Source organism: Cucurbita pepo, chromosome LG14 (genome assembly GCF_002806865.2).
Source record: "Cucurbita pepo subsp. pepo cultivar mu-cu-16 chromosome LG14, ASM280686v2, whole genome shotgun sequence".
NCBI classification, from domain to species: Eukaryota; Viridiplantae; Streptophyta; class Magnoliopsida; order Cucurbitales; family Cucurbitaceae; genus Cucurbita; species Cucurbita pepo.
The window spans coordinates 7,940,732-8,080,211 of NC_036651.1; the positions used below are offsets into that span (position 1 = coordinate 7,940,732).

The 139,480-nt window shown below is 35.9% G+C and overlaps 17 protein-coding genes and 5 non-coding genes across 32 annotated transcripts in view; 11 read left to right on the top strand and 11 right to left on the bottom strand.

Moving 5' to 3' along the window:
* Positions 1 to 7,309, bottom strand: part of LOC111809998 (putative glucuronosyltransferase PGSIP8) — a 7,573-nt gene extending 264 nt beyond the window's left edge. The window contains exons 1-5 of the mRNA XM_023696524.1: positions 6,571 to 7,309; positions 2,584 to 2,842; positions 1,447 to 1,648; positions 1,206 to 1,353; positions 16 to 600 (exon numbers count right to left, since the gene is read on the bottom strand). Coding sequence (XP_023552292.1) covers positions 57 to 600; positions 1,206 to 1,353; positions 1,447 to 1,648; positions 2,584 to 2,842; positions 6,571 to 6,848 — 1,431 coding nt within the window. The 5' untranslated portion in view covers positions 6,849 to 7,309 and the 3' untranslated portion in view covers positions 16 to 56. The remainder of the gene's footprint in view (positions 1 to 15; positions 601 to 1,205; positions 1,354 to 1,446; positions 1,649 to 2,583; positions 2,843 to 6,570) is intronic.
* Positions 7,310 to 11,034: 3,725 nt separating this feature from the next.
* Positions 11,035 to 17,533, top strand: LOC111810747 (chaperone protein dnaJ 13). 2 transcript variants are annotated; one of them, XM_023697516.1, is made up of 14 exons: positions 11,038 to 11,325; positions 11,920 to 12,206; positions 12,523 to 12,720; positions 12,842 to 12,956; positions 13,131 to 13,217; positions 13,525 to 13,613; positions 14,167 to 14,251; positions 14,572 to 14,625; positions 14,897 to 14,977; positions 15,316 to 15,393; positions 15,727 to 15,966; positions 16,377 to 16,484; positions 16,587 to 16,707; positions 17,229 to 17,533. In XM_023697516.1, exons 1-13 carry the CDS (start codon positions 11,179 to 11,181, stop codon positions 16,641 to 16,643), a joined length of 1,626 nt encoding a protein of 541 aa, XP_023553284.1. In that variant the 5' UTR covers positions 11,038 to 11,178; the 3' UTR covers positions 16,644 to 16,707; positions 17,229 to 17,533. The 2 variants fall into 2 exon arrangements, with proteins under 2 accessions (XP_023553285.1, XP_023553284.1); XM_023697517.1 differs by lacking the exons at positions 16,587 to 16,707; positions 17,229 to 17,533 and having other exon boundaries at positions 11,035 to 11,325; positions 16,130 to 16,484.
* Positions 17,534 to 25,528: 7,995 nt separating this feature from the next.
* On the top strand, positions 25,529 to 27,317 carry LOC111810703 (probable aspartyl protease At4g16563). Its single transcript, XM_023697459.1, has one exon. The coding sequence runs from the start codon at positions 25,698 to 25,700 to the stop codon at positions 27,144 to 27,146; it is 1,449 nt and encodes a 482-aa protein (XP_023553227.1). The 5' UTR covers positions 25,529 to 25,697; the 3' UTR covers positions 27,147 to 27,317.
* A 3,375-nt stretch (positions 27,318 to 30,692) lies between these two features.
* Positions 30,693 to 37,382, top strand: LOC111810548 (phosphatidylinositol/phosphatidylcholine transfer protein SFH11). 2 transcript variants are annotated; one of them, XM_023697261.1, is made up of 11 exons: positions 30,693 to 31,108; positions 31,567 to 31,666; positions 32,652 to 32,918; positions 33,634 to 33,711; positions 33,977 to 34,078; positions 34,158 to 34,207; positions 34,970 to 35,078; positions 35,164 to 35,244; positions 35,951 to 35,992; positions 36,118 to 36,159; positions 37,214 to 37,382. In XM_023697261.1, exons 1-11 carry the CDS (start codon positions 30,744 to 30,746, stop codon positions 37,256 to 37,258), a joined length of 1,281 nt encoding a protein of 426 aa, XP_023553029.1. In that variant the 5' UTR covers positions 30,693 to 30,743; the 3' UTR covers positions 37,259 to 37,382. The 2 variants fall into 2 exon arrangements, with proteins under 2 accessions (XP_023553029.1, XP_023553030.1); XM_023697262.1 differs by lacking the exon at positions 32,652 to 32,918 and having other exon boundaries at positions 30,812 to 31,108.
* A 789-nt stretch (positions 37,383 to 38,171) lies between these two features.
* On the top strand, positions 38,172 to 39,847 carry LOC111810870 (small heat shock protein, chloroplastic-like). 2 transcript variants are annotated; one of them, XM_023697686.1, is made up of 2 exons: positions 38,172 to 38,524; positions 39,251 to 39,847. In XM_023697686.1, the coding sequence occupies exons 1-2, from the start codon at positions 38,305 to 38,307 to the stop codon at positions 39,667 to 39,669; spliced, it is 639 nt and encodes a 212-aa protein (XP_023553454.1). In that variant the 5' UTR covers positions 38,172 to 38,304; the 3' UTR covers positions 39,670 to 39,847. The 2 variants fall into 2 exon arrangements, with proteins under 2 accessions (XP_023553454.1, XP_023553455.1); XM_023697687.1 differs by having other exon boundaries at positions 38,196 to 38,521.
* Positions 39,848 to 40,021: 174 nt separating this feature from the next.
* LOC111810871 lies at positions 40,022 to 41,350 on the bottom strand. The gene is made up of 3 exons (XM_023697689.1): positions 41,216 to 41,350; positions 41,008 to 41,089; positions 40,022 to 40,199 (listed from the first exon to the last, which is right to left on the bottom strand). The coding sequence occupies exons 1-3, from the start codon at positions 41,258 to 41,260 to the stop codon at positions 40,030 to 40,032; spliced, it is 297 nt and encodes a 98-aa protein (XP_023553457.1). The 5' UTR covers positions 41,261 to 41,350; the 3' UTR covers positions 40,022 to 40,029.
* Positions 41,351 to 46,260: 4,910 nt separating this feature from the next.
* On the bottom strand, positions 46,261 to 50,841 carry LOC111810740 (scarecrow-like protein 27). Its single transcript, XM_023697509.1, has 2 exons — positions 48,119 to 50,841; positions 46,261 to 46,548 (listed from the first exon to the last, which is right to left on the bottom strand). Exon 1 carries the CDS (start codon positions 50,345 to 50,347, stop codon positions 48,158 to 48,160), a length of 2,190 nt encoding a protein of 729 aa, XP_023553277.1. The 5' UTR covers positions 50,348 to 50,841; the 3' UTR covers positions 46,261 to 46,548; positions 48,119 to 48,157.
* Positions 50,842 to 62,007: 11,166 nt separating this feature from the next.
* LOC111810742 lies at positions 62,008 to 67,088 on the bottom strand. The gene is made up of 4 exons (XM_023697510.1): positions 66,778 to 67,088; positions 65,618 to 66,402; positions 64,642 to 64,831; positions 62,008 to 62,422 (listed from the first exon to the last, which is right to left on the bottom strand). The coding sequence occupies exons 2-4, from the start codon at positions 66,337 to 66,339 to the stop codon at positions 62,204 to 62,206; spliced, it is 1,131 nt and encodes a 376-aa protein (XP_023553278.1). The 5' UTR covers positions 66,340 to 66,402; positions 66,778 to 67,088; the 3' UTR covers positions 62,008 to 62,203.
* A 268-nt stretch (positions 67,089 to 67,356) lies between these two features.
* LOC111810743 (NADH dehydrogenase [ubiquinone] 1 beta subcomplex subunit 8, mitochondrial) lies at positions 67,357 to 72,217 on the top strand. Its single transcript, XM_023697511.1, has 4 exons — positions 67,357 to 67,620; positions 67,717 to 67,803; positions 67,884 to 67,979; positions 71,906 to 72,217. Exons 1-4 carry the CDS (start codon positions 67,486 to 67,488, stop codon positions 71,966 to 71,968), a joined length of 381 nt encoding a protein of 126 aa, XP_023553279.1. The 5' UTR covers positions 67,357 to 67,485; the 3' UTR covers positions 71,969 to 72,217.
* Positions 72,218 to 74,298: 2,081 nt separating this feature from the next.
* LOC111810744 (14 kDa proline-rich protein DC2.15-like) lies at positions 74,299 to 74,997 on the top strand. Its single transcript, XM_023697512.1, has one exon. It carries the CDS (start codon positions 74,462 to 74,464, stop codon positions 74,855 to 74,857), a length of 396 nt encoding a protein of 131 aa, XP_023553280.1. The 5' UTR covers positions 74,299 to 74,461; the 3' UTR covers positions 74,858 to 74,997.
* A 3,653-nt stretch (positions 74,998 to 78,650) lies between these two features.
* On the bottom strand, positions 78,651 to 78,734 carry TRNAS-GCU. Its single transcript has one exon. It is a non-coding gene; the product is annotated as a tRNA-Ser (tRNA).
* Positions 78,735 to 79,751: 1,017 nt separating this feature from the next.
* Positions 79,752 to 79,833, bottom strand: TRNAS-GCU. The gene has a single exon. It is a non-coding gene; the product is annotated as a tRNA-Ser (tRNA).
* Positions 79,834 to 79,995: 162 nt separating this feature from the next.
* On the bottom strand, positions 79,996 to 80,083 carry LOC111810968. Its single transcript, XR_002817483.1, has one exon. It is a non-coding gene; the product is annotated as a small nucleolar RNA snoR114 (small nucleolar RNA).
* Positions 80,084 to 81,672: 1,589 nt separating this feature from the next.
* Positions 81,673 to 81,760, bottom strand: LOC111810969. Its single transcript, XR_002817484.1, has one exon. It is a non-coding gene; the product is annotated as a small nucleolar RNA snoR114 (small nucleolar RNA).
* A 9-nt stretch (positions 81,761 to 81,769) lies between these two features.
* On the bottom strand, positions 81,770 to 81,840 carry TRNAG-GCC. The gene has a single exon. It is a non-coding gene; the product is annotated as a tRNA-Gly (tRNA).
* A 460-nt stretch (positions 81,841 to 82,300) lies between these two features.
* Positions 82,301 to 86,545, bottom strand: LOC111810018 (MND1-interacting protein 1-like). The gene is made up of 2 exons (XM_023696552.1): positions 84,444 to 86,545; positions 82,301 to 83,034 (listed from the first exon to the last, which is right to left on the bottom strand). Exons 1-2 carry the CDS (start codon positions 86,217 to 86,219, stop codon positions 82,516 to 82,518), a joined length of 2,295 nt encoding a protein of 764 aa, XP_023552320.1. The 5' UTR covers positions 86,220 to 86,545; the 3' UTR covers positions 82,301 to 82,515.
* Positions 86,546 to 87,775: 1,230 nt separating this feature from the next.
* Positions 87,776 to 93,162, top strand: LOC111810656 (eyes absent homolog 2). 2 transcript variants are annotated; one of them, XM_023697397.1, is made up of 6 exons: positions 87,776 to 87,911; positions 89,113 to 89,397; positions 89,487 to 89,654; positions 91,155 to 91,248; positions 92,365 to 92,550; positions 92,643 to 93,162. In XM_023697397.1, the coding sequence occupies exons 2-6, from the start codon at positions 89,149 to 89,151 to the stop codon at positions 92,900 to 92,902; spliced, it is 957 nt and encodes a 318-aa protein (XP_023553165.1). In that variant the 5' UTR covers positions 87,776 to 87,911; positions 89,113 to 89,148; the 3' UTR covers positions 92,903 to 93,162. The 2 variants fall into 2 exon arrangements, with proteins under 2 accessions (XP_023553165.1, XP_023553166.1); XM_023697398.1 differs by having other exon boundaries at positions 87,782 to 87,911; positions 89,135 to 89,397.
* On the top strand, positions 92,746 to 95,271 carry LOC111810657 (late embryogenesis abundant protein 6-like). Its single transcript, XM_023697399.1, has 2 exons — positions 92,746 to 92,825; positions 94,674 to 95,271. Exon 2 carries the CDS (start codon positions 94,677 to 94,679, stop codon positions 95,019 to 95,021), a length of 345 nt encoding a protein of 114 aa, XP_023553167.1. The 5' UTR covers positions 92,746 to 92,825; positions 94,674 to 94,676; the 3' UTR covers positions 95,022 to 95,271.
* Positions 95,272 to 101,356: 6,085 nt separating this feature from the next.
* On the top strand, positions 101,357 to 104,618 carry LOC111810947. The gene is made up of 9 exons (XM_023697808.1): positions 101,357 to 101,834; positions 101,954 to 102,105; positions 102,405 to 102,500; positions 103,376 to 103,438; positions 103,539 to 103,607; positions 103,703 to 103,805; positions 103,895 to 103,966; positions 104,095 to 104,183; positions 104,273 to 104,618. Exons 1-9 carry the CDS (start codon positions 101,519 to 101,521, stop codon positions 104,423 to 104,425), a joined length of 1,113 nt encoding a protein of 370 aa, XP_023553576.1. The 5' UTR covers positions 101,357 to 101,518; the 3' UTR covers positions 104,426 to 104,618.
* A 17,702-nt stretch (positions 104,619 to 122,320) lies between these two features.
* On the top strand, positions 122,321 to 123,303 carry LOC111810194 (AT-hook motif nuclear-localized protein 23-like). The gene has a single exon (XM_023696805.1). The coding sequence runs from the start codon at positions 122,349 to 122,351 to the stop codon at positions 123,126 to 123,128; it is 780 nt and encodes a 259-aa protein (XP_023552573.1). The 5' UTR covers positions 122,321 to 122,348; the 3' UTR covers positions 123,129 to 123,303.
* A 3,433-nt stretch (positions 123,304 to 126,736) lies between these two features.
* Positions 126,737 to 134,865, bottom strand: LOC111810193 (AT-hook motif nuclear-localized protein 8-like). Of its 2 annotated transcripts, XR_002817375.1 has the most exons (6): positions 134,213 to 134,693; positions 134,086 to 134,138; positions 132,431 to 132,556; positions 127,919 to 128,077; positions 127,493 to 127,838; positions 126,737 to 126,823 (listed from the first exon to the last, which is right to left on the bottom strand). XR_002817375.1 is itself a non-coding variant. In XM_023696804.1 (5 exons), the coding sequence occupies exons 1-5, from the start codon at positions 134,691 to 134,693 to the stop codon at positions 127,578 to 127,580; spliced, it is 1,080 nt and encodes a 359-aa protein (XP_023552572.1). In that variant the 5' UTR covers positions 134,694 to 134,865; the 3' UTR covers positions 127,075 to 127,577. The 2 variants fall into 2 exon arrangements, 1 of the variants encoding a protein (XP_023552572.1); XM_023696804.1 differs by lacking the exon at positions 126,737 to 126,823 and having other exon boundaries at positions 127,075 to 127,838; positions 134,213 to 134,865.
* Positions 134,866 to 135,385: 520 nt separating this feature from the next.
* LOC111810732 (mitochondrial carnitine/acylcarnitine carrier-like protein) lies at positions 135,386 to 138,455 on the top strand. Of its 6 annotated transcripts, none has more exons than XM_023697495.1 (4): positions 135,422 to 135,545; positions 135,769 to 135,845; positions 137,259 to 137,684; positions 137,758 to 138,455. In XM_023697495.1, exons 3-4 carry the CDS (start codon positions 137,293 to 137,295, stop codon positions 138,257 to 138,259), a joined length of 894 nt encoding a protein of 297 aa, XP_023553263.1. In that variant the 5' UTR covers positions 135,422 to 135,545; positions 135,769 to 135,845; positions 137,259 to 137,292; the 3' UTR covers positions 138,260 to 138,455. The 6 variants fall into 6 exon arrangements, with proteins under 6 accessions (XP_023553261.1, XP_023553266.1, XP_023553263.1 ...); XM_023697497.1 differs by having other exon boundaries at positions 137,293 to 137,684; XM_023697493.1 differs by lacking the exon at positions 135,769 to 135,845 and having other exon boundaries at positions 135,386 to 135,545; positions 137,293 to 137,684.
* Positions 138,456 to 139,480: the final 1,025 nt, after the last annotated feature.

The following is a 139,480-nucleotide window of genomic DNA, read 5'->3' on the forward strand; positions in this document are numbered from 1 at the left end:
ACAAAAAAAAAAAAAAAAAAAAAAAAAAAAAAACTGTCCGTTTCATGTCCCAATCATCAACACCATTTATTAAACCTAGAAGGCGACAAAGACTCACCCGATTTCACCGCGAAGAAAGCATCTCTGTCAATCGAAGACCGGATTGCCGCCGCCATCCTCACCGCCGCCGTCCAGACTACCGGCGCCGCGCAGAAGGCGTATACGAAAATGCAGAGTCCTCTGACCACGCCGTCGGGATACCAGGGAAAGGCCATGACGAGAAGGACGCCGAAGATTCCGAGGGACGGGACGAGGACGGAGAGGATGGGGAGAAGAAAGACGGTAGCGGCGAGGAAGGAGAAGGTGGATGAGCCTAGCAAGAAGAGTCCCCAGCCGAGGAGCGGGTGGATGGTGGTGGGAATGATGAGGAATGGAATGGCGTAGGCGGCGAGGATGGACCAGAAGGCGGCGAGTTTGAGGGCGAATTGGAAGGAGGCGGCGGGTTTTTCCGATCGGCGGTGGGAGAGCCTGGTGAGATTAGGGCGGGCGAGACGGATCATGGCGAGAATCCCTAGGTAGAGCAGAATCTGGATGAAAACAACCGGCAACTCCCCTCCGTACCTGTGAGTATTTTAGTTAATATAAATAATATGTAATAATTAAATCTTTAGCACAAATATTTTAAATTATTATAAATTGGAAATTACATAACAAAATTATAAAGGTTAGAATTAAATTGTAATAAAAATAGAAGTATATTAAACTAAAATTTAAAGATTAAATTATTAATTTCATAAAAATTTAGAGACCAAAAACTATTTTTAAATCATCAGAATATATTAAAAATATTTAGATTAAAAAGTGATAGAAAAACTAAACCTATTTTGGATTTTGTTTATGTGAATAAAAATTTAATCCAAAATCTATTTAAATAATTATAAATATATGTTAATTTATTAAAAAATGTTAATTAAAAAGTTAAATATCATTTTAGTCTATCTAATCATTAATTCTTAAAATTATAGTAAATCTTAACTTTAGTCTAATTTAGAATAATTTAGAATTTAATATTTTATAGTTATTTTTTATTATCAAAATCAATTAAATAATAATAACAATGGAAAACACATGAACTAAAATGAAAACAAAACAAAGTTAAATCTTTAAAATTTTAGGTGAAAATTTGCTGAATGAATTTTGGATGTAAAGGGAGAGAATTTGATTACCCAAGGGTGCGACGACGTTGTTCGTGCCATTGGAGGCCAAGAGGTAAGACGGGCCACGACCACCAATACCATGGCTTCAACCATGGTGCCCCAGGAAACGTTATTACGCTATTTGGACCACACGGGATGCTCCATCGTAATCTTAGATCTGTATTACAATGATCGTTTAATGAATATTGCCACTAAAATTTTGTTCCTAATATGGTCTTTGGCTGCATAAAAAAGGCAAGCAAGGACTTACAATAGTAAGTAGCATCCATTTGGTAGCCCAAGGGGAGCCTAAAGTTGCCATCAAGAATGGAGCCGTTAGAGGGAGGATAGAACATGGGCTGGTTGAGCAGCTCAGGGAAGTAGCTGCCGATGAAGCCTTGATCTGCACCATCTGGGTTCTCTCTCCCCACTCTCACCTCATTAATCATGTCATCAAATACCCTCTTCGATGGCTGCCATCCATTATTAAACATTCAAATATCTCATTACAACAAAATATTACAAACCACGACTCTCCACAGTGATATGATGTTGTTCACTTTGAACAATGAACTCCCTCCCAACAATTCTCAACAATCCTCCTCTAAAACAAAGTACACCATAGAGCCTCTCCCGAGGCTTATGGAGCCCTCGAACAACCTCCCCTTAATCGAAGCTCGACTCCTTTCTTTAGAGCCCTCGAACAAAATACATCATTTGTTCGACATTTGAGTCACTTTTAACTACACCTTCGAGGGTCACAACTTCTTTGTTCGACATTTGAGGATTCTATTGACATGGCTAAGTTCAAGACACGACTCTGATACCATGTTAGAAACCACGACTCTCAACAATGGTATGATATTATCTACTTTAAACCACGACTTTCATCAATGATATGATGTTGTTCACTTTGAACAATACCAATTAACGTATGTGGGACTCCCTCCCAACAATTCTCAACAATCCTCCCCTAAAACAAAGTACACCATAGAGCCTCTCCCGAGGCCTATGGAGCCCTCGAACAACCTCCCCTTAATCGAAGCTCGACTCCTTTCTTTAGAGCCCTCGAACAAAATACATCATTTGTTCGACACTTGAGTCACTTTTAACTACACCTTCGAAGGTCACAACTTCTTTGTTCGACATTTGAGGATTCTATTGACATGACTAAGTTCAGGACACGACTCTGATACCATGTTAGAAACCACGACTCTCAACAATGGTATGATATTGTCTACTCTAAACATAAGTTTTCATGGCTTTGCTTTTGGTTTCTCCAAAAGGCCTCAAACGAATGGAGATATATTCCTTACTTATAAACTCACGATCATCCCCTTAAATAGCCAATACGAGACTCCTTGCAACAATTCTCAACATATAGATCTCCAAAATGATTAGGATTTACCTGAAGAACAAAAAGGCCGGTGTGGAAAATGCAAGGGTTGATGAAGACGGCACAAAACTGACCACATTGGAAGAGCTCGTCGGTTTTCTGGAGGAAGAGGTTGTCAGAATCCAACATCACCACTCTATCGTAGTCCACCAAGCTCCATGCATATAGTTTGTTCAATGTTAGCTTGAACCTCTTGTCAAAATTGGATTGGTTCCTATATGGGTTGTTTACATTATCCACACTCACCACCTTCGCTCCATCTTCTTCCTTCCTGCACTAGCAACTTTAATCATAATTCAACTAACAAAACACTCGAAATCACATGAAAAAAAGTCTTCTGACTAACCACACTAAAAACTTAGATGAATTCAAATACCTGACCATAACGAAATTACATTTGACGAAAACATAGCTGATCAATCAACCTAACTACAAAATTATATGACTAATATCTTCATATGAAAGCTAATTAGAAAAATATACATCAATACAGTCTAAAGATTATACCCTTCATTAGATAACTGATTTTAATTTAGCTTTCATTTAATTTTTTTCACACAAATTTCCTTGGATGAAAATATCAAACAAAAGAACAAAAGGGTTGGCAAACACTGAACATTAGGAAAAAGAAACAAAGAAAACTTGTTCCTTTCAAACCATTTCTTGACATTGACCAAACAAATCATTATTTGAAAAAATTAATAATAACCAGACAAAGACAGACAAAGAAAAAGAAAGACAAAAGGGTTGTTGGCCCAAATGTTTCAGAAGGTCATTGTTCCAAATTCTGGATAAACAACCCCATCAACCTCTTCTTTTCCTCTCTAGTCTTTTCCACCTCCAATAATCATCCATTTATCCAAACAAAAAAAAAACATAGAAACAAATATTAAAATGATTTGATGGAAGACTAATTTTGAAGTGATTTGTTTAAAATATATCTAAGAAAAATGACGTAATAAAAATTTGAAATAGCATGGAGTGAAATAATATAATAACAATTTGTTATTTAGTTATTAATATGATTAAAATAACAAAATACTTAGAATCAAACGATTATGATTATTCAAACGTAAGTTGCAGAAAGAAATAAAAAGTGGCAGATTATTGTAATCAAGTCAACGGATCAACAAAGGGGATTTCTCAATAAATAAACAAACAACTGGTGATTATTTTAAAAAATATATATGTATATATGAGGAGAGAGAAAATGCAAAAAAAAATAAATAAATAAAAAGAAAATGATCTTGGCTTCACAAATAAGGTAGCACTGATTTTATTTGATAATAATTTGGTTTGTAGTTTTTTAAAGTAAATTTAAAAATACTATCTACAATTAAGAAATTGTTTTTGTTTTTGTAACTTAAATCATTTATTTATGATTTATTTGGAAGGAGAGATACAAAAATCATAAAAAACCAATCACATTGATTGAGTTGGCAAATTATTTTTTAATTATTTAAAATAATTCTACTGATCTACCTTTGCCTCAATTCCTAAATTTTCATAAAATTTAAATATAAAATATTTATCCGCACAATTCATTACTAATTACTAATATCTATTACAAAGGTTAAACCTTCTTAATTTTTTAGAGTAGAATTAGGTTGGATTATAACCTGAATTTCAAGTTGGTCGGATTGACTCGACCAAAAGAAATGTCGACTCACAAATCGAACCAAGTTTTTTATTTTCCAAAAATTCAATACAACCTAAACTAAAAAAAGATCTAACTTAACCTAACCTTTATAGTTTGAGCTGGATCGTCCAAATTGGTCGGATTATCCAGTCATATGAACAGTCCATCACACTCTAATGATCCTTTACTTAATAGCAATCAAAATCGACCACTCTCTTCTAATACAAACTCCAAAAAATACATTTTTTCTTTAATTATCTAAGAAGTAGATGTGTAAATTAAGAAGGTGGTTGGAACCCAAATGACAAATTCTAACATAAACCAAGATATTTATGAAGTAATCAATAGAAAAAATTAAAGAAGGCAATTGAAATTGAGAAGCTAAGTAATACAAATAATAAACGAAACGAAAATTCAAAACATAAACTAAAAGGACAATGATTTGTCCCACTAAAATTAAAAAGTAATGATGATAATAAAACCAAGCCATTAGCAATGGAAAAGAAGGCAAGAAGCTTCTACTAACCCTACTAAGTACACATCCCACCATAGAATTACAAGTCAACATGTTGGCCTATGCTCTTTCCTTTCAAATGTCTAATCATAAATGAATGGTTNAAAAAAAAAAAAAAAAAAAAAAACAAGCACAATTTAAAAAAAAATGAATGGTTAATAACATAATTTAAAATTTATCATAATTTGTACTCCAAAGGTATCACAAAAGTTATATAAAGAGAGATGTTGGATGATGAAAATCTCACATATCTGCTAATTTAAGAAATGATCATGGATTTATAATCAAGGAATACTATTCTCCCTATTCGTGTGAAGCTTTTTGGGAAGCCTAAAGCAAAGTCATAAGAGCTTATGCTAAAAGTGGACAATATCATACCATTGTGGAGAGTCATGTTCGTCAAACATGTTATTAGAGTCATGCCCTAAACTTAGCAAAGTCATGAGAGCTTATGTTCAAAGTGGACAATATCATACCATCGTGGAGAGTCGTGTTTGTCTAACATGGTATTAGAGTCATGCCCTAAACTTAGTCGTGTCAATAGATTGGTAAATCCTCAAATATCGAACAAAGAACTCCAAAAGAAAAGGAGCCAATAAATTGGTAAATCCTTAAATATCGAACAAAGGACTCCAAAAGAAAAGGAGTCGAATCTCGATTAAGAGGAGGTGCACTTTGTTCGAACGAGGAGAAGTGTTGGGTGTTAGATGATGAAAGTCCCCATCTGCTAATTTACTTTATAAAATTCACTTTATTTGTGTGGTCTCCTCCTCGCTCTTAAAAATTGGATTAAGGAGAGAGAAAGAAGAGAGAGAAAGAAGAGAGAGAAAGGGTGCACACCAAGGCTTATCTGTTAAACCCAGCACTAATAATTTCAAGCCGACGGACAATTGGATAAACTCGCTCAGGCACTTTTATAGTCCCTTCAGCACTATCGATCCGTCCAAAATCAGACAAAAAAATAAACATAAAAATCGTAATCACCAATGCATGATCAATTTTTCATGAACCGAACACGTGTCACCTCCTTATACGGCCATATCATTTCCCCTACTGCCCGAACCCCCATTACCACAACCTTTTAAAGAAAAGACCTGACCGTAGGAACATCGACCATTAAAAATCATCCTTACTGACGGTGTATTTATCAATTGGAAGGCAAGGCAACAATATTGATATTAAAGAATGGTTGATTTTTCTCATAAATACCTATAAAATAAAATTAAAAAAATATATCAAACTAAAAATTTTCAAATGGATCCATTTCTTTTACACAATTTTCAATTGATTTTCAAATTCGAGATTACTCCGAATTTGATCAAGTAGATTGATCAAATTTGGAATCGATAATTTTCTATCTATATGATAAATTAGGATTTGAAAGGATCATCACCCGCTAAAAACTCATAAAATTTTAATTTAAAATTTTTTCAGAAAGGTAAAGGTTAATATTGAAAACAAATCGGCCGGCCACGATCGAAGTCGACCGGCGTCGGAGATGATAGGAGAAATGTTCCGGTGCTACACAGACTACGAAAGTTAAAGTAACTTTCCATCATTCACACCGTTTGTTTAACGATTACTGTTTCAATCCAACGGACAAGATTGAAAAGGAACACCACAATCTGGCCCTACTTCCTAATTCTAACAGACCTACCCTCTGCCGGACCCGCCGGGAGCTAAATCCGATGGAAAGTTATTGCTAATGATGTCAGTTTCAGTAAACAGAGCAAGCAAAGAAGAGCATATGGAGAAACCGAAAATCGCGCAAAAATAGGAAAAAAATGAAAAGAAAATACAAAACAATAGAGGAGAGAGAAAGAGAGAAAGAGATACGGAATCTTACAGAGCACGCTCCCAACGGACGGGCACATCGCGAGAAGCAATGACGACGAGATCGGCTTCAACGTTAAGCTTCGCAAGCGATCTAATCAACACTCTCGTCGCTACATAGAACTCGTAGTCCCTCGGTGTTCCCATGTACATCATCGTTGCATAAGCGTTTCTGTGCTTCATCGTTTTCGTTTTCATCTTCGTATACTCCGCACTCGATTCTTCAACCATCACCGCCGCTAGCACCACCACCAGCACCGCCGAAATCCTCAAAACTCCGTCGAATCTCATCGCGCTCCGGTTCTCCAAATCTTTCAATCACTTCACCTCAATCTCAGCATCAATCGATCAGTCAAGAAGTCGATCCTCTGGTTGGATTTTCCCGTTTTCTCCACGAAAGACGACGCTGTTTCGAAATCTCACGGAAGCTCGTCCGCCGTTTAGATACAGAAACCTCGGAATCAGAGGAGGAACTGGCGTCGACGGCGAGGGAGACTTTCCGTTTGCTTTTTATTGTTCGAGCGGGAAGAGGAAAAGGCGAGGTTAGAGACAGCGAGGAAATGTGGCGTTATAAAAACCATGGACGCGTTTGTTTATTCTCTGTAGCTTTGAATCTGAGCCGTCCATCTTAAATACCTCTAAGATTGACCGGTCCCAGTTGGATCTTCCTCATTGGATTATTCCCCCCGGTTTGTCAATAAAGCCGTCACCACTCCTCCCTTATAACGCTTCTCGCCACCTTCTAGTGGCATTCTACCTGTATTCGGTTTATGTTAAATTAAATTTTATTACATATAATAATAATCATAATAAATAATAATAATAATAATAATAATAATAATAATAATAATAATAGTTTAGTTTGTTTTTAAATCTTATGAAATTAATTTTTTTTTTTACGGTATATCTTATTCTTAATTAATTATTTTCTTCTCAATTTTTTTATTTTTTTTATTTTAAGAATTGGAGTGTTAGCTCGTGCCACTTTTTTTTATTTTTTTGGTTTAGGTGTTTGGTTGCTCGTTTCACGTTGTTTCCTTCATCAAACTTGTAGAACTATAATCCACGATTACAATAAAACAAATTTCATGAACTTTTATGAAGAAATGAGGAAGATATAGTCGATCAAAGTTGCAGAAAAAACACATACCGTGCTTTTAAATTCCAACTTGATTTCTTCCTACAAACATTTTTTGCTCATGATTCCTTCACGAAAGTTGTAGAGCTCTCCGCCACAAATTTATAGCCCTTGGAATCATGAAATTTCATTAAGGTTCGAGGAAGATATTAAAGTTTGAAGTTTATGCATAAAAACTCAAACCAAACCTTGAAAACTCATGCTCGATCTCCTTCCTACGAACAAAACCCCTAAAATCCCAAGGCAAGACGCTCAACGTTGGACAATGAATCAAGCTCGTTTTGTACACCGATAAGGTGGGTTTCCTTCTCCCGACCTTCGATTTTGGCCCTCCTTCCTTCGAATCATCTCTCAAATCAACTCTTAAATTTTTAGAAAAGAGTCGAAAATCGCTCATTTTAAACATTCACCCACGTTTCTCATTTCTCTGGTACTATGACCAGCAACCATTGTACCTTTTCTTTATATAAAAACCCGGGTATTACAACCTCGCTCTATAGCACGCCTTCGTTATGTGCCATTACTGGTTCATATATCACTTAAAAAATGAATAGTAACACGAATAAATACAAAAGTACTCGGTTAATAACTTTATTTGTAAAGCCATGGTCACATTCTTAAATCATATGCTATAGTCACTTTCATAAGTCATGGGCTATAGTCGCTTTCTCATGTCATGAGCCATAATCCCTTTCATATATATGAGACTATAGTTATTTTCATCAATTTTAGGTTATAGTCATTGTCATAGTAAACAGTGGGCCTTTATTAGATATATATTAGAACATAAAGGTCATATTCTTCGGCTTAATCAGTATAGATATACAATTACTTAGTTTCTACCGGTCCCAATTATGGTATATGTGCGAGTCAATTATGATCAACCAAGTATCACTAAGGATTAATTGGAAGCCGCTACTACAAGGTTATGAGATCCCACATTGGTTGGAGAGGGAAACGAAGCATTCCTGATAAGAGTGTGGAAACCTCTTAATAGATGCATTTTAAAACCGTGAGGTTGACAATGATACATAACCAGCCAAAGCGAACAATATCTACTAACGATGAGTTTGAACTGTTACAAAGGTTTATCTTGACACAATGTCTCGTGAAATCATAAACACCAGAGGAGCGATCCTATCAACAATGAAAATACAAGTATAGACCTATCAATCTGGTCCGTTCACTACTAGAAATTTATGATCATTTGAAAATCATGTTTATTTTCTCTGAGTTATTTATTTATTTACTTATTTACTTATTTATTGCTAATTTAATTGTAGGAATTTGATGGAATGATTATTTATTTTTGGTATTTTCTTTATGACTATGGCTATATATATATATATATTATATAATTATTTTCATTAATTCCATTAATATCTTCCAAACAAATTAAATTTAATATTTGTGGTAAACGAATTTAGAGCTTTTTGATAATTTAAAAATATTTTTTATACACAAAAAATAATAATAATAATTTAATAATATATTATTTTATATTCGTCTTAGGAAAAATAATGAAAACTAGAGGGTATAGTTATAATTAATGTAAATTAATGGCTACTAATTATAATTAAATTATTTACTAATTTTTCATAATTATTAAAATTAATTTAAAAAATTTACTATCATAATTATTTTAAATTAACTAACGGAAAGTTAAAGACAAAATACCAAACCTAAATAAAAATAATTAAAACGATCAAAATTGAACTCAATCTCATAAAATAGAAATGGTGAGAACTCAATCTTAGAAAGGTCTGGAAACCTCTCCCCACATATGGTTTTAAAACTATGAGGCTGACGACAATACGTAATGGGCCAAAACAAACACTATCTACTAGCGGTGGTCTTAGGTTGTTACAAATGGTATAGAGCTAGACACCAAGCGGTGTGCCAACGAGGACGTTGGTCCTAAGGGAGTGAACTGTGAGATCTCACTGGAGAGGGGAATGAAACATTCTTTATAAGGGCGTGCAACCTCTCCGTAGTAGACACGTTTTAAAACCATGAGACGAACGATGATTACGTAACAGAACAAAGCAGACAGTATCTTCTAGCGGTGGGCTTGAGCTGTTACAAATGGGATTAGAGCTAGACACTAAGCGATGTGCCAACGAGGACGCTGGGCTCCAAGAGGGTGGATTATGAGATCCCACATTAGTTAGACAGGGGAACAGAACATTTTTTATAAGCGTGTGGAAACCTTTCCCTACATTTTAAGATCATGAGACTGATGACCATATGTAACGAGCCAAAGTGAACATGATCATGAGATTAGACTATTACAGAAATGTAACGTTTTTAAATTTAGAGATCAAATGAAAGTTAAACTCCAAATCAAGAGTAAAACTGTAATATTTAAAAAATATAAGTTGTGCGTTAACGTTTTTGTCCCTTTTTTATTTTAAATTTTATAAATGTATCGAAAAAACTATAAATTCACAAGAATGCGGTAGTTACTATAGTGCTAGTCGAGCTGACTTGCTTCTATTTTAGGCTAAGTTTAAGGTTCAAACTTAGTTCTACGTTAGGTCAAGGTCTTTCGAACGCGACGTTACATCTCATCTCGTTATCTTGGCTTTGAAAATATGATCCCACATGTTTTTACATCGACCTGGAACTTTATCGAGATCTATTTGAACTCTTTATTGGGTCAAAAGAGTCTTGAAGCACTCAACTAGAGCTTATGGAGTGATTTTAACAGTAAGTGGAGCTTATCGGAACATTATTAGTCACCATGAAACCTTGACTTCATTAAACACTCATGTAAGTGGTCTATTCGAGCATGAACGACCAACTGACGAGCCGAACCACTCCAGTTTGATCTAAAATATGTATTATGAGATCCCGAAATAGGAACAAAACATTCTTTATAAGCGTCCCTAATAGACGCATTTTCAAACCATGAGACTGACGACGATACATAATGAGCCAAAGTGAACAATATCTACTAGCGACGGGCTTGGATTGTTACAATTAGTATTAGAACCTAACACCGAGCGGTGTGCAAGCGAGGATGTTGGACCCCCAAAAGAGATGGATTGTGAGATCTCGAAAGCGGAACAAAGCATTTCTTATAAAAATGTAGAAATCTCTCCCTAGCAAACATGTTTTAAAATCGTAAGACTGACGACCATAGATGACAGGATAAAGTAGACCATATCTATTAATGATAAACTTAAGCTATTACTGTGTCTGACGGGTTTGAAAAATTGAAGTAAGCCTAAATTACCAACAAAATTAAAATTAAAATAAAATAAAACTATATGAATTTTGTAATTTAACCTAAAATTTAATTGAAAATGATATCCAAAGAAGCGGCGGTAATATTAAAAACACGAGCCGGTAACCTTACCAACCTCACAGCACCTCCGCCCCCGGCTCAGCAAAAGCCCCTAATACCCACAGAGCAAACACACAGTTCTTCCATAGTTGCTCTCTGCTAAACCTCTGGCCGTTGCTCCAAAACCCTAAAAAATGGAGGAAGAAGAAGAAGCTGGGCCTCCCAATAAGGATTTGTACGCTCTGCTTCACATTTCACCCGAAGCTTCCGACGAAGAAATCCGAAAAGCTTACCGCCAATGGGCTCAAGTCTATCATCCCGATAAATATCAATCTCCTCATGTATTTTCCATTTCATACTCACAATTCTCTGATCGTTAACCGATTCTTCGTTATTCGTATTACAATTTTGTTTTCTCTAGTTTTTTAGTTTTGTTTGTCGTAGTGATGTTTTTGTGTTATTTGCACTTCTGTTGAAGTTATTTGCGATCAGGGATAGTTGACTGGGCGCTATTTTGGCTTTTTTTGTGATCAATGGTATGGTGAAACGTGTTTGATTTAACTGAGTGGCATTGTTTGTGGCTTTTTGATATGCTTGATTCCAATTCTTGAGTGGGTTTAGCCATCTCGATTTTTGTAAGATATTTCTACTGTGTAATGCACATTTGTAGATTGTACCTTGCCTTTACTGGGAACCCTTAAGGTAGCATAGCTATTTGATCAGTAAATTTGTGAACAATTTTTTATATTTAATTTGCAAACAGGTAATGTGCTTAATTTCAACATGGAATTCTCTAGGAATTGTGTTCAATCACTAGATAAGTTCTGTTCATGTTTTTTCAGAATCTTTAGAAGAAGAAATAAACGGCGGAAACATATTTTAATTGTGAGTATCTATCATCTAGTTTTAATTCTGTAGCTACATTGGTTCTTCAGATGAAAGATATTGCTACAGAGAACTTTCAACGAATCTGCGAAGCATACGAAATCTTAACCGATGAGAATAAAAGACAGATATATGACATCTATGGCATGGAAGGATTGACTTCTGGTTTGGAACTAGGTCCAAAGCTGAATAGAGCAGATGAGATAAAGGAAGAGCTTGAAAGGTTGCGGAAAAGGAAGGAAGAAGAAAAAATTTCAGCACATTTCAGACCTTCTGGTACCATACTGGCCAATATGTCTTTGCCACATTTTTTGGTGGGCGATGGCATCATGAGAGGGTAATGAAATCTTTCAATTCTGTCCCCCCACCGTGCACTTCAATTTAAGCAAAGTAGTAGAAATAGCCGTTTCACCTCTATGTTCTTTTTGAATTTCATAAATTTAAATAGAGTCTATATTGCTGGTACTAACAATCTTGAGGTTTCTGATCCGAACATTGGCTAGTGATGTTTTTTCATTTGAACAAGATATGAGACTTCATTTCTATTCTGTTATCCAGTGTATATTAATAAGTCTATATATTAATGAAGTTTGCCTAGTCTTATTGTTATTATATTATCCAGCTACTCATTTATTTTTGTACCAAAATTTTAGAATGGCCATTACAAGTGAAGTTCAGTCTCAAATTTCAAAAAATAATACCGTTGGAATAGGAGGAAATTTGGCAGTTACTGGGAACGTCGGTGGCGGGGCTGCTTCTGCACTGTTTCGTCATCAATTTTCTTCAGTTTCTTCCGTAGAATTTATGGCTTCAGCTGGTTTAAGATCACTTATTGGGGTGCAAGCATCTCGGTGAGATATTGATTCTCCTGAATCTTTGATGACTTTAGGAAAATTTACCTGCTCTAATCCCACACCTACCCCTCTCTCTCTCTTTCTCTCTCTCTCTCTCCTTCGCTTCTTTTTTGTTTAGTCATCTTACATCGCACTCAACGGCAACAATGGGTATTTCAATGTCATTGGAAGATGGATCATTGAATCTGTCCAATTCTTGGACTCGCCAACTTTCTGAAACAGCAAACGGAAATGTATGCTGTTTTTCCCCTAATCAAGTTATGTTTTATATTCTTGTTAGCAGATTGTTAATATGTGCACAAATGGTACCTGAAGACATAAAATTAACTCATCATCTAGACTTTAAGTTTCTTATCACTGAATCTGCTGCTTGCATTGCTTCCTGATTACTGCCTTCCCTTTTCTAGATACAACTTACTTTAGGCCCAGAGTCATCTGTTGCAGTTGGATGGCAGAAGAAAGAAGAGAAAAGGTCTGTTGCCGGAGAGGTGAAGGTATTTCACTTTCTGCTGCTGATCATTAGTTATTCTCAATGAAAATATTTATGGCAGTGGAATTTGGAATCTGGAAATTAGATTGAGTATCAGATGTCACAAGGATATAGACATCACAACATTGGCATACTAACGTTTGTGATTCTCTGAGTCTGTCAATTCTTCCTTGGTTTTGATCATGGCCTTGTACAAGTTGCTAAATTCATTTGATCTGTCAATAGTATATTTTTTTTCCTTTAAGATTTCACAACTCATGTCTCTTTGACTGCCGTTTTTCCTTATCATTATTCATGTGTTCCGCTTGCAGTTTAGCACAAGTTCTTTTGGGGCATCTGCCCATTATACTCATCGCTTCTCTGTAAAGTCTCATGGCCGAATTGCTGGGAGAGTTGGAAGGTAGTTGCTCTGAGGATTGTGGTCAATTTGTCCAATGTTACATCTTTCCTGATGTTGTCTGTCTTCTTTCCCTTTAAGTTGTTAATAATGTAGTATTTGTTACAATATGCCAAGTTTATCTTGGCGTTTGCCATTGTTGATTACGGAACACACAAAATAAGTATTTTGGGCACAACTTTAACAGGATAACTGAAATTTTATGGAAAATGCTATTTAGTTAGTCGTTAGGAAATTTGGTAGGAAAGAATAGAGGAACTTTTCTTGGTAACTCTAGAAATCTTAAAGAGATTCTTCTTTCTTTTTTGGGCTCATTCAAATGCATAATTTCAAGATGGTCTTTCCTCTGCGTGGACTTCTGTAATTACTTTTATGCCATTGGAATTGTTTTGTAGCTCTGTAATCGTTCGCTCATTTTCTCTTTATTTTGTTTATGGATGTGTGATATGGGATAATGCCCCAATAAGAAATACTTGTGTTAATGCTCCACATTAGTCTTTAGCTTGGGAGTGCCTCTTGGCATTTTATTTGCTGACTTTGGATGTTAATATTGTAGCACCATGCTTGAGCTTGAACTTGGTGGTGGGAGGAAATTATCCAAATTCAGTGCTGTTCGCATGTTGTATTCAATTGGGATTCAGGTAATCCTTTTCATATGTTGAAAAATAAATTGATTGTTGTGGACTGATCTTTGAGCTTGCATGCCTATTTGCCATTAAGCACTGAAGAATTATTTAATCTTCTGGATGACAGATTGGACTTCGAATAATTTGTGAATGCTCAGCGTTTATTATTATTATGATTATTATTATTTCTTCTATTCTATTTCTTTGAAGATTTATTCCCTGATCTGATATCCGTAAACTGGAAACATGTTTCTCAACTTGAATAATTGATTCCTGTTTTTTATTTTGCTTGCTTCATTGTATGTTTGTGTTCTCATCTTATATTTCCTTGCCAGGGTATCTTTTGGAAGTTTGAATTGCATCGTGGAGGTCAAAAATTGATCATTCCAGTAAGTTTGATCTCCAATTTTCTCTTCTTTTGGTCTCTAGATGCTTGAGGCTTGAGTCTGTGTTCCAACTTTATTTATTTATTTTCTTTAACAACATTGTGGTACAAGTAACAAAACTTCTCCACTAATTTGTTTAGCTGTGGTGGATGAATTTAGACTTGGTTTTTTCATGCAGATTCTGATTTGAATAACAATGTTAAACAACTTCGTCATTTCGTCATTTCCATTACAATTAATGATTCTGATTTCAATTATTTGCTTTTTCATGCAGATTCTGATTTCCAGGCATTTGAACCCTGTGTTTGCAGCCGGAGCATTCATTTTTCCCACTTCGGCTTACTTTTTGCTCAAGGTTTTTTACTATTGAATGTTTGATCGACCTCTTAATTATCTATTAATGAATTGGTTTGTCATTTGTGCCTTGTTGGAATTAGGAAAAGGAGCAAAATTAGGCGCACGATAAAAAATGTTGAACAATAGTTATATAAACACATTGTTACTATTAGATTGCTTGTAGGCTTTAGTTTTTTCTAGTAGTTCCCTGACTAACTAATGTTTCCTTCATCTCTTGAGATTTGTATTAAGAAGTGGAGGTGAAGACCATTGTAGTTGATTACCTCCCTTTTCTACAAAGAAATAGTCCTTTGACGTGGCTCTTAGCTTTTTAAATCTTCTGTGCTTTGATTGCAGAAATTTTTGGTAAAACCTTATTACCAGAGAAGGGAAAAACAAAAGGCGTTAGAGAACATGCAAAAAACTTCTGCTCAGGTATTGATTTCTCTTACAATTTATGAAGCTTTTGGATACATGTAGCCTGTAAAAAAGTTGAATTGCCTATGTGACAATATAAATGTTACTATTATCGTTATTATTACCATTATTTGGTTTAAGATGAGTGTAATTGAAGATGTTGATATGCTTGCTTCTTTGACGTTGAAATGTTGATTTCTGATTTTCTAGATCCTTTTCGGCAGCTTTGCCCCAATGTGTATAGTATTTTCTAGATCCTTTTCTAGATCCTTTTGGGACTACCTTCTATCTCAAGTATTTAAAACTTTTTATTGGCGACTTCGGTTTAACATATGTTATTTCTGAATGTAGGTGCGAGAAGCAAGAGCTGCTGCTGAGAAAGCTCAACAGCTACTGCAAAATGTAGCCAATAGGAAAAGAAACAGGCAATCTGAAATTGGTGGACTTGTTATTACTAAAGCAATTTATGGAAATCAGAAGGAATTGAAGAAAAGGGATGAATTAATGGAACAAAATGATGAGTCGTCTCTAAGAATTATAGATGTGACTTTGCCGCTAAACTTCTTGGTTAATGATTCTGGGCAGCTAAAGGTATTTTCTTATGACTTATTTATATCCTGTGTTTTTCTGGCTACAAATAACACTGGTGTCATTTGGAAAATAAATTGTCACTTATGCATTAGCATTAGACTATTAATTTATTATGAGGTTGCACGAGGGCCGGTGGAAATAAGAAACCATGCGGTCGTGCTAGAATGAACCCGTTCCCATGCAACAGACCCATAACAACTTCAACTTCTTGATCGCACCCTAAGGCTGATGTGATTTAAGTCGAATTAAAGACCAACTGCCTGAAAACTTAAATGTCAGTGAGTACTATATATTATGTCGTGACTGAATGGTGCAAGGTGCTCACTAGCTAGCTCAAATACACTGACATACGTGCATAGATACACTTGGAACTCCATATTTCATTAAGTTACTCTATCTATTTGATGCAGCTCCATGAAGGGGTAAAGAAGTCGGGTATCATGGGATTTTGTGATCCGTGCCCCGGAGAACCAAAACAGTTGTATGTTGAGTATACCTATGGTGGCAAGACATTTGAGGTAGCCATACCCACCAACTTGAGCTCTCAAACTAACACACCTGTAGGTTTAGTTATTTTAGTTGTTGTAAGGTTGCTACTAATACAAAGCTTTTCTACGTAGGTGGTTGTGGATGATTATGAGGAGTTGCTAATACCAAGGCCATCGCAGCAAATCTAATGTCAACAATAAGATTTTGCTCCCTGGTTACCTCCAGCAATTTTTCATACTCCATCTGCTTGAGGTAATTCATCTTGATTAATATAATTTTCTAAAACTTAAATAAAATACAATAAAACCTCTTTAAATCTAAACGACATATATGGATCTTGTCATCCACTATGAAATCTTTATAGCATGATTAAGACACATTATTTCATATCACCTTTTGCTAGAGCGTACAAGCTGGTAATGTTATTTCGTAGATAAAAAAAAGGAGGTGGGTTGATTTTTAGGCATGCAACTTCTTGTGAATGGTACAAACTCTTGCATAGTGGGAACCGAAAAGCTGTATCATATGTTCGCTACGAGTTTTCTAATTGAACTTTTGGATCGATTGAGCTCGATTCCAAAGTTGATTTCATTCATCAATCAAATCTCATTACATGACTTGAAATGACTTTTGTTTTAAAACTTTTATTAACTTTATTTTTTGCTGTTTGGAAGGAAGAAAATATGGGAAATGTAAAACTCTAATGTTTTTTAGTTTAAAATTGTTATTGGAATGAAAGGACTAAGTACCCCATGAAAATTTACCATTTTCAGCACGGATTGAAGTGAAAAGCATCAACATCGTGACAATTGAGGATGAGATAAAGCTTATGAATGTGTGATGGGCTGCTTCTATCTTCAGTATTCACATGCTTATTGTTCTTGGGCTTCTAAATTGTATTCCATAGCCTTGTAAATTGATTCTCTTTTGTCTCTTTTGCTCTGCCTTCTGAAAAGAAAATGCTTCTTGATCTTGATGATCTCTTCAAGAACAATGCTGCAAATGGTCATTCATACATATCTCTGCAAAAACTTTTAAAATAGTTTGAAAATAATTTTGAATTCTTTTAACTTGGCCATTGAACCTCTGTTAAAGTTTTCATATTATAATCGTCTCTTTTGTCGTTGAATTTAGGTGACGAAGTCAACAAAAAGTCACGACAGACATTGTTAAACAGGTAAAAGTATAGGTTTAATCTCTCAACTATCAAGTTCGTGTATTTGGTCTCTAAACTTTCAATTTTGTGTTTAAAAGGTTCATAAATTTAAAAAGTGTACAACTGATTCATGATCTTTCAATTATGTCTTACAGGTTGTTGCATGATCTTTCAATTTTGTGTCTTATTGGTTCTTGATGTTCACAATTTTTATAATTAACTAATCGATAAGGTATAAAATTTAGATCGAAAGTGTGATGTCCCACATTGGTTGGGGAGGAGAACAAATCACCATTTATAAGGGTGTGAAAACCTTCCCCTAGCAGACGCGCTTTAAAGCCTTGAGGGGAAGCTCGAAAGGGAAAACCCAAAGAGGACAATATCTGGTAGGGGTGGATCGAGCCGTTACAAATGGTATCAGAGCCAGACACTGGACGATGTGCTAGCCTTCTCGTTGTTCCCCAAAGGGGGTAGACACGAGGCGATGTGCCAGTAAGGACGCTAGGCTCCAAAGGGGGGTGGATTTGGGGGCGATCCCACATCGATTGGAGGAAGGAAAAAGTGCCAGCGAGGACGCTGGGCCCCGAAGGGGGTGGATTGTGATGTCCCACGTTGGTTGGGGAGGAGAACAAATCATCATTTATAAGTGTGTGGAAACCTTTCCCTCGCAGACGCGGCTTCAAAGGAGGGTGGATTTGGGGGCGATCCCACATCGATTGGAGGAAGGAAAAAGTGCCAGCGAGGACGCTGGGCCCCGAAGGGGGTGGATTGTGATGTCCCACGTTGGTTGGGGAGGAGAACAAATCATCATTTATAAGTGTGTGGAAACCTTTCCCTCGCAGACGCGGCTTCAAAGGAGGGTGGATTTGGGGGCGATCCCACATCGATTGGAGGAAGGAAAGAGTGCCAGCGAGGACGCTGGGTCCCGAAGGGGGTGGATTGTGATGTCCCATATTGGTTGGGGAGGAGAACAAATCACCATTTATAAGGGTGTGGAAACTTTTCCCTAGCAGACGCGGGGAAGCCCCAAAGGGAAAACCCAAAGAGGACAATATCTACTAGCGATGGATCTAGGCCGTTACAAAAAGCTACCTAATATTAATTTTTTTTTTATTTTATTTTATTTTAAATGTTGTTGAGATAGGTTAAAATTATCCATATTCTTTGGAATTATTGAGTTGTTCAAATAAAATGAATTGTTTGAAAGATAATGATAGGTTTGGTGTAAAGTTCGTAGCTTTTCAAAGAGTTGTTTTTATTATATTTAGCAATTTCTTGGAGAAAGGATAGAGTTATTAGGTGTTCTTTCTTGGCTTTTCTTTTTCCTCTTTTTCACCAAACATCACTTTTATATTCCACCTTTAATTTTCTTCATAAATAAATAACTTCAAAAAAAACCTTCTCAATCGGGTTCAAATGGGTTTAATACCTCGACGTAAAGTCTAAGATATCGGGTTCTTACGAGCAAAAAGTAAGTGACGTTCTTGAGGTGATATTTCAGCTAAGTCGTATCATAGAAAGCATGTTAGTAAGTTCTCTATTGTATCATCTTTCTTTTAGGTAGTTTACGAGACAAATTCTATCTTTCTTATATTTTTTTACCATATCTACTCGATAAACTTAAAATCTTTTAATTAAAAAAAAATCCACAAATTTCGAGAAATATTCTTTTATCCATTTCAAATCTATTAAAAACAATAATAAATAAAGATGACCAAGAATTTCGTAGGAATGGATAGAGACGATGGTCCACCCACTCGAATAATTATACCTAAATATGACTTTTGAACTCCGAAAATAATCATATAAAATATTTTTATTTATTTATTTTAGGAATAAGGAACATTAAATTTATGAAATTGATTTGAATCGAATAAATTATTAATTTGAAATTTTAATTGATACAACCAAAATATTTAACGGTCCCAAAATGTTCTTAGAATTATTCATAAAATTAGCTGGCCGTTACAATGCAAGAAAATGACTTAGGCTTAGTGGTGGGGAAAAAGACAAAAATACCCCCCAGAAAAAACAAAAGTATTTTTCTTCATTGTTCTAGGTAGGGAAAAGGAAAAACCAAATTTATTTATTTATTTTATTTATTTTATTTATTTTATTTATTTTATTTATTTTATTTATTTGTATTTAAAATATTCATTTTTGTCTCCAACCAAATTTATTTCTTTTTTATATTGGTTCCTAAACACTCACAAAAATCCATTATTTTAATACTTAAAAACTTTAAATTAAATTAAAAACCCTTTAATTATTGTTTTTATTTTTCTACCTAATATCTACTTATTTAAATATCGTCTAACTTAACCTAACTTACGTGGCTCGTATACAAAATTTATAGAAAATTTCTCTAGTACTTTCAGAATACGTATCTTATTGATATTGATGTTACTCGACACTTTCAACAAATTTGAGCAGTATCCATACTGATCCTCAGATTTGAAGCTATATTATCGTCTTATAAACGATCCAAAGTAGATTAGTGAAAACAATTAACAACACTGATTTTGGATATTTTCAAAGTCGAGAATCAAAATGGATAATATTACGAATTTATGGACAAAAATAAAATATTTTTTTATTAGAATTACTCAAATTGGTTGGGATACGTTTGTTTATATATATATTAAAAAAAAATATGCTTCTTATTAGTATATGTAATAACTATTAGTTTTTCTATGCAACAGTTCAAGCTCATAGCTAATAGATATTGTCTGCTTTAACCCGTTACATATAACCGTCAGCTTCACGGTTTTAAAACGCGTATGAGATGGAGAGGTTTCCACACATTTATAAGAAATGTTTGGTACTCAACCGATGTGAGATCTCACATTTTAAGTTTTTTTTTTTTTTATTTTAATTTTCGTACCCTTAAAATTATTTACACTCGATGTAGTTTTAGTTCATTCATGTATCTCTCTTTTACTCGAACGTCAGAAAATTCCTTTTTTTTTACGCTAACAAATTAAATACTTTATTTTAATTCGGAATTTTAGTAGTGAAAAATTAAATTATTGGTGACTCCAACATAGGTTATATATTTTAATATTGAAATAAAATTAAAAGTAATGCAAGGCAACCACGCTAATTTGCTTTAGTTGTTGGAGGCAATAATATAATATAATTCAATTTTGTTTTTTATTTAAATTATTCGGAAAATTCGAAATTAGGTCGGCGGGTCGGAGCTTTCTTTTGTGTTTGGTAGCGGTCGGTCGCCCCGCTTTCACAAGGGCCCACTAGCCCATGGGCCCAAATTTGCCACGTCAGCATATATAAAAATGCTTTTTATTTTTTTTTTTAAAATATAAAATTTAATATTTTAATATTCTTGAATGTTGAGGCAATAGAAATATTAATAAAGCAAATGAGTTATTTATAATCAAATTATACATATATATATATATATATATATATATATATATAGGNTTGATTTTTCCCCTCTAATGTCAATTCTTCTGTCACAATATTGATGGATCCGTGCCATATCCAACGAATATAGTTAGGACATTCGATCTGACTTATCGATTTTGTCTCGAATATTTCTAATGGTAAATGATTTGTTCACGGTTACCAATAGAGAGGAGAGTTAGATATTTTTTATGGTTAAAGATTTTGTTTTATTTTTTAAGTAACTAGTTTTTTTTCATGAAAATACATTTTTAGTTCTTAAATTTTAAAAAATTTAATTTTACAAATTTGTTACACATAAAATTTAAAATTTATATTAAATAAGTTAATTTTGGAGGTATGAAAAATATTTTTGTGGTGGTGAGTAAAATGTAATTACCAATAAACACTAGAGATATCTATTTTACCGGTACGAATCTGTCCCAAACGGGAAGGGAATTTTCCGTTTAAACATAGAATGTGGGAAGGAATGTGTAACTTGTTAGATAAATGGAGCTGGGGACGAGATTATATTCCCGGTTCTATCCCGCTTATGATAAATAGAGGACAGAGAATGAAATAGGTGGCGGGGATGGGGACGGGGACAAGGAAGGCTTCTACGTCCCTGCTCCGTGAACATTTCTAACAAAAACCAGACTTGGGATTTCACTGGTTCAAACTTAATATTTTGTTCATAATAAAAGAACAATCAATTGGGACCTCGACCAACCTTTCAATGTCGAGGAAATCAATATTACTCGTAAGCAAATACACCCCTCGAAGGTCTGTGAGCCCGGCTAGATGAACTACCAACCTTATTCTTCTAAAAGTATATGCATGTGGAAGGTGAATATGTCACAAGGGCATGCCTCAAGTACCTCAACGGGAGTTTTCTCTACGAGCGTTTCAACCACTCGACCATCGTACTAAGAGGTTCAAACTTATTCTCATCCTTATTGTATTTGACAATCGAAGTGCGTTTGTTTCATTAAAGTTAAACATAGAGTAATTTTAGGTTCGGTCAGACTCGTGTTTGGAACGTGATCACTCAGTGAGGAATTCCACCCCTCTCGATCATAAGAATTTATAAGAATTTAAATGGAGATAATTCATTTTTAATAATTAAATTGATACAAAGCCCGATCGCTCAATAGTTTTAAGATAGAATCTTATTTATTCTTCGTATACTTCTCTTTGTCATTTATTTATTTATTTATTTTTTTCTTTGTTCCGTAACGAAAAGTATAATGGCATTTTGGTAACAATATTCGTAAGATATGAAAACGATGTGCACTGAAGCTATGGGTCTTGAAACAACGTTAGAATTCTAGCTCTTTTAGAGTGGTATACGACGAAAATATATTTGAATTTTAATGATATAAACTCGAAAATATATTTGAATTTTAATGATATAAACTGATAATTTTCTGGCTCTTTCTCATCAATAGATTCCGAACGTATCGTAAACTTCCAAGCAGTGGCAGGAGATTTAAACTTTGACCATGTTACACAAGACCACTTCAATATTGAGTGAACTTCATCGTTTATATCTTGCTCTGTTAAGAATGAGAAATAGAAATAGAATTGGGATCGAAAGTATGATCTTCATTCATGTTTACCACGTTTAAATAGGATACAAACTATCAACTAATACCTAAAAATAGAAAAAAATATATATCTAACTAAATCTGGTAAATAAATAAAATATACTATAAATCTAACCATAAATTGAAGAATATTAAGATATAATATCTAGGATATATTCCATAAATAATATATCTCAACACTCCCCCTCAAGTTGGAGAGTGTATGTTAATCACGTCCAACTTGTCTTTAACTTGTCTTTACGGTAGGTCAATAACACCCAAGTTGTCTTTCACTCTTGTCTTCTCAGTAATGAAAATATCCGTAAAAAAAATAGACCGCCTTTGATTGGTTTGCATTTTTAGACTTTCAAGAAATTATTGAATTTTCAAGAAAGATGCAAGACTCAGAAATAGACCGCAATGATTGACTCGAGGATTGGTAACTTGTCCCATTTAATTTGATTTGGAACAAGTGAATATCCTCCCTGATCACTTCTCGGTCCATGCATAAATGCTTTAGAAATAGACTGCAATGATTGACTCGAGGATTGATAACTTGTCCATTTAATTTGATTTGGAACAAGTGAATATCCTCCCTGATCACTTGTTGGTCCATGCATAAATGCTTTAGTGGATAATGACACCAAGATCGGTGCTTTGGATCACTTGAGAGGCTGTGAAGGAAAATACGAACATCTTGAATATGTCACCTTAGAGCTTGGTGAGAAATTTGAAGATGCTTATAACGTATTCTTGATATTGGATGATTGACGATGGTAAAGACTTCACTGATTGGTTAGGGTTTGGCTTTAGGTAATACTCCCCTTGGACTCAGAGTCCAAGGGGGTATTAGGAATACCACGATCGATGCTTTGATATTAGGAATATCAAGATCGGTGCTCTGATACCATGTTAAGAATGAGAAATAGAAATAGAATTGGGATCGAAAGTATGATCTTCATTCATGTTTACCACGTTTAAATAGGATACAAACTATCAACTAATACCTAAAAATAGAAAAAAATATATATCTAACTAAATCTGGTAAATAAATAAAATATACTATAAATCTAACCATAAATTGAAGAATATTAAGATATAATATCTAGGATATATTCCATAAATAATATATCTCAACATGCTCGCACGAGGGCTACTGTAACTAAAAAAAATAAATGAAGAAAAAATGTTACGACATTTATACTGACTACATTCCCTCTTTTCCTTCCGATGAGATAAGAGCGTTCTAGTGCATTGTAGATTCTTATCCAAAACTGTAGCATATCTTAACTCGTTAGCCTTTTAGATTAAGATAATGTGAAGCGTTAACTCGATAGCATATACATTATCTCTAACAACCTAAACACATTGTTACGTGGTATTGTCCTCTTTGGGCTTTCCCTTAAAATTTTAAAACTCGTTTAAGTAAAAGAAATGTTTCGTTCTCCTCTCCAACTGACGTCGGATGTCACAAATATGATTCATATATATCGTCTTAATAGTTTTTGTATAAAAACTGGTTACGTGAACGATATTGTAAATAACGTCACAACAATATCTATTGAGTTGAAATAAACTCCGAAAAATTATCTTAATCTTCTATAAATGATGTTACCGTGTCAATTTTCGATTAAAAAAACAGCTGAAAAGATTACTTTTGGAATAAATTTAAAGTTCGAAAGTCGAAATTATACATTTCAGAGTCTCGGGACAAAATTGAAACGCACGATAAAGATGACATTAACCATAGGTAAAGTAGATTTTTTACTTAGAGAAGAAGTAAAAATGGTAAAGGGAAAAAAATTACTGAAGGTTTGAAATGATTCCATTTGCTCATTCATTTATTGTTTAATACTCAAAATTGATTTTTTTTTAATATAAAAAAAATTTATTTTTAAAATTTTAATTTTAATTTTTTGTTATATAAAATAGAGAATGAAAGAAAACAGCTGGAAATTTAATGAAGCCCATTTAGTTCACAAGATAGCTTAGGGTTTAAAAAAGAACCCCTCTTTTCCAACCCGATCCTTACCTTTTCTTCCCGAAATATATAATATAATAACGTGAAGACTCGGACATCTGACCTAAACTATGTAACAAATTTAAATTCATTGTTAGCAGATGTTGTCCGCTTTGACTCGTTACGTATCGTCATCAACTTTATTGTTTTAAAACACGTATGTTAGGGAGAGGTTTCTACACTCTTATAAAGAATGTTTTCTTTACAAATGGTATCAAAGTCAAACACCAAGCGGTGTACCAGTGAGAATGTTGGGCCTCCAAGGTGGATGGTGGATTGTGAGAAACCTCTCCCTAATAGACGCGTTTTAACCGTGAGATTGACGGACAATATGTGCTAGTGGTGGGTTTGGACTATAATACTTAAAATTATCTCAAGTATTGATTAATTGGATTGTATTCAAATCAATAATTACCCTAATTCGATATAAATTTAAACAACGGTATGGGTAAAAACGGTATAATTTAATTTAGAAAATCTTTTGGATTAATAGAAAGCGCAATTATTTATTTTTTTTTATTGAATTATCAAATTGCTTTTTTTTTTCTTAATTATTTTTTAATAACTAAAATCTCCGACATCAAATATTCACAAGTCACAACCAATCATTACTATCAGTGATGAACGTCAAATATTTTTAATCTTCATAAGGTTGTAACCATATGTTCGGGTGGATCGAATTGACCTAAAAAAAAATGACAACTCAAAATTGACTCGAAATTTCGATTTTTCAAAAAATGCAACCGTTATCAAACGAAAAAACATTACCTCTACCAAACTCTTATGATTTGGGTTGAATAATTCAGATGGGTCGGGGCTGGGTAGTGTAGATTTATTGAAATTAATTAAATAGAATTAAAAGTTAAATTAAAAAGAAAAGAATCCTTAGTTCTAATGGCCACCATTCCTCAAACCCATACAAAAACCCATCGCCCCATTCAAACAAGAACCTTCTTCTTCTTCTTCTTCTTCTTCTTCTTCTTCAATCCCCAATTGTTTTAAATTCCCAACTTTCTCTCTCTAAATTCACTTCAATTTCAATTCAAATCCTTGTTTCTCTCTCTAAAACACTGCTTCAATGGCTTCCCCTGTTTTTCTCTTCCTACTCTGTTTTCTCCTTTCCTCCCCTGTTTTCTCCTCACAGCTTCTTCTTTTACCTCTGTCTAATTCCTTATCATCCTCTTCTGATTTCAACAACACCCACAACCTCCTTAAATCCACCGCCGCCCGCTCTTCCGCCCGCTTCCACCACCGCCGTCGTACCCACCACCGCAGCCACCTCTCTCTGCCCCTTTCCCCCGGTGGCGATTATACTCTCTCCTTCAACCTTGGTTCCGAGTCTCAAAAGATTTCCCTCTATATGGACACTGGAAGCGACCTTGTCTGGTTCCCCTGTTCCCCATTTGAGTGTATTCTCTGTGAAGGCAAACCCAAAATTCAATCCCCTTTGCCCAAAATCGCAGATAAAAAATCAGTTTCCTGCAGCGCCGCCGCATGCTCCGCCGCCCACGGGGGCTCCCTCTCCGCCTCCCACCTCTGTGCAATTTCCCGATGTCCACTTGAATCCATTGAAGTTTCTGAGTGTTCTTCTTTTTCTTGTCCGCCGTTTTATTATGCTTATGGCGATGGGAGTTTAATTGGTCGGCTTTATAGAGACAGTCTCAGTTTGCCCGCGCCGGCGCCGGCACCGTCACCGGCGATTAATGTTCGGAATTTTACTTTTGGGTGTGCCCACTCAGCGTTAGGCGAGCCAATCGGTGTCGCCGGATTCGGCCGAGGGTTGTTGTCGATGCCGAGTCAACTCGCTACTTTCTCGCCTCAACTCGGGAACCGGTTTTCTTATTGTTTGGTTTCTCACTCGTTTGCGGCGGACCGAGTTCGCCGCCCGAGTCCGCTGATTCTCGGCCGGTACTACGGCAGCGAGACGGAGTTTATTTACACTTCCTTGCTTGAGAATCCAAAGCATCCTTATTTTTACTCGGTTGGGTTGGCCGGGATTTCAGTTGGGTCGGTGAGGATTCCGGCGCCGGAGTTTTTGAAAAGGGTGGATGAGGGTGGCAGCGGCGGCGTTGTGGTGGATTCCGGTACTACTTTTACTATGTTGCCAGCAGGTTTGTATAACTCGGTGGTAGCCCAGTTTGAGAACCGGACCGGGCGAGTTGCAAGCCGGGCGAGTCGGATTGAAGAAAACACCGGATTGAGCCCTTGCTATTACTACGAGAACTCAGTGGAAGTGCCACGTGTCGTGTTACATTTCGTTGGGGAGAAATCCAGTGTGGTGCTTCCTAGAAAGAATTATTTCTACGAGTTTTTGGACGGTGGAGATGGGGTGGAGAGAAAGAGAAAAGTCGGGTGTTTGATGCTGATGAACGGTGGGGATGAGGCTGAACTGGCAGGTGGGCCCGGTGCCACGCTTGGGAACTACCAACAACAGGGTTTTGAGGTGGCATATGATTTGGAAAACAATCGGGTCGGGTTCGCCCGGCGACAGTGTTCAACCCTTTGGGACAGCTTGAACCGCAGTTAATGTTAACTGTGGGCCCGGCTGAGGACTGGAGGTTGACTATTAATGCATTTGACTTTCCATTTCCGTCAACAGTCAACTCTTTGGGGAAGGGTAAATAAGGTATTTACTTGTATATGAATGTGTTTAAAATATTTATTTAAAAAAATATATATACTTTTTCCTTAATTTTTATCCATGATAAAGCAAGGAATGAAGTGATTGCTTGTATTAAGTTAAGAAATTAAGAATATTCAGAAATAAAAGAAAATAAATAATTGTAAAAATTCATAAATTAAAATTATTTGTAAATTTCATAATAAAAAATAAAAAATAAAAAATAATCTATTTGCTCTTAAATGTTTCTTTTAAAAATTATTTTAGTTTCTAAAATTTCAAAATTTCCATTTTTATTTCCAAAATTTTAAAATTATTTCTATTATTTTAAGTTTTAAAATTTTCAATTTAATCCATTAATTTGAAATAAATTATTTATCCTGATTGTAAAGTTAATTTTTAAAACAGAGTACCGTAAAAAAGTTAATTTTATATTTTATATTTTTAACCGCCAATAATACAATATTTAAAATAAAAAAGAAAAAGAAAATGTGAGGAACCGGGTCAACTCGGAGAGCGAGTTGTTGGAATACAGCTGTACACGAATCTGGAGGAGACGTATTGAACCGCAACAGTATCCAAATAGGCCCATTTTTGCTTGGCGTTTTGTGTGGGCCCACCTTTTTTTACCCGTGGGGACCACAAATCTTCCAAGATTTTACCCTCCTCTATCTATTTTCATATTACCCAATATTTATCTCACTATTTAACAAAATAAAATAAATAAAACTTTATAATTAATTAGGTTGGCTACAATATTTTATTTTTCGTATTTCCTCTAAATGTAGTAGATGTATTAAACTCCGGTTCGATCCACACTAAACACGAGAACTCAACCCATCGTTACACCGAGCTTTTGGTAATATAAACTACAACCTCATCTCGACCGATACGAGGCGTTCTTTTATTGGCTCGACTCAAGATGAGAGATCCCGTGACGGTTTAAGATAACAAATACCACATAGTTTTCGACTATTCTAAAATTGCTGGCATATGCATGACGTAACTTCTTAAGCAAAAACAAACTACTTCATAAAATAATATCATGGACCTACGTGTTTAAAAAAAAAGTCTAAAACAGTATATATGAAAAATTAAAATAAACATAAATAAATAAAAATAGTAATACTCTATGATCTACGAAATTAAATACAATTATCCTATGCAAGTTCCATGGTTGTTACAACATTACTTTCTTTAATCAACAAATTAATCATTGAAACACGTTCATATAATTTCGACCAAGAAATTAAAAGTTTAGATCATAGTTGGTCTAACTTAGCTATTTAATTAAAATTAAATTAAATTTGAAAGCGCCCGAACGCACATGTAATGTTGTATTAAATGCTAATATTGAAAGAGATTTGAGCTTAACGTTCTAGTTAGGTAATCTATGTTGTATTGATTTAGTTCATTGCATTATATATATAGTATATTATTTCTAATAATATTATTTAATGGAATAATATTGTAGCACCCAAGTACGCATTATGCCTAAATTCAAAGATTAAATTACGCGTTCGTCCTTGTAAATAGCTCGGGACCTAAAGTAAAAAAGATAAACTGCTACTCTTTCGACGATTATATTAAAGTTAAAAAAATTTTCTTACCACTTTAAAAAAATAATATTAATACGTTTTTACTCTAAAAAAAAAAAAAGTTAAAAAAAGGTTTTAACTGTTTTTATTTATTTATTTAATAATGAAGATATTTTTATTTTTTTTACAAAGCTTATAAATATTTTTGTTAATTTAACTTTAATAATAGGATAATAATATAATAATAATAATACACGCGTGGTTAAGATGTGACATGGGACGTTGATTTGACATACTTTTCAAATTGACTGAAAACCAATGTTGACGTGGCCATATCATTACCACTACATTTATTTTTTTTAATTATTTATTATTATTATTTTAATTTATTTTACCTAATTTCTAAATTTTAAAATTATATAATTGATAAAAAATAATAATAATAATATTGTCTATTAAATATAAATGAAATAATTTATATTGTAGGACCATTAGTATTATTTTTTGTTTTTAATAGAATGGGAATCTTAACAAATTTATTAGATATAAAATTAAAGTTTAATAAAAAATTCTACTGTTTTTTAAGTTTCGGTATTTAACAAATATGAAATTAAAAATTTATAGACTTACCTGATATTCTTTTAAAGTTAAAAACTAAACATATATTAGGGGTATACATTCAATCCGGACAACCCAACCCGAACTATAAGGGTTAGGTTGGGTTGGATTAGCATTTCGAGTAGGGTTTGATTCATTTTTCTAAACTCGAACTGAATCGGTTCGGTTTCAGATTTATGGGCAAAACCTTCGAATTGACCCGAGCTAAATAAATATATAAAATATATTAAGAATTCTTCCGTATTAAAGAGGTTGACACGCTACTTAAATACATATATTTAAGTTATTTTGAAACAAATCGTTTAAGGTTCATAAATTTTATATATATATATATATATATATATATATAATTTTAAAAATAAATAATTTTAAAGCGTATTCTAAATATATATATATATATATATATATATATATATATATATATATATATATATATATATATTTATTTATTTTTGTAATAATTTATTTTTATTTTTTAATAGTTTAAGACTCCCATTTAAATAAGGCCTATTTCAATTAAAATATTTTTATATATTTTTTTTATTTTAGTTTATGCCATACCTTCCACTAATCATTTTTATTTAATTTCAGGATCTATCTTTATCTTTATTTTTTGTGCGAATAATTTAGATTGATTTATGTTTGTTTGTGAAATGTTAATATATTTTATCTAAGATTGTATCGGAATAATTATAAATTGTGGATAAATATATTTTTTTTTTTAAAAATTGACAATCCAACCCGAATCCAACCTGAAAATAGAGGGTTGGATTGGGTTGGGTTATGAAAAGTTCGGGCCGAACTTTTGGGTTGGGTAAAAAAAATTCCTCAACCCAACCCAACCCGAACCATGTACACCTCTAACAGATATAAATTCAAATTCCAGTGTAACGGTCTTAAAAAAAAACTCGATCAACCCAACCCAACTTATACGATTTGGATTAGATTATGAACTTATTTGAGCTGAGCTCGATTCAAATAAATGAAAACATCATGCGTTGAGTTAGGTTCATTATTTTACAAGGTTATTGGGATTGAAAAATTTACAACTCGAACAATTGAGTTGGGTCTAAAAAAACGTCCCAACCGAACCGAAAAGTCCAACATTGGGCCTAGAAGGAAGAAGGCCCATTAGAAAAAGAAGGCCCAATGGGCTGGTTCTGTTGCTTGGCGCTCAAAATATTCCAAAAATTTATGCCAAGACAAGCATTTGATCCTCTCCTTTTAGCCACCTTTCATTCCTTAATATACAAACCATTTCTCACAAATCCATTCCATTTTAGATCCTCCAAAGAAAAGCTCTTCAAATCTGGATTCAATTGTGATCACATTCTTAACTCGAATCCGAATGTATATTACGAAAAAGAAGTCTAAAGATATAGACGTGTCGAAAGGCAGCAGTGGCGGAGACGGAGACGAAGACGAAGAACTCCTGTCGAATTCGAAGACGAAGAATGTGTACCCTCCCATTGAGACTTTCTGGTTCCCACCCTCGACAGTTGAGGCGACGATGGATGCACCGAAGGGCAGAGGCCTAGGCTCGAAGCTGCTTCACCCGCTAAGGTTACGGAGATCGTCGAGAGGAAGCTTGAAGAGGGCAATGGAAGAGAAACATGATCCAAAGGATGAAGAAGCTGTTGATAAGTTAAGGGAAATGCTTTTTCTTGAGGGCCAATTGCCAACCAAATTCAACGATTATCATACTCTTCTCAGGTGACCTCTCGTTTCGTCGTTATGAAAATTTTATAGGTTGGGTTCGTTCATAAGCTCCGTAAATCCACTAATATCTTAAAAATTTTATCTTTTTTTTTTATTAAAAATAAATTAAATAAATAATCCAACTGACCCGAATAAACCCAACTCAAAAAAATTATGGTTGAGTTGAGTTTGGTCTAAAAAAGGTCACGGTCCATCTCACGAACACTCCTAATATAGTAAATGCTCGAGCCAACATGTTAATTCATATTTGCACGAAACCTAGCTATGTCATGTTATACATCTGTAAGTAAAATTATAAAGATTATGGCCAAAATGAGTACGGTTTTGAAAATTAAACGGCCAAAAATAAAAAAATGTTAAAAGTTCGAGAACGAAAATATGAACGAGACTCTAATTTTAATTATTTGGTAATTTGTAAGATTAATATGGTTTTATTTTTATATGTTATTTAGATTCCTAAGGATGAGAGATTTTGATACGACAGCAGCAAAAGACATGTTTTTGAAATTCATCAAATGGCGTGAGGATTTTAGAACCGATGCAATTTCAAAGGTAATTCATAATTTTATGTGTTGTTTTGATATTTTTAATATTTTTCAAAAATACATTTTCTATTTTGTTTGATTTACTCGACCCTCAAAATACTAATACTAAGTTTAAAATTGTATTTAAAACACTATGATTGGTTGCTGGTCGGGTGTGATCGATGATCTTTGGTGAGTGGTGGTGGTGGTCACCAACGATGGACGATAGCTGAAAGTCAATGATAGTCGTGGTGGAACGAAGGTTGAGAGATTAGGCGGGGTAATGTAAGGGTATTTTGGTCATTTTAATTTATTGTGAAAAATTCACTAAAAAATAATTTTTTTTTTCTCATGAAAAGTCAACCCAAACACATCTAAGTCCAAGTTTTGAAAATTAAGGTCGTTGTTCCATTGTGTTTCAAATGTTTCCTTAAAAAAATGAAATTAGTGTGTGATAAAATAGTGTTACAACTCGGCCATAAAAAAATAAATTTCGGGTTTTGTTTAGTTTTTGAAAATTGACTATTGTTGGATGAAAGTCCCACGTCACGTCGACTAATTTAGGAAATGTTCATGAGTTTATAATCAAGGAATACTCTCTCTATTGGAACGAGGCCTTCTCGGAAACCCAAAGCAAAACCATGAGAGCTTAGGCTCAAAGTGGATAATATCATACCATTGTGGAGAGTCGTGTTCATCTTACATGGTATCAGAGCTATGCTCTAAACTCAGCCATGGGACTCCAAAAGAAAAGGAGTTGAACCTCGATTAAGGGGAGGTGTTGGATGAAGCCTTTTAGAGAAGCCCAAAGCAAAGCCATGAAAGCTTATGCTCGTTCAAAGTAGATAATATCATACTATCGTAGAGAGTCGTGTTCATCTACCAACTATAAATGTCTTAGTTTTTATACTTTCAATTGTTTAAGTTGGGATCAGATAACTATATGACTTAGAACGATTAATAAACTTTATGCTATGATCATCGAAAGAATCTTAATCGAAGAATTAATGTAGGGTTTTAAGTTCGAAGAGAAAGAAGAGGTGAAGAAATGGTACCCTCATGGGTACCATGGAGTAGACAAATATGGAAGGCCAATATACATTGAAAGGCTTGGGATGGTTGATCTCAACAAATTGTTGCAAGTAACAACACTTGAGAGATTTGTGAAGTATCATGTTTATGAACAAGAGAAGACTTTGAGCATTAGATATCCTTCATGTTCTATTGAAGCCAAGAAGCACATTGCTTCTACTACAACAATTTTAGACGTCGGTGGTGCGGTAAGCATTGTTCTTTATCCCTCTCGTTCGATCGGTATATTCTCGGTAAACGTTTCATTTATAGCTTGCTTTGTGTGGGTCGAGATGTGTTGCACGATAGACAACATTGATGTATACGTGTGGGTGTGTTTTTATAGAAGTTTATGGTAAAAATTAATAGGGTCTTGTAACAGCCCAAGTCCACTACTAACAGATATTGTTCTCGGTGTGTCAGTGAGGACGTTGAGCCACCAAAAGGGGTGGATTGTGAGATTCCACATCGGTTGGAGAGAGGAACGAAACATTCCTTATAAGAGTGTAGAAACCTCTCCTTAGCAGACGCGTTTTAAACCCTTGAGAGGAAGCCTAAGAGGAAAAGTTCAAGGAGGATAATATATGCAAGTGGTGGGCTTGAGCTGTTACAGGTCGAGTTGAAATCATTTTTGTAAGATCCCACATCGGTGGGAGAGGAGAACGAAACACCCTCTATAAGAATGTGGAAACCTCTCCCTAACAGATGCGTTTTAAAAACTTTAAGAGGAAACCGACAATATCTGCTAACGGTGGACCTGGGTCGTTACAATTTTTGACACGTGGGTATGTTTTAGAAAAGATTAAATGATAAGTTTAGTCCCAGAACTTTTAAATTTGTCAAATAAATCATGGAACTTTAAAGCGTTGATTATTGTTCTAGTGAGTAAAAGTTGAAATTTACGAGGTTTTTTTGTTTCTTTAGGGGGTATCTAACTTCTCTAAACCTGCCAGATATCTCTTTACAGAAATTCAGAAGATTGATAGTAATTACTATCCCGAGGTATGTTGAAGAACATGTAATATTAATCAGTTAGTCCTCGTGCTTTAATCTTAGTTTTAATCCCGTCTTATACCTTAATTTGTTTATTTTATTAGGCATTATCGCCGATAACCAAGTTCCATAGCTTTGAGTTTGTTATCCCGATCATGATTTTCTTAACAAACTTTGTCCTAATAATTTAATTGAAGTAATAGACCAATTTAAGCATAGTTCAACTACTGAAACCAAATTAATATTTAAATTTGTTTTATGAATTGTTTTGCAGACATTAAATCAACTGTTTATAGTGAATGCTGGGTCGGGATTTAAGATATTGTGGAAAGCATTGAGGGCATTTCTCGATGCTCGCACGTTAGCTAAGATTCATGTTTGAAATTTCTTTTCTTTTTAATTACATAAATTTTATTTCTTGCTTTTATTATCTCATCTCGAATCTATAACATCAGGTTTTGGGGAATAATTTTGTTCCCGAGCTACGTGAGATCATCGATCCAAGGTATCGTGTAACGTTTTGTGTTTTTGTACTCTGCTTTCATCGTTGTACTTCTAAATTTATTCATTTTGGCCATGGTGCAATTTTAGTCCTAATAAGTAATTTTAAATAAAGTTAAATTAATAAAAATACTCATAAATTTTCTACTTTGTTTAAAAAATACCCTCGAGTTTTCAAATTTTCATTCATAGTCTTCAACTTCTTTAAAAACTTTAAAATCAGTCTTACCGGTAATACCATGTCTAAAAAATACTAATAAAATTTAAAAAAATAATATTAAAAAGAGATAATCTATGAGATGTAGATAGACGGTAAAAAAATATTTTTGAATTTTATTTTTAATAATTATTTAAAATTTCATAAATATTTTTTAAAATATAACGCCAACTCTAAACACATTTTTTAATATTTTTTTAAAAAGTTGAAATTTAAATTTTATGACATTTTAGTTATTAAGGTAACAAGTACCGTGAATAAGTATGACCTTTAAATTGTTTATATATATATATATATATATATATATATATATAAACAACTCGACACGCCTACCCAACCCAACTCGAAATAGAGGGTCAGGTTGGGTTCTGAACCCTACTTGGATGGTTCGGGGTATCAGTTCAACTAATCTGAAATTTCAAGTTAGTTCGAAAGATTTTCCTAACTAAACTGAACCCAATCTAACCCGTGTATATCCCGATCCCGATTCTGATCCCGATAACCGATTGATTGACATATAAATTGATGGAAGTAAGTAAAAATTTGCAGTAATTTACCAAATTTCCTTGGTGGAAATTGTTGTTGTTCTGAATATGGAGGCTGCCTTTCAAGTGACAGAGGTCCATGGAACAACCCTACGATTCTAGCCATGGTTCAGGTCATTTTTAACCCAAACAAATTTTTATAATTTAAAAAAAATATATAATATTTAATAAAATATTTATTTGATTTATTTTTAGCAGGTTCTCTCTTCAGCTGATGAAACTTATGATAATGAAGAAGAAAGTGGTTTGGCTTCCGAAGACGCTCGCCTAGACAATCGAGTAAGCAACTTCTTCCAATCTCGAGTTATATTAGTATCTGAATTTTCATGTTCGTGTCTAATAGATTCTCGAATTTTTTATTTTGTGGTTATGATATCTTTTGAACTTAAAAAACGTCCCATAAGTTTATGAGCTTCCAGTTTTGTGCATAATTAGGTCATTAAAGCAAGGAGTATTCGTGGGTTGAGTTTGAGTTAGGTCGGGTCGAGTCGTGACATTTTATACGCAACTCAATTGTTCGGATTGTAAATTTTTTTCAACTCAAACAACTTTCGTTAAATAATGAACAACACTCAACTCAACTCCAACGGACATTATTTGGGTTGGGTTGGTTTTATAAATTTTAAATAAACAATCAGAGAGTATATATTTTGAAAAATTAACATCCAAATAGTTTGGAGTCTCAAGGAATTCATGAACCAACTCAACCCATAATTATTTTTTGAGTCGCTCCTAATTGAAGCAGATAATTCATGAGTATCATGTAGAGCACGATGAGTTAATACCATCTCGAATCAAATATTGTAAGACTACATTGAATCAAATTTCAATGTCCTACTACGTTGTCGTTAAAATACTATTTGTTTTTTGATATTACGATGTCTTAAGCATAGAACACAGTATCTTGAAAATGGCTGTTAAGTTTATCGTGTCGGTAAGAATATTGTGAATTGGAGAATAATTAATTTATGAGATTATTTTGCAGAAAATAGAAGCCTTTGAAGGAGCACTAGCAGAGGCCAAGAAAGTGTGTTTTATGGTTTTAGAATTTTTTTTTTTAATAATTATGGTAGAGAAATAAATAATTAAGTTTTTTNTTTTTTTTTTTTTTTTTTTTTTTTTTTTTTTTTTTTTTTTTTTTTTTAATTGCAGAAAATTGAGGCACTAGAAACAGCACTTGAAGATACCAAACTGGTGAGTTTTCTTATTTTAATTATTAAAATTTCAATGTTAAAAAATATCTTTTATTCCAAAATATATATATATATTTTTTTTCGGTTAGTATCACGTTTCAAAAATACTAACACGACACTCCACAAAAGTATGATATTGTCCACTTTGAGTATAAGTGGTCAGGGCTTTACTTTGGGTTTCCCCAAAAAGCCTCGTAACAATGGAGTTAGTATTCTTCACTTATAAACCCATGATCATTCCCTAAATTAGTCGATGTGGGACTTCCATCATCCAACACCTCCCCTCGAACAAAGTGTGTCTCCCCTTAATCGAGGCTCGACTCCATACCAATGGAGTTAGTATTCCTCACTTATAAACCCATGATCATTCCCTAAATGAGTTGATGTGGGACTTCCATCATCCAACAGAAGTAATCTATAGACAGTGGATAGACTGTTTTATAAGGATAAAAAGTGTTCCCAAGTAGTTTTTAAATATAATTTTTATTTTTTATTTTTTTTTTAAAAAGTTCCGCTTCAATTTAAAATTACGGAAAAGGGTAATTCTAGATTTTTTTTTTTCCAAGGTATTATTGAAACTTTTGAAAATTTAAGAAACTTACAAATAAATAGATAAATATATTAGTGAAATATACGGGAGGTAGTGTTGGAATATTTGGCCCTTAAAGAGGGACAAAATTACGTAAATTATCCTTGAACTATAAAAGAGTGGTTATTAATACTTACTAAATGCATAGACCACGTCCGTAAATAAAATAATCATTATTTCGAATAAATCCTTAAACTATTCAATTATTACGATGAAATCCAAAATGTGCATTAACGTAATAATTTAATATTGATCTAAAAACTAAATATGTAATCCTATTCAAATTTTATTTTGTAAAAGAAAAAAAAATAAATATATATATATATATATATATATATATAATTGAACTAATTTTGCATTTCCTTAAGGTAATAATTTTTGTATTTTTTTTTAATTATAATAACTTTAATTACTAAACTATAATCATTATTTTATGGTTTTTTTTTTATTTTTTTTTTTTTTACAGATTTTGAAAGATCTTACACAACATATTGAAGACTTGAGAACTTGAGGAACAAAATCCAACAAAAATGCATGAATTTATTATTTAAAAAAAAAAAAAAAAGAGCTTAATACTCCATAAAATTAACCTTTATTGGAATTAAGTTTAAAAAAAAATTGACCAATTGATATTATATATTTGGTTTCCATTATTGTCGCTAATATCAAAGAAATTAAAAAATATATATTTAAAAATATTTACAAAATCTTAGAATTTACCCGCATTGATTTTAAAGTCATAATATATAAAAATTAAAGATTAAAAAGATAATTTTTCTTAAAAAAAATTAAATTAAATTTAAATTTTATTTAAAATGTCTCTCATTTTAAATATTTTATATATTCTTAAATTTTTTATTTTCTACCTATTTTTTGAAATATTTTAATGGATATTAGATATAAAATTAAATTTAATGTCACAATCTATTGGTTACAATTTTGAAAATTTAAGTTAAAAATATTAACTCTCGAACATAAATAATATTTAAAGTACAAAATCATGAACTAAAAAATAAAATAATTTAAGAAAAATAAGTTAAATATTATTAAGTTTTTTTTTTTTCCAAAAAAAAAAAAAATCTTCAGTATAACAGAAATTTAAAATTATTTAAAACTATTTTATTTTAATTTTATGTCTTAATAATCTATTTAAAAATTTTAAAAGTAATTAAATGGTTAGACTTAATATTGAATTTTATAAATAATATGGAGTTAAAGTTTTAATTTTATTTATTTATTTGTAAATTAGAAAATATCAAATTAGTCCATAAAATTAAAATTGACAAATTTATATGACATTTTTGTAAGAATTGAAGAATTGAAGGACTAAATTGTAATTAATTAAAGTTAAGAAGCGTCCCGAACAAAGCGGTAATGTTCTAGAAACCCCGCCATTGTACCGGAAGAGAACCTCCATTACTAGAACCTTCTTTCCCCTTCCCCACGCTTCTTCTTCTTCTATAAAACCCCAACTTCTCGTGCAATTAATCCGCAATCCTATGAACCAGTGAATTCTCCCATACGTCTCTGAGTTTCAAGCTTTCCAAATCTGCATCAATGGCTTCTTCGATCGCTCTTCGAAGGCTGGCTGCTAACTCCGCCGCTAAGCTCTTCAATCCTGTTCGCTCAGCTTCTGTTCTTCCCTCTGTCGGTCGTTCGTTCAACACTAATGCTCAGATGACCAGCTACAATGACGACGAACGCTCCGTTGATGTGGACCGCCGCTCTGACCGCTCTCTGTCTCGTTCTTATGATCGCTTTCCTGGTTTCGCAGGTAGTTGTTATCTTTGTCCTTGTTAGAGCCTTTAACTCGAGATTTTTTAATTGATTGTGATGCTTCTATATTGTTCTGGAGTTCTGAACTACGTTTTCGTGAGTTTTTTGTTGCTTGTTTGTGTAATACGGTTACATATGTGGAAACGGTTGTGGAACTTCCGAGTGGAGTTCGAGATTATATGTTGTGAGAGCATGGCTGAACTATTTCATCGGTCTTTGAGGAGTGTCGTGTTGAAATCATCTATGATTTTGTTGATCCTGCTTGCTTGTTCATGACGAATCCTGCGGATATTACTCTGCTTGACGAATTTCGGCATGACAGTTGTTATTGATCGAGTAGTCTAGTGTTAATATTTTCTTACTTGTTGAAGTTATGGAACCATCTGGAAGTGGTTGCGACCGAGTGAGAAAGCTTGACCTGGTCACTCTGATTGACGATTATCTGCTAGGAAATGATTTGAAATTGGTTGTGTTTCAGAGAGGATATTGTTTATTTGAATGTTGGCATGAAACCTTCAAAGAATGAGTCGTTTTAGCGAGAAACTTACTCGCTTGCTGATGGCAGATCCTTCTTTACATTCTAAGTCTTTATCTTGTGTTCGTGGCGAACGTTGCTCTGTTCTCTCTCCTGGATGAATACCAGAGTATAGTCGTGCATTTGTCGTATTTTAGTTGTTTGTTAATGGAGAAATCTTGTTCTTAACAATCCTTGGTTGTCGATTTACAGACGTGTTCGATCCGTTTTCTCCGACACGAAGCCTAAGCCAGGTTCTGAATCTGATGGATCAGTTCATGGAAGATCCATTTCTGGCAGCTTCACGAGGAGTAGGAGCAGGATCTAGGAGGGGATGGGACGTGAGAGAAGACGACGACGCTCTGTACCTACGAATGGACATGCCTGGACTCAGCAAAGAAGATGTGAAGGTGAGTGTGGAGCAGAACACTCTCATTATCAAAGGCGAGGCTGCTAAAGAATCCGAGGACGAATCTGATCGGAGACGATTCTCGAGCCGACTCGATTTGCCTGCTAACCTCTATCAACTGGATTCAATCAAAGCAGAGATGAAGAATGGAGTTCTGAAAGTAGCTGTGCCAAAGGTGAAGGAAGAAGAGAGGAAGGATGTGAAGCAAATTACTGTCGAGTAGTTGGACAAAACTAGCAGAAAAAAACGGTGAACACCATACTCTCTGTTGTTTTCACACTGTAGAATGTAGAGCTTTCTGTTTAGTTTTGCTTTGTTCACTTTCATGGAGGTGTTTGTTGTAGCTCTCTGGATGTGGAGATTTTCAATAAAATGTGTGAATTTGAAGCTGTGTTGGTGAATCATTTGAGTCGATTTGAGGTTCAAGGAGTATTTGATGGAATCACATGCTGCTATGCTACGGAATTTCAGTTAATCAATTGAAGTTACAACATAACATAATCTTGTGGTTCGAGTTAGATGTATAGATACAATAATAATTTGAGTAAATGTGATGCCTACTTGGATTAAAAAAAGTATCAATTTAAAAGCAATTGTTCGAGAATTGATGGGTGAGGGATTGTGATTTTAGAGATTTGGAGTTGTAGGTTTGAGAATGGACTCCATTTTCTTCGTGAATCTTGCCTTGGAATTTCACATTTCCTTTTACAACCACTTGTTTTTTTGTCACATCTATGGTGAACTCGACTAACTCTGCATATTTAGACAAGAAAAGTAAACCTTTAGAATGCAAAGTTGAAGGGACCCATTTTAATTCAAAAGAATAAAAGAAAAGTGGTTTTAATACAAAGTGCGCCTTCCCTGCCTTCCCTTAATCGAGGCTCGACTCCTTTTCTAAATTTGGCAGTAGACGAACACGACTCTCCACAATGGTATGATATTGTCTCAAAGCTTTCATTGCTTTGCTTTGGGCTTTGGACTTCCCTAAAAGGCCTCATACCAACTCACTTATAAACCTGTGATCATTCCCTAAATTAGCGGATGTGGGATTTCCATCCTCCAACACATTTGAATGTTTGTTCGTTCTCTTCTACAATTAATGTGAGATCTTGCAACCCATATAATTTGATTTTATGTATGATCTAATATATTTGTTCTGTCATTTTGATATCTTTGAATAAAGAATCACTTTGTCTCTTCTCATTTCAGTTAAATGTGTAATCCTTAAGTTCATAATGAATTAATACGAAACTTTTGTTTCACTCAAAGATACTGTAGTTTTAGTAAATTTTAACCCATTCGAGTATAGCTAAACTTAATTATCCCAATTCTCTCCCCCTAATATGCTATTAACTAAAAAAAAAACATCTCCAATAAATGTTAAAGAGTTTAAATTCACGTTCTTAAGTTTATATAACAAAACAAGTAAGAGTGGACTTGAGCGTGATGTACTCTCATCTAAGAGATAAAACTATTCAAATCTTGTTACTCGAAGTAGCTATTTTGAACTCGAAACAAAAATAAGAGACGGGATAACGATGAAGAAGAAAAATATACGAACCAGAGATTTTAGAGAGAAGTTGAGAAACTCTTTGGCGACAACCATTGCAGCTCATATTTGCATTTATAACAATTACCTGAAACTATCAAACAAAAACAAAAAATTATAAATCTTTCAATAAAATATATAAATATAATCTCACAAAAACACATATTATTCTAAGAAATTCACCAAAAAAAAAAACAAGAACATATTTGAAAAATCTTACAGAAGGGGGTGTAAGATCCTCAGAAAACAACAAAGATTGCTCCATTCTTGGCTCTGTTAGTCAATGTTCTTGACTTTCTCTCTCTATTTTCTCTCTCTAGTTAGGCAGCCATGGATGATGCTTCTGAACATTTCCATCTAACTTCTTAGGCGCCTTATTAAATAGACCAATTCATCATTTTTTGGCCTAATTTAATCTTAGGGTTGGCATATTTGACTATTTTAATTAAACCTTTTCCAATGAATCTTTTCACATTCTCTCCGTCTTTTATTATTATATATTCGGACTTTAGATCTTTTGTTCGGGTTAATCCTATAAATCGGTAATCGGATTGGTAATTGGTATCTGGCTTTATTTGGGTTCAATTCCTTTCTTCCTACTCGAACCAACATTGGATCAATTCTTTCGATGCTTGCTCGAAGTGGGGTCGATTTGTTTTTGGTAAATTACGTGCTTAGTTTGTAAACTTTTGGTTTTATGTTTAGTTATTTTGATGCCTGTACTTGTACTTTGAATAATGTCTAATAATTTTTTTTCAATTGTGTGTCGAATAAATTTTTTAATTTTCAAGTTATCTTGAGAGCTTATGTTCAAAATGCACAATATCATACCATTGTGGAGAGTCGTGTTCGTCTAACATGGTATCAGAGTCATGCCCTAAACTTAATCGTGCCAATAGATTGGCAAATCCTCGAATCTCGAGCAAAGGATTCCAAAAAGAAAAAGGCAGTAAAAAATGACTAAGACTCCAAAGGAGTCGAGCCTCCTCGAAGGCAGTAAAAAATGACTAAGACTCCAAAGGAGTCGAGCCTCGATTAAGGGGAGGCGTGCTTTGTTCGAGGGGAGGTGTTGGATGATGAAAGTCCCACATCGGCTAATTTAGGGAATGATCGTGAGTTTATAAACAAAGAATACACTCTTCATTGGTATGAGGCCTTTTGGGAAGCCCAAAGCAAAGCCACCATAGAATGAAGTTATTACCTATCCAAACAAGATGCACCTTCCTATTTTGTTCCGGATCATGACCTGAATCTTGGACATGAGTTCAAATCATAATTCGAATCCTGAACATGGTCGAACGGTCTAAAACAGACACTATTTATTACTGGTGGGCTTGAACGATCTCTTTTTTACATTTTCATATATTTAAATGGGTTAATAAAATAACAAATTAACTATATATTTTTGTCAAAAAAATTTTTTTTAAAAAAAAATCAATTCAATATTAAAGATAATTAAATGAAAAAATTAAAAATTATATAAGAAATTAGTCAATTTATTTTTTCCCATTTGTAGAAAAATATTTTTCTCTCACAAATTTGATGCTCTCTGTTTCCTTAATATATTCCAACTTGGGTTTTAATAATTCTTTTTTTTTTTTTCTTTTTTTCAATTTCAATTATAAATTAATCAATGTTCTAAACAAAGAACAATTCCCTTCCTCAACAACCAATCTTTTGATTATGGGGTATTAATATATATTTGTATTTTTTAATGTATTTTTTAAATAAAGTAGTAACGGTTTTCATTCAAAACTAACCATAAAAATCTTTTTAAAATAAAATATAAAATTTATAAAAGTATTTTTATTAATTTAGTCGAGTAAATTGTATAAATAAAAACAAAATGGTATATATGTTTAAGTTATGGCATCGTGACTTCATGTTCTTATCATCCCTTCCCTATCATGGCTCTATTATTATTAATTATTGAAATTAAAATAAATAAATAAATGAAAGTATGGGTAATTTCATACTTTAATTCATCCTTCATTAAAGTTTTTTTTAATAATATTTTTAATATGTGATCTGATATTGTCTACTTTGAGTATAAGCTCTTATGAGTTTGCTTTGAGCTTCCCCAAAAGACCTTATGTCAATGGAGAGAGTATTTTTTGTTTATAAACTCATGATCATTCCCTAAATTAGCCGATGTGGGACTTTCATTATCCAACAAAAAAAAAAAAAAAAACAACAAATGGAATAAGAGAGTTAGAGTCAGTTGAGTTCTTGCCTGGTTGTGGTCCAAAGCACTCTCTAAGGCTACATAGCTCGAGTAAAGAGCTTCCAATAACATCTACTGTAATGTTATATTCTAATTCGATCACTCGTAAAATTGGATTAACCCAATTTAACTCATTCAGTTTGTGTTGAATAATAAACTTATTTGGGTTGGGTTAGATTGAAATAAATGAAGATTTTATAGATTGGGTTAGATTGAATAGAACTAGCTCGAATTTTTAATTTTAATAAATATATTTTTTCTTACTATAAAAATATTAATTTTTAAATAAATGAACAAACAACCCGACCCTTTTCAATATCGTTGGATTTTCAATTTTCTAAATCCTTATAAATGTTTTTTGGGATTGAAATTCTCTACATTTGAATTTGGACTTTGGGCCCAAATTGGGCTTCATTCATTTTGAAACTTACCTTAGAATTGGGCTTTGGGCCTAACCATTTGAATTGGGCTTCATTCATTTGAAACTTACCCTTTAGAATTGGGCTTTGGGCCTAACCATTTGAATTGGGCTTTGGGCCTAACTCTTTTGGATCTAGAATTTGGGCTTATTATCCTTATAAATGTTTTTGGATTAAAATTCTATTTTTGAATTTGGACTTTGGGCCCAACTATTTGAATTGGGCTTTATTCATTTTGAAACTTACCCTAGAATTGGGCTTTGGGCCTAACCATTTGAATTGGGCTTTGGGCCTAACTCTTTTGGATCTAGATTTTGGGCCTAATTATCTTTTTGGGATTGAAATTCTTTATTTTTGAATTTGGACTTTGGGCCCAACCATTTGAATTGGGCTTCATTCATTTTGAAACTTACCTTTAGAATTGGGCTTTGGGCGTAACTCTAGATTTTGGGCCTAATTAATCTCCAGTTCATTAGGGCCCAATTTGATCCGAGTAGAATTAACATTATTTGATATAATTAAATAGATAGTGAAATTACTGCGAATGACAAATAACGACACGATTAAAAAGACGTAAAGGTAAGAAAATGTGACATACGAGTAAATGAGAGATACATGAATGAACCAATACCACATCTAAATAAGAGCGGTCCTAAAACTTTCCTGTCCAGTGACTCAATCTCACGAACTTCAAAAATTACGTGTTTTACTTGGAGCAATTCTATGATAGGTGGCCGAATAAAATTATTCAACCATGTCGTAAGGGATCGTTTTGAATCCTGAGCTTGGGTCGTGACAGAACCGGGAAAAGTTTTAAACTTTATTTATTTATTGGTTTCTCTTTTTGAAATAATCCAAGAGCTTATGCTTAGAAATGGATGGGTGGGGAAGAGGACCACAAACCCACCCAACACCACAATAAATGCCTCCCATATCTCTACACCCTTCTAAAGATCATCTTCCATTTTTTAATGTGATAATGACATTCATATTTTTTAATTGGATTTTTCCCTCCTCGCTATAACTCCAAAACCCGAAACATTTTTCGAGCTAAGTCGTTGAGACTTTACGCTCCAAAATATATAATGTTTGATGTTTACCATGTTAACTTATGTCATACCTACTTAATCATGCTCGAATGTTTAAATTTAATATCAATTGAAAAATAGCTCTAACGCCCCACATCGAAAATTTGGACAAAAAATTGGAATTTATATTCGATACCTCGTGGCCCCTCCCGACATTTTCCTACTTTACCTATCCTATAAATTATATATATAGATTTTGATTTGTGCCCTAAGAATATATTAGAAAAAGGTGAAAAAAAGTAATAATAATTTGAAAATTATAAAATCCCAAAAAAGATTAAAAAAAAAAAAAAAAAGGTTCATGAAAGCAACTCTATTGTGCAGATCTATGTACTTTTCATGCCATCATAAATATATATAATAAAATAAATAAATAAATAATCAAAACAAATCACAGCCATTCATTTTGGGTGTCAGATTTGTATCCAATTCCAATAATTTTGATCATATCATACCTCTTCTACACATCATCCACATTTCTCCCACACAATTATTGTATCACACACCTTTTTTATAATAATAAAAATGAGCTTTGATCTAGTGAAAACTAGCTCGGTGCAGGTCACGTTCGACAAGTGGATCTTGTAGTCAAGCTCAACCTCCTTTCTATCAATACACTCGGGAGCCAATTCCCGTCTGGCTGATCAAATTATATCTAACAAAAAGCCTGATGTAGGTCATGCTCGACGAGTGGATCTTGCAGTCAAGCTCTCCCTTCTGCCATTACACTTGAGAGCCAATTCTCGTCTAGCCAATCAAATTATATAGGGCAAAAAACTCAATGCAGGTCATGCTCGACGAGTGGATCTTACCGTTAAGGTCCCTTTTGCCATTGAACTTGAGAGCCAATTCCCAATCAAATTATATCTAGCAAAAGAACTCAATGCAAGTCATGCTCGACCAGTGGATCTTACAGTCAAGCTCCCTTTCGCTATTGCACTCGAGAGCCAATATCCGTTTGACTAATCAAATTATCCCTAGCAAAAAGTTCAATGTAAGTCATGCTCGACCAGTGGATCTTACAATCAAGCTCCCTTTCACTATTACATTTGAGAGCCAATATCCGTTTGACCAATCAAATTATCCCTAGCAAAAAGTCCAGTGCCAGTGGATCTTAGTCAAGCTCCCTTTCACTATTACACTCGAGAGCCAATATCCATTTGACCAATCAAATTATCCCTAGCAAAAAGTCCGGTGTAGGTCATGCTCGACCAGTGGATCTTACAGTCAAGCTCCCTTTCACTATAACACTCGAGAGCCAATATTCATTTGCCCAATCAAATTATCCCTAACAAAAAGTACAATGCAGGTCATACTCGACGAGTGAATCTTACAGTGAAGCTTCCTTTTGCCATTGCACTCCAGAGCCAATTCCCATCTTCCATTATTTAATTTGTGAGTCTTCATCACTTATAGTAACCTATCGTTCAATGAATAATTCAACTGTTCTATGAAACGATAATCAAAACTATGCTTGTTTCAGTCTAATCCTTGTCGTGGGTATTACAAACTATTAACCATAAGAACAAAAACGTTACGAACCAGACCAAACCCAGATAGAAATTACAATTACCGAATAGAAATCTAACAAATTGGTATTACAATACGAGTATTAATCTTTGTGACAGTCCAAACATAGCATGTTCCATTCAATAATAAAGTTGTTTGTTTGTTTATTGATACTCATTATAATATAATCTCATTGCTAAGAACTGCCCCTCAAGCTTTAAGAATTAGGCCATGTTTGGAAGCCTCCAAAATGGCATACCTAAGAACAAATGAGTAAACAATTCACTCACCCATGTGGCTTCTTCATCAGTACCTGTTCCCACAACCATACACACAAATTTGATATTCAATATGCAAAAAGACAAGCATTTTGAGAGAATCATTGTAATTTATAAGCCATTCAAACTGAATTATAAGAACCAAAGACAGGAGGTGATGGCAGTGTAATACTTAATTAGCAATGTGAATGAATCACTCGTATCAACCAACATAAGAACTATAGTTTTATCAGCTTTTCGGGTCTTGTCCGAGCATAATGATAAGGATAATTGGATCCAAACAGCACCAAAATATTCGGGTTCGAGTTTTGTATAAGATTCCCCAAACTGAATTGATATGACAGTCGAGACTGTCTGCGCATGTCCATCGAAAACTCGCTACACTGTTAGCAAAATCTAGCTACAAGATATGTAGAGATGACATCTGGGCTGAGAACTCAAACTAAGCAACCAGTTAGGGAATGGCCTGTGTGCGACATTCTACATTCTAAGTTTAAGCTAGAACTGTGAGATCGAAACGTTCTCTATAAGGGTGTGGAAACCTCTCCCTCGTACGCGTTTTAAAAACTTTGAGGGGAAACCGAAAAGGAAAGCTCAAAGAGGACAATATCGGCTAATGGTGGGCTAGAGCTGTTACAAGAACCCAAGATAATAAGGGTGAGAAGGGCTCGAGATGTATGGAGATACACTTGAAGATCCTAGGTTCGAGCCTCCAAGTGGTTCGTTGTCTCTCGTAACTAGACATGGGACGGGCAAAGACTCGTCAAGGGAGCGGGCTATGAGCTTAGCATAAGTTAGTGAGACCTCTGGTATGGAAGTTATCCCAAAAGAGAAAGCATGAAAGTATAAAATCACTATGTTCTGAGATTCTAATGGCTTTGATATCCAGCTGAGTTCTAAATACACCTTTACATCATCAAAGAGCTAAAGAGAAACAGACAGTGCACACCACTAAGGTTCGGTTCGGTAGCCATTTAGTTTCGCCGGTTTCTCACAAGTTCTTTACAATTGTGAGATCCCACATCGGTTGGAGAGGAGAACGAAACATTCTTTATAAGGGTGTGGAAACCTATCCTTAGTAGACACGTTTTAAAAACCTTGAGAGGAAGCTCGAAAGGGAAAGCCCAAATCGAACAATATCTGCTAGCGGTGGGCTTGAGCCGACAAATCTTTTCCTCTTTCTCAAGGAAAAAGTTGAATTCTTAGCCAAATTCCAAAAACTAGTCGTAACAGAGTGAAACGGAACACTTCTAGTACAAATATTGCCACCACGACTCACTATCTATACCCTTCTTTCAAACTCGGTTCTATCTTCCTCTCGAACAAGTAGAACAGCCAACATAACCAGAAAATGTGCATTTCATTACAATAAAACACGAAACGAAGAAAACGAAACCAGAGCAACAATGGCAGTTTTTGCAGAAGAAATAATATACTAACATGCTTGTAGTTAGATTTTTAGATACACTAAGGAAGCTAGCCTGTCTGGACCTATGAATCAAGAGCAGAAAATGATGCAAGAATGACAAGTAATGAAAGTTAAGAGATACCACAAAACAGTGCAATGTTATTGATGATTAATTATACGAGTAGATAAATTTGAACCTCTGGCATAATAGGAGTCGTTGATAAGAACCCGAGCTTTCAACATCTCCAGGCCGAAGCGGAGATGAGCTCCCGACGCTGCCAGCATAAAACTAGGGAAGCCTGGCGTTTCTCGACGTGAAATCCCCTCACAGAAGTTCTCTTTGCTACACATTCTGCTTGAGTTTCAGTGAAGTTGCTGAAGTTTACTGGTGTAAAGCCAGCAGAGGCAAAGAGTGTTTTCCAAAGGGGCATTCTTTCAGGCGCTCGAAGACGCCCCAGAACAGTGCTTTCAATTCTCGGTTGCAAAAGAAACCTCTCGATCTTGTTCACAGCGTCCGAGTTCATATTAATAGCATCCAGAGATTCCAGGAGGTTAATGTAGGACTGAAGTGCCTGAAGCATATGCTGAGGAAATGGGAGGTCACTTCGATCGCACCCTCGGTCGAGTGAAACCACAAGTTTCGGTGAGAGTTGTTTGATGAAACGGAGGAGAGATGGAAGCAATGCTGGTTGATTCGATGTCGAACATAGAGGGAAGTTTACTGCAATAGCCTCGTTTTCGTTTGCTCGAGAAAATGGCAACGAAAAGGAGTTCTGGTTCAAGGAATCGAAGTTGATCATTTCGAACTCGAAACTTATCCCAATGTCATTAGCAAATTGAGTGAGATTTTCGCGCATAAGCCCGAGTTCAATCGGATGATGTGTCGAGGGAGAGGCAAAAGCAGTGATTTTGAGTGATGCACCCTGGTTCCTCAAGGACAGTTCCTGCATAAAAGAAGCCCATTGTGCTCCAAAACCAATATCGAAATCTACAATGTGAATTCGACCAACGTCGTCGAGAGCCTCGAGCAGTGCCTGATTGCAGGTGAAATTCACAAACTGAACAAGTGGGGAGATTTCGGAAAACACCTTGTAAGCACCCATCTTGAAGATCACATCAAACGGTGTCGGGCAGCGAGGTGGAGGAGGATTAACCGGGTTGTTCATAAGGAGGAGCAATTGAAGAGCCTCCTTGAAGTAGAAAGCAGCCCTTTGAAGGGGCTTTCCAACAGGTGAGAGCTGGTGATTGAGCCGCGCCAATATCCCTTGCGCGTGTGAGAAGTTCCCAGTCCCGACCAGCTCCGCCGCCTTGTAGAGCTGGTCAAGCAAAGCATGTTGCTGTTGCTGTGGGGGATTGTTATACGCCATTTCGTCGCCAAGCCCTACAACTTTCGGCTTCGGGGACATTGCCTTCTGCTGAGGAAGACACTGCAAACCAGGTGCATAACCAAGCTGCTGCTGCTGCTGCTGCTGCTGCAACACCTGCACCTGATGATTCCTCATCAAAATCTCATTCGGTATCGGTATCGACCCGTTCGGGTTCGCGTCGAGTGCTCCGCTCGAATTGTGCCTCTTCAGCTGAGGCTGGAGCTGCTGTTCTTGTTGACCAAACATCAATGGCACAAAGAAGCTAGGATTCTGAGGGTGCTGATGCTGGTTCAACAAAACCTGAGCAGCATTCAAACTCTGGGGCTTCTCATCAGGGCGCTCAAATGGCTGAATCAAACCAGAAACAGGAACAACAAGATTTTCAAGAGACCCATTAAAGATAGGGCTCTGAAGATTCAAATTCCCATGGCGATTGTTCATCCCCAAACTAGAACTCTTGTAATTAGCCCCCCCACAAGCAGGAACAGGAAACGATAAATTAGGATTAATGTTAGCAAGAACATTACCAGCTCCGCCGCCGAATTCAGAACCCTGTTCGACAATTCCGATACCGGCATTGCCATCCAAATCAAAGGGGTTTTTACTCCCGATAGTGGAATCTTCAACATCCCCGGCGATCCATCGGAGAAACGACTGTTCAGGGCCGGCAGTTTCCGACCACATACTCTCCAAATCTTCCAATCCACTAGAGAAAATGGCGTTCCCAACACCAGCTCCGGCGAGCGGCTCAACAGAAGGGGTCTCCGGAGGAAGTGAAGGAACACAACCACCGCCACCGCCACCGCCACCGCCAAAGGAAGAAGAGAGAGTGGAAACCGATGTGGGAGGACTGGGGCTTCTCATATGAAGAACGGAAGTGGGTTCGTTGTTGGGTAAAAGAAAATAAGAAAACCCTTGTTGTTGTTCTTCGAGTTCTTGGTGTTCTTCCCCTTTCTTAACCCACTTTTCTGCAAAACCAGAGCAAATCGGAGAAGAAGATAACGCGGCTGAAATTTCCAAGTCCCCCTTCCCCTGAAAATGAAAGGAAATCCCCCTCATACCCAGAGAAGCAAGAACAAAGCCGCCAAAGAAGAAATCAAGAACAATAACACTCCAAAGGGTTTGAAAACAAGAGAAGAACTACAAATTTGTGGGTTTAATCTGAAACCCACCATTTTTCTTTGCATGCCATTGAATCCCAAAATCCCATTATCAAAAACCCATTTCAGAGATTGTTCTTGAAATTCCTCTTCTTCCTCCATCTCAACCCCCTCTTCCTTCTACCTTCCATTTCCATAGCTGCTCTGTGTTTGTTGTTGCTCTTCTTGTTATCGCTTGAGAGATTGATGTTTTGTTTGTTGTTGCTGTTGTTCTAGGCTTGTGTTGTAGCAGAGGTCTGTGGGCTTCTCTGTTCTGCCATGGATGCGTACATCATAAAAAAGGCAATAAAGCGTACGCCTCCTTCTCCTCCACTCTCTCTCTCTTCATTTCTCTTACTTTTTCTCTTTCTTCTTCTTCTTCTTCTTCTTTTAATTTCTTTGTTCTTTGGGTTAAAATGGTTTTGTTTTTGGCCCTTTTTGTTTATTTACTTGCCTCCATTCTAGTTTGTACTCGGATACTCTTCTCTTTCCCTCCCTAATTTCAGAAAGCCCAAAACCAGGCAGCTCAAACACATCAGCAACAAGGCCCTTCTCATTTCCTTCTTCCAACCTTACAACAACCCAAAATTCTATAACTCCATCGTTTAATCTCTCGTTTTTCAAATTGTTCGAGCTAAAAGAAAGTTTGGAGTGATGTGTTTGTTTGAACCTAATGGATAAGACATCAAAACTGTTGAGGTAAAAGAAAGTTCAGAGTGATGTGTTTGTTTAAACATAATGGATAAGACATGAGAACTGTCGAGGTAAAAGAAAGTTTAGAGTGATGTGTTTATTCAAACATAATGGATAAGACACCTGAACTGTCGAGGTAAAAGAAAGTTTAGAGTGATGTGTTTGTTTAAACGTAATGGATAAGACAACAGATCTGTCAAGCTATGAGAAAGTTTGGAGTGATGTGTTTGTTCAAACACAATGGATAAAGCATGGAAACAATCGAGCTAAAAGAAAGTTAAGAGTGATGTGTTTGTTCAAACATAATGGATATGACATGGGAACTGTCGAGCTAAAAGAAAATTTAGAGTGATCTGTTTGTTCAAACATAATGGATAAGAAATGGGAGCTGTTGAGCTAAAAGAAAGTTTAGACTAATGTGTTTGTTTAAACATAATGGATAAGACATTGGAAGTGTTGAGCTAAAATAAAGTTTAGAGTGATGTGTTTGTTCAAACATAATGGATAAGACATTAGACCTTTACTCGGGACGATGTTTTAGGGATTCTTATGATAGCTCCTTGATTACGGTTTCCGCTCGTGACTTATTGGCTGATGAAAGGGTTTCTATTGGTGGAGTTCCTATCCTTAGCCTTGGTTACGTTGTCGTCTTACTGTTGGTCTATTGATTCATTATAGATGCAATCGCTATCTAAAAGAATTATAAAAATTCTCCTACCGTTCAAGGGCCGGGGAAATATTTTCTACAGTAGTTCTTTGGTCAACCAAAGCTTCTTTAATTAAAGAAAAATAAAATAAATTAAAATCTTTTGAATTTTAATTCTAAATATGTTTTATAATAATGTGAAAATTATAAAATTATGATTTTCTTTAAATTTTTCATAAAGAAAATATAATTAAAATTTTCAATAATGTTCCTAAGAAAGACAAAAGGAATATCTTGTTATATTATTTTCTTTATTTATTGATATTAATTGTTATTTACACGCAAGCAATATCCATTAATATAATAATTTATTTTAATCATGTGATTTAAAAAATATTGTTTTTGTATCCAAATATATAATTTTCTCATATTCTTAAATTATTTTTTATATCCCGTCATTAATAGGTAATGTGGTCATGTTGTAGGATAGTAACCACACCTCGCTCTTCGAAGTGAGTTCTTCCCGAAAGAGGATGAAGCTTGTCTAAAATCATGTGTCGAAACATTGATTTCTCGAAGAGAGGCTCGGTGAAACAGACATGTTTGTGAATACGAGCGACAGTAAAAGAGAGGCATAATAAGTGAAATTGTTTCGCTCTAGAAATACGAGCGTTTAACCTGCCTTGGAGGTACCATAAATTGCACCGTTGACACAATTGAGATTAAAATAGTTGAAATTAATCGAAAACATATTTTAGCCGCTCAAAATCAATTTAACGTTTGAATTTACTTACATGAACTAAAGTATTGTTACTTATAACTCATACCAAGTTCATCGCTCGCAGATATTATATACTTTAACTTGTTATGTATTTATTGTTATTAGCCTCGCAATTTTAACACGCGTTAATATGTAAAAAATTGAACGAGAGAGACAAGGACTTGAGGTGGGAGTACGACGCTCCTCAAGGCGATTGATAACGACACACCAATAAGGGGTCACTTCAAAAATCTCCACACCAATGGGCCCCACTCTGTAAATTTGGTACTGTTTCTCAATAGTTTCCTGCGTGACTTTCACGTGCCTGCTAACTGCGAGTGGTTTCAATTTTCTACCTTCGTTTCTTTTTTCTTTTTTCTTTTGTTAATTCATCTTACTATGAATATTTAATATTTAAATTTTGATAAAATTTTAGTTATTAATATCACCTGTATTAAAATAAATATGATTTTTTTAAATAATAAAATAAAAACCCGACAACTCAACCCAATCCAAAAATAAAAGATTGAATTATAAATTTCATTCGGATGTCCCGACCAGTAACCGAAAATGAAAAACAATAAAACAAAATAATATCTAATTTTTATTTTATTTTTATTTTTTAGTCCTTTTTTAAAAATGGCGGCAAGGGCAATGCTATATAGGTCTCGTATGATGGGATGATCATTTTTGTTGTATATATATATATATATATATATATTTATTTATTTATTTACCGTACTGAAAATTGGAAAAGAGAGTAATTATTAAAATGTTGTAAAAAGTATAGCTGACGATTCAGTGGGCTCCTTTTTCTTTTCCTCATTTTTTTTAATATTTAGGTTAAATTAATAAAAATAATTTAATGTTTGCACCTTATCTTTAAAAAAATATATATATATATAATTTTTAAAACTTAAAAAAATATATTTTTAAATTAAAAAAAAATTAAAAATATATTCTTACCATTGGTTTCGGAGAAAAATAAAAAATATTTTGTTTCAAAAGTATTTAAAAAACATTATTAAACTTTCAAAATTTCATTAATACTCTCGAGACTTTTTTAAAAATTTAAAAAATATCTTTAAATTTTTAAAAAAAATTAAAAAAATACACATTAATATCACTGTTTCAAAAAAAGTAACATTAAAAAATTTGGAGATAATCTGTAAGATATCGATGATAGGTAGTTTTTATCCGTATATTAACAATAATAATTTTAAAAAAAAAATATAGAGGGTTAATGTTTTATTTATTTATTTATAATTTTATGGTATTTTTTTAAATACAATACTAATTTTTTTTAATTAAAATTAATAAAAAAAATTTAAAATTAAAAATATTTTTGAAACGCTATTTTAATATTTTAATTCTAATTTTGAGTACATATCCGTATATTCTCCTGTCTTCCTATGACACATTCACGTTCTAAACTCTTTGTTTTTAAGAGTGAATAATATCTCCATAAACTAATACGAGTCATTTCAGTATATTTTGTTCTCGCTTTCATACATCTGAAAAATATTCTCATCGTACTGTCCAAAAATATATATTTTATCCAATTAAGGGAAATTCTTTGCTTTTAACGAAAGTAATCCACTTTTACAAGTGATGTGGTTTTAGTTTTTGGTCAATAAATAATTATTATAAAATGTAGATTTAAATACTATTTTTTTTTATTCATATATTTTAATTTGTATATTCTCAATAAATCTAAATTTACCCATTTAAGTTAATTTATATTTAAAAATAATAATCATTTTTATAAAAAAAAAATAGCTTACCTTTAAAATTTACTCAATATTTTAAACTAAAGAGACCGAAATAATATTTTAATATAAATATTAATTTTTTTTTCTTTTTTTTTAATTTGGCTAGGATCCAGTGGTTTGCACATGCACGAGGTAAGTTCAACCTTGGGAGAGGACAAATAGGAGTAAGGTCTTAAATCAACTTGAGTTTAGTTTAATTGTGATATCTGAATAAATGAGAGGTACATATATGAACGAAACTACATTTGAATGACAGTGATTCTAAGGATAAGATGACTAAGAAATGTATAAAAGAAATGAAAATTACTACCTATACCGACAAGATGTACATTTCTTTTCGATGGCTCAATCATAGAAACTCAACGATTATGCATGTTTTACTTGAAGCAATTCTATGTTGGGTGACCTCTTAGGAATTTTCCTGAGATGTATATGAGCGAGGACAAAACGTTGGGTGACCTCCTATGAGTTTTCCTCGGATGCATATGAGTGAGAACAAACCATGTTGGAATAACTCTTGTTGGTTTGTGGAGATAGTCTTTACTATGTCGAATTGAAGCTATCTTAAAGGATATGATGGCTAAAAATTACTTAAAATAATCGAAAATTAGTATTTATAATAACAAAATACACGAACTTATAGCAGTTCTATGTTTGGTGACCTCCTAGAGTGAGAATAAAGTATCGTAATGGCTCAAGCCCACTGCTAGCAGATATTATCCGTTTTGGCTCGTTACGTATTGTTGTCAGCTTTACGGTTCTAATCCCTAGTAGACGCATTTTAGAACCGTAAAGCTGACAACAATACGTAACGAGCCAAAACGGATAATATCTGCTAGCAGTGGGCGTCTACTAGGGAGAGGTTTCCACACCCATATAAGGAATGTTTTGTTCCTTTCTCCAACTGATGTGAGATTTCACAATCCACTTCTCGAGGGTTAAAGTCTTTAAAAGTTATTTTGAAAAAAACTCATTTTCAAAGTTTGACCGTGTACCTGAAACTAACCTCATATTTGCGAGTTGACATTTTTTACTCCACCAACGTGAAAATAGGGTTACAATCCAACCCAACTCAACTTTAGTAAGAATAATAATATTTAACGTTTGTAACTGATGGTAATGATGTATTGTGACCTGTTTGATGTTTAAACTTTACGAGAATTTAAGTGGGAAAGCTTGGAGGGCATAGGACCGTAACTTTTAGGGCAGCCAACCCTATTGTTTAATAGGACATAGATCTAGAGGAAGAGAAAATGAAAAAATTTGAAGTTTATCTCGAAATCTTCCCCTTTTTATTTTAACCTTAACCTACCAATTTAAAATAATTATTCTCCATACAATCGGGAATTCTCACCACTAAACTACAGCCACTTAATTTTTAAAATAGTCCAAGTCCACCTCGAATAGATATTGTCACTTTAGCCTGTTACGTATCACTGTTACGTATCACTGTTACGTATCACCGTTAGCTTTTAATCATTTTGGTATTTATTTTTCAAGCCCAATTCAAGAGATTTGTAACGAAAATAATGAAATTTTCAGAAAAATAGAATTTGGAAATTGACTTACTCGGAATGGTCTCTTACGACAGACGATTCTCCCTTGGGATCCACGTGAGGTTGAGGAGATCCGTGAGGTATTATGTAATTAATTGGCTCCACGTTTGAGAGAAATTCTGGCAGAAAGAAACTTTACTGTGGATGAAAGAAATCCGTTTTGAAACAGAAGAATATAATTAAATTCTCACAACATCTATTCGGGTAAAGTCAAATGTCTATCGGGTTAAGGTCAAATGTTTAAATTTAAAAAAGAAACGTAAAATATTTAAAGTATTTACCCTGTCGGGATTATTAATATAATATTTAATAATTATATAGTTAAATTATGGTGTAATTAGTTTAGTTGGGTAAAATTATTAATTAAGGATTTAATCTCACAAGCTTTATCCCTTACGTCCTCTCTCTCTCTCTCTCTCTCTCTCTCTCTATCTCTTTCTCTCTCAAGGTTTGAAAATATGAAAAGAAGTGAATGGATGTCATCACCATGTGGCTACTTTTTTCAATAATAATAATAATAATAATAAATTATTAGAAAATTTTAAAAATACATTTATCATTAATTTTATTTAAAAATATACTTGATGTGAAATCTCGCGTCAAATAAAGAAGAGAACGAAACATTCGTTATAAAGGTGTGAAAATCTCTTCTTAGTAGATGCGTTTTAAAATTGTGAGGCTGACGACGATACGTAACGGGCTAAAATAAACAATATATATGCTAACGGTGGGTTTGAGCTGTTATATATGGTATAGGGTTAAACACTGGGCAGTGTGACAGGGAGGCGCTAGCCAGTAAGGGGTGGAGGGGGAACAAAGCATTCCTTATAGGAGTGGGAAAAGCTTTTTTTAAAAAAAAAAAAATAGTGAGACTGACGACGGTACGTAACGGGCTAAAGTAGACAATATCTGCTAGCGGTGGGCTTGGACTTTTACACTTAAACTTTTAAATTTTCATAATACACTTAGTATTTCAAAGATGAAGTTCTTCGATTCTTTGGCGTCTTGGTTCCCTTTGAAGGGTCTGAGGTCTGGAAACTTTAGTTTGTTGGATCGTGTATGAGTTTGCCCAGCCGTGACGTTATCCACGACTTTCATGGTCACCCCAATTCGGGTGTTCATGTCGGCTATCTTTTCTTGGACGACATCGATTGTTGTTCTGAATTCATCAGCTAATCCATCAAACAAACTCATCATTGTATTTTGTAGCAAGTCGAACTCTTCGCCACATCTCTCTTGTGAAAAGTTTTAAAACTTTAAAAATACCCTTAAAATTTTTATAAAAAAATATTTTTTTAAAGACAAAATACAAAATTTAGGAACGTTTTTATTAATTTAGCTTTCGTTAATGCAAAACCCTTTTTTGTGACACAAAATATGAAAACTTTTTTTTTTTTTTTTTTTTTAATCTTTATTCCCGGGATAATCGCCCGAAAAGCCTCGTACTAAATTGTGATAGCGGAGCTAAAGACAATCTTTGTTACACAAAAGGCGTAATGAGGCCATAAGTCTATAGACCTGTCTCAAGGGTGCCCCCGCTGTCATCACAAAGTCCCCCACCTTGGTCCCAAGGGGGTGTCTTGGTGGGGTCTATAAGAACGCCCCCACCTTCAAAGGTATGGTATGCAATTTTTCTGTGTTCAGTTCGATATATCTTTGACTAAATTTTAACTTAAGCTTAGAGCACATTGGCCATAGCTCCACATGGGTGCGAGATTCTACCTTGTGGGTAAACTCTAGCTCACTGATCGAGCGCTCTTGCGCCGAAGATGAACGGGGCTAAGCGATCTGTTGAAGTTGTAGGATGTAAAAATGCATCGGTAGGGGAGTGTTCCGCCTCAGTGGTGGACGAAGCGGAAGCGAGAATGTCGGCTTGAGTAACGCAAACATTGATGAGAATCCAATGCCCCGAAAACCTAAGGATTCCTCTGCAAGACTCAAATACGATCATAATCACAAATTTCCTTTCATGGAAAATTCAAAACTATAATGATTTTACTTATAAATAAGATTTAAAAAATGAGTTTAACATACTATAGATATTTCAAATGGTCAAAACATTTTCGTGGGCCCATAACTCGCAGGTCCCAGGATTAAAACCTACCTTTGATACCATTAGTAACGATCCATGCCCAAGATTCGAACTAGCATTTATAATCTAGATTCGATACCTGTGTGCCCCAACATTCCCCTAGATGCCCTGACATAGTCACGTTACTTACTTCTCGATTCTAAAAGGGAAAACTATCATCACAGATTAACACGAGTCTTTTCAATATGTTTTGACCGCACTCACATGCATCCTATAAAAATTTTCAAGAGGTCACCCAACATAGTATAGCTCCAAGCAAAACACGACTTTGGTTTCTTTTAAGTCTTTCTTAGTCATCCTATTCTTAGGACTGTTCTCATTTTGATGCAGTCTTAGTTCATTCATGTACCCCTCGTGTACTCGAGTATAAATGAGAGAATGCCGTGAATACCTAACTTACACGAGACGATAATATAAGAAAAAAATTACATGAATATGGAGTAAATGGTTGGGCATGAGAAGGGGTGAATAGATGAGACATGACAAGCATTAAGGATCATGTTTCAAATCTAGGCTGCAACTACACATCAGCATTGACTGTTTGATTTTATCCAAACAATCACTCTTTTCTTTTTTGTGTTATCCAATTTCTAGATAAAACAAAATTTAACTATCGTCATCGATGATTATAAAAGTCGAGTTAGACATTGGGCGGTGTGCTAACGAGGACGCTGACCCCAAAGAGGATGAACCTGAGACAATGTACCAACGAGGGCATTGGGCCCTAAAGGGGGTGGATTGTGAGATCCCACACCGATTGAAGAAGGGAACGAGTACCAGCACGGACACTGAGTCCCTAAGGGGGGTGGACTATGAGATCCCATATCATTTAGAGAGGGGAAGCTCGAGAGGGAAAATTCAAAGATGACAATATTTGCTAGCGGTGGATCTGGGCCGTTACAATGTGCTAACGAGGGTATTGGGTCCTAAAGGTGGATTGTGAGATCCCACACCAATTGGAGAAAGAAACGAGTACTAGCGAGGACGCGGGGCTCCTGAGGGGGTGGATTGTGAGATCCCATATTAGTTGGACAGGAGAATGAAGTCTACCTTATAAGAGTGTGAAAATCTCTCTCTAACTTACGCATTTTAAGACCGTGAGGCTGACAATAATACGTAACGGATCAAAGCGGACAATAATAATATTTCATCGATATTTTCATAAATACTTTCGTTAAACTGAGACATAAACACTAACTATATAAAATTTTAATTTAGGGTTTGTGAGAGTAAGAGTGTACGTGCATTGGGTTAGAGAATTTTTTTGGACCAACCCACAATTTCAGGTTAGTTGGGTTGGTGACTTAAGCCACCCGAATAAAGTTCACAACCCAACCTTCATGATTGGTTTGGAGTGTCGGGTTATTTTTTTAATTATTTAAAAAATCATACTTATCAACCATACATGTTACCTTAATAACTAAAATCTCATAAAATTCAAATATCATATTATTCACAAGTCAGAATGCATAATTAACATCAGTTATAAACATTAACTATTCTTAATATCCGCTATAATCTTAAAAGTAGGGTAGGGTTGAGCTGGCTTGTAACCTATTTTCAAGTTGGTCGGGGTACAGAAAAGAATGGTAACCTACGACCGACCCAAATTTTAAGTTTTTTAAAATTCAATCCAATTCAAACAAAGAAAAAATGTAACTCAACCCAATTTTTATGGTTTGAGATCGGTACTCTATATTAAAAAAGTTATCAGATTATATGAACACTCGGGACACGATGGTTGGTCGGTTGGTTTTGTATGGGACAAAAGTTGTTACCTTAAAAATAAAGTTGAGAAAAGACAACAAATTTGGAGCCCAATTAGGTTTTAAAAGACAACAATGGTCTGCCTTATTAAGCTAAAAAAAATTTATTTGAGCAAAATTCTTTTCATATTCCTTCATATGTATGTTCAAATTTAGAAATATTTCTATCAAAATGTATAGAATATGCTTTCAACTCATCCAAGGAAGAAAAAAGGTATTAGACCCATTTGATTGATCGATAATAATATTACAAAACTGGTCCAAACAATTTTTTTACTCGGGTATTTAGTTTAGTAAGTCAACCCTGTTCGTAAACTTTCATTTTTATTGACTAAATTTTGATCGAGCCAGAAAATTAACGAGTTAAAGTAATTCTTAATCTACATACTAGAACGTCTGAACTCAACTTAAAAATATCTAACGGGACTAGAAGAACCTGTACCCATATGAACAGTCTCGTTTACAAGTTCATATTTATAACTAGCCACAAAATTAAACCGATCAAACGGTTTGTATTATTTCAATAAATTTAATTAAAAATGGATATGTATCAATAAAGAAAATCAAGGGTTAAACAATAAATTGTATATACTTCAAAACCAAATGATTTAAGTTTCAAAAAGGAAAAAAAAAAAAAAAAAATTTATTTGGTTAATATGTGATAAGAAGGTTTTGTAAGGCCCAAATGGCCCATATAGGCTTAAGAACAAAAATGATTTACATAGTTTTTGTAATATAGATTCAAAATCTAGTTTCGACATATGATGGTATTACGTCCCGTACGATCTAGGCACGTCACTTGCTCGTCTTTAGTTTATTGTGTGAGACAGAAGACAACACAGGTATAACGATTTTTCAAAATGCATCAAATTACCATCGAGAGAGGCCTCTGCCAATGTTATAAAAGTTGGCATGGGAGATAACATGTTAGAAAAAGTCGAAAATCTTTTAGTGTTTCAGGATGATTTGTGTCCTTACTCACGTGAATTTTAAGAAGATCCCCTCGTGATGTTAAATTGTTTCAAGTAAACACACTTAATTTTGTAGTTCATATGATTAAATAACGATTTTTTTAAAGAATAATAATCGTGGAGAAATTATTTAGAGGGAATCTTCACTCTGATTCTTGCAAAAATAAATGAGAAATTTCACGTAGATAGAAAATGAAATAGATGACGGGAATAACGACGGATAAGACTTCCCTCTTTGTGGGCGCACCGCACCGTAAACATCTTTAGTGGACACTACTAGATTGTGATCCAATTGACCCTACGAACAAAACCACAAAGACGACCAGAAGAAAACCTAAGGCCCCACAAAAACCAACATGAAATCCAACGTGGCAAACATTCATAGGCCAAAAGCACATGGTAGGATTGCCACGTGGCAAACAGGGTCAACGGGGTGGAAGGAGTTGGAGGGGTTCATGTCCCTAATTTTAGGGTACAAAGTAACCATTAGGCCATGCCTTTTCTATATCTTCCAAAAAGGTCAATAAATTTTGTAGCTTTTGAAGAATATGCAACAATTTATTTATTTATTTATTTTTGATATAATACAATGAAATAAGTAAATGAATTAATATTACTTTAGGCGAGTTATTTATTTATATGCTATATTTTTATTAATAACGGTACAAAAATCGTCCCAAATTATGGATTAACCAAGAAGAATTTGGTTGAAGGAGATGGTCTAAAAACCCTAAAACTTACCTAACTTCGGCGAGGCTCCCGCCGTGCTTTATGGTGGTTATCTCCCCAAATCACTGCTTCCAAACCCCTTTTCCGAACTATCCACGTATGAACCCTTCTCCGAGTATCTAAATCAAAGCACCTTGATTCCTTATTCACTCGTTCGCTACCCACATATAAATCCGAGTATGAATTTGCTTTGACATACTTGAGTATGAACTCGACTATTTGGCAACGTTTCTCCTTCACCAAACTAATGAAATTCATCCAATTTCCTTAGCCAAATGATTTAATCCTATCCCAATCTCATCCATACCTGATTTTGCAAATATATATATATATATATATATATATATATATATATATATATATATATACTAACTTCATCACTGACACATCAAATCATGAAGAACACAGATGAAAATTGAAACAACTTCAGCCATATATAACATTGGATATCAAAATATTTCCAAACAAACAAATATTTCCTTCATTCTAAAATGAGATAAAGATAAAAGGTAATTTCAACTTTCAACTATATAATCAATTATCTTTGGGCTACATTATTTAGAAANAAAAAAAAAACCGTCCCATAACAGAGAGAGAGAGGCAAGAAGAAAACCTGTTATTGCAGATGTGAACCATCGGGGAAAACTACTACAACAAAGCATGAAGTTCAATCAAAAACAGGTCAGTCAAAAGAAAATTATGAAATCATCCTGGGGGATCTACCAGTTTTTTTCGAACTATTTATATCATCAAATGCACGCTTAGATCGATGTGCAAGTGCTTGAAACTTATCATGGGAGGATTTTACGTCGATGGCGAGGTGTCTCTCGCCTCACATACATCTTCTCCATTTCGTTCAATGGCCTGCTAGAACCATCAGGCAAGCTGACGAACTTCCATCCACCGTCACCTCCCCGTTTCCCTCGTGGTCCCATTTTCTCTATTGTGAATTTCCACCCATCTGCAGCCCGACGCCTACTATATTTGTGGCGGAAGACCTCTCCTGCAATCTGCATTTCAAAGAAATAGTTATTATGCGAAAATGGAAAATCGAGTTCCATTGCATTTGTACACTTTATACCATTAGACATCATGTCTACCATCCCCCTTCAATCAAATCCATTATCATCATTAACATTGTTTTAAGAGGCTGCTATTGAGGCTTTCCTGTAGGCAAGACTCTCACTTTTAGATCTGAAGTCTATAACACCTTGTGCAATGGTTAGAAGGATAATATTAATTTGTATCAGTGTTCAAAAATTTAGCTTTTGAATTTGTAAGCTCCTCACTAACGCTGTCTCACAGTTTGAAAAATTTAGTGAGGAGCCTACTAAGGTGCTATTAAAAAATGGATCAGGAATGGTTTTGGCTGTCTCTCTATCAAAAGAAATCAGCTCTTGGCTGAAATATCAATCATTGCTGCCTTAGGCGATTCAGGACCTATCTCTATTGAACAGCACACCAAGAAGGTCTATGCAAGCTGAATTGTTGTCTTTTACAGCCAAAGAAGAGATATCTTGGAAACAAAAATGTAAAAATAGATGGATAGAGGACGGAGAAGCGAATAATGGCTTCTTCCATTATACCCAAGCCACTTAGGAGAGAAAAAGTCTATTTTAGGGATCCCATCCACTATGGGTGGCAGCTTGTTAACAGAGGAAGAAATTGTGCCCAAATTCCTGTTCTTTTATGAAAGTGTATATACCAAGAGGGATTATCTAGAGGCTTTCCTTCGGGTACTGACTGGAGTCCCATTGATCACCACCAAGCCACTGATTTAGAAGCCACTTTTACCGAATTAGAAGTTTGGAAAGCTGTACAGAGCTTTGGCAATGTCAAGTCTACGAGCCCCAGGTGGTTATATACATTCCAAATTCTTTTTCAAAAAATGTTGAACATCCATAAGTGCAATATTACGAGTGTTCCAAGTTTTTTCTTTTTTTCAGATTGTGGCCCATGTACCCTTCAAGTGTCTTACTTTCCCATACCATCACTATCGAACAACTTTTGGAGAAGGTAGACAAACCATCGATGCCTCTCTTATGGATAACAAACTTATTGATGAATGGAAAAGGAAAAGGGGAAAGGGACGGTCATTAAATTAGACACTTAAACGCATTCAACAAGGTTGATTGAGGTTTCTTCAAAATATTCTTGCTGCAAAGGGGTTTGGCCAAAAAAAGGAGACATTGGGGATTAAAGGTTGTATTTCATCGGCAAATTTATCTATTATCATTAAGAATACCCAAGGGAAAGATCTTAGCCACTAGTGGGCTACGTCAAGAAGACCTTTTGTCCCCTATCCTCTTCATGGACAGTCTTAGTAGGCTCCTCACTAACGCTGAGTCTCACAATCAAATTAAAGGCTTCCATGTGGAAATGGCCGAGGTTAGCATAAACCATATCCAATTTGTCAATGACACCATTCGTTTCTCCCCTTTGGTAACGAAAGCTCCCTAAACAACCTTTTCAAGGTTGTTGATTATTTTGAGAAAGTGACTGACCTTAATATAAATCCTTAGACAGGCATTCGAGAAAGTTATCATCCTTGGTTGGGCTTTTCTATTGCATTTTGCGTCAGAGAGAGGAAGAAGATCTGGATCATCTGTTTTGGAGTTGACAGGTTGAAATTTTTTCTTTGATGTGTTTGGACTTTAAATTGCCCATCACAAAGCTTTTAGTGATATAATCGAGGAGTTCCCTTCTCCATTCATCAGGGGGAAGGGTGTTTTTTTATGGAAAGTTGGGGAGAGTGTTGTATTGAGAGAATCATGGGGAAAGAAATAATAGAGTTTTAGAGGGTTGGAGAGGGAGTCCTTTAATGTTTGGTCCTTAGTGAGACTTAATGTCCCTCTTGGGCATCAGTGACAAGTTCCTTTTGTAATTTTTCTCTTGGTTTTATTTTTCTTGTTTGGAGACTCTTTCTTTTGTAACCATCATGGATCTATCATCCCTTTAGTAAATCTTATACATCAATAAGACAAATTCTGAATAAAAAAGAACAAACTTGAGGCGTTATCCTCTTCAAGAGAAAAAACTTCAAGGCTACCTTTAGCCTTTAAAAAAATTAATCATTAATGCAATTTCACATTTCAGAACCATCCAAGTCCAATCAAGTAAAAATCATTTGGTAAATGGATTCAAAATGGATTCAAGAAGATTCTCTTTCAATACTCACGCAGCCATTCCACATCCAAATAGAGTGTAGCAAAAGTACAGCAAAACTTACTTTCTTTTTGTTGAAATTCATCTTCTCGACAAATTCTTTATACAGCATATCATCTTCTTTTTTGGAGATTTCGTAATGGACTTCATCCAAATCTCTGGTTGTACCATCCCAACCTTCCGGCATAACCTTGAAATCAGGTTTGTAAGGAAGGGATGCCACATGGAATTCCAGGTCGTGGGATTTAAAGAACCTGCAAGAACCAATGACAATGGTAAATGAGAAAAGATGCCAATGGTAAACGAGATCAGAAATCTTGTAGCTGGTCATAAGGAAGATAAGAGGTCAATGGTAAATGAGTTTATCTTCATACTTAAAAATCTTTTGCATGGTAATTTCAAAATCTTATACAAGTTCACATCTAACCCTTTTACCTTCAAAACCAATCATACATTAGGAGCATTAATACAAACAAAATAACCTTAAGACAGTAAATCGTCTGCTAAAACCAAGACTTTGAAACATTGAACTTCACCTTAAAGGATTATAGTATTTATAATATCTGGCTTGTAAAAGATTAAAATTTAAAAAGAGAAAATAATTTACCTACTATATGTGTGTACATCATGTATAATCAACAGGAGGTTTTATGAAGGAAAAGAGTAATTAGTTGGGGGAAATTTTAATTATACAATTGCAAATTTCACATCCTTTATAATTTATTCAACCATACATCTGTTAAAGTTAGACAACGAAACATATATCTTCCTAAAACACCTTACATATAGATAAAAATAAAGATTAAGAAATTGTAAACATAAAAAGCAAAACAGGTGTTCTGATGCCAAATCATATATCTATCTGTGGTTTGTTCCTTTAAATCTTAAATCCAGATACTAAAGAAAAAGAGTCCTAAGAACTATGTTTTCATTTTTCCAAGAAAGAGTGAAATGATTTTGCAAAGAGAAAAATATAAAGGCATAAATGATGCTATGCTAATATCCATCTAAATTTTATAAGGTAGAAACTTGTGACATACTCTGGGCAGGTATCAAGTAAAAGCTCAACAGAATCATCCAAGGGGTGGCCCAGTTTTTTCTCCTCTTCCTCTTCAAGCTCTTTCAGCCAAAGAATGGCGTGAACCCTTTGCCTCATAATCCTGTAATCTTTAGCAAGCTTCTCAACAGTATATACCTCAGGGTTCTCCTTGTGCAAGCGATACATCTCAGCCTTCTCCGAGTCCTTGAGATAAGACCCTCTAGCACCAGGCTCTTTCACTTGTTTCAAAAGCATGCTCATCTCTTTCATCCTTTCACCCCACTTGTCGACGAAGTCCTTGCTTTTCCGGTTTTCTGCCTCTAATTCCCTTATTCTGTCTTCAAACTCTTGCAACCCAGAAACTAATGAAGACTGTGGTGATTTTGGTGAATCCCCCCCTTCACCAACCCTGCGGCCTACAGCCTCTCCATCAAAATGCTCTTTGGTCAATCCAGTAGACCAAGAGGAAACAGAATCCCAGCCTAAATCATCTGACGTGGTGCCAGAAAACGATTCACTCACACTCTTATCCCATTCATTCTTAGAATTAGCTTCATCAAATCCACCAGATTTTGCAGAGAACTCTCTCAAAGTGGTTAACCAAGCTCCTTGAACATGCTTCAATGTGGAAACTGAATCAGTAATTAAATTAGATCCCACATTTTTGCTTTTCCCAAGAGAAGTGGAACTGAGACGACAAATGAAATGATGCAGATTTTGCATGGTCAAATTACAAGCCTCTGAAAGTGCCACAAGAACAACTCGGTATCCCTAAAAAACCAGAACCTGAAGGCAAAATGAAGCTGAAATCACTCAAATTGGTGCCAAATAGCTTTTCGATTACAACAAGTTTTTTTTTATTGCCAAGCAAACCAAAGGTGAGTTTCTTTCTTGCTTGCTTCATCTTCTCAATTCTTTTTCTTTTTATTTCTTAAATCGGATAAGAATACTATGCTTTTTTTTAATCTATTGATTCAATCTGTTTTTTCTTCTAACATGTGAAGTATTTTTAGTTTTACGTTTTCATTTGGATTGAATGAACATTGGCTGAAGAAGATATCAACAAAAAAAAAAAAAAAAAAATCAATTCGTTGATTCTTCTTCGTGAGTGAACATAATAAATCAACCAAACGAAATAAAAATGAAACAAAAAATCAAAACCTTGGCGCTGGATCTGAAAAATGAGGGGCGACCGGACCTCACCAGCAGCGTGAGTTGTGACTGACTGAACCGCTGTTATATATTTCTGAGAAAGAAGAAAACAACAGAGATAACTATCTCTGATTGCTCGGAGAAATGAGAGAGTGTAACTAAGAGGGAGGAAGGGAGCGGCGGCGAGTATGTCGGGAAGCTGAGACTGCGTCGGGCAGGAGCGGCGTGCGACGGTGCGGGGTGTAGAGGGAGGAATGTGAAGCAGGGTTTAGGAAAGAAGAAACCTGGTTCGATAAAAGAAAAGAAAGAAAAAAAAGAAAAAAAAAAAAAATACGTGGAAATTTTTTCTCTATTTCTATTTAAAAAAAAAATTAAATTAGTTCTTTAAAAATAATATTTTTAATGCATAATTTATATTTTGCATATAAATTTATTTATAAAAAAAATGTTAAAAAGTATTAAACAAAAATATTATTTCTTTATATTAAATTCGAATAGCATTTAAATATCTTATTATTATTTATTTATTTATTTATTTATTTATTTATTTATTCATTGTCTTTGTGGATTTTGCAATTTTTTCCCCAAAATTAATTGTAAATTCTGATAACAAAGAAACCAAGGGCGTTACTTTTCCCCCATTGCTCTGAAGAACAATAACTCAAAAGAAGAACGGACGACGATCTTGGAATTTTGAAGAGGGAAAAATCTCCGAAAATGGCAGGCAGGCTGAGCAATTTGGGTTCGATCCTTGGCGGAAATGGAGTTGTTGCTCGCTCAATTGATTCGTCTCTTCGACGTCGCTCCGGCATGGGCCTTCCTGTTGGCAAACACATCGTCCCCGATAAACCCGTAAGCATTTCACCCTTCTACCTGCAAATTTGTTGCAAAATTAGTATCTCTTTGATGTAGATTATGTAGGACTTATGATCGTTTTTCCATTTTTAGCTTCCTGTGAACGATGAACTGGTATGGGACAATGGAACGCCTTTTCCCGAGCCTTGTATTGATCGTATTGCTGATACGGTTGGGAAGGTATCTCGATTCTCTTGAGGATTTTGTATTTTCATTTCTCCGACAATTTGTATGTTTATTTTGTTTTTGTTCTGATTCAGTACGAAGCCTTGGCTTGGTTATGTGGGGGATTGGGATTTTTTGCATCTCTGGGATTTATGGCTGTGTGGAACGATAAAGCGTCTAAGATACCATTTGTAAGTTTACTGAACTAGACATCTTTTGTGGATCTTTTGTACTCCGTTCTCTGTTGGACTATTTGATATCTCACCTGCATTGGTGCGTGACTGTTGAAGGTTACATTTGTTGTTCATTACTGTAATGGTTCAAGCCCACCGCTAGCAGATATTGTCCTCTTTCAAGGTTTTAAAATGCGTTTCGTACGGAGAGATTTTTACATCCTTATAAGCAATGCTTAGTTCTCCTCCTCAATCGATGTGAGATCTCACAATCCACCTCTTTAAGGGCCCAGCGTCCTTGCTGGCACATCACCCGGTGTCTGACTTTGATGCCATTTGTAATGGCCCAAGCCTATTGCTAGCAGATATTGTCCTCTTTAGGTTTTCCCTTCTAGGCTTCCCTTCAAGGTTTTAAAACGTGTCTTGTAGGGAGAGGTTTCCACACCCTTATAAGTAATGATTCGTTCTCCTCTCTAATAGATGTGGGATCTCAAAATTACCGTACATTTTGTGAAATATGGTGGTACCCAGTTCAGTGCATTATTTGGATTGAATTTTCTTTTCTCATATATTGGGATAATTGTGCTTTGTATACCGCATTTTATTTCTTTGATTGAGCGCTGGAAAAATGGGCGGAGCTAGAGAAATAACTCTTGAGATGTCTAACTTATAATTTGGTGCAAAGCAGAACAGTTTTTTAGATTAATTTTATCCTACCACACTGAGAGTATCTGTGTAACATGCCTAGCCTAGTAGTAAGGGACTTTACTAACCGTAGTAGCAAGTCAAAGAGCTTGTTATGACACACGATTCGTTTTTTTAGACCCTGGCCTGATGTGAGGCATCCATACTGACGGGCACACCTTTTTCGATAACTGGAGTGTTATTCTCCCTTCTATGTTCAAGCAATGAGGTTCTGGGAGAGTAAGAAGGATAATAGGAGCATGTTAGAGGAATTAGACAGCAGAGAAGGAAAGGGAGATAAGAGGTTATTATTAATGTTTATTCATAGTCTTAACACTCTCGTTCCATTTCTGTGTGTGAAAATTAGTAAAAGGCTCAACAGGCGATCATTAATATTAATTGGAGAGAAAATGAAATTACACGCTTTTAAACCTATCTTTTGCTCTTATACCATGTTGGTTGATCATTAGAACATCCAAAAGCTTAAACTGATAGCTTTTGGTATGTTCAATATTCATTCTTATTCTTAAAATCTGGAGAAGTTATCTTAGTTGGATGTTGGAGAAGGTCATCTTGAATCTACCCTTTGGGAATAAAGGACATGTTTATGGCTGGCCTAGCTTATTCCCTCAACATCATGTTGTTAATATGATTGGATAGAAATAGATCTTTTCTTGGGTTTATGAAATTTTTAAAAAAGAGGTGGAGACAACTGCAACTCAAAGGAGTGTCAGAAGCCAAACTATAAGAATGGAATTATTATGTAATTTACACCAAGAGCTAGGCAGATGACATTATCAAGGAATCTATAATAATCACAATCTTTCCCCCAAAAGGCCTTTGATTTTTCCCCAACCAAGTAGACGAAAAGAAGGCCTTAATGAGGTGTTTCCGTAGTAGCTCATTCTCTTTCTTAAAAGGATGACCCACGAGAGTATGAGAAAGAAGCACTTACGAGTCTTTTGGAAGAGCCATGGGCCTGTTGAAGGAGGATAACATCTCGACCCAAATCCTTGTTGTCAAAGAAGTGAGTAGGGGTATCCTCCTTCCATTTTTAAGAACAAGTGAGTAGGGGTAGGAGTATGAGGGATTTTAAAGAAACGACATTTCGTTGAAAATAATGAATATACAAACAAAGAAAGAGGCCTGCAAAAACACTAGCTCCAAAAGATGGTCCATCCTCAACTACGGAGGAACAGATTCCAGTCCAATGTGTGCTAACTGATAGTTATAAAACTCTCTAGAAACTGAAGCCCACAAAGAGGTTGGAAATTTGACATTGTCCCACACTCCTGAAATTCTACTACCACTCGAGCCATGTACCCCAGAAAACTGCAAAAGACGCATGCCAAATGGCCCAAAAATCTCTATTAAGGTACCCAGAACCTGTCTACAATACACAAGGTCCTCCACTGAGTACTCAGCAAGAAGGAAGAAGGCTTCCGATGGCAATCCTCCCCTGTAATACCTGCCACACTAAGAATATTACCTTCTGGTGGATCTTAACCTTCCAGAGAGAGGCAAATAGAAGGGTACCCAGGGGGACGAAGGGACACAAACGAGGTGAAAATAAGAAATGCAAGAGAAGGATTGTGCAAGGAGATGCAACCACAAACAAAAGCTGATCGTACTTGTTAACAGATGCATTAGAAGTGACGTTAGGACACCCTATAGTTTCTCCAGCCTACAGCAAATTTGGGCCTTCTTTTCTTTTTGGCCCAGCATAGTTCCTCTGAAAAAAGAGCCTGATTTAAAAGATTTATCTGAGCTGCACACGCCCTCTTGGAAACCGAAGGGGACCCACTCTTTGCAGGTTGAAACACTTCACCTGGTTGCTAGAATACACTTGGCTACTTGTCTTAGACGTCAAAATCGGCTTCTGAAAGAGCGTCAAAAAAGGAAGGGTGTAGTCCAACTAAGATATTGAGAACTTAAACCATTTTTAGCTGATATTGACATATCTGATGGTTGGGAAAACAAAAGCTAAAATGAACCCGCTACCGACCAACTCTTCCATTTTTCCAACTGTGAAGACACGAGATAGGAGAATGGAAGCAACTTTATTGAAAGTTTTTCCTGTATTCCTTTTTGCCCCAAAAAAGAAAGTGTTCTTTCACCCACAAACCTCACAGAAAGAGAATGTGATATCCCCACAGAGCCAATGGGTTATGAAAATAGACTCCCAATGGGCATTAATATGCACGAGGTCATCATTACGTAAGCCTCTATAGAGGGTGCACCAAGTGGAGGCATATTTTTTCACAAGATCCCCTAATTCCTCGACAGTAGGCTCTTTCCCTTTAGAAACTCTTTGGTTTCTCTTGAACCACAGTCTCCTAAGATTGTCTGTCACGGCCTTGGACCATAAAACAAGCGCTTGCCCTTAAAAGGAGAGCCTTCCGAAAGCTGGTAAAGGGTGGTTTAATAACTTTGGGGACACTAGTCTAAGCCAAAAGAATGAAAGAGCTTTGATTTCGACCAACTAGGAGCCATGAAAGGGCCATTGCAAAGATACGTGAGGATGACTCTAAATTACTTTTACACATGATGCACCAGGTAGTGCAAACTGGCATATTTGAGAGTTTCCTTCGGATCCAAGCACGAGTTTTCAATTTTCTTGAATAAAAGATCAAGTGAAAACTTTCATCTTCTTAGCAACCTTGGCCTTTCAAATCACATCGATTTGGAGTTAATGAACAGCGGCCCTTCTCTCATTGATGAAGGGGGTGAGAGCCCACCATTAAGCATATACGGGCAATTGTTTCATCCCAATATAAGTTACACAGAGAAAACATCTCAAGGGGTTCAAGGGATGAAACCTATTATGTATTCTTGTTGTAGTTGTTTGTATAGCCTGGCTTTGTATACTTTATGGTGTTTTTCAGTCATTACGCTTACTTGAGATTTGCATAGAAATCGAACGAACTATTGGCCGTGTTTCCTGTGACTGCCTTTCGAAAATGAAACTGACTAAAAAACGTAGTTTATGATTCAACTCTTTTTGGAGACAGCAATTTTTCCCATCTAATAATTGCACCAAAACAGCTTGCATTTGTCCCTGGATTCTTTTCCATGATGCATTATAAGACTTCTCTTTTCTTTCTTCTTTCATATCAATTCAGCAGTATTTTCTTGATCATCATGTTCCTCCTCGATGGGTCATTGTATTATTATTTATCGTTCAACTCTTTGAACCCTTGATGTTTTATTTTGGATGAATTTAGCATTGTTAAGATAAACTTGATCCTCCTTTTAATCAGGCGCCGAAAGTGTATCCGTATGACAACCTAAGAGTGGAGCTTGGTGGAGAACCAGAAGCTTAGATAGGCGGCCTCACGCTGAATGGACCCTTTTGGTACTGTTTCTTTTTCAGATACAAATCGTTGTTGAATTATATGCCTTTGGAATTTGCTATGCATCAAAATAAATGGATTTTGTTGCCTGTTCTGAAATCTCTCTTTGGCATTTGTGTAAATCACTTTCTACACTTCGATTCTTATAACGAGGTTGTGAAGACTTCTTGCCATCAATGATGGATAATGAATGATTCAATAAATTATCATTTTGTGTTATATAACCATGTTCTAAGTAAATTAGAAACCGATTAAATTATAAATTTGGTCCTTAAATGATTGAAAATTGTCTGTTTTTTAGCTTTTAACGTTGTTTAATAAGTTGGTCTTTATATTTTAAATAGTAATGAATAAAAGGTTTCTTTGGCACAAAATTGATAGATGAATGACTTGTTGAGGGTATTATATCGTTTCGCGTTAATATAATGTTCAAAATTTGTTTGAAACATACTTTTAATCAATCAAAATCAAATTTAATTGTTAATAACGCTCGTTTAATTTTAGTCACTAAAAAGGAAGATGCATCTTACTTGTAGTTAAGGATTCTATCCATTATTTTCTTGCGCATTATAGTAACATGTTCAATAATTTCTCGGACATCCATTAAGGCTAGCCCAAACCTAAAAAACAAACCAAAAGGAATCATATAAAACGAGTTGGACTAGTCAAACAAGATCGAATTGGTTGAACAAAACTAGACCGGTCAAAACCAATAAGACTAGTTAGATCGAGCTAAACCAAACGAACCAAACAACTCACCACTAGGAACTTCAACAGATCTGAGTTGCAACACACTTGATATGTACAGACATGCCTTGTGAGCGCATCACCCACGTTCATAAACATTCGAAAGATTTAACTAAGTTACAAGAAGACAACCGAACTCGAATCAAAGCTTTTAAGTTTCATTTTATCCTGATTGGATGAAGCATGAGAAAAAACGAGATGGAAACTTTGATGCAAATGAAAAGAGAGGTCCCAACCCATGTGCTTCCATTGATCAATGCAACCTCTAAGTATTAAAGTTGGAAATTTTATATTTGGCAAAGTATAGCATTAAATTTTATATTGGTCACTGCCAAGAAATAGATATCAAAGTGATCACATGCCATCTGATTTAGACCTCTCAAGCTGAAGAATTGGGACTCCCCACCTCCCTCGGAGGCTACTAGCTCAAAATTTTTGACGCCCGAGTAAAAAAGAGGTATATGAATAAACTGAGACTAGATTCGTATGAGAGCGATTCTAAAGATAGAATGACCAAAATATGTTTAAAAGTCTTTTTTTAGTGACTTAATCATATGACTCGACTCTAAAGTTCAATGTATTTTGCTTGAAGCAATTTTATGATTGGCGATCTCAGTAGAATTTTTGGGTGAGAATGAAGCATCCTGAAAGAACCCGTGCTGGTTTGTAGTGATAATCTTCACTTTTAGAAGTAAGAAGTAAGTGTCAGGACATACTTGGACGAGGTTTTAGATAACGGAAAAATTAGGGTTTTGAAAGGTATTTCGACCTCCTTTCTTAGTAAAAACAAATCAATAAGAATCAAGAAACGAATTACAAAAACATGTTATGTTTTTATCTCTTTATAACATAGAATTGTGAATTAAAAGATATAAAAAGAGAAAAATCTCGAGTTATTTTATTGATTTTACTTGTAAATGAAGACATTTATGTTAGTAGATTAATATCGAGAAACAATTAATCATTTCTCAAACGATACAACTCCACTGTTAGTATTTCGAAAATGGGTAATTAGCCATTTTAAGTATATAACTCGATCAGTAAGATATATATTCTGCATCAAGAGGTCAGAGATTCGAATCTTCAGTACCTAAATATTATTAAACTAAAAAAAAAAAGCACGAGAAGGAACTTCAAGATAAAAAAAAATGACAAAATAATCCAAAACCCACCGCTCTCATTGGAGTCTGGCTTTGATTCTCGTTAATATATGTAAAATTTCACATTGGTTGGAGAGAAAAATGAAGCATTCTTTATAAGAGTGCGAAAATCTCTCCGTAGCATACGCATTTTAAAAATCTTGAGAGGAAACCCAAAAGGAAAAGCTCAAATAGGACAATATCTGCTAGCGGAGAGCTGTTATGAGGGTGTGGAAATCTCTCCCTAGCATACGCGTTTTAAAAATCTTGAGGGGAAACCCAGAAGAAAGAAGACAATATCTTTTAGCGATGAGCTGTTACAATATGCCACCGTTTACTCGATTCTCACCAAAATGCTTGAGACAGATGGTACAATTGACAACCAATCGTTTAAGAAAATGCCAAAATCATCCCAAAAAAAGAATTAAAAAATAGTCTCATCTTCATGATCTTTCTCCAATCCAAAATGTTCATCCCTCAACTTTGCTCCTTACCATAAATCCCATTTCAAAAAATCTCAAACCCCATCTATATAAACCCTAATTCATCTCACCATTCTTCACCCATTCTTCATCCAATGGCTTCCAAAATGTCATCAACCCTTCTTCTCAACCTCCTCTTCTTCGCAATGGTCACTTCCACCTACGTCCCTTGCCCACCACCGCCATCGAAGCCCTCCGAGGGATCTCCCTCGACGAAGCTGCCTCCACAGCCCCGGTGCCCGAAGGACACTCTCAAGCTTGGTGTTTGCGCCGACTTACTCGACGGTCTCGTGCACGTGGTGATCGGGACGCCCCCGAAAACTCCATGTTGCACCCTCATCAAGGACCTGGCTGATCTTGAAGCTGCTGCCTGCCTTTGTACCGTCATCAAAGCCAAAGCCTTGGGGCTCAAACTTAATGTCCCAGTTTCCCTTAGCTTGCTTTTAAACTACTGTGGAAAGAAGGTTCCGTATGGCTTCCAATGCCCATAAATTAATCCTTTCGTTTCATGCTTATGGTTATTTTATCCGTTGTGTCGTGTCGGGATGGATTTGGAAATCTTCAAAGAATTTCACCATCTTCTATATGGTTCTATGAGCTTGATTATAGCACTGTTCTTGTTTGTATGTAATTTAAGAANTTTTTTTTTTTTTTTTTTTTTTTTTTTGAATAAAAACAAGAATCTTTGTCTTGTTTTAGTGTCTAATTATTGTGTTTGAAACGACAGCCATTGTTTTCAGACACCATGGCGGTTTAGATCTTGTGTTGACAATAAGCAACGTCCAAAAAATAAAAAAGATACTACAAAGGAATCCTATGAATCTATACCGAAATTATATTTGGATGAGAGTAATTTTAAAGATACAATGGTTAAGAAGACATAAAAGGATACTATCTATAGCAACATGATGCACTTTCTTTTTGTTAGCTAGTCGTACCAATGTCAAATTTAAGTGTGTTGTAATAGTCAAAGCCCACCGTTAATAGATATTGTCCGCTTTGACTTTTTATATATCGCTGTCAGCCTCACAGTTTTAAAACGCGTCTATTAGGAAGAGGTTTCCACACCCTTGTAAGAAATGTTTCGTTCCCCTCTCCAACCGATGTGAGATCTCACAATTCACCCCTTCTTGGAAGCCAGCGTCCTCACTGGCACACCACGCTGTAACTGGCTCTGATATCGATTGTAATAGCCTAAGCCCACCGCTAATGGATATTGTTCTCTTTGGTCCGTTACGTACAGTCGTCAACCTGACAGTTTTAAAACGCGTGTACTAGGGAGAGGTTTCCACATCCTTTAAGGAATGATTCGTTCCCCTCTCTCCAACTGATGTAGGACCTCACAATCCACCTCCGTTGAAAGCCCAATATCCTTGCTAACACACCGCTCAGTAATTGGTTTTGATACCATTTCTAATAGCCCAAACCCACTACTAACAGATATTGTCTGCTTTGGCCTGTTATGTATCGTCGTCGGCCTAACGATTTAGAACACGTCTACTAAGGAGAGGTTTCCACACCAGAAATAGTTCGTTTCCCTCTCCAACCGATGTAAGATCTCACATGTGTTTTGTTTGAAACAATTCTATGTTTGTTGACCTCTTAAAAACATTCTTAGAATCATGTGATCATGGTCAGAGCATGCTTAAAAAACCCGTGTAGATATATCAAGATAGTTTTCACTCTCGAAAGAATGTGAGTGAAGACAAATCATGCTGAAATGACTCGTGTTGGTCGATAAAAGATAATTTTCACTCTTAGAAGTATACTGAAATTAGAAACACTTCAAACAAGTAGGTAACGTGAGAATACCGAGACAATCAAATACTTACGTTTCGTCAATTATTTTTTGGATAGTATAACGAAAAAATATCTATATATCTCTAAGGTCGATATCAAACAAATTAAATGAATTTAGGTGATTGAGTTGGGACAAAGGGTTTTCTCAAATTAATAGCAAATGCTTATGCATTACATTTTCCCGAGAAACAAACAGATGATAAGCTGCATACCCAAGAAGGCATGGAAAATCAAAATACTCTTTGTTTCATAATAAAAATCTTTGTGGTTCTCATTCGATATCAATCCAACCATATCTATATATCTATGGAGGTGAAATTTATGGTTATTTTTAGAAAAAAGAACGCTAAATTAATAAAAATATCTCGAAAAGTTTCAATAATACAAACTTTTAAGAAAAGTCGAAGAAATATCGATCAGGTTTGAATGGAAACTTTTAATTGTGATTAACAAATACTTTTGAGCTTTGTTTAGAGTCCGTACTATATTAAAAAAATATCCATAAAAATTAAAAAAATTCTTACCATTAGTATATGGACGAAAATTGATTATCTATAAACATTTTACCGTTACTTTAGAAAGTTTATGAGTTATAAAATAATATTATCTTCCATCGTTGGGGAACCTTATGAACTGACTACAATAAATAGACTAATTTGCGGATGAACAAATCTTCATGTCTACAAATTTTGATACTACTCGATACTCATGTTGTCTTTCTTTCTGTCCTACTCGTAATCCTCAAAATTATAACAAAAAATTTCAACATACCTCTCTTTGTACTGGTAAAGTTCAAGCTCACCGCTAGCAAATATTGTCCGTTTTGACCTATTATATATCGTTGTCCCGTCTCACGATTTTAAAATGCGTCTGTTAGGGAGAAGTTTCTACACTCTTCTAAGAAATGCTTCGTTCCCCTCTCCAACCGAGGTGAGATCTCACCATACTAATCGTGTCTCATTTCTCTTGCCCTACCCTTTTCGTCATTCAAAGATATACATGGGCANTTTTTTTTTTTTTTTTTTTTTTTTTTTTTTTTTTTTTTTTTTGGGTTCATTAGAAACATTAAGAAAAATAATAAAAAAAATTATGTGGCTCGAAAATATTCTCTTTTTTTTCTTCATTTGAATGATATTGAGATTAAATAGAAAAATCCCACTTTTCTAAATTTGGCTGAAAAAAAATCATGAAAGTGAAATGATATGAATATGTTTTAAATTTGCAATAAATTTTGAATTGATCGAACAAGAACCCTCCCGCTTCACGACCTAACCCGAAGCTGTTCGAGTGGGGACCTTCTTCTTTGGATACAACCCTAGAGAGTTGCGATGAGACAGTGTTCTTCCAACCCCTTAATATTAGAGGAAAAGTGGAGACTGAAGATCCTTGCTCGGAAGGGACCCTCTTGTTTCATACTTGGCTCGAAGTTTGTAAGTTGAATAATATGAGAATTCTTAGTATTAGATACGGTTGAAATTGTTCGTAGTTTTAATATAGTAGATGAAACAAAAAGTTACCAATAAGGGTTGTTGACTTGAAGTTTTGTTTAACTAGTAAAAAATCTATAAATAGGGGACAGGACGAGACCACGATTTGGGCGGGAACCAAAACATGGAACATAATCTCGTCCGTGACCCCATTTATCTAACGAAGAAAAAATGTTTTCCACTCAGTCTCTCATTTTTTACGGAGAATCTACTTTTCATGGGTTTACACAAACACTGATTCCACGAATAAAATAGATATTTATAGAGAAGTCATAAGATAAAGAATGCAAGAGCGTCCTCATATGTTCACATCGATAAACCAAGAACATAGTATTAAAGACTTATAATCTTATTGAACATATTTGATCCCAAAATTTGAATTTAACTTATAACGAGTCTATAACGTTTGAAGATGGTGATCTAAAAGGTCATCAAGTAGAGTGGATCGTTAGTATAGATATACCATAACAACGACGTTCGGTTTCCAAAACATAATCAAAATTTAACCTCCCTATACTATATTATATGGATATGATCTTGCTTCTATTGAGCTATACTCAAGTTGATAATAATTATAAAAATACCTCGAGATCTTCCCTAATAAGGAAACCTTCAACCTTCAAGGATGGATTCATTCCCAATAAGTTGTAATATCCCTTGTAAAGGAATTGTAGAATGAAGTGGAGGCCATGCATGGTAACCTATAAGAATCTCGTTCAGTTCTTGATATCAAAATTGTTCACGGATTCGATTAACCCTTTTTATTTAGAAGTCATTTATGGGTTAGTTCGTCACGCTCTTGACTCTATATATAATCCCGACACCATAAAAAACCCCACATAGGTTATGTATCGAAAGAGTAACTCTTAACAATATTTCTGTTATGAAAGACTACGAAATATTACTGTTCTGGGTCTGATAGATCCTCCAGGGGCAGTGGAGGGTCGGGGTCTGGGAAATACCCTCCGTCGCTGCAAGTTCAGGCAACATGTCTGTACGTCGCCTGAGAGATTCAAACTCTCGTGGGGAAACCCCCCATGTCCTTAGCAGGCACACGCCTTAACCACTCGGCCAAAATGACAATTGTTTTTAAAGAAAAAGTACATGATAAAAAAGACAACTTATTATATATAAATATGATAAGAATATCTTTCTGGAAAGCATGCATAAACCAAATTCAAGCACAGAGAGGTGACATGACCTCACACAAAGAAGAAGCATCCCGAAGCAAAGCATGTAGGAGAAACTTTGATGAGGGAGACGCCATGAGCCAACGAACCAAGAAGCATTTTTCAACAGCCCCTTACAGATTTGATGAGACTCTACAACATTGAAATTAGCTGGAAGCACATCAAAGAGACCTAAAAGTCAACCTCAGCCTACAACACAGAGTTGTAAAGAGTCGATTGACAGAGACGTTAACCAATTGAGTGGGAGAGGATGTCACGGTCATGATTGTCCAAAGCTTGTTGTCTATGGCCACATGACAGATGTCCTAGTCTTGCTTGTTCGAGTCGGTTGACAGAGACGTCAACCAATTGAGTGGGGGAGGATGTCACAGTCATGCATTCCAAGGAGTGTTGTCTATGGTCGCATGACAGGTATCCCGGTTTTGCTTGTCCAAGACGTGTTGTCTATGGTTGCATGCCCGTTTCAAACCCCTTTTACATGCTTTCATCCTAGATAGGTCTGTACCATTTGTCACTTCTTCATGCCCAAATCATGGTATTCGTTTCTTTGCTTACAGTCAAACGTTCATTTCTTGCTTGTCCATGACGTGTTGTCTATGGTTGCATGCCCGTTTCAAACCCCTTTTACATGCTTTCATCCTAGATAGATTTATACCATTTGTCACTTCTTCCTGCCCAAATCATGGTATTCGTTTCTTTGCTTATAGTCAAACGTTCATTTCTTCAATTCTTCAAACCGGTTTCAAATATATTTTCGCTTCTAGACTCGAGGCCCACACATACGCCGACGTTGTTCGCGATCACAAGAACGCGATTGTGACAAAATATATGATAAAAAAGACAACTTATTATATATAAATGTTCATCGTCTAAGAGATTCGAACTCATGTACATACTCTTCTTTTGTTCGTCGCTTGAGAGATTTGAACTCTCACGGGGAAACCCCATGTACTTAGCAGGCACATGCATTAACCACTCGGCCAAAGCAACGTTTGGTTTTGAAGAAAAAATACATGATAAAAAATACAACTTATTATATATAAATATTTGTATTTTTCATCTAAAAATTGTATATTCTTTGTNAAATAAAAAAAAAAAGTAAAAAAGTAAAAAAAAAAGTAAAAAAATAAAAAAAGTAAAAAAAATAATTTCAAGCTCAGATGCGCTGATAACTTCGTCAGAATCATCGGACGGTTGTGATCGACCCAGATCACAGTCAACGCTTAATTCATCATAGCAGGACAAATGNACAACTTATTATATATAAATATTTGTATTTTTCATCTAAAAAACGTATGTACTATGTTCGTTGCCTGAGAGATTCGAACTCTTGCGGAGAAACCCCATGCACTTAGCAGGCACACGCCTTAACGACTCGGCCAAAGCAACATTTGTTTTTGAAGAAAAAAATACATGATAAAAAAGACAAAGCGACATTCTAGGTGATTCATCTTAGGGTTGCAAAGCTTCNGCAGGGTACTATTCTACCACTAGACCACTGGTGCTTGTTGAGTACCTTGTCATCATTTATTTAAATAAAGTATAATTAAATTATTTAAATCCGAAAATAATCTTTCTATTTTATATATTTTCAATTAAAAGTAATTNTCCGAGGTTATGGTCATTGTTGGTTGGATCAAGGTATCTTTTCTTCGAAAATATATCTCTGAAGAGATGATTATCTCAAGGTGCAGTATGACCTATAGGCAACATCAATCGAACTTGGAAAGGTATACTCATTGGAAGTCAAAGGATCTGTAGTTCTTGTCGCCCTACAAATTTCGTATTCATTATTTTAGAAAGTGGGGATTTCTTTTCTGCAATGGAAAAAATGGAGTTGATTTTGACTACAACTTAACGATACATCACTACTAATAATTTGCGCCTATAATATGTTGCTAGATCTCTACTTTAGAAAGCTATATAGGCAACAACAAAGACAGTTTGATCGGGGACTTTCCTTGATTCTAGTGACTGAAATAGATTTCATGAGACCCGCCCACTATTACGATGAAAAAAGTCTTACCTTTTTTTTCTTCGCTACTAGGAGAGTCTACTACTTCTATTAGCATTGGACCTCGAGTCGAATTGATCGTGCATCATATATATGTAGCATGATAGCAGAGATATGATATGAATTCAACAAATAAACCCACCATACTTGCTTTGGTCGCACTACGAAGACAAATAGCAGCTTCAAGGTCAACTAGCCCTTGAATCAAAGTGCAACAAGGAGTTACGGGACCAGGGTACACATGCGTCTATTTTCAGGGTGTGTTAAAAGATCATCACTCGTTCAATAGAGTCAAGAGCCTATAAAAATATTTTAGAAATAAATATATCTAAATATTTTAAGAATAAATCGTCTAGTTTCTATTATAAATACCCCATAACCCTCCACCCTACTATGTTTTAGTCCCAAACAATCTCAAACAAAGCAAAGTAGTTTTTAGAGGGTTTTATAATCTCTTATTGATGGGCCTTAATAAAGAGTGAACCATTACCTGAATTGCTGCTGGAATCGAGCATTCACTAGAGCAAGGACACGGGAACCCGGGCTTGGCTTTGGCCTTGTTCTAGGATGAGAACATGTGCCACAAGCAATGAGAAGGGAAAAGGAGAGAAGGTTGAGATAGAAGAACAAATAAATTAAGGTGGTGGTTTTGGAAGAAGCCATTTTTGAAACCCTAGAGATGCTCCAGCAAAAAAGTAAAAAAAAAAAAAAAAAAAAGTAAAAAAAAAAAATAAAAAAAAGTAAAAAAATAAAAAAAAAAAGTAAAAAAGTAAAAAAAAAAGTAAAAAAATAAAAAAAGTAAAAAAAATAATTTCAAGCTCAGATGCGCTGATAACTTCGTCAGAATCATCGGACGGTTGTGATCGACCCAGATCACAGTCAACGCTTAATTCATCATAGCAGGACAAATGTTGCACCAGCCGGGAATCGAACCCGGGTCTGTACCGTGGCAGGGTACTATTCTACCACTAGACCACTGGTGCTTGTTGAGTACCTTGTCATCATTTATTTAAATAAAGTATAATTAAATTATTTAAATCCGAAAATAATCTTTCTATTTTATATATTTTCAATTAAAAGTAATTTTATATATTCGTCTTATTAAATATATTTTTCTATTTTATTGTTTATTCATACCACTTTTAATTCTATTCAATCAAATTTTGTTCGACCTTATCCCGTTGACGAGACACTTTGTCACATACTTAAAAACGTTATGTCGCATGATCAATCATGTCAAGGTTGAATGATTCTTAACCGGCAATATAAACTACATATAATTACAAAGTTAACATACATGAGCTATATATAACCTCAAATTGAAACCCTTCCCCTCCCCCGAGTCATTCCCGAGTCATTCCCGTGTCATTTTGGTGCAGCCATAGACATCAGCAAACTGATTCTTTAGAGAAAGCAAGAGATTTAGATATGGAAAAGTGGGCATAGACAAAGGGCATCACACCCCATATGTTCATTTTATTTATACACACTGATAGCCATTTTGATATACCAGACCAGAAGCATGTTCTTCAACCAAGTATATTCAGTAAACTGTAAACATATTCAAAGGTATACATACTACTCAATACCTGCACCGCACTGAAATGCTGTGTTTTTAACAAAGAAATGCTACACTTGACACAACTCTTACTATTCTTCTATGAACTCGCACCAAAAACACGGATTCTCTGTTCTATCGGAACCCGACAACACGGGCATGCTGCTTTACTCCTTTTCCCGTAACTATCACTGCAACTCGCACACAGAACTTGGTGAGCGCAAGGTAAGAAAACAATGGAGACCTCACCTCTCATACATATCATGCATTCGCGGTCGTGGTTGACGTCTTCCTCTGTTGATTCCTCATAGCTATCTAATTCCCGAAGCATTTTCGCAATCGTTTCTCCCTGGGGTTTTACGCCCTCGGAATTCCCTCTAGGTGTGTTATTGGAGGGTTGGTGTGAGTCAATAGATTGTGCAGATGCCTTTAGACGCAAAAGTTCTTGTTCGAGCCTTTGGAGATCATCCTTGTGGCGCTGGAAATCTATCTCTATCTTAAGTCGTAATGCCTCGAGCTTTCTTTTACTACTCGCCTCCGCTGCTTCTTTACGAAGTCTTTCGTCTTCCACTTGTGTCATGGCAGCTTCCTTAGCATTCAACTCCTGCCTCCACCTAGCCTGTAAATACGTCATCATTTGCACAGTAGATGATAATGAAGACTATATGAAGCGTTTTCAGACTCGAGACGATAATCATCGATAAATAACGCGGTATTTGTTAATTGCCAAATGATAAAGGAAGGGCAAGGTGTTTGATTGAACAAGGAATGCAGGACAAATTGACAGCTACAATTCAACTATCTTAAGAAAAACTTTCATAACTCCATCTCAGGCAAACATTTGATTGAACATTTAAAAGAAAAAAGAAAAGAGTGATCAGAATCAAAATTACCATATACTATATGCAGATTCTTTGACAAATAACAAAAGCAAGGGTATGAACATCACAGAAGCAGAATCACTATGGTTTCGTGAGTCGGAAATTGGCTGAGCGATATAAAATTATAATAAAAAGTTTCATATGGCAGTTCCTGTATCAGCTCAAGTCCACCGCTAGCAGATATTATCTTCTTTGGGCTTTCCCTTTCGGGCTTCCCCTCAAAGTTTCTAAAACACGTCTACTAAGGAGAGATTTCCACACCCTTATAAATAATGCTTCGTTTTCCTCCCCAACCGATGTAGGATCTCACAATCCACCCCCCTTCAAGACCCATCCTCCCTAGCACTCATTCTCTTCTCCAATCTATGTGGGACCCCTCAATCCACCCTCTTTTAGGGCCGAGTGGCCTTGCTGACACACCGCCCCGTGTTCACCCCCCTTCGGGTCTTAGCCTCCTTGCTGACACATCGCTTGGTGTCTGGTTCTAATACCATTGGTAACAGCCCAAGCCGACCGCTAACAGATATTGTCCTCTTTGGGCTTTCGCTTTCGAGCTTCCCCTCAAGGTTTTTAAAACGCATCTGCTAGAGAGAGGTTTCCACACCCTTATAAAAAATGCTTCGTTCTCCTCCCCAACCAACGTGGGATCTTACAATTTCGAGTTCCAACTTGTAATGAAACATTATTTTATGTGATATGAAAAACAAGCAGGAACAAAGAACAGCCTCGTAACTGTAATGATTTTGAATCATAGCCTTCAATGTTCTATTGTCAACCTCAGATGACACAATCAGCAAAAAAACTAAGACCTCTTGGGTTACATGACAATGCAAACCTTGGATTATGCAACTATTTTCTGACAATATCAAGCCCACAGTTCCCAATCCAGTTGGATGGTCAGAAAAATAATAAATCATTAGGCTGAAAGAGGGGTAAACTGACCACTAATCATATCCTAAATGGAGCTGACAGCTGATTTACGACCCCTTGCTATTATATGACTTGTGTTGATTCATTGTTCATTATTTGTGTAAAGATATAACTATTTCTAACTTGAATTTGCTGTTTAAATTGAATATCAAACAACAGGAATGGCCTAGAAATTAGGACAGTGTAAGAGGAACAGGAAAGAAAGATGATTTCTTACCTCAGCCTCTTTTTGAGCTACCTTGATCATCTCCATTTCATCTTGCAACCTTGAAATCTTATCCTTCTCCTCTACAATCTGCTCCTGTAATTTTGTTTTTTGCTTTTCCCAGGCCAATAGTCTCTTTAAGCTTTTTTTCTCCCTCTTTGCAACCTCCAAACAAGTTGTGACAGACTCGGAGGCACTTAACTTTAAAGCTTCCATCTCTGCTCTAATTTCTGCATTTTCTGTCTCAAGTCGTCGTACTGTCGAATTTGCACGGTCCACCTGACCACTGGCCTTTCTCAACGCATTCTCCATCTCAGATAGCCGTTTCATTGTTGTGTCCTCCAAAGTCGGTTTGCTATTTTTCAGGCGTTGGGTCTCTTCCCTTTCCATCCTCAACGTTTTAAGCTCCGTGAGATCATGACTCAGTTTCCTAGCGGCTTGCATTGCCTTTTGATGCGCCCAATCTTTCCGCTCCTTCACTTGTCTCTCGAGCTCTTTAATCTGATGCAAGAGATTTACAATCACTTCATCCTTTTTATCGTCTGCCACAAAATCCAAATTCTCATAAATCTTCAAATCGCGAAATTTATTCAACATTGAATTTACAGCATCTTGGTTCTTTGGAATCGGGGACTCCTCAATTTTCTCCACTGGAACTACCGAAGCACCTTGCACGACAGGGGGAATTTCACTTGGCAAGACAGTTGCACAAGCTGGAGCCTGTGCTGTAAGGTGTTTCGAGTTTGCTCGAAAACCAGCAGCAAATGCAGCCACATTCCTCTTCAACAACGACTTCATCGAAGGAGAAAGATTAAACCTCTTTGGACACTCAATATCTCTATGCAAATCCATTTCAGGAGGATAAGACAGAAAACCATTAGCAGAGAATTCAGAACCTCCACTGTTTCCAAAACCTGAACCACCATGAAATTTACAAAGGGATGGTTCCAAAAATCCCACTGGTTGGTTACTAACATTCTCACCATTGGCACCAGACGCTGACCCATTAGCATTACTTGGTGCTGAAGGAAGCACCGGAATTTCCATGGTGCTTGCCCGACCGACATGAAGATCACTCATAAGCAAACACCACATAGCATCTCCTTTAGTCAAATGTGGCCTAACTTGTTGCAACAAACATACCATACCAGCCAAAGAATACTCCTGCAATTGCCTTATATCAGAGAACGCAGGCTCAGGATCATCCACAACCAAATTAGCATTAACATTATCAATAGCAATACCATTACCATTACCGATGGGTCCAATACCAACACCATCATCAGAAGCGGCAGCGGCAGCGGCAGCAGCAGCAGCAGCTGCAACAGCCTCGCTGCTAGCAATATCAGAGTTGTTGTTACCATTCAAAAACGACAGCGAATTATGCAGCACATTTGTTAGAACATCCATGGTACCATAGCAATGCCCATTTTGCAAAATCGCCCTCATCGCAGTATCCTCATCATAACCCAATGCAACAAGCTTAGAAACAGCTTCAGTATAAACAAAATGCAAATTCTTCATCAAAATTTCCTCCAATTGCTCCTCCGTACAGTAACCCCATCCAAGATCATCCAAGCTGGAACCGGAATTACAGTTTGAGGTAACAGCGTTATCCTGGTTCGAATCGTCAAGCCCTATATGATAATCCAACGGCTTGGAACCCGATTCAAGTACAGATTTAGGAAGTGAAGCTCGTTCTTGGTGACAACACGGATCGAATTCGGGTTTTACCGATCGAGGCCTCCGATTCGTACGAACATGCTTATCTCTCACCGTGCAACCCATTTACAATCGTTTGAAAATAGGAATGAAAAGAAGGGAAACAACAAAAACTCAAAGGAAGAGATTGAAGAGTCGTGGAGATTTACAGTCGATTGAGAAGCCGATAGTATTTCAATCAAAATTGGAACGTAATTAATGAAATTATTGATGAATAACCAGAGAAACTCACTGGGTTTGAAGAAGATCGGCGATTGATTTGGTGTGAGTTGCTGAAATTGAAATGGGGGCAGTGCGCAAGAGAGAGAAAGGTATATAATGGGGAGGATGAAGAGAGAAGAGAAAGGACATGCAGAAGAGCTTATTCCGGGTCGGGTATGCACAAACCCTCTGTCCAAACAAGTAAATCAGCAAGACCAAGTATGACCAATTGTGGCCGTCATAATATTTTTAGATGAACAAACCAAACCCTCGTAATCGTCTCTCGTAAGAAATCGTTATAGCAAACATGAGCCGGAATGAACAATGACATTGAGTTTCGTTCATGAGTTCGAGTCGAGTAGCATTCAGGTCTTCAGTAATGTCTCGTGAAGCTCAATGTCGTTTTTTGGTCCAAAATCAATGAGAATGAAAAAAATTTATCAATTTGTTCTCTACGTCTTGGAAAATTAGAGTAACTTCTTGGTTGAATAAGATGCATGCTTTAATCAGTTGAGTGTTCACGGGGCATCGTAGGGATGAAATATAAAAAAAAACTGAACACGTTTCTGATACTGATAGCAACCCCTTCTTTGTCAGTCCCATCTAGGAATACTCCTCTTGGTTTCCAAGTGACAAAGAAAGAATAGGAGAAAGGAGTGTTGGCTTCGTATGGGTCACGTTAATTTCTAACCTCTCGATTAATGATAACTGAACCAAGTCGAGCTATGTTCGTTTTAACCGACTTTAACCGGTTTAGATGTTCACGAGATGTCGTAGGGATGAAGAGGACTACTTCTTCATGCCCACTATATTTTTCATTAAATTTGGATTTTGCGACACGGAATGGATCAAAGAACGGAACACGTTTCCAATACTGACATCAGTTCCCCTCCCACTCAGTTCAATCTCGGAATATTGCGTGTGATTTCCAAGAAGTGACAAAGAAAGAATAGGAAAAAAGAGTGTAGGAGTGGTGGGTCACGGTAACTTTTAACCTCTCCATTAACGACAACTTAACCAAATCGAGCTATGTTCGGTTTAACAGACTTTAACTGGTTTAGATGTTCACAATGTATCGTAGGGATGAAGAGTACTACTTCTTCATGCCCACTATATTTTTCGTTAAAATTTGGATTTTGCGACACAGAATGGATCAACAAGCTGAACACGTTTCCAATACTGACATCAGTTCCCCTCCCGCTCAGTCCAATGTGAGAATACTGCGTGTGATTTCCAAGAAGTGACAAAGAAATGATCGGAGAAAAGAGCGTAGGATTGGTACGGGTCACATTAACTTTTAACCTCTCGATTAACGACAAGTTAATCTATGGGTCATAGATTTCCAAGTGTCGACCCACTATGCACATTGCCTGAAGGCTGGCCCAAGTAGACGAGGGCTTAATGCTTGAGCCCATGGCCATCGCTTAACACGACGTCGTACGAATCGCTCTTGGCTGCCTCACTTGGTGCAGTGCTCGTCGTGCTTGGAGGGAATCGGAGGTTTTTCGGAGCAGAAAGCTCCATTTCATCACTCCACAGTCTCCCTGTTTGTCGAAAGTAAACACTCTCAACGTTCATAATCTTCTTATGTTTCCAATTTCTAAGTTCCTTTCTGGATAATGAATCTTGATCATGGCTACTGCTCAATCTTGGGTTCGATTGAATTTCTGATTCACTGTCTTCTTCCACTTCAAATTCTCATGTTCTTCCTGTGTTCTGGATTTCTCTTCTTCACCGATACTTTTTGCTTTTGATTTTAGAATATAGTGAATGAATGTTTCTTATACCAACTTGTTTTCAGCTGGGTGTTGTCGGGATTATGCAATTAAACATCCTTTACAATGATTAGATGAAAAAAAGAGGAAAAAAAATCCATTTGAGTTACTGTAGTTGTGTTCAATATGTCTTTGATTGTTGCTATGCTTAACTAAAAGCCATTTGTTTCGTTCTAGTTTGATAACCATTGAAATTTGATTAAAATTTCAGAATCATGTTCAATGTTCAAAATATGATAGATGTGATATCCCTATCAGTTGGGGAGGAGAACGAAACACCATTTATAAGGGTGTGGAAACCTCTCCCTAGCAGACACGTTTTAAAAATCTTGAGGGTAAGCCTGAAAGGGAAAGCCCAACGAGGACAATATCTGCTAGCAGTAGGCCTGAGCCATTACAAACGGTATCAGAGCCATACACCGAGCGATGTGCCAACGAGGAGGTTGTAGACAAGAGGCGGTGTACCAGCAAGGATGTTGGCCCCAAAGAGGGTGGATTTGGTAGGGGTCCCACATTGATTGGAGAAAGGAATGAATGCCAACGAATACGCTTGGCCCTGAAGGGGGGTGGATTGTGACATCCTACATCGGTTGGGGAGGAGAACAAAACACCCTTTATAAGGGCATGGAAACGGTGGATTTGGTAGGGGTCCCACATCGATTGGAGAAAGGAACGAGTGCCAGCGAAGACGCTGGGCCTTGAAAGGGGATGGATTGTGGCATCCCACATCGGTTGGAGAGGAGAATGAAACACCCTTTATAAGGGCGTGGAAACCTCTCCCTAGCAGACGCGTTTTAAAAACCTTGAGGGTAAGCCCGAAAGGAAAAACCCAAAGAGGACAAAATCTGTTAGCGGTGTGGTACATGTTACAACTACTAGAAAAGATTGCATAGTACATGTTATTTTAGAAGCATTCTTTTCCTCGAACTGGAAACAAAATTGTTATCAAACTGAGTCTTAGCGGTGTAATTTTTCATTTGAAGTCCCATCAACCTTTGGTTCCAGCATAGACCAGCACAATGGAAGACAGTAAAAACCATTTTTCTGAAGAAACTACAAAGGGGTTTGCTAAAAGCTCCAAAGATCAAAAACTAAATGTGTATGTGTGGGACATGGATGAAACTATCATCCTGCTCAAGTCTTTGTTGAATGGGACATATGCTGAGGCTTTTTGTGGTTCAAAGGATATTAAAAGGGGTGAAGAACTTGGCAAAATTTGGGAGAAGCAGATTCTTGATCTGTGTGATCATCACTTCTTCTATGAACAAGTAAGGTTGAGATTTCTCCATAATCATGTTCGAACAACTCCACGATATTATGTCTCGAAAGTTGACGTCGTTGTTACATTTTTATGCAGATAGAAAACTATAATCAACCGTTCATTGATGCATTGAGTGAATATGATGACGGCCGGGATCTTTCCGATTATGATTTTGACCAAGATGGGTTTGATCCACCATATGATGATGGAAACAAAAGAAAACTGGCTTTTAGGCAACGTGCTATAGCCAATAAGTACAAAGAGGTATCGGGAAATCGTCGTGTTTATATTTTCATCGACTTTTTTCAGCATCGGGATGTTTTCTATACTAGAAAGATAATGATGTCTAGGCTTTGGTCCTTTTTGCATTCATGTCTCTTAAACTATTCATATAACTTATTGTCTGTTTCTTACTGTTTGGAGCTCTTACTTTTTGATGTAGTTTCAATGTTATTCTTGATGGGTGCTGTAAAAGTCTTTTAGATGTTCTTCTACACATACATTATGGGGGAAAATTCAATATTTACCACTGTACTTTGACTCATTGAATCAGTTTAAACTTCAGCTTTCAATTTGTTAAATCCTAAAGTTGAATATGTGGTGTGTTAGACAAACACGACTCTCCACAATGGTATAATATTGTCCACTTTGAGCCTAAGCTCTCATGGCTTTGCATTGGACTTCCCCAAAAGGCCTCAAACCAATAGAGAGTGTATTCTTTAATTATAAACCCATGACCGTTCCCTAAATTAACCGATGTGGAACACTTTCATCCAACATGGTGAAATCAATGCCTTCAATTAGTTAAGCTTCTATCTTCTTGAAAATTTGTGGTTAGTAAGGAGTATTATGAGATCTCACATCGGTTGGAGAGGAGAACGAAACATTCTTTATAAGGGTGTGGAAACCTCTCCCTAGTAGACGCATTCTAAAAACCTTAAGGGGAAGCCCGAAAGGAAAAGCTCAAAGAGGATAATATCTGCTAGCAGTGGGTTTGAGCTGTTACAAAAGGTATTGGAGTTAGACACCGGATGGTGTGCTAGCGATGACACTGAGCCCCAAAGGGGTAGACACCGGGCGGTGTGTCAGCAAGGACGTTGGGCCCTGAAGGGGGTGGATTTGTGAGATCCCACATCGATTAGAGAGTGGAAGGAGTGTCAGCGAGGATGTTGGGTATCAAAGGGGGGTGAATTGTGAGATCTCACATCGGTTGGAGAGGGGAACGAAACATTCTTTTTAAGGGTGTGAAAACCTCTCCTTAACAAGCACGTTTTTAAAACCTTGAGGGGAAATCCAAAAGGGAAAGTCCAAAGAGGACAATATCTGCTTGNTGAGATCTCACATCGGTTGGAGAGGGGAACGAAACATTCTTTTTAAGGGTGTGAAAACCTCTCCTTAACAAGCACGTTTTTAAAACCTTGAGGGGAAATCCAAAAGGGAAAGTCCAAAGAGGACAATATCTGCTTGCGGTGGACTTAGGCTGTTACAGTATTCTTGTGGTTGGACAAAAGTATTTTTGTGAGTATTGAATTTTCTGGTTATATTTGATGTTTCTTAACTGGGTAAGAGCACGTGGTTTGATTTAAAAGAAGTACGAGATTTAATACGCTACTATATCATACGCTTATGCATTTAAACTGGATGTGGAAAAGGTAGATAGCTACCGTGGAAGGGATCTTTAACTTTTGGTTTTTCCTTTTGGAGATGTTTATCATCTTTTTCTTATCCCAAAGAACACATTTTAAAAACTGTTTGCTTCTCCAGGGCCTGCAGAATATCTTTGATGAGCAGAAGATGAAGTTCTGGGATGAGTTATATGAAATGACTGATGTCTATACAGATAGATGGTTCTCCTCAGGTATTATACTCATCATGATGTAGCTTTGAACCGTTTGATACTCTCTTTTGATGATTTTGATGTGTGCTATACCCTTACATACTCGAACAGTTCAAGTATTTGATTTCCTTTTATGAACGAGATAGGCAATGTCGTGTAAAAGGATTACAATTTCATTAGACTACATTATCCTAAATGGTTGAATTTTGCATCGGAAATAAGCATTGAGATCGAGATCTAGCAGATATTGTCCTCTTGAGCTTTTCCTTTTGGGCTTCCCTTCAAGGTTTTAAAACACTTCTGCTAGGGAGAGGTTTCCACACATTTATAAAGAATGTTGCGTTCTTCTCTCCAACCAATGTGGGATCTCACAATCCACCTGCCTTCGGGGCCCAGCTTCTTCATTGGCACACCGCCCGATATCCACCCCCTTGGGGGCTCAGCGTCCTCGCTGGCACACCCATCCAGTGTCTGGCTTTGATACCATTTGTAACAGCCTAAGCCCACCGTTAACAAATATTATCCTTCTTGGGCTTTCCCTTTCGGGCTTCCCCTCAAGATTTTTAAAATGTAAATGCTAGGGAGAGGTTTCCACACCCTTACAAAGAATGTTTCCTTCTCCTTCCCAACCGATGTGGGATCTCACAATCCACCCCCTTTCGGGACTCAGTGTCCTCGCTGGCACTCGTTCCTCTCTCCAATCGATGCGGGGTCTCACAATCTACCCACCTTCGGGGTCTAGCTTTCTCGTCGGTACACCACCCGGTGTCCACCCCCTTTGGGGCCAACATCCTTGCTGGCACACCACCTAGTGTCTGACTCTGATACCATTTGTAACAACTCAAGCCCACTATTATCTGATATTGTCCTCGCGTCTGCTAGGGAGAGGTTTCTACACCCTTATAAAAAATGCTTTATCTCCCTCTCCAACGGATTGAAATCTCACAATATTGAGGAAATCTTACATAGTAGTCAACACTTGGGTGTAATCTTGCATACTAAACTATATCTGATATTTGGACAATATTTTTAATAGCCACTACCTACCGTTCTATATTGTACTTAATCCTCTAGCTAAAGTTTTTGTTGCTTCTCTATACACCTGCAAATGGTCACTCTTATTTTCCGCTATTCAAGCACGAGCTTTCTTGGAGGAGTGTGCATTTTCAGACGAACCACCACGTGCGTCTGCTGATCGGACACGTAACAGTACTTCTAGAAGTTCTCAGCATGTTAATATCTTGGTGACTTCTGGATCATTGATACCCAGCCTTGTGAAATGCTTACTATTTCGGCTTGATCATCTAATAACACCCGAAAATGGTGAGTCACTCCCTTTAATCTCTTTTTGATGTTTCCTTCAACTTATTTACAAAGTTGTCTTAATTATCGACTTCGAATCGGTTACTTTCCAGTTTACAGTTCATGGGAAGTGGGAAAACTACAATGTTTCAAATGGATCAAGGAGCGTTTTAACAAGACGAATGTTCGTTTCTGCGTAATAGGCGACGGATGGGAAGAGTGCGAAGCTGCACAGTCCTTGAAATGGCCATTTGTTAAGATTGAGCTGCAACCTGGAAGCCCTCACAGATTTCCTGGTCTGTCTTTGAAAACTCTAGGCTTTTACTTCTCTGTTATTTATGGTAACTCTGATTCATCAAGTGATGAAGAATAGCTCACATAATCGGTAACAGATAAGCTAATCATTTTCCATGCTTCATCTCTGTGTTCTTATGAAATACAAGAGTTAAGTATTATGGCTGTCTTTTATGTTCAAAGATGATATGCATAATCACAATCATTAGCCGGCCATAATAAGTCTGTATTTTTCTTCCATATTGTAATGTACTTTTGCTTGTATTGATCAATATTCAGTGCTGTAATCTTTGTTCTGAGAATGCAAAACTTGGTTATTATCTTAAGCTGTTGTTTGCATTTGGGATGAGCTAAATTTAAGCTTTGAGGTTTGTAGTTTTCTTGAGAACTCTGCTTTGATTTGAATGGTTTCTTTGGAGTCAACTTATAATTAATGACGGTCTTGTCTGCAACTTTGTGCATCACGGTTTGTCTGGTGTGTCTCATGTAAAAGTCTAAGCCCACTGTTAGCAGATATTGTCTTCTTTGAGCTTTCTCTTTTCGGGCTCTCCCTCAAGGTTTTAAAACATGTCTACTTGAGGGAGAGGTTTCTACACCCTTATAAAGAATATTTCGTTCCCCTCTCCTACCGATGTGAGATCTCACAATTCACCCTCCTTCAGGGCCTAGTGTCCTCGCTGGTACTCATTCCCCTCTCCAATGGACGTGGAATCTCACATCTCCTATGCTCTCTGTTTAAGATTAGAACATCTTAGTATTCAGATTGACTAACCTAGTAGACAACAAGTCACCGTCTCAATGATGAAGGTACATTATTATTGGAGCGAAGCTACGAGACCGATAGGGAGAGGAGTGCCAAACCCAAATCCCCATTGAAATCAAGCAATACATTTCAAGTCTTCAACATTTCTTTGAATTATTTGCCTCACATTCTTCATTCAGATAAGTCAGAGCGGAAGCAACCCGCACCAAGTCTAGACAGAGGTCTATTTAGTATCTCACCTTCTTCATTCAGATAAGTTGAAGCGGAAGCAACCCACATCAAGAACCATTAGTAAGGGAAAAGTCTAGACAAAGGTCTATTTAGTATCGAAGAGTTGGTAATATAAAGGTTATGAAGGGGCGGGTTAATTGTCGATACTAAGCCGAAGAGAAAAATTACAAAAGAAAAATGTTTTAATGATGGTCATATTACTTCTTCATTCTAGGAGTGAATACTATCACCACAGACCAATACAAGTCCTTTCAACATGCATTATTCTCGCTCATACTTCCTAGAAAAACTCACCTAACGTAGGATTGCTCCAATCAAAACACGATTAATTTTGAAGTTCCTATGATTGAGCCACCGAAAAGGAATGTGCAACTTTGTTAGTACATATACTAACTTTCAATTGTTTTAAGTTTTTCTTAGCCATCCTATCTTCATCCTATCTTCATCCTATCTTCAGTATTGCTCTCAATCAGACAGTCTCGGTTCATTCATATGCTCCTCCTTTACTCGAGTGTCACATACAAACTTCACATCAATTACCTTAATTTGAGATATTTTTCTTTCGAATAAGTATAGAAAACTACACAATAATATTGAAATTTGAGTTTTCAGAAACGGTACGTTTACTTTTAAAAGGAAATTATATTAAAAAATGAAAATTATCCACTAAAAAAAATTATATAATAAATGGATAACAACACGTGGGACATTAAAGGGCATGCATGGGTGACAAATGGCAACCAACGTGTAATGCTTTTAAACCCTTTTGATCACTATAAAATCTCTGTCTTTTATCATGTTTGAATGATTGAAAATTTGGGTTTTTTTTAGTGCAAGAAATTGACACAACACAAAGATAATGCAGGCTGCAATGGAGAAGCTCAGCAATATGGGAAGTGTTGCAAAAAAGAAGCTCAAAATTTGTAGAGCCAAACTCGACGAGACGGTGCAAAAAGCGTCGGTGAAGACGGCGGAGGAGAGGAAGATTGCGGAGGAGCGGAGGAAGGCGGCGGAGGCGGAGGCGAAGCGGGAGCTACACGAGGCAAAAGCTCGACATGCTGCTCAAAAGCTAAGAACTAGGCAGTCACATGTACTTGGCCACCGTTTACACCATCAGCCACCGGTGGAGGGGGGCAGCGCCGCCAATGTTCCGGCTTATCCTATAGCTAGCCCGGAGGGCTACTACCCTGGACATAGAATTTAACCTTTGTAGAACTTATTGATGTAATTATTGCATTATTGGGTGATTAAGCCTTAGTTTAATATGTACGGGTTATGTTAAGGATGATCGATAATGTGAGATCTTACATCGGTTTAGAGAGGGAAACGAAGATGTGTTTTAAAACGGAAGTCAAAAGTGGACAATATCTGATCATATTGGACTCTTTAATGATCGGTCTTGTCTATGAACTAATTTATTGTATTCATTTTTTTCATTCGGGTTTTTTTCTTTGTTAGAGATATAATTTAATATGTCAACAATTGTAGGCTAATGGTATCGATAATAATTTCTTTGGATTGGTTGATTTAAATAACGGATTGAATTAGAATATAATAGTGAGAATAGGATTAAATTTTCAAATTTTTATTTGAGAAGTTAATAGTTTTGAAATTTTGTTGGACAATCTTTAGGGTACAAGTACTTCATTAATCTTCATCTTAGTTGGATTGTTAAGTTCCGATTTGACAAGAATTTCCTTTTTTGGTAGTTTGAACGGGAAATTGGCTCAAAATTTGGATACGGATCAAGACGTAGTTGGGTGCCGGCGACTGACTCAAATGCCCCCGAACGTTGAAATTGAGTGTCATCTTTAGTTCAACAATTTCACGCGATCTAATTTGAGTAGTAAAAGATATCTCATCTGTTAAGTAACGTGGTGTTTGGTTATCAGATATTTCATATTTTACCATCCATTTACTCTATACTAAATTTAATTTATTAATGGCAAGATATTAGTTGGTATTTAAGTGATATTTGTGAGATCCCGGTTGGGGAGAAGAACGAAACATTCTTTCTAGGATGTGAAAACATCTACCTAACAGACATGTTTTAAAAATCTTGAGGGCAAGCCCGGAAGAGAAAACCCAAAAAGAACAATATCTACTAGCAGTGGGCTTGAGCCGTTACATATATGTTCATTTTTAATACACGATTTTGAGGATCCGACGACAAAGAAAGACTTAAAAGAAACAAAAATTAACTAGGTATACCAATAAGGTGCACCTTCTTTTTTCGTGAGTCGATTATAGGAACTATATGATTAAGCGTTTTACTTGGAGCAATTTTATATTTCGTGACATCTCGAAAATTTTCCTAAAATGCATATGAGGGGTAAATCATGCGAAAAGGACTTGTATTAGTCGATGAGGATAAGCTTCACTCTTAAGGGATTCAGTCAATATCGAGGAACATCAGGAGGTGATGAATCTGAATTTCGAATCTTAATCTAAATTCATATTTTTCCAATGCCATTGTTTCAAGTTTCATGTCTATATCCCTTCAATTTTTTTCTCTCTAAAATTATTATTATTTATTATTTATTTTTAAAATATTAGCTTACAAGTATCTCCCTCGGTTGTTAAGAATCGTGTTCTGATACCATGTTAAGAATGAGAAGTGGAATTAAAAGTTCGATATTTATTAACGTTCACAACGTTTATATAGGATACAAGCTATCAACTACAGCTTAGAAATAAAATAAAATATACAAAATATACTATTAACCAAATCCTAAAAACCGCTATATAAAATATACTCTTCTAAAATGTTTTTAAAATTTAAGTCAAAAGTTAAAAAATAGAAATAAAAATAAAAGTAAAGGTCACATTTATTATGAAGAACATACTCCAATGGATGGCATATTTGGGAAGCTTCCAATAATTAATAAAACCAATTGTGTTCATACCAACCCAAGTGCTTGACAAACTACCATGCCCCCCTTGTCTTTTCAAAACCATGTTCTCTTTTAAAACCGTGTTCTCTTTAAATATCTGGTTTTTGTGAATGGAATATACTTATTATCGGCTTTGATTCGTTAAATATCTAGTTTTTGTGAATGAAATATACTTATTATCCGCTTTGATTCGTTAAATATCTGGTTTTTGTGAATGGAATATACTTATTATCCGCTTTGATTCGTTAAATATCTGGTTTTTGTGAATGGAATATACTTATTATCCGCTTTGATTCGTTAGATATCGCTATCAGCTTCACAATTTTAAAATGCATCTATTATAAAAATATTTCTACACCTTTATAAAAAATGTTTTGTTGCCTCACGATTTTGTTATCTCACTGATATACCGTCTGATGTCTAGCTTTGATACTATTGTAACAATCAAAACTCACTGCTATCATATATTGTTCGTTTTGGTCCATTACGTATTACCATCAACTTCACGATTTTAAAATGCATCTATTAGTGAAAGGTTTCCACACAGCTATTAGAAATGTTTCGTTCCCCTACCATTTTGATGAATTTTCGTTTGAAGAATTGTTAAAATAGAGTAATTGAATGAATTATAAAACATGTATGATAGAAAATTGATATGAAGAGACATTTTTTGTTGAGATTATTCAATTTTACAAAATTACTCAATGGTTGAATAATGTTAACAATTAATTTGAATTCATACCAAATTTGTTTTTCATTGAAATTAATGATTTTAAGGATACTTCAAAATTATTAGGTGAATTAGTGAAAATTAAATATTTTTATGAGTTTCGAATTCAATTCAATAAAAATTAAAATTTAGAGTGAAACTTGGTAAGACAATCGTTATTATTCTAAACATAAATATTCATGTGATACTCGAGTAAATCAGGAACACATGAACGAACCGATATCATATCCGAATGAGAGTGATACTACGGATATAATGGATAAGAAAGGCTTAAAAAGAATTGAAGTCACTATCTATACCAACAAGATGCATCTTCCTTTTCGCTCAATCATAGGAATTTCATAGCTAAGCGTGCTTTGCTTAGAGCAATTCTATGATGTGTGACCTCCTAGGTCATTAGGTACTAAATTCATATTCCAAATCTTAATTAGATTTCTAGACCTGGGTCGTAAAAATAGAAGATATATATGGTCATTGACACAATAGATGAATTAGAATTTACACATTGAATTGTAGAAATTGATGAAATATAAAAAAATGTTAAGAAACTATTAATGTTATACCGAACGAAATACTGTAGGAGTAGCAAATATGAAATAACAATAATTTCGAAAAAAATAAAAACGTCATGTTCTAACTTAAGGGTCACAACTTCAACAAAAATACAACTACCCTAACTTCAGTTTCATGGTCTCCACAACATCTTCGTCATTCGTACAAGTGTGCCTAAAAATAAGAGTAACACGTGGCTCGATTATTTTAAGAAATACTCAGTAAGTAATCCCTTGTTAAGGTAAAGAAATGCATGCACAAGCAACCATTATGAGACCTATCCTTTTATAAAACATCGTAGCATGTCTTTATATTTCGCTTTCTACTTCAGGTAAAATTGGATGTGTGGTAGTTTTCCGAACACCGCTCAAACATAATTCAATGTATCATACCTGTAGTGGTTGAAACTTGTTAATTGAGATAATTAACCTAATTTGGTTATTAACAAGTTAGGTAATGTCAACATTTTCCATTTATGCTTATAATTGAAATTTTGATTCTTGTCCTTAGAGGTAAGTTTATGTTTAAGTTTTAACTAACTATAACCTTATTGTTTAAGTATGGAGGTAAGTTTTTTTTTAAGGAATGCAACTATGGTAACTTTAGTCTCATTATTTTCACCACGATGTCGTCATTGTATAAGAGTATTTTACCCTTACCTAAAAGTTAAAGAGTAACACGTGGCTTGAGTATTTAAAAATACTAAATAAGTAGGCTGTAGTCGAGAAAATGCAAACACAAACGATCTGTTGGAACCTATCTTTTCATAATATGCAACTCTACCAAAATTCATCGTTCTATATGTATACATAAACTAACTATAGTCTCTTCTTGGAACGTATACCTTATAATTAAATTATATTTAGATAGATTTTTAAAATTTATTATGGCTTTTTTTAAATTCAGATGTCTTTCAAGAATGATGAAAAAACATATTGTGAATGAACTGAGATCACATTTAAACGAGAACAATCTTGAAGATAAGATGACTAAGAAAGACTTAAAAGAATCGAAGGTTACTAGATATATCAATAAAGTGCCCTTTTTTTAATAGTCAAATCATAGGAACTTCCAAACAATTCTATGTTAGATGATACTCCGAAGATTTTTGTAAGTTGCATGTGAGTGAGAACAAAACATATTGAAAGGGCCCGTGTTAGTCGGTGGAATAATCTTCACTCTTAAGATCAAGAAGTAAGTAATGTGATCATATCGAGGGGATACAGGAAAATGTTGTGGCACGCAGGTGCCGAATATGAATTCTAAATCCTGATTCAAATCTTTAGCAATGAACATTCCCTATATTATAAAAATCGAGAGGAAATAGATATAATTTTTACGAAATTTCAAATTTCAAATAGCTATCAAATCACGACATGGATGGCATATTCGGGAAGCTCAATAATAATACCAATTGTCTTCTTTACCTACCCAAGTACTTGACAAAACTACAATGACTAAAGACTTAATCTTTTCAAATCCATGTTTGCTTCTAAAATTTCGATATAAATTGATATTTCTAAAAAATAAATGGTTGAAATGTATTATTTATATTATATTCACGTTTGTGGCATTTTTCTTTTGTTTCATTGATTTCTTCGCGAAATCGTGAATGTGTCGACATCAAACTCATGAACATGTCGATATCAAACCCATAAACGTGTACGAACATCAATAGAAATTTAATACCTTATCTTGGTGTCTACTATAGCCCATAGTTTTTTTTATAAAAAAAACCAAGTTCTCGCCTTGTTTCACGTGTATTATTCATCTCTCTTCGACCAAATAACATTGAAGAATGTCGTATTTTCACTTTTTGCGAAAAACTATGCCAAATCCATCACGACTCCAACTAGGTGACGTAACGTATGAACTTCCTTGTCTAACTATGATGTTAAATTTCAATCGATATTCCGATATTCCTTCAGTAGTTTTTTTATGATTAATTCGAGTATAACTCAGATTCAGAATTCAGATTTGGCATCTAATGGTCGAGAGATTTCCCTACATCTCCTCCAATATTGTCAGATTACTTACTTTTTGTTTATAAGAGTGAAAACTATCCCAACATTATCAATATGAGTTCTTTCAACATGTTATAAACGTTGTTGGATGATAAAAGTCTCACGTCGGCTAATTTAGGAATGATCATGAGTTTATAATTAAGGAATACTATCCCATTATTATGAGGCATTTTGGGAAACCCAAAGTAAAGCCACGAGGGCTTATGCTCAAAGTGGACAATATCATACCATTGTAGAGAGTTGTTCGTCTAACATGGTATCAGAGTCATGCCCTAAACTTAGCCATGTCAATAGAATCCTCCAATGTCGTATATATTTTGATTTAAAAGAGTTTGTCACTGGAGGAGAATTAAAATTTGGTGGAGCTTGACATGGCAAGCAAGTATTTTGTTTTTTTATATTAAAATGTTAATATTGTGAGTAGGTGAAAAAAACGTTTAAATTCAATAACTAAATATTTAAACTCAAAAAAGACAAAATTAGATTTGATTAAAACAAAAATTTCCTAAGTTTATGTCAAATCTTTATATCATAATCCCATTAAAATATTCTTTGATTCGATAGAATGCCATATAAAATTTATCGAATCAATATTTTCGTCCACGTTTAGATAAAATTGAAATATGTTTATATTTTAAATTAAGGGTAGTACACGAGATGGATTGAATGGGTGATTCGAGCAACTCAAATAGAATTTACAATCTAACATAATTCTCTATTTTCAGTTGGGTTGGACTTACTATTTATTTTAATTATTTAAAAAAAAACAATTTATCCACTTTACATGTTATATTAATAACTAAAATCTCATAAAGCTCAAATATCAAATATTTACAAATCAACGTCAAATATTCTTAATCTTCATAATAATCGTAGAGTTGGGTTGTAACATTATTGTTGAGTTAGTCGGGTTGGTCAGGTTGACTAAACCGAAAAAATATCAACCGTAAACCGACTCAAATTCTTAACTTTTGAAAAATAAACCGAAAAAATATAACCCAATACAATTTTTATATTTTGAGTTAGATAATTGGAATGGATGGGATTCTTCAATTATTTGTACACCGCTATTTTAAACTTGAGATTGAACAAAATGCACAATAAAAATTCCACGTCATATTTTGAGGAGAACATTTCTCCGCGTGGCAGAATTTGATTGGCTGACAGGATATCCCTCCGACATCCTCACCCTCTACTAGCTAAAATAATCCTGAGATTTCCCGAAAAGTCACTTTCATGAGTGGACCCCACATATCAATCTTCCCACCGTCCGATCTGCCATCAGGTTAATCGGACGGCCAAAAAGCAATCCCCACAGTTCATCTCTCTCGTTAATCCCCGTAATTCGATCAGTCAACAAAGTTCTGAGTTTCGAAACAAGATTCCCATCTCAATGAAGAAGACGAAGCATTCTCTGTTTCGGACTTCCAAAAGACCCGAAATTTCAGTTTAAAAACCCGACTCCCGACCCGTTTTTCACAGAACCAAAAAAAAAAAAAGAATGGAGCTTTCGATTTTCTCTGTATCTTCAAACACTTCAACGATGTCGTTTGGTGCAAGAATCGGGATCTGTTCCACTTCAACCTCGAGGATTTCCCATTTCCCGGTCAGGAAGCGCGCCGTCGGGAGGGTTCGGTTGCCGTCCGGCGTCAGGGCGTCGGCGGAGCCGAGGAGTGAAAGATTGGAGGAGGGACAGACACGTGGGAGGTTCACCGGACCAGCCATGGAAATGACCACACTGGATGCGAGTTTCAGAGAAACAGAGTTCCCTGTTTGGGAGAAGATTGGTGCTGTTGTGAGGCTCAGCTATGGTGTTGGTGAGTCAAAAATGATTCCTTTAGAGATTTAAATTTGTGGGTTTCTTTTATTTTGATGTTTTTCATGGAGATTTGGATTGAAATCTGTGTTTTTGTGTTTGTTCTTGGTGTTCTTGAAGGGATTTATGGTGCAATGGCTCTGGCTGGAAGGTTTATATGTTCAATATCTGGGATTGATTGGATGGGCGGGTTCCAACCATCTTTGGATGCTATTTTGGGAGGGCTTGGCTATGCTGTCCCTCCAATTATGGCCCTGCTCTTCATACTTGATGTAAGCTTAGTTCTTAAGTGAACATGTTCTTTAGCTTGATTGGATTTGGATAAGATGGGTATGTTTTGAGTTTCTTGATGGAAGGAATTTTCATGTTTTTTACAAAAGTTGTTTGGTTGGTTCTGATTTTTGAGTGGAAAATATGAACAATGTAGGGATTGTTTGGTAATCAAGCTTTTTTGGCTTGTAATCTGCTTTTGGAAAGGTTCTTTTGATGCTTGTTAGGTTTCAAGTTACTGTTAGTTTTGTCCAAAACTGATAAGAACTTTCTGATGGCATGAAATTGGGATTGTTTGTAGGATGAAGTTGTGAAGTTATCGCCTCATGCTCGTGCAATTAGAGACGTTGAGGACGAGGAGCTTCGAAGCTTCTTTTACGGAATGTCTCCATGGCAGGTAAATGGTTTAATCTGTGAGATTCTACATCGGTTGGGAAGGAGAACGAAACATTCTTTAGAAGGATGTGGAAACCTTTCCCAACAAAATTTGTTTTAAAAACTTTGAGGGAAAGCCCAAAGAGGACAATATCTGTTAGCGGTGGGCTTGTGCCGTTACAAATGGTATCAGAGACAGGCACTGGACAATGTGCCAGTGAGGAGGCTAAGCCCCGAAGGGGGTGGTCACGAGGCGGTGTGCCAGCAAGGACGCTAGGCCTCAAAGGGGTGGATTTGGGAGTCCTACATCGATTGGAGGAGGAAACGAGTGTCAGCGAGGACGCTGGGCCTTGAAGAGGGTGGATTGTGAGATCCCACATCGATTGTGGAGGAGAACGAAACATTCTTTATAAGGGTGTAGAAACCTCTAAAAAATGCGTTTTAATTCTAAGTCCAAAGAGGACAATATTTGCTACCGATGGGCTTGTGCCGTTACAAATGGTATCAAAGCCAGACACTAGACGATGTGCTAGCGAGGAGGCTAAGCCCCGAAGGGGGTGGTTACGAGGCGGTGTACCAGCAAGGACGCTAGGTCCCAAAAGGGGTGGATTGAGGGGTCTCACATCGATTGAAGAAGGAAACGAGTGCCAGCAAGGATGCTGGGCCATGAAGGGGGGTGGATTGTGAGATCTCACATCAGTTGGGGAGGAGAACGAAACATTCTTTATAAGCATGTGAAAACCTCTCCCTAGCATACGCGTTTTAAAAACCTTGAGGGGAAGTCTGAAAGGCAATATGCGCTAGCGGTGGACATGGGCCGTTACATAATCTCTCCCACTTGCTAGCTGCACAAGGAATGAGAATGCTTTTGTTTACTTTGTGTTCCAAATTTTGCAGTTTATTCTGATCGTTGCAGCAAGCTCGGTCGGGGAGGAGCTCTTTTACCGAGCAGCCGTTCAGGTTCGTTCTTTCGATACTAGACATTATTCACGAGTTCTATATATGTATGCAATTGTTGGATGCTGATTGAACATTTCTCTTCCCTTTCTTAACATTCTAGGGAGCACTTGCTGATATATTCTTAAGAAGTACTGATATTGGAGCTGATGTTCAAGGAATGGCATCTTTGGTATGCAAAATTGTCCCTTTTTATCTCTTCACTTCTCGTGATGATATCGGTTTTCTCGTCGTGTATAACTTTGTACCGTGCTCATTCGATTGTAGACCGGCGTCTTGCCTCCGTTTGTGCCATTTGCACAAGCATTTGCAGCTGTTATCACAGCTGCTCTTACAGGTTCACTCTATTACGTGGCTGCGTCGCCGAAAGGTTGATATCATATCATATCAAATCAAATCATTTAAACGACGCTCGATTTTCAATTTGGTTGATAGTGAATTCCTTGTTTTCTTCTCCAGATCCTACTTATGTAGTTGCTCCGGTTTTGCAATCTCGTTCTAGTCGCGACGATCTTAAAAAGCTTTTCGCAGGTTCGATTCGAACGTAGTTCACTTCATGATTGTGCTATGCATACAAAATGACAATCTCCCTATTTTTCAGTTCATCATAAGAACGTTCTCGCTCGACATTAATATCTTTTTCGTGTAAACATCTGCAGCATGGTACGAGAGACGACAAATGAAGAAGATCTACTCTCCGCTCCTCGAAGGACTCCTCGCTCTTTATCTCGGTTTCGAATGGATCCAGGTAAGAATTTTCCTAGCCAAGCTACACAATGTATTAGTTTCATGAGGCAAGAAACTTAGTTAGTATGTGTTTTGTCACGACGTTTTCAGACCGATAACATTCTTGCTCCGATGATCACGCACGGGATATACTCGGCGGTGATATTGGGACATGGACTTTGGAAGATCCACGACCACCGGAGAAGGCTACGACAGAGAATTCAGCAGCTTAAGATGGAAGGAAAAGGGTCAGATGGTTTGTGAAAGGGAAGGGGAAGAGTTTATATAGAGAGCAAAAAGAACATGTAAATTATAGGTTGGCAGAGCCAAAATTTTCCATCTTGATCATAAGCTGTTCATACAAGAATTGAAGTATATATTGTATGGATCAAGAGACTTAAACGTGTGCATATGAAGAAAGTTATAGTGATATTTTAGATACTTACAAGATTTTTGATGTTTGGTTTTTTAAATGTTTGCTTGTGTTTGATTACACGTTTAAATTTATAGAAATGTTTTTATAGAACATAAGAAATTGTAAGCTGATATTGTCTGTTTTGGCTCACGGTTTTAGAACGTGTCTGCTAGGGAGAGGTTTTTACACCCTTATAAGAAATGATTTGTTCTCTTCTTCAACCGATGTGGGATTTTATAATCCACCACCTTGGGGACGATGACACATAGCCTGGTGAGTGGCTTTGATACCATTTGTAACAACTCAAACTTACTGTTAGTAGATATTGTCCGCTTTGACTTGTTACGTATTGTTGTTAGCCTCTTGGTTATAAAACATGTCTATTAAGGAGAGATTTTCACACTTTTATAAGGAATGTTTTGTTTCCCTTTCCAACCGATGTGGGATCTCACGGAAATTTAATAAATCATTTCAACATGTGAGGGTGGTGGCTTTGGTTGGTGCCCGTTTAAGAACCCTAGTACACTTCGACTCCGGGTGGTGGGGGAGGCTTTGCCATAATTTCTTGGAGAGCACGATATAATCTCTTCATCAATAAAAAGGAACACAAAAAGATTCAATCTGACCCAGAGAGACAACTTGAGAATACCACGTCTTGAGATGTATGAAGAATTCATTGCTGATAAATTTAGTCGAGTGTCCTACTTTCCCACCGCCGGTTGACCTGCGAGAGTATACAATGACAACTTTCGAGTGGCTTAAGGGTAGTTGCTATTAAAATAGGTATATTTCGGAATGTCCTTTTCTCTGTCTTCTTCCATCATCTTGATCTAGTTATATCATCCTTAATTTTCTATTCAAACTCAAATAGTTAGTGAGCTAGAAAATGTTATACTTGTACATGATCAAAAAAATATGATAAATTTAAAAAATGGGATTCATTCAAAAAGAATTTAGGGGCTAAAAAAAAAGCATATACGAAGATGAAGATAATGATGAAATTAAATGAAAAGAAAAAAAAAATTGGGCATTTGGATGTTGAACCCCATGCATTGATTGATCTTGACCTAACATTCCCAATAGTGTTGCCTTTTTCCAACCATCTCAATCACCCAATCCTCTCTAGCCCACATGATTAATTCTTAAATGGTATAGTCAAAGAATGGTATTAAATCCAACAAATTCACATTTTCGGTCTCATCTAATAACTATTTGATTTAAAAAATAATAATAAGCATAACGATCTGACTTCTATAATTTGATTAGACTATTACTACGTGTATTAAAAGAAATTGCCAAGTAGAAGTGATAAAAACGTAAAAACTTTATAGTGAGAATGTTAATTTGGATCGAAAGAGATTTTAAATCATAAATATAATGTTCAAATCTGAAAGTATAAAACTCATCCTCATTTCAAATTCATGGGAGTAGACAAACATCTTTTTTTGTTCTTGAAGTAAACAACTTAATCTTAGTCAACTCGGTTAGCTTCCTCTACTTTCGGTGGTGGATCAACCACGGATGCAGACAAAAGCTAGATATTGTCTCTCCAACTAGCTCTACCCTAGTCACAGGGTCAATGATAGATATGATGGTTCTTCGATTTTTTGTTTAGATTGCTTTCGAATTCAAATGGCTTTGGATCGAAGGAGGGGAGCATTGAAATTTGGAACTCCTAAATGGAAATCAATTTGTAAAAATATTAGAACTACATAATAAAATAAAAGTGATGTAAAATCTACACTATTGACCTGATAGCTTGTTTAAGATATATATTTGTTTTAGATGACGAATTAAGTTATGTATGTAAAGTTTTGATTTTTTTCACCACTTTCTAAAAATTTAAATCCCGACAAAGCTACATATCTGATTTGTGTGTGTTTCAACATTAAGATTTGCTTGTCATACACACTCCGATGCTTAAGTTAGAGAGGATGAGTTCAACAAGTTTAGGATTTAGAGAATGAAGGATGAACTTCCTTTCCGTTACTCCATAACGAATTATTTTTAGGAAATTTAACTTAAAGCTCCTAAATCAATATTTTGGAAACATTTCAGGTTTACTCGTGGTAGCTCCATCTTGGTCGAGGTCGAGCATATAAATTTGGGCCTTGGGCTCAAATTTCACTCTACTCCAGTCCAATTTGACCCTTACCCATGGTAGCCTGTAACAGCACAAGCCCAAGTCCATCGCTAACCGATATTATTAAAATCAAGCAACACGTTGTAATTCACGTGGCTGATAGGCTGGCCCTCGAATGATGATGGGCTAGCTCTTGACTTAGATGTTCTTATATTTGATAACAAATGATCAAAGCTTTCTTACTAACTAAGAAAATCGAAAAACTTAAAACATAAAAATGGAAGGGAAGATTGTGATCATTACCCCAAGTGGCTCCTTTAAGAAAGGAATAATCCAACCTTTTTCTAACCCTAGGAGGAGAAGGGCTATACTTAATTCAAAAAGTATTGAATCTAAATGTTGGGAAAAGCAAAAGAAATAGGTTTAAATATTATCGGGTCCCTAAACTTTCGGCTCCTTTCGTTCATTTTTGTTCCTATACTTTAAAAACGTTCAATTTAGTTTATGTTCTTTAACTTGTGTATGTATTTGTAAAGTATTCGTTTGAGTCCTTAGTACCTTTAAAACGTGATCGTATTTATCCCTATTTACAAAATTTCAATACAGATTTAGGATTATATTTAGTGAATGAAGCGACATGTTAACTTTTTTCAAGGACTAAAATTGACGTGCAATGAACAAAAGTTCTTAATATAAGAACCAAAATGATATTAAAACGATAGAAATAGTGATATGCATGGTGATATCAAGGCAGCCATGTGAGGCCTAAAAAGCAAGTATGCATTGTCTACTTGAGCAATATGACAATGAACTTCTATCCCATACTTCATTGTTCTTTCCCTCTTAATTCTTAAACTTCCAAAATTCTATTGTTTGGTTGGTGTCATTTGGTCCAAGATATTTTGAGTCCTCTCGACAAGAAATTTGATACGACGTGTTAAATTATGTTTCAATGTATTCTATCTGATCGTGTTTCAATGATTTAAAATATACGAGAAAAGATTATATCTATTCTTCTAAGACATCAAATATGTTACTAAAAATTGATGAAAATCATATCTCATGAATTTCAACCTTAAATATTGGTGCATTGTGACGTGTGAACATTTGATATTTGAATAATTGGGGACAATTAAGATTTTATTAAATAATTAAAAAAAAACAACTCGACAATCTAACCTAGAGCTGAGTTGTGAACTCTATTCGAGTTGTTTGGGTCACCAACCCAACTAACCTAATATTTCGAGATGGTCTAAGAGATTTTTCAAATTCAAGTACACTCTTGAATGAGTTTTGTCTTCTCAACTATCTGACCAAGCCCATCAGTAGATATTGTGTGTTTTGACCATCATCGTCAGTCTTACGATTTAAAAAAAAGTTCACACCCTTGTGAGAAATATTTCGGTTCTCCTCTCAACCCAATATAAGATATCAAATCCACTCCTCTCGGGGATAGCTTTGATACAATTTATAACAATTCAAGCCCACCGCAAACAGATATCCTCCACTTTGACCCATTACGTATCGCTATCAAGCTCACAATTTCAAAAGCGTTTGATAGGGAGAGATTCCAACACCAATGCTTCGATTTTTTTCCAACCAACGCGAGATATCACAATCCATCCAGAATCTCGACTACACCCAAGGTAATAGGGTTACAATATCACCAAATGTTTGGACATTACATGTTCTTATTTTTGGCACACCATTTTTGTGGTTCCCATCAAACAATATTCACAATGAAGAAGTAAAAAAGTAGGGTTAAAAGAAAAGGGGTTTCTCGAGAGCACCAATAGTAGATAGAGAGAGAGAGATGAATGGTCGAAGAAAATACATAATTTAATGTACGGACACATCGTCTTCTCTGCAAGTTGGAACACCATTAATGGAGGAGATTACAGGCTGTTCCACATGCTCCATAAAAACGACAACTCGATCGTTATCAGCCACGTGGGTTGCTTTTAAATTGCACTTTCTTTGGGGGAAGAAAAAAAAAACCCCCCACCACCACCACCACCACCTTACTTTATTTTAATAATAATAATTTCTGATTAATTAAGATTTTAAACACCATACGAATCTAATACCCCACCATGATGGGTTTTCATTGTTTTGTCGTGTTTTCAAACCCACCAGCTTTGAATGAAACCAGGAACAATTTTTGGTTCATGTTCTTCAATTCATTATTTCCCAAGTCAAACTTGTTGATTATATATAATTTGTGGTAATTTGTGGAAATTTGTTCCAATATTAAATCTCTAACCTACATGTTTGGCTTATCGTTTATGCTACTGAATCTAAGTTGAGAAGTTTAGGGTTGGAAAGTCTGCGTTTGTATAATATGTGATTCGATGATACAAACAATAAACGAATAAAATTTAGTGTCGCTCGAGACAGACGAGAGTGAAATTTCGTGTGAAGGATTGCGAAAGAACGCCAAAAACATGAATTAAAACGAGTATGTAACTTTGTGTAATGACCCATGTCCAATAATTGGATCAAGAGTCGAAATTTGAAGTTGGTATCTGATCGTACTAGCATTTTTTTTGTGCCATGATCATTTATTCCTTACTTCTAAGAGTGAAGATTATCACCATAAACGAACACGCCACATATTTTGTCTTCGCTCACATGCTTACTAAGAAAAATTTTAGGAGGTCACCCAATATAAAATTGCTACCGGGAAACACGTTTATAATAACTTTCTAATTTTTTAAGTTTTTCTTAATTATCCTATTTTCAAATTGCTCTTAATCGTGATTTATTTATGTATTTCTCCTTAATTTGGATAAGGTTTTTTTAGTGAATTCATTATATTTCTAGTAGCATTAAAAATAAATATTATAAGTTAGAAATACACCGCTGACGTTGATGATAGCAAGTTGGGAAGGACACGTGCTACTAAAAAAATGTTGAAATTCTCATGTTTTTAGAGTTCATATTTAATTCATATGACCTCGTAAACTAGTCATTTAAAAAATGAAATACATAATTTCAGACTTTTTATCGCTACCAACTACAGATAAGATATGAGCGGTTAACGGATAAGAGCCTAGAGAAAGTGACATGGTGGGTTAGGGTTTGGTGAACAAATAGTCATGCCTCTAGTTTTAGTATTGACCCTTTTTTTCGTTTCCTAAGTTATACATTCTAAATATTCGTGAAAGAAATTTTTCTTTACTTCCCTCAATCTTCACTTGACGCCACGTTCCCTCAAACTTCTTTCTTTCTCGTGCACTTAGGGTGTGTGAATACACCTGCAAAGAATACAGATGACGGTTATAAAAATGGTGGAGAAGTGAACTATACCCGATGCATTCAAGGATAGATGTGAAGTCATCGAACACAAATTTATTATGTTTTATAAAATTAATGACATGACATGTATATCCATAAAATTGAAAATTCATATCAACTCACTCTTATGACTTGACTTTATAGCCAACCTAATCCAAAATAGATTGTCTTTACGTTGGTTTTGAAAAGAGGGTATTGGTTGGGTTTTGACACTTGAAAATTGCAAGTTGTTTGAAAAAATATGTAGTAAAAGTTAATATCTTACCTATTGCTTCAAGAAATGACATATCTTTTGGCCTTTCAAAATCATATTATCAACTCTTTCATATCAAAACAACAACTCGATCGGGAATTGTTGGCAACACGAGCAACTTCTCATGAATTTGGTGGTGAAAAACAAATCGGACTACAGGGTTCTTCTCCTAAATTGAAGTCGTGGTTTGATTTCTTATCATCCATGGATGTGAATGTGACACCCGAGTAAATGAGGGATACATGAATGAATTGAGACTACATCTAATTGAGATGTCTGATGATAGGAGCAATTTTATGTTGAATGATCTTAAAATTGTTCTAAGATGCATTGAACGAGAACAAAACATGCTAGAAAGACTCGTGCTAGTCTCTTAGAAATAAGGAGTAAGTAACGTGACCATATAACACTCACAGATCAACACGGGTTCTCTTTAACTGTTTTCTTCTCACTTACATACTTCATAGGATGATTTCCAAGGGGCCGTGCAACCTAAGATTACTCAAAATCAAACATGTTAATGGTGCACATTTTTAGAATGTGTAGCAACGACATTTCTTAACCATCATATCTTCAATATCACTGTGATTCAGAAGTAGTCTCTGTTCATTTATGTATTCCTCGTTTACTTGAATTTTACATGGTTGATAACAATCCACGTCGTTTACGATATTTACCACATTTTCCCTTAAAAGTATAACTTTTAACTCATAAAGTAACTTATTGTCAATTATTTACAGGACAAAAGAAAGTAACTTTAGTTATAATTACCAATGGCAATAGAGTGAAGTAATTTTCAAATGTTTATTTATTTGTTAATGAGTACCTTTTATTTATTTAAATTATAGTCCTATCATATGTTAATTTAAGTCTAGATTGATATAAAACAATATCTAAGGCCAAACTTAATATTTTACAATATCTATGAAGATTTACTGGGATCCTACAACTTTTATTGGAAAAGAAAAAAAAAATAATATAATCACTTCCTCATTAAATAGATATTTTGACCATATATTAAATATATATATAAGCTATAATAATGCATTTAATCCTCTCATGTCAATTATATTATAAAGTTCAGGATATATACTATTTTTAAATTTATTGTTAATGAAAAGTAAAGGGAATTACATGTTACTTTTATAATTTAAACTAATAAATAGCTTTCTGCCCTTTTATTTATTTATTCATTTATTTAAACATATAAAATAAATTTATATATTTAATTCTTCATAATAATCTTAAAATTAAAAAAGAGTCCCAAAAGTGATATTATGATTTTTGTTGAAAATTTTGCCTTTTTTTTATTTTTTTATTTTTTATTTTTTTAATATTTGAGACTTGAGTTGGTCAAATACAAAGGTTTTCTTTAATATAAATGATATAGTTATACATATACATTTGAAAATGTAAATTAAACAATTAAATAGATATTTAATTATTAATTATGGCCAAAGATCGGCCTTTTTAAAAGAGGAGTACATGAATGAACTACGGACGCATCCGAGTGAGAGCGATCTTGAGGATGAGATGACTAGAAAAGGGTTAAAAGAATTAAAAGTCACTGCCTTCTTTTTTGGTGGCTCAATCATAGAAACTCTATAATTAAGTGTGTTTTGCTAGGAAGACCGGTGTTGTTTGTGAGGATAATCTTCACTCTTAAAACAAGGAATAGGTAACATGACGATGTCGCAGGGGATTAGGAAATGTAAGAACCATCCGATGTTGAATCCGGATTTTGAATCCTGGGTATGGATCGTTATAGGCCTCTTGAAAATTTTCGAAAAGCATGTGAGTGAGTGGTTTGTGAGAGATATCACCCTCAGAAACATTTCATTTCCCAGAATCACGTATTTTGAATTCTGAGCATGGGTCGTTATTGATCTCTTGAAAATTTTCTTTGGAAGGAGATAGTATTCACCCTCAAAAACGCTTCAAGAAAAGTGGGTAATGGTAACACGATCATGTCGCAAGAGATATAGAAAAATGTCAGAGCCATCACGTAAAGTCATCTGATGATGTAAAGTCATCTGATGCATGTGCGTGAGAGCAAAGCATCCTAGGACTCGTGTTGGTTTGTGGGGATAATCTTCACTCTTAAAAACAAGAAATAGGTAACATGACCATGTCGCACGGGATTCATGGAAATGTAAGAACCATCAGATGCTGAATCAAAATTTCGAATTCTGGGTATGGATCGTTATAGACCTCTTTCTGAGCATAGGTCGATCTCTTGAAAATTTTCTCTGGGAGTAGTCTTCACCCACAAAAACACTTTAAGAAAAGTGAGTAATGGTAACACAGTTATGTCGTAGGAGATATAAAAAAATGTCAAAGCCATCACGTATCAATTTGAATTCCAAATCCTGATTCGTGTCCTCGACATGGAGCCCTACGTCCGTCCTGATTCGTCCTAGTTTCGAGGTTAATGATTCAACCAACCCATATACCATAATTAACTAAATTGATGTTGTCATGGACAAGGCCAAATTGTTGTTAACTTATTGGTTTTTTTTTAATTACATTCATAATGACAAATTAGCCGCTTTTAATTGGTCTTCCAAGGGATTAATTGAAAGAACAAACCTCTCGTGGCCTCTCAATTATTTGAGCAAAGTCAAATTAGACAAATTAAACTATTTTTTTTTTTAACAACTTGCAATTAATTAAATATTTTAAATTTCCCTAATCGACAAAAGTTTACATATGCAATTATTTGATGATAAATAATTTCCAACAAACATGATCGTAAGCTTCACAATTTTAAAAACGTGTCTATTAGTGAGAGGTTTTTGTTAGGATCGATATCAGTCGTTAGTTCTGATACCAGTTGTTAGGATCGCACAACAACGCACATGCTCGATCTGGATGAACACAAAGAACAGGATAGAGAAATTGCAACTAGAACTCTGGCTAAAACGATTTTTATGGATGACTTCAAGTATGTACTAGCTATATATAGTAAACTAAATATAGCTTTACCGGATATAACCGTTGACCAAGCTATAAATAAGTATCAGGCTCCATAACTTTTCACACTCTTACAAGGTATGTTGGCTCTAATACCATTTGTAACAGCTCAAGCCCACCGAGTAGATATTGTCCGCTTGAGCTCTTTACGTATAGTTGTTAACCTCACGATTTTAAAACGCATCTACTAGGGAGAGGTTTCCATACCCTGATAAAGAATGTTTTGTTCCAATCTACAACGGATGTACTGGTTTATACTTTGGAAAGAGGATTACCTTAGCTTTCCATAGAAAATTTGGGGTTTTCTTTTTCTTTTTAATTGGATAGTAATAGTCGAGGTTTGTTTTTCATCTACCTCGTCATTCTTCTGCATCTCATGGGACATGACCATTAGTAGCGGGCGTGGACTGTCGTAGAATTTTCTTGTGTTTACACGATTAAGTGATGTTGAGATTAAAATATATTGCAATTGTTTTATTAATAGGTTGCAAAGAGATTTCAATCCCATTTCTCTCTCTCTCTCTCTCTTCAATATATTAATCTTTGTCTTCGACAATTCTTAAAGGTTGTCTTAAGATTATCATGAAGGGACAAGAAAGTGACCGTTTGTGTTCTTTTTTTCTTTTTTGTTTTTAAGAAACAACCCTTCGTACATATCCAAGGCATGCCTTCTATGTCGAGAAATTATTAGAAAAATTGTCACCGAGTGACTGTATCAGATCTCACATTGATTGGAGAAGGAAAGAACATTCCTTGCAACAGGGTGAAAACCTCTCCTTAACAAACTTGTTTTAAAATCGTGAGGCTGACGATGATACGCAACGGGCCAAAGCAAATAATATATGATTGCGGTGAGTTTAGGCTATTACAAATGGTGTTAGAACCAGACATCAAACGGTGTACTAACAAGGACATTGGGTCCTCAAGGGAAATAGATTGTGAGATCTCACATTTGTTAGAGAAGGGAACCAAGTATTTCTCATAAGAATTTAGAAACCTTTCCGTAACATAGTGGATAATATCTATTAGCGGTGGAGTTGAACGGTTACATACTTGCGCAATTTTTCAACTTTGTATTTAAAACATTAATTAAATTGACATATGTAATTACAGGGTCATAGAAAACTTTGCAAGTACGTGTAATATTGTCTTTTTTTTTTCTTTTTCTTTCCGACTTCCCTGCAACGTTTTTAAAATGCTAGAGAGAGATTTCCAGACTCTTATAAAGAATGTTTCGTTTCCCTTTCCAACAAACGTGGGATCTAACAATCCACCTCCTTTCAGGGCCCAACATCCTCATTAACACTCGTTCCTCTCTCCAATCAGTGTGGGATCTCACAATACACGTGTTGGGGCTATTTTTAACTTAAACGCAAAGAAGGGTTTTTCACAAGCACATGTAACCTTTCATATCAATGATTTGGATCAGAATTCAAAATTCAAACAGGGTCGAGCACTCCAATGATTGTTAAATCAAAATGTGTTTAGGTAGAGAGAGAGAGAAGGAGAGTTGACATGTGATGTAGACATGAAGGATATGGTTAGGGTGAGAGTTGGTGAAGCAAGAAGAAAGGGAGATTGGGGCACACACTCTTAAGTCAGGGAAGGTTGAAGGGTTTAGGGTTCCCTCGTGAGGTTGTCTTTTTATGAGATAATAATAAGTGAGCTATCAATCCAATCCAATGGAGAGAAGAAAGTAAGGGTATGGGTACCATAAATTTCAGAGGGGGCCTTTTCAAGGACACATCTCCGACACTAAACATCTCTCCCTCTCTCTCTCTCTTCAACTTTTACCTAATCCAGTAGAGAGAGAAGAGCTTGTTTCCATGGTTTGCTGACCGTTGACTGTCCAATCAAAACAATTCATTTGCAACTCACGCGCTTCCCCGCGAGTCTACTCACACAACACAACATAAAATACTATCTTACTTTCTTCCCTTCCCTAATATTTACTTTTTAACCTTTGTTTTTTTTTTTTTTAATTATTATGGTAAAAAGTTTTTTCGGTTAATTCGGTAAATTCTATCTCAATCTGGGTGAAAATAAATGAAGAATTTCATAGGGATAGAGATCGAAAATACCTTTTCGTCCTCATTCCATTCCACGTTGAGAATATCATAGTATTATGTAGGTTTGAATTTAATTGTATACTGTGAAAACTTCTCCCTGGTAGATATTGTCCGTTTTGGCTGGTTACGTATCGTCGTCAGCCTCACAATTTTTCAAACATGTCTATCTGGGAAAAGTTTTCTACACCCTTGTAAGAAATGTTTTGTTCTCTTCTCCAATTGATATGAGATCTCACAATCCACCAGCCTCTTGGGGGCTTAGTGTTCTCGCTGACACATTGCTCTGTGTTTGACTTTGATACCATTTGTAACAACCTAAGCCCATCGCTAATAGATATTGTTCGCTTTGGCTTCTTATGTATCACCATCAGCCTCACAGTACTAGGGAGAAATTTTCTCACATTTATCTGAATGTTCGTTCCACTCTCCNTTTAACCTTTGTTTTTTTTTATTATTATTATGGTAAAAAGTTTTTTCGGTTAATTCGGTAAAATTCTATCTCAATTCGGGTGAAAATAAATGGAGAATTTCATAGGGATAGAGATCGAAAATACTTTTTCGTCCCCATTCTATTGCACGTTGAGAATATCATAGTATTATGTAGGTTTGAATTTAATTGTATACTGTGAAAACTTCTCCCTGGTAGATATTGTCCGTTTTGGCTGGTTACGTATCGTCGTCAGCCTCACAATTTTTCAAACATGTCTATCTGGGAAAAGTTTTCTACACCCTTGTAAGAAATGTTTTGTTCTCTTCTCCAATTGATATGAGATCTCACAATCCACCAGCCTCTTGGGGGCTTAGTGTTCTCGCTGACACATTGCTCTGTGTTTGACTTTGATACCATTTGTAACAACCTAAGCCCATCGCTAATAGATATTGTTCGCTTTGGCTTCTTACGTATCACCATCAGCCTTACAGTACTAGGGAGAAATTTTCTCACATTTATCTGAATGTTCGTTCCACTTTTCAACTGATATGGGATCTCACACTTAATCTTTACGTAATATACGACCAAAATGTGTGTTTTTTAAAATATTATGTGTGGAAAAGAGAATTGAAAGAAAATGACCGAAATGAAAAAAAAATGGTAATTGGTGGCAAGTGGAGAATTTTATAGGGACGAGGACAGAAAATACTTCTCCGCCCCCATCTTGTCCACCGCTAACAGTTATTGTAAAACGCATCCACTGAAGAGAAGTTTCCACACCCTTAGAACGAATGTTTTGTTCCCTCTTTACCCAACGTAGGATCTCACAATTCACCCACTTAGGGGTCAACGTCCTCACTGGCACAATGCATGATGTCCGACTTTGATACCATTTGTAACAGCTCAAGCCCACCGTTAATCAATATTGTCCGCTTTGACCCGTTACGTATTGTCATCAATCTCACAGTTTTTGAAACACGTCTACTAAGGAGAAGTTTACACAGTATTGTAATGAATGTTTCGTTCACTTGTCCGACCAACGTGTATAAAAGACTAGAAAAGGACCAAAATGAAAAAGAGAATAGAAAGAAAAGGACCATTAATTGGTGGGAAGTGGCAATACATTCCCCAAAAGAAAGTGGTGGTAAGCAAGGAGGTGTCATTAAAGGAGCCCCCGGGATTCAAGGGGACTGAACCTTTCTCTCTTTCGTCTCTAATTCAATCTCCCACACGCAGACAGAGAGAGAAAGAACAGTTCCCAATGAGCCCTTGTCTTGCCCTGCCTTGCCTTGCCTTGCCTTGCCTTGCCTTGCCTTCCCTTGCCTTGTGGCCGACAGCTATAGGCTGCCTTCGCCTTTCACACCTCACCCTGCAAATGCATATCTTCTCATCTCACCCCGCACGTGACTCTCTCTCTCTCACTTCCTAGATGCATGCACATTCCTCATATCTATATATCATCAAACTTAGAGCAATTATAGATAGATCAAAATCACTCCTTAATTTGTGTTTAATCCTTCTAATCATCTTTAATACCCTGAAAAATAGCATTTTAAAGTTGATTTTGAGTATAATAAACGTGGTTTTAATCATTTTCAAACACTAGGGGTAAAGCACTGGTTCGGTGCGGACCGCGAGAGCGGTACCAAATCGAGGCAAACTCTGAATACTAGATATGATCTCAAAATAACAGGGGTCAAGGTCGGCCAGTGAGACGATGGGGGATAAGCTTCATCGTCGAGAGGGAAACAGCCCGGATCACCAGCTAAGGCCCCTAAATGACCGCTCAGTGATAAAGGAGGTAGGGGTGCAGAGACAGCCAGGAGGTTTGCCTAGAAGCAGCCACCCTTGAAAGAGTGCGTAATAGCTCACTGATCGAGCGCTCTTGCGCCGAAGATGAACGGGGCTAAGCGATCTGCCGAAGCTGNGAGCGCTCTTGCGCCGAAGTTTTCACACCAATTCAATCGTGTCCTTTAGTCTGTAGTTATAATCATTCATGCCCAAGATTCAAATTAGAATTTGGATTCGGCACGTGATAGTTCTGACACAATATCTATCTCTCAAAAGTGTGAATAGATCTGAAATATTATTACCGAAGAAAACAAGTTAAGAATGAGAAATAGAATTGGGATCGAAGGTTCAATCTTTCATTGATATTCACTGCGTTCAAATAGGATACAAGCTACTCACTAATACCTACACATAAGGAAAATATAAGCTAACTAAATCTTGAGAATAAAATAAAATATACTACTAATCAAATCATAAACTAAAAAATATTAACTTTTAAGATATATTTCATAACTAATATATTCTCCGAATGTTAACTGATTACGAATGTCTTGTCTAATTCAATCTAGTAATAAGTTGCACTAAATTTTGACAAGTTCCGGCATACTTTCACGACATAGTTAAGTTACTTACTTTTCGCTTTTAAGAGTGAAGACTATTCTCACCGACCCAATTGGAGTCCTTCTAAAATGCTTTGTTCTCACTTACATGCATCATATGAAAATTTCCAAGAGGTCACTCAATATAGAATTGCTCCAAGCACGTTTAACCATAGATAGCAGCTTTCATTTTCTTTAAGTTTTTTCTTAATCACCTTATCTTCGGGATTGTTCTCATTTGGATGTAGTTTTAGTTCATTCATGAACCCCTCTTTCACTCGGGTGTTATAATAATGGTTAAAGTATATTAAAATATTTAATTTTATTTAAAACGAATCATGAGTGAATTGAAAGTTGTTGAAGCATAAGTTAATGGCTTTTTAAAAGATGGTAAAAGGTTAACTCTTTTCTAAAAGTTATTTTCTTTAATTGATTCTCATGAATGTCTTGTTTAATAAAATAACTGTTCTTGTCCTTTTTCACAAAACTTAAATATCATCCTTAATTTATATTTAGATTCTACCCATTTTGAATCACAAATTTTTAATTTCATCCAATAAAATAGTAAATTTAGAACCTTGATGAACACGACTCTCCACAATGGTATGATATTGTCCACTTTGAGCATAAGCTCTCGTAGCTTTATTTTGGGCTTCTCCAAAAGACCTCGTACCAATAAAGATAGTATTCATTGATTATAAACTCATGATCATTCTCGGCTGGTACATTAAGAAAGTCTCACATCGGCTAATTTAGGGAATAATCGTGGGTTTATAATCAAGAAATATTATCTATTGGTACGAGACTTTTTGGGGAAACACAAATCAAAGTCATGAGAACTTATACTCAAAGTGGATAATATCATACCATTGTGGAGAGTCGTGTTCATCTAACATTGACTATCGAATTAGTAAATAAATACTAACTCAATTTGTGATAGTAATTTTCTAATTTTTAATCATTGAAATGACGAAACTACGCCTATTTTAATAGTTTTTTTTTTTTGTTTTTTTTTTTAATTTTTTAAATTGATTGCAATGATTGAATGGGAAGAGGATTACTTTCAAAACAATTTACTTTAAGAAAGCTAAATAAATAATCGATGTAAAGTATAAATTAATTAATATGTCAAAAAAAAATTTAATGAAGGACATTTTAAAATATTAGAACTCCTATGTAATAGAAGACTTGTTTTAAATTATATAAAATTAACTAATAATTAACATAAAATTCACGTGGTCGGGTTATTTAGATTCAATTATTGTAAATGCGATACCTGAGTAAATGAGAGATACATGAATGAACCGAGACCACATTTAAATGAGAGCAATTATAAGAATAGGAGGGCTAAGAAAGTCACTACATATACCAATAAAGTGCACCTTTCTCGGCTCAATCATAGGAACCCTATGGTTAAGTGTGGATGTTGGAAGGACTCGTGTTGATTTGTGGGGATAGTATTCACTTTTAGAAATGAGGAGTAAGTAACGTGACCATGTCGTAAGGAATGTAAGGGAATACCGAAGCCATCAGATGCCAAATCTGAATCTCGAAAAAGGTTTAAATTTGTGAGAGTTTATCGGAGACCATATCATAAATTAAGGTTGATTTTGAACCTAGCCCACTTCAAATAAGTTGCTAACCTAACTCGTGGTTGATCAGATGCATCCGATCACCGAATTTTTTTAACACTCCTATCATTTCTAATATAGCAACGATTCTAAATTCTCTAGACACGTATCATTTCGAGTATCATTGAATGCATTAAAAAAAGGGTAAATATATTCTTAATTAAATTAATTAGAGTACGGACATATACTTTATGGTACTAAATTTAAGATTATTTAACTCTGCGTTTATATTAAGTAGATCTAAGTGTTTTTTTTTTTTTTTCCAACAAGATTTTCCAATGGTTGATTCTTCTTTTTATTTAATTATGAGACCCTTATCATTATAGTTTATTACTTGTAATGTGTTATATATTAACATTTGTATGATTTGTAATGCTATTTGATATAAGATCTAGATTTTAACAATTTTAATTTAGAAATAACGCGTCATCCTTAGATTAAAGATCATTCGGCACTTGATGATTTTGATACTCCTGTGACATGACCACGTTATCTACATGTCTCGAATTACTTCTAAGGGTGAATATTATCCCCACAACCCTATACGAGTTGTTTTAGCATGTTTTATTCTCACTCACGTGTTTTTTAGAAAAATTTCTAGGAGATCACCCAACATAAAGTTGTTTCAAGATCAGTATTCTTAATTTTGGAGTTCTTATGATTGAGCCACTGAAAAGAAAGATGCACCTTGAGATTACTGTCATTCGGATGTGTGTCTTGGCTCATTCATGCACCTTCTTTACTCGAGCATCACATGTTCACCGACTTATGTCTTTGTTTGTCCCTAAACGACATCCTATAAGGAGAGATTCGCTCCGATAATTGTGTGCGTTTAAAAAGTAAAGACTTTTAGATGGAAAAAAATGGTCATCTTTAGGCTTTCTCTTTAAAGGCTTCCGTTCAAGATTTTAAAACGTGAGTTCTATAGAGAGAGGTTTTGATATCTATTTACTATTTTCATTTCATGCTAGATAAAGGGTGTCTTTTAACACCAAAATCAAAACAAAATCATTAGGGATAAGATTGGATATGGCATAAGATCAATTAATTTGAATGGGTTGCAACTAAAACATGGAATTAAGGGTTTGATGGTTGAATTTGAGAAGAAAGAAGCATCCAAAGAGGGTTATTAGTTGGGGAAAGGCAAGCACTAGATGGCCACTAGGATGAAACAAGACAAAAAGCCACCTCCCACTTGTCATGTTTCAATAAAAACCCAAGCTTTTGGTCAAACTTGTTCCCCTAAACCATGGGTTTAGCCTCTAAAGCTCTCAAAGTTCCAAGAATGACATCTCATTAAAATCATTTCATACGCCATCTTTGTTCCCTACAAAAACATTCGTACATTCCTATAAAATGGTTAGATTCCACATCGGTTGGAGAGGAGAACGAAATATTTCTTATAAGAGTATGAAAATCACTTCGTAGCATACGCATTCTAAAATTATGAGACTGACGAACGATACGTAACTCGCGAAAGGTGACAATATTTGTTAGGTGGGTTTGGGCAATAAATGGTATCAGAGCCAGACATCGGGTTGTATACGATAACCCTAAGCCTCTAAAGGGTAGATTGTGAGACCCCGCATCGGTTGGAGAAGGGAACGAACTATTTCTTACAAGGGTGTGGAAACTTCTCACTAGCATATGCGTTTTAAAATCGTGAGGCTAACAGCGATACGTAACGGGTCAAAGTGGATAATACATATTATATTGACACACAATAATTCAGATCTTACATTTCTAAAAAGAATAAAATTTTCTTTTAAAACCATAAATTTAACTATTAACAGAGTACTCCAAAAAAAAAACTAATCACATAAAAGAAGAGAAGAAAGATTCAATTTTCGATTAATATGATTAACCTGAAGAGAAAGAATACCACAAACAAAACCTTTTTAGATATCCCACAATTAGATCCAATTGGTCTTGGTCATGAACATCGTAGGGTGGTGCGAATTCAATAAGAAACCATATGATTTAGGGATAAACAAAGAACTATATGCTCTCTATCGTTCAACCGTGGGAATAGATGCGAGCGAGCCCCAATATAAGGAAGAAATTGGTGCAAACGCAATGTAGCTTTGAATCGTAGCTTGTTAACTTCAATAATCACGACCCTCAACCTATTTTCGAAGTTTGAACCCTAATTGTTTAGTTCATCATCATGGCTATCATTTCAAATAAGAAAGGATGAGAATTAATTTGGTTACATTGCCCCATCACACACTTACAAATCTAACCCTAATTTGAGAGAAGAAAAGAAAAGTACCCCAAAAACACTACTTTACTTTGAAGCATATATATATATATATATATATACATCATCGCGTTTGTTCCACGCTCAACAAGTGAGAGTAGTGTTATTAGGACGTGAAGACCAATAAGAAACAAGATTTATTTAAAAGAAAATTTGGACCAATTAATGATTTTTGCATATAAATATTCATAGACTGCGATTTGAGCTTCTTCCTCCATTTTCTCTTCTCTTTCTCTCTACTCCACCATTGTTCTTATCATCAAAAACCCTCCATTTTCTTCATCAATTCCATCTAATTTTCCATTTTTTTTTTGTGGGTTTTCATAAAAATCTAATTTTTCAAAAGGGTTTTTTTTTTTTGGGGTAATTTTCTTTTGAATGTTTTGATGGCTGGATTGGATTTAGGAAGCCGATATCTAAATCACCTTCAAACGGGTGTAGATGATCCACTAAATCGCGGTGGTCATTTCTCCTCCGGCGACCACGACGACGACGACGACCCCCACCAAACCCTAGGTGGTCCGGGAGATGTGGTTGGCCGCCGCCCACGCGGCCGGCCACCAGGTTCCAAAAACAAGCCAAAGCCGCCAGTAATCATCACTCGAGAGAGCGCCAACACACTACGTGTCCACATCTTAGAGGTTGGCAGCGGCTGCGACATCTTTGATTGCATCGCCGCCTATGCTCGCCGGCGGCAGCGTGGGATCTGTATTTTGAGCGGCAGTGGAAACGTCACCAACGTCGGCCTCCGTCAGCCAGCGTCGGCAGGGGCGGTACTAACACTTCAAGGGAGGTTTGAGATTTTATCACTCTCCGGATCGTTTCTTCCGCCGCCTGCTCCACCGGGTGCCACTAGTTTGACAATATTTCTCGCCGGAGGACAAGGGCAAGTGGTGGGAGGGACGGTGGCCGGAGAATTAACGGCGGCAGGGCCAGTGATTTTGATTGCAGCTTCTTTTACTAATGTGGCGTATGAAAGATTACCACTTGATGAGGAGGATCAGCAGCAAGCTCCGACAGGCAGCGGCGGAGGTGGCGGCGGCAGCGGCGGCGGAGTGGGTAACAACAACAACAACAACAACCCATTTCAAGACCCATCAAATTCAGGCCTTCCATTCTTGAATTTGCCACTTCATATGCAAAATGTTCAACTTCCACCCTTTTGACAAAGCATTCAAACCCTTAAAATTGGACCAAATTTAAGGGTTTGATATCAAAAATCAAAGCAAGAACAAGCCATCAAGGTAAGCCATTGAATTTTCATATGAACATTTCTTCTTCTAATTCTTCTTCTTAGGAATCTTTTCTCAAGTAATTATGTAATGGGTGTTTGTAAAAGAGCTAAGAAACAATTTCCTATGGATCAAGAAAGAGATTTCTCTATATTATATGTGGATTTTTCAGCTAAAGATTGAATCTTTTTTACAAATTTTTATTTGGGGTTTAATTTTTTTGAACTAAAAACTAATAGAATAATATTGTTGTATGGGATTGTGTGGGATTGTGTTTTTTCTTTCTCTAACTCCTAGGTTTTGTCTCCATCAACAACACAAATTATAAATTTATGTTTGGTTTTTGACAAATTTGGTCGTGTTTTTTTTTGTAATACCTACAAAAGTAAAATGTAAATTAGAGCTATCTACACTTTATGTTGGATTCCTTTAGCTTGAATTAGTGATATTTAGGTTAAAAGAAGAGACTAAGGCTACCCAAATATAGGTAGCCAATGAAAGTAAATGATGAAGAGGAAATTAATGAAACAACCTTAAAAAAATGTTCTAAATTTTGTAATGAATGAGAGTAGTTAAGTTGTTTGGTTTTTTCATTTCTTAACTATAATGGCTAAATCTAGGGATTATTTGGATAAGAGTTGTTGTTGTTTTTCTTCTATTTCCCATATAAATAAGCTTGTTTATCAACCAACCCTTTGTTTGTTTTATAATATATGTTTTTTTAAAATTTATTAAATTGCACGTTTAGTCCCTGAACTTTTCGATTTGTGTTTATCTGGTTGATGAACTTTTAAAACTGTCTAATCGATTTTATATCTAATCGGTACACTACTCTTTAACGTTTTCTAAAATTTACTAACCTATTAGATTTTTTTTTTTTTTTTAAGTAATCTAGAAGTTGAGAGATCTTATTTGTGATGTCCCACATTGGTTGGGGAGAAAGAACAAATCACCCCTTATAAGGGTGTGGAAACCTTCCCCTAGTAGATGCATTTTAAAGCCTTGAGGGAAAGCCCGAGAGCGAAAGCCCAAAGAAAGAACAATATCTCCTAGCGGTGGATCTGGGTCGTTACATTATTATTTAAGCGCTTTTTTTATTTTAATATTTTTATCAATTCGAGCATAGCTCAATAAATAAGACATAAATTGTTGTTTTAAACGTTGATGGTTCGATTACTAACCCAGCAACTATTTATCAATTCGAGCATAGCTCAATAAATAAGACATAAATTGTCGTTTTAAACGTTGATGGTTCGATTACTAACCCAGCAACTAAAAAATAAAATTGTTTTACAAAACGTTGTGAAGATGAAAATAAACGCTTCACAAAGCCATCAATTCTCCGAAAATTATACATTTTTGTTCATGAAATTTAACTACAATTATACCAAATATTTTGGAATGTGAAGAACAAAGTAGATAATACCAAAATTTGGAGCATAAATGTTACATGAGTTAACTATCAAAGCTTAAATGCTTTTTAAAAAACAATTGACTTAGCAAATTGAATACCTAAAACCATTGCTATTGAGAAAAATAAATTAGATTGAGATAATTCGTATCGATGAAGAACAATTAAAAAAAAAAAATTCTTTAGGTGTAACTCGAGTTTGAGAGCTTAAACGTTCAGTCTTGGACAAAAGATAACACGTCAAGTACTACTAAATCATGTTTGTTTTGTTAAATTAATTAATTTTTTTCTCTGTTAAGCTACATACACAATTAAGTGAGGTATAGAAGATTTGAACTCTCGATCTCAGCTCACTTTGACTAAAACTATTTAAATGAGACATATGTTAAATGAACAATTTGAGCATAGTTTAGCTGATAAAGTACCAATTATCATTTTAATGATTAATGGTTCATCGTCCAACTTCCGATCAATATTAAATGCTCGTAAAGTAATCAAATTTTCATACAAATTCAAGATCATTCCTAAATATAAATTTAATAGAATCAAATATAACCCACATATCTTCTCAAAAAAACGAAGAGGAAAACGAAAAAAAAAATTACAGTTATCGATTGCCATTAGTACGAGGAATGAGAAGAGAAAGTAAAAAGTATTTCTTATTTTAAAACGTCACATCATCTTTCAGATAGTAATTAACTAAAATCATCTTTTTTTTTTTTTTCTTCTATAATATATATATATATATATTTAAGAAATTGGCTTAGAATTTAAACCTTGCATAAATAAAGACAAAATAATTTCATAACTAAACGTGTTTTGCTTGGAGTAATTTTCTTCGTTTGTTATGTGAGTGATGACAAAACATGCTGAAAAGACTTGTGTTTGTCTGTACAAATAGTTTTTATTATTTTAAAAGTGAGGAGTAAGTAACGTGACAATGTCGTAGAAGATGTACGAAAATATCGAGACTATCAGGTATAGAATTTGGATTCTGAATCCTGGGCATGGGTTGTTACCTCAATGAACTTTGGATTATTTCGCGATTTCTCATTCACTATTAATTATGAACATTACTAAGCATTCCCAAACTGATCCAAAGCAACAATATTTATCGATACTTACCACTCAACCATAGTAGCTTTAGTATTTCTAGAAAAGAGTGCTTAAACGAGAAGATATATTCCAAATAAACGTTTTTTTAGTTCAATAAACTCGTGGTTTTAACCGTGAAAAAATGTAACTCAACAATAATTGTAATAACCCCCCAAAAAAAAATGAGGTCCCTTGCTTCCTTTCATCTTAAACGATTCGAAATCAGTCGGAGAATACATTTCTAATGGCTCCAAGCTGGTATTTCGACTGATTCAGCTTGGATCTTATACGCTCGGACTCTTTCCTACTAGTTTCAACTCTTCGAAAGCTCTTTTAGCTAGTGAATCAATTACCATAATAGAATTCTCACGCATGATTTGCCCAGTAGTCATGCATGTGTCATATGTTTGATATGTTAGATGATATGATATATGTTGTTATATGATATGCCAAATAACATTATGATATAAATGAAACGTCAAATTATGTTACTATGAATTCTGTTATGTTATGAAATATATTATGATGTACTAAGATATGAACATGTTAGACCCATGATATGTTGTAACATGTTAGGAGTTGTGCATATTTGAACACATCATACGCTATGATTTGAAAGTTATGTTATGAATAAAATAAGCGATTGAGGGCGCAAACGAGATGGGTTAGGTGAGGGCTGTCCAATGTGGGTTTGAACGAGGGAAATCAGGAGCAATGCGTGTTGATGGCTGGGGCCATTGAAATCAAAAGAAGAAGACCAAGTTTACCGCTAATAGATATTGTCCACTTTGACCTGTAATGTATCGTCGTCAGCCTCATGGTTCTAAAACGCATCTACTATTGAGAGGTTTTCCACCCCTTGTAAAGAATGTTCCGTTCCCCCTCTCCACAACCGACATGGAATCTCACAATCCACCACTCAATGTCCTCGTTGGCGCACTGTCCAATGTCTGACTCTGATACCATTTGTAACATCACAAACCCACCGCTACTATATATTATCTGCTTCTGCCCGTATCACCATCAGCCTCACGATTTTAAAACACATCTACTAGGAAGAGATTTTCCACACCCTGATAAAGAATGTTTCGTTCCCCTCTCCACCCAACGTGGGATATCACATCTGTAGCAGTCAAGAAAAAAACCCGTTTGAACGAGTATGCTAGGACAAGTTAATGAGCCTTTCAACTCTTACAAGAAGGTCATCACGTAACCATGAAGTTCCACTTAGGTTGACCTAAAACCTGTTAGCTCGATACAAAACGATATACGTTCAACATATAATTGTCGAAACGATCTAATGAAATTATGTTTAGAATCGAGATCAAATACAGTTTATACATGTCTAATAGGGTCAGCAGAACATCATACATATATGGTGCACAAATGAATTTTGAATTTTACACATAGCTATTCAAGTAGAGCTATCAGAATTCTCACAGATCACAGAATCACCTATTTCAGCGCAACCAAATCCAAAGAAATTAAAGAATTCTCCTAAAAATGATATTAAAATTGAATTAATAGGGACAATCTTGATATGAACCTAAATGAATATGATATCATACGAACTCAACTTCATGGCCTTTCCATGAGAAAAGGAGACATCCCAATCTGTATATGATTTACCACAATCTTCAGAAACTCCTCGTTCATGGAGTAATGTTACAAGTAGGCAATTTGAACTGACTATAAATAAAGCTAACCAGCAGCTGAAAGATCAATAGAGAATCTAGAAACGTTACGGTTACGGTTTGCGCAATTCATGTTAGGGACAGAATCCAGGACTAACCTCTATACATCGAGATGCAAAACACTAACCCCTTCGACGACACCGAACGCAGTACACTGTTAAGTTGGGCGAGCAAGCAGCTTCATTATTGATTTCGACTACCCCATAATTGATACATCTGCATATTATGAATTGGTTGGTTGGCGTTGGTGTACATTCCCGGCCCCCGGCTTAAAGGGCTTCCACCATTGTCGTCGGATGAGTTATTTGAAGCGCCTTCAGACGGACAGCCTGCTGCCACGGGTGTGTTAAAGTTTAACAAATTGGGTGATGTAGAAGATGGCCCAGATTTCTGTATATTATCGTCTAGCTTTTTCCCGTCGACGAGAAAGCTACCGACTATGACCTGATTTTGCACCAAAGACATGGTTTAAGGCACAAAATCCATCTAAAAAGGGAAATATCAACATTATGTCAGGCTAGTACCTGAACTGTAGATGCTGCTGTTAGCATGTTGGTCACTCCACCAAGAACTTGACCATCTGCACTTGCTAGAGACACACTTAAACCACCGGTTCGACTTCGATTACCATTATTGTCGGAAATCAAGAAGGAACCTGATAGAGAGATGATTTCGTAGCGGCCCTGCATTAGATTTTGAGAAGCAATAGAATTGATGATGCCTTGCGCGTAACAAAAATAATACAACTAGAATATATTTTATTTTTACTTCGTTTCAAGGATCAATGAGTCGAGATCACCCAAATAATTTTTCTTAACGTTCGGGTAAAACTACAGCTAGATTAAGTTCTTTTTCCTTGGACAAGCCATAGAAACTTTTTGAGGTTTTAGTGATACAGAACAAATGCTTATATGCATTAAAAACGAACTGCGTTGAGTGCACGTGCTTCGTTTTCTCTCGCTTTCAAAGCATATTTAACGGATAAATAAGATGTACAAAAAGTTGAAACCCTCACAACCAAGCCAACAGAATATGAAAAGCTTACCAATTGGCAATAATAAATAGAATAGCTGCAAAAGAGTTCAAAGAAAATTGTAACGGTTCAGGCCCACCGCTAGCAGATATTGTCCTCTTTGGACTTTCCCTTGTGGGCTTCCCCTCAAGGCTTTAAAACACAAGGATTCCACACTTTTATAAAGGGTGTTTTGTTCTCCTCCCCAACCAATGCGGGATTTTCACAATCCACCTCCCTCCAGGGCCCAGCGTCCTCGTTGGCACTCGTTCCTTTCTCCAATCGATGTGGGACCCCCACCAAATCCACCCCCTTCAGGACCCAACGTCCTTACTGACACACCGCCTCGTGTCTATCCCCTTCGGAGAATAGCCTCCTCGCTGGCACATCGCCCAGTGTCTGGCTCTAATACCATTTGTAATGGCTCAAGCCCACCGCTAGCAGATATTGTCCTCTTTGAGCTTTCCCTTACGGGCTTCCCCTCAAGGCTTTAAAACGTGTTTGCTAGGGAAAGGTTTCCACACCCTTATAAAGGGTGTTTCGTTCTCCTCCCCACCCAACGTGGGATTCTCACAAAAATATACCCAGAAGAAGCTACAAGAATACCAGTCTCAAAGCTCATCCCTTAGCATACAATCACTTGGAACATTCTTCCGTTTTTTGCGTTCAAATATTCTAAAGCATTTGAAAAGGATGGAGACACTAAAAAAGATAAATGCTCCCCAAAGAAGAAACTTGAGTGATTGAGAAATAGTAGAGTCGACCTCTGTAACGACCTTACTGTTTCGTTTAAAATAAGACCATTACTACGTGTATGTCAATGACTACTATGCGAAGAAAACCATTTAAAACATAAGATTATGACCTAAGTACAGAAAACTAACTAACATGACTTTATTCAATGGCCTCCACCGGGACATTGGTACATGATGCTCTTGCTTTTACCGGAAAAAATGATAGACATAAGATGAGTATTTAAAAATACTTCGTAAACAACTCCACTATTGAGGTCAAAAAATGCAATTACATACAACATGGTTCATGACGGGTGAAACTTACTTTTCCTAACTATTCTTTAGGTTTTACTCTCGTTTTCAAGAAGGGCTAGATGCATAGTACTTATCTATAAATAGTTCACGGACGCACATAAGAGTCCACTAGGTGGGCTCATATACATACCACCTAGGCCTGACTATGGGCTAGCACACACTCACGCTGCTGGAAACCAACAAAAAAGAAAAGAGAGCACATAATATTGTGGTCACGCATCCGTATGTAACATATTAGAGAAGTAATTCACGCTCGTGACATACAACATACATGAGGTCCTGTATTGAAAATTATGGTACAATGTAATTATGTGATAGTACTTCCATATTTTTCATGAAATGAATTCCTAATGAGACGTGCTTACATGTTCATACATGGTGCGACATAGTATCTCATAGGGCATATAAACATAATCATAGTCATATAGTAAACATGAGTAAAGCTCAGGAAGTACATGCATCACGAAGGCTCACTCCAACATCATAACATAGAATAATATCACATAAAAAAGTCATAGTTTACATGATATTCGTGCTTTGCTCAATTCATCCAATCTATACTTCACTCAGTTCATCCAATCTAGTTCGTCATTTAGTAAACCGACTTACAGTGTTAGCCTAAGCCAATGTCCTTTACTTCCATTAGTTGGTAATAACCTAATTGTATTTGTCGTGGTCTTATTCCACCTATGACGTTTTATGGCATTAAACTTGGAACACATACAAGAAATTAGTTTCACCTAATTCTCCTAAATTGATCCAAAACAACTCTTAATATATCAAATTGGCAAAACAATAGCCTTACTAACGTCAAATGTCTTCAATTACTTCAAAATCAGCTACGAAATGATCCTAAATAGTGAAATAGGGTCAAAACCCAAAAACAAAGTCGTCCAAGCCAAGGAAGCCGTTGAGCCGAGACGCCATCCAAATGTTTAGAATCGGCAGCTTTGTTTTGGATTTTTGACCTTGTACTACCACTATGGATCATTATAGAACTGTTTTTTAAGTAATTGAAGACAATTGAGGCCAGTAAAGCTAACGGTTTTTCAAATTTGATGTATTTAGAACTATTTTAGATCAATTTAGGAGAATTAGGTCGAGTTAGTTTCTTGAATGTGTTCTAAGTTCGAAGCCATGGACATTAGAGGTGGAATTGGACCACAACAAAATTACTAGGCTACTGCCAGCTAAGAGAAAAGTGAGTGACAATAGCTTAGGATAACCTTGTAAGTTGATTTCATGTCAGAACGCCTATGGGCTAAGTTGGATGAATTGAAACATGATTATCAAGTTGGATGAATTGAAACATGAATTATCACGTAACCTATGGCTCTTTTAAGTGAAATTATTCTATCTTATTTTTTATTTTTGCTCATGTTTGTTATATTGCTATAATTATGTTTATGCCCTATGAGATGCTATGACATGCCATATATAAGGAGCTACTATGAATATGCAAGCACATTTCATTCGGAATTCATGTCATGAAAAATATTGAAGTATTATGTACATCATAACATTGTATCGTGATTCTAAATACAGTACCTCATGCATGTTATATATCACAAATATTAATTAATTCTCCAGTATGTTACGTACGCACGCGTACACCACGAAATTATACATGCTCGTGTCTTTTCTATTGGCTTTTGACAGTGTAAATGTGCACTAGCCCGTTGTTAGACCTAGGGTATATATACGAGCCCACCTAGTGAGTGCATGCATGCATGTATGAACCTTGTATAGAGAAATACTATGCATTCAACCTTATCCAGAAAAGAAAGTAAAGACCAAGAAACAGTCAAGAAAAGTAAGTCCTACTAGTCATGAACCATGTTGCATGTGATTGCATTTCCCAACCAAAAAAAAGTCACTTAATGAGTATTTGTAAATACTCATCCTATGGATCATTTTTTCAAATAAAGGCAAGGGAGAAATATACAGATGACGGCGGCGCCACCTGAGAAGGCTATGGAATAAAGTCAAGTTTTCCGCACTTAGGACATAGGTCCTTTGTTAGGGTAGATTATTAGTATTTCTATTTCTGAATTTTAATAAAGGATCGGACGAAGTAGAACGGTTGTAACCTCCTCCCTCAAGTATCTCATTAATGACCCTTGCCTTAACTTGCCTCGAGATAAATAGTTTCGCTCTAAACTCCATTGGTATATAGTCACTTGTGAGTCTCTCCTTGAAGAAATTGCCATAGAATCTCAAATCCTACACCGTTGCAAGTCGATTTGGAATGAACCTCATACTAAGAAAGTCAAGATGTTCATCTAGAAGCTTTTCTACGAAAACCAGTCAGCCCCTAGTCGGTCGTATGTGCTATGTAAGAACAAGACGGAAAATTACCAACGTTTGTTTATCCCCTGCCCCCTCGTCACTGCTTTCTAATACTATTTGACCTCTACCTTCAATCACTCCAGGTGTGCTCCCAAAATCTTAGGGGATTCTTTCTGCAACCACCTTTTGGTCACACCTTCATAAGGCTAAAATCCTTAATGGTCAATGCTAACTTTTCATTCTTTTAGGACGCTCGAAAAGAAACGGATAAGATACACTACAAGTACTACACATATTTAAAACAGAGGAGATTACCTTAACTTCCATGTAGATAAGCCCGAACTGCTGGTCAGGGGTGACCAACACCATGCACTCATTATGTACTAGAACAAGCTACGGCAAGAAGGTTAAGAGAGGCAAAGAGTACATACAGGAATAGGATAGCTAGCCGGAGCTACAATCTACAAGCGTTCGATGTAAAGTGACTCATGCTCCGAAGGAAAACCAAAATCAAGAGTAGATGACGGGTGACAGCATTAATAAACAAGAACATGATGTGTATGCATATGCACATAAGCTTAAGCAAATCTCGAACATGGATCTTTCTATGTTTTGGAAGTTAATGTGCAGGACGGTACAGTTAATCGACATCAAGACCGTATAACTTAGGAAAATTAAAAACTTGCCTCATATGTCACACTACCAGCTGCGGGTTGGTGAAGGGTAACATTGCAAACAGCACCATGGGCAGAGAGAATACATATGGTTCGCGGCCCCTGCTGTGAAAATGACATAACTTTTGAGGCAATATCCTGCAAATCAATGAAAAGGCATCCTGTTTAAAACAAGTATCAATTAACCTTCAAACTAATAAACCCATATCCATCTTAAGGAAGGGGAGCAAACTACGAAAACACATTCAATAACGCACAAATCTGTACCATCGAAAACTTCTCGAAGATCATATAAGAGGATTATTGTAATTGCTTTTAAAATTCTGAATTCAAAACGTATCTCGATATTAAACTTGACTGACAAAACTATATTTATGAACGATCGTATGAGTCTTAAAAGATGTACAAATTTATCCAAATTTGACATCAGAACAATGTTGATGTGCGCAAACATGCCCTCACGTTCATGAACATCCAAAAAATAAAAGAGAACACGTTTTTCCGAATAACATTTGCTAGAATGTAAGACAATATGTTAACAATATACGATAAGATCATTAAAGAAATATGAAGCTGCTCGACAAAAAAGGATTGAAGGCCTTAAATTTCTTGCCTTCCAGAACAGATCAATTTTCATAAAGGTTTAAAGAAGAAAGAACTGCGTTATTTTAAAATATTATCAGAGCAAAAGAGGAAATCATAATCTAAAGCAGATGAACACCAGAAGAAACTCAAAATTCATCTAAAAAGAACAAACGGAGCATTCGGAGACGCATCCTACCAGAAAAACAAACCAATTAGTGACGAAGATAACACAAGCGAAAGATATCTTTAGAGTTTCATATGCCAAATATCTTTGTTGATGTCTCTTTATGGGATATCGCTTGGTAAATGGAAGAACGAGATTTAGCAAAAGACCCAAGGAATGGAATCGAACCAAACTGAACTAGAAAGTTCCTCAAAACTTCCTTCGAGGAAAGTTTTTTTTTCTCTTTCCCGACCACTCCAAATTCTACTCCAACTAATAGACCAGTCTCCTCCCTCGCACCACACAATTCTAGACTTCTACAATGTCGAAAAGTCTCGAACCTAATTACAATCACCATCAACATGTACAGTTCATAACAAAGCTCCACTCCGATACGAGGATTAGGGAACTGTTTCGACTTCGGATGATCAAATATTAACATTAGATATTAAAAATGACAAGAAATCACAATATTGAACTCTACAAATCGTGGATCCAATTCAATGCAAAACCAAAGAGGAACGTGAACAACGCTTTGAAACGTATAACAGTTTATCCAAAAAAGAAAAAGAAAACTTAAGCATCAGACCCCGAAAACTTGCCCGTATAATCGTGTATATATATATATATACTTACACATTTACACATCCACATTCTCAAGGAGTTATGGTGCATCAGCCAGTGTTAAATCTACCATGATTGTAGAATCTTAATATCTTATCTTAAACAAACAGGCTCCCAGCTCACTTGATTTAATGAACTAATGATATTTTCTGCAATAGAATCCCAAAAGATCGACCAAGGGAATAAATAATATTGAATACCATTGAATCGACAATAAAAATTTGAAAGAAAACAGATAAGATCAAATCAAATTCATCAGCAATATAATATACAAAAGAAAACAAGTTGCTTATACCTCTCCTGGATTCACCAGAATGACATGCGGAGTAAAGCCAACACCGCCAGTCCCTGTCCATCGGAATAACACCATTATTCAAGCACAAAAAAACAAGAAACAGCAGCAAAGGCATAAAGATGATTACCCAAAGCATCCATTTGCTTCTTCCCTGTACCGGGAGGCCGTCCTCTGTTCTTCTTAGGGCGAGGATCTGAGGAGTTCATGCCGGAAGAATCGCCGGGAACGGCGGAATTAGTGATGGTTGTTGGCGCTAAACCCAAGGCGATATTCCCATCAGGGGAATACTTTCTGGGTCGGCCTCGCTTCTTCTTCCCGGAATCAATGTTAAACCCACCAGTCCGCAATTCGGAATGCGATCCATCATAAGAAGCCGTATTGGGAGACTCGGATGGCTTAGAAGCGGACCCCATCATGGAGTTGAAGGGAAATCGCGAGGCGGAGGACATGATTTGAGCAGCGGCGGAATTGGGGTTAATCATTTGGGAAGAATTGTTGGTATTGGATAAATTTGTGGAATAGGAAGCGTTGCCCATCATCCTGTTTGGTGGAGTTGATTGTTGGTGATGTTGATGAACAGAGGGCATCGACCTCTCTCGTGAATCCATGGCGGAAAATCAGATGGGGGAATGTGGGGAAGAACGAAGAAAGAACCCCTTACTTGTTCTTCGATTTTTGTTTGGATTTATAAAGGAAGAAGCAAGGAAAAGGACATTGTTGGTTCAGTGATTCGTGTTGCTAATTTGTTCGATCAGTGGTTAGTGACAAGTGAACAGACAAGGAAAGGAGAGACAACCAAACCGCGAAATGGGTTTTGTCTTTTTTAGGGTTTNCTTTTTTTTTTTTTTTTTTTTTTTTTTTTTTTTTTTTCCTCATTTTGTTCTTCGTTACGTATCACCGTCAACCTCACAGTTTGAAAACAGATCTCACAATCCACTCCTTTTGGAGGTCCAACGTCCTCGCTTGCACATCACCCGATGTCGGTGTCTATCTATATTACCATTTGTAATAGATTGTTTACTTCGGCCCGTGGTTTTGAAGCGCGAATATTCCGCGGAGGTTACCACACCCTTTTTCCACGCCATTAATGTGAAATTTCACACAAAAAAATGTCTAACAAACTCTTAAATTTCCGAAGTTGAACCGAGCCGTATTTCGGTGTGTATTCATTCTCTTGACGTCACGTATTCAAATCCGACTAAAAAAAAATAATAATAAGTCATAACTTTTCAATTTTTGTTTGACTTTCCAACACAAACAAAGAAATTTTAGGGATAATGATTAATTATGAATTGAAATTAGAAAATTGATTGAATTGTTCATCATACGCTTAAGAGATCCAACCGAGCCCAAGAACATGATGAACAGCTAAGAACGTTAAATTACTTCTCTCTCCTCTCTGTGCCGCCATAAGCATGCGTTGGATTCAACTCAACTGGGTGGTGGAGAAGCATCAAAGGGTAAGATTTCAAGAATTGTCTTCTTCTTTGGGCTTCTCTCAGCCACGTTTGCCTCTTCTTCATCTTGTGAAGCCCAAATTCACTCCCATTTTTCTGGGTTTTCCCCCTTTTAAGATCCCCTTTCTCTAATCTCACCCACTCCAATCCTGTTCTTCACTCCCCCGATTTTGATCTTTCCATTTGTTCTTCGTTTCTGGGGTTCTAATTGCTTTTTGTTCATCAGATTTCATCGTTGAATCCTGTTGAGTTTTGATTTCTTGTTCGAGTTTTGTATCTGGGTGTTGCTGAAATTTTGTTCTGGTAAGGTTTTTCCTGTTTCTGATGTGAAATGTTGACTGTTCTTTGATTAATTCTTTGATTAATTCTTTGATATGAATGAATAAAGTTGTTTAGAGTTCATTGGATCTTTGTTGTTCCCTGAATGTATCTGTGATTCAGAATGCAGCTACTTAGCATTACAGGCGATTTTGTAGTTGTCCTGTTTGAAAGGAGTAGCAGTTCATGATACCTGTTTACTTCCATGTTCATAATTGTGTGGCTCTTTGCAAAATAGTGTTTCTACTGCTTCTTGGATGACTTGCTAAGTAAGGTTGCTTCTGTTGTGTAAAGAACTATTCTGATTTCTGATTGTTCATTGTGATTGTTCATTGAGATTGATAGAATAATACAACTATACATCAAGAAATTGAGTCGATATTGTACTCTTTGAACCTTTCTTTTCAAGCTTCTCCTCAAGGTTTTTAAAACGTGTTTGCTAGAGAGAAGTTTCCACACCCTTATAAAGAATATGTCGTTCCTCTCTATCCGACGTGGGATCTCACAATCCACCCCCCTTCAGGGCCCAGCGTCCTTGCCGACGCAATCGATGTGGGATCTCACAACTCACCCCCATTTGGGGCTACAGCGTCCTCGCTGACATACCGTTAGCAGATATTGTCCCCTCTTTGAGCTTTCCCTTGTGGGATTCCCCTCAAAGTTTTGAAACTTGTCTATTTGGGAGATGTTTTCATTCCCTTATAAGGAATGTTTTGTTCCCCTCTCCAATCGATGTAAGATCTCACAATCCACCCTCTTTAGGGGTCCAGCGTCCTCGTTGGCACACCACCCGGTGTCTAGCTCTTATACCATTTGTAGCAACCCAACTCAACCCACCGCTAGTAGATATTGTTCTTTTTGAGTTGGTTTTGAAACGCGTCTGTTATGTAGAGGTTTCCACACCCTTATAAGGAATGTTTCGTTCCTCTCTCTAACCGATGTAGGATCTCACAATCCACCCCATTAGGGTTCCAGCATCCTCGCTAGCACACTGCCTAGTGTCTGGCTTTAATACCATTTGTAACACAGCTCAAACCCACAGCTAGTAGATATTGTTCTATTTAGGCTTCCCCTCAAGGTTTTAAAACGCGTATGTTAGGGAGAGAGGTTTCCACACCCTTATAAGGAATGCTTCGTTCCCTTCTCCAATCGATATAGAATCTTACATTTCATCTGGTTTCAACTGACCTTTGCGCTAATCTCCAACCGATGCGTATATGGATTAACCTTTTACCATCCCGGGAGTACTATAACTAAAAAAACGAACCGACAGGAAGCGAGTAACTTTGAAGGGACACATAACACAAGTTTGTAAACTAGAAACTGAAGATTTGAGGTAGTGAGTCAGTCTTTGTTGAAGGGTTGTGAAGACTCAAAAACTCCATTGTTGTCTCACAGCTGACCAGTGAATTATAACATTTGAATCTGTAAGATGGGAGACGTGGCCAAGGACCTCACAGCCGGGACGGTCGGAGGAGCATCGCAGTTGATATGTGGGCACCCGTTCGATACTATAAAGGTCAAGCTGCAAAGCCAGCCTGTTCCACTTCCTGGCCAGCCTCCCAAGTTCTCTGGCGCCATGGATGCTGTCAAGCAGACTATAGCAGCTGAAGGCCCTCGAGGGTTGTACAAAGGTATGGGAGCTCCGCTCGCGACTGTGGCAGCGTTCAATGCCGTTCTCTTTTCGGTTAGAGGACAACTGGAAGGACAGTTAAGGTCTCAACCCGGCGTTCCCCTAACTGTCAATCAGCAGGTGGTTTGTGGAGCTGGGGCTGGGATTGCTGTGTCGTTTCTCGCTTGCCCTACCGAATTAATCAAATGCAGGTTCGTCGTGTCGATTCTATTCAAATCGCTTTACCACCCCGCCTTAACTATAAAAGATGGTCTGCTGTTACAGATTGCAAGCTCAAAGTGCATTGGGACAATCCAGTTCAGCTGGTGTAACAGTGAAGTATGGCGGGCCAATGGACGTTGCTCGACACGTCCTCAAGTCGGAAGGTGGTACAAGGGGTCTATTCAAGGGACTCGTTCCGACTCTAGCCCGTGAAGTACCTGGAAATGCTGCCATGTTCGGCGTGTACGAGTTGCTAAAGCAGCAGTTTGCAGGTGGTACAGACACTTCGAACCTCGGAAGAGGCTCACTGATCGTGGCTGGAGGATTAGCTGGAGCTACCTTCTGGTTCTCCGTCTACCCAACCGACGTCATCAAGAGTGTAATTCAAGTAGACGATTACAAAAACCCGAAGTACTCGGGTTCTATCGATGCATTTAGAAAGATCCTAGCTGCGGAAGGAGTTAAAGGGCTATACAAAGGCTTTGGCCCTGCCATGGCCAGGAGTATACCTGCAAATGGCGCTTGTTTCCTGGCTTATGAGATCACCAGATCAAGCTTGGGATGATTATGAATCCGCTCGAGTTATGTATTCCTTCCGATATTTGATTGAACCATTAAAATTCTTCATTTGTCACGTTCAAATCTCTCATAAACATGTTTTTAATCATTCGAATCGATTTTGATAATATGAAAACTACGAGAAGACGTGTAAAACTAAACATTATCGTGATTTTGAATGATTGAAAGCATGGGTATCGATCAGACAGTGTACGGTTGATATGCATTATAGTGATTTTGAATGATTAAAAGCATGATTTGGAGTTCAGACGGTACAGGGTATTGATAAGACAGTGTAGGGTTGGTTTCGAGGCATCGAGAAAACGAGGCAAAGTTAGATGTGGATTCTTAATGTACGTTCGTAATTATACGAAGATTTATTCTTTTTTAAATATCATAATTTTTTATAATTTCTTTATTAAATATTTATATTATAGAAAAGGAATAAAAAAGAGATATTGGTGATGGCTGCTAACCAATCACATTATTCAATTGGATGCTTCATGTGCAAATCAAAGCAAAAAGTTTTTTTTTTTTTAATTAAATAAAAATTAAGCCATTTTTTAATTTTAAAACAATAAATTGCATTAAACGTTGAATAAAATATGCGGTACATATCATTCGAGCCAATGTTAAGCAAAGGCCAAGGTCGGGTCACATGACGAATAACTACCCTTGGAGGAGCCATGAGGAGGTAGACTCCGACCCTTAAGTTTAAGTCGTGTAAATTCTTTTCTCGAAACTGGTCAATAAGAGAGAACAAACGTTGCTACTAATCGAGATGCTAGTAACTCTAGTACAGTAGTGACAGGTACACTTAGAATTAGTATTAATTGAAAGACACGGAACCGTATTTTAAAAAACTAGAAATAACAAACATAAATTTTAAAAATAAAAAATAATCAATCGAATATGATTATTGATTAATAATCCCAGGTGGCGAAGAGCCGGCATCGAGGTGGAGCTATTGGAGAAGATCAGCCCGTTATCCCTAGAGTAATTTTTTATCCGTTGAGCGACGACCCTTCCACTCAGCACCGTCGGATCCCTAAGGCTGACTTTCGCTCTTGCTCGACAGGTGGGTCTTGCAGTCAAGCTCCCTTCTGCCTTTGCACTCGAGGGTCAATCTCCGCCTGGCTCGAGAAAACCTTGAGTGAAGGCTGATAGTAGTACACACTGTGGTATATATGGAGTCGTGGTTAATTGAAAAACATAAACCAACCCGAGT

What these genes read in the sequence shown, in the direction of transcription:
- LOC111810747 (XM_023697516.1), top strand. Translation starts at nt 11,179, where the DNA reads ATGGAGGAAGAAGAAGAAGCTGGGCCTCCCAATAAGGATTTGTACGCT. An exon ending in CTGAAACAGCAAACGGAAAT is followed by an intron (nt 12,957 to 13,130) that starts GTATGCTGTTTT and finishes TCCCTTTTCTAG; the next exon opens with ATACAACTTACTTTAGGCCC. An exon ending in TGCAAAAAACTTCTGCTCAG is followed by an intron (nt 15,394 to 15,726) that starts GTATTGATTTCT and finishes TTCTGAATGTAG; the next exon opens with GTGCGAGAAGCAAGAGCTGC.
- LOC111810703 (XM_023697459.1), top strand. Translation starts at nt 25,698, where the DNA reads ATGGCTTCCCCTGTTTTTCTCTTCCTACTCTGTTTTCTCCTTTCCTCC.
- LOC111810548 (XM_023697261.1), top strand. Translation starts at nt 30,744, where the DNA reads ATGTATATTACGAAAAAGAAGTCTAAAGATATAGACGTGTCGAAAGGC. An exon ending in GAACCGATGCAATTTCAAAG is followed by an intron (nt 31,667 to 32,651) that starts GTAATTCATAAT and finishes GAATTAATGTAG; the next exon opens with GGTTTTAAGTTCGAAGAGAA. An exon ending in ATAGTAATTACTATCCCGAG is followed by an intron (nt 33,712 to 33,976) that starts GTATGTTGAAGA and finishes ATTGTTTTGCAG; the next exon opens with ACATTAAATCAACTGTTTAT.
- LOC111810870 (XM_023697686.1), top strand. Translation starts at nt 38,305, where the DNA reads ATGGCTTCTTCGATCGCTCTTCGAAGGCTGGCTGCTAACTCCGCCGCT. An exon ending in CTTTCCTGGTTTCGCAGGTA is followed by an intron (nt 38,525 to 39,250) that starts GTTGTTATCTTT and finishes GTCGATTTACAG; the next exon opens with ACGTGTTCGATCCGTTTTCT.
- LOC111810871 (XM_023697689.1), bottom strand. Translation starts at nt 41,260, where the DNA reads ATGGAGCAATCTTTGTTGTTTTCTGAGGATCTTACACCCCCTTCT. An exon ending in AGGATCTTACACCCCCTTCT is followed by an intron (nt 41,090 to 41,215) that starts GTAAGATTTTTC and finishes TTTGTTTGATAG; the next exon opens with TTTCAGGTAATTGTTATAAA. An exon ending in ACTTCTCTCTAAAATCTCTG is followed by an intron (nt 40,200 to 41,007) that starts GTTCGTATATTT and finishes CTAAATATGCAG; the next exon opens with AGTTAGTCGAGTTCACCATA.
- LOC111810740 (XM_023697509.1), bottom strand. Translation starts at nt 50,347, where the DNA reads ATGAGGGGGATTTCCTTTCATTTTCAGGGGAAGGGGGACTTGGAAATT.
- LOC111810742 (XM_023697510.1), bottom strand. Translation starts at nt 66,339, where the DNA reads ATGCAAAATCTGCATCATTTCATTTGTCGTCTCAGTTCCACTTCTCTT. An exon ending in TTACTTGATACCTGCCCAGA is followed by an intron (nt 64,832 to 65,617) that starts GTATGTCACAAG and finishes TGGTTCTTGCAG; the next exon opens with GTTCTTTAAATCCCACGACC. An exon ending in TGAATTTCAACAAAAAGAAA is followed by an intron (nt 62,423 to 64,641) that starts GTAAGTTTTGCT and finishes TTTGAAATGCAG; the next exon opens with ATTGCAGGAGAGGTCTTCCG.
- LOC111810743 (XM_023697511.1), top strand. Translation starts at nt 67,486, where the DNA reads ATGGCAGGCAGGCTGAGCAATTTGGGTTCGATCCTTGGCGGAAATGGA. An exon ending in ACATCGTCCCCGATAAACCC is followed by an intron (nt 67,621 to 67,716) that starts GTAAGCATTTCA and finishes TTCCATTTTTAG; the next exon opens with CTTCCTGTGAACGATGAACT. An exon ending in TTGCTGATACGGTTGGGAAG is followed by an intron (nt 67,804 to 67,883) that starts GTATCTCGATTC and finishes GTTCTGATTCAG; the next exon opens with TACGAAGCCTTGGCTTGGTT.
- LOC111810744 (XM_023697512.1), top strand. Translation starts at nt 74,462, where the DNA reads ATGGCTTCCAAAATGTCATCAACCCTTCTTCTCAACCTCCTCTTCTTC.
- LOC111810018 (XM_023696552.1), bottom strand. Translation starts at nt 86,219, where the DNA reads ATGGGTTGCACGGTGAGAGATAAGCATGTTCGTACGAATCGGAGGCCT. An exon ending in TAGCTCAAAAAGAGGCTGAG is followed by an intron (nt 83,035 to 84,443) that starts GTAAGAAATCAT and finishes ACGTATTTACAG; the next exon opens with GCTAGGTGGAGGCAGGAGTT.
- LOC111810656 (XM_023697397.1), top strand. Translation starts at nt 89,149, where the DNA reads ATGGAAGACAGTAAAAACCATTTTTCTGAAGAAACTACAAAGGGGTTT. An exon ending in AGATAGATGGTTCTCCTCAG is followed by an intron (nt 91,249 to 92,364) that starts GTATTATACTCA and finishes CCGCTATTCAAG; the next exon opens with CACGAGCTTTCTTGGAGGAG. An exon ending in TCTAATAACACCCGAAAATG is followed by an intron (nt 92,551 to 92,642) that starts GTGAGTCACTCC and finishes GTTACTTTCCAG; the next exon opens with TTTACAGTTCATGGGAAGTG.
- LOC111810657 (XM_023697399.1), top strand. Translation starts at nt 94,677, where the DNA reads ATGCAGGCTGCAATGGAGAAGCTCAGCAATATGGGAAGTGTTGCAAAA.
- LOC111810947 (XM_023697808.1), top strand. Translation starts at nt 101,519, where the DNA reads ATGGAGCTTTCGATTTTCTCTGTATCTTCAAACACTTCAACGATGTCG. An exon ending in CGTGGCTGCGTCGCCGAAAG is followed by an intron (nt 103,806 to 103,894) that starts GTTGATATCATA and finishes TTTCTTCTCCAG; the next exon opens with ATCCTACTTATGTAGTTGCT. An exon ending in TCTTAAAAAGCTTTTCGCAG is followed by an intron (nt 103,967 to 104,094) that starts GTTCGATTCGAA and finishes AAACATCTGCAG; the next exon opens with CATGGTACGAGAGACGACAA.
- LOC111810194 (XM_023696805.1), top strand. Translation starts at nt 122,349, where the DNA reads ATGGCTGGATTGGATTTAGGAAGCCGATATCTAAATCACCTTCAAACG.
- LOC111810193 (XM_023696804.1), bottom strand. Translation starts at nt 134,693, where the DNA reads ATGGATTCACGAGAGAGGTCGATGCCCTCTGTTCATCAACATCACCAA. An exon ending in TTCTGGTGAATCCAGGAGAG is followed by an intron (nt 132,557 to 134,085) that starts GTATAAGCAACT and finishes ATTGATTTGCAG; the next exon opens with GATATTGCCTCAAAAGTTAT. An exon ending in CTGGTAGTGTGACATATGAG is followed by an intron (nt 128,078 to 132,430) that starts GCAAGTTTTTAA and finishes AATCTAATGCAG; the next exon opens with GGCCGCTACGAAATCATCTC.
- LOC111810732 (XM_023697493.1), top strand. Translation starts at nt 135,501, where the DNA reads ATGCGTTGGATTCAACTCAACTGGGTGGTGGAGAAGCATCAAAGG. An exon ending in TGGTGGAGAAGCATCAAAGG is followed by an intron (nt 135,546 to 137,292) that starts GTAAGATTTCAA and finishes TGAATCTGTAAG; the next exon opens with ATGGGAGACGTGGCCAAGGA. An exon ending in ACCGAATTAATCAAATGCAG is followed by an intron (nt 137,685 to 137,757) that starts GTTCGTCGTGTC and finishes CTGCTGTTACAG; the next exon opens with ATTGCAAGCTCAAAGTGCAT.